Source organism: Dasypus novemcinctus, chromosome 21 (assembly GCF_030445035.2).
Source record: "Dasypus novemcinctus isolate mDasNov1 chromosome 21, mDasNov1.1.hap2, whole genome shotgun sequence".
Lineage (NCBI taxonomy): Eukaryota > Metazoa > Chordata > Mammalia > Cingulata > Dasypodidae > Dasypus > Dasypus novemcinctus.
Window position 1 is genome coordinate 63,795,731 of NC_080693.1, and position 139,292 is coordinate 63,935,022.

The 139,292-nt window shown below is 48.3% G+C and overlaps 7 protein-coding genes and 1 pseudogene across 13 annotated transcripts; 3 read left to right on the top strand and 5 right to left on the bottom strand.

The window, feature by feature from the left end:
- Window positions 1-6,754: 6,754 nt before the first annotated feature.
- Window positions 6,755-9,327, top strand: HIGD1B (HIG1 hypoxia inducible domain family member 1B). 3 transcript variants are annotated; one of them, XM_004458705.5, is made up of 4 exons: window positions 6,755-6,851; window positions 7,654-7,804; window positions 8,398-8,532; window positions 9,187-9,327. In XM_004458705.5, the coding sequence occupies exons 2-4, from the start codon at window positions 7,705-7,707 to the stop codon at window positions 9,249-9,251; spliced, it is 300 nt and encodes a 99-aa protein (XP_004458762.1). In that variant the 5' UTR covers window positions 6,755-6,851; window positions 7,654-7,704; the 3' UTR covers window positions 9,252-9,327. The 3 variants fall into 3 exon arrangements, with proteins under 3 accessions (XP_004458762.1, XP_071066809.1, XP_071066808.1); XM_071210708.1 differs by lacking the exon at window positions 6,755-6,851 and adding an exon at window positions 7,400-7,466; XM_071210707.1 differs by lacking the exon at window positions 6,755-6,851 and adding an exon at window positions 7,460-7,572.
- Window positions 9,328-9,814: 487 nt separating this feature from the next.
- On the bottom strand, window positions 9,815-56,824 carry EFTUD2 (elongation factor Tu GTP binding domain containing 2). Of its 2 annotated transcripts, XM_004458707.5 has the most exons (28): window positions 56,363-56,824; window positions 52,314-52,422; window positions 46,586-46,751; window positions 45,844-45,922; window positions 40,164-40,239; window positions 39,609-39,674; window positions 38,810-38,845; window positions 35,054-35,144; window positions 32,293-32,375; window positions 28,753-28,919; window positions 26,889-27,013; window positions 22,619-22,682; window positions 22,160-22,250; window positions 19,890-20,025; window positions 18,576-18,703; window positions 17,939-18,132; window positions 16,896-17,007; window positions 16,378-16,518; window positions 14,674-14,775; window positions 13,765-13,847; window positions 13,224-13,310; window positions 12,872-12,998; window positions 12,588-12,675; window positions 11,821-11,939; window positions 11,597-11,691; window positions 10,928-11,081; window positions 10,625-10,732; window positions 9,815-10,280 (listed from the first exon to the last, which is right to left on the bottom strand). In XM_004458707.5, the coding sequence occupies exons 2-28, from the start codon at window positions 52,416-52,418 to the stop codon at window positions 10,185-10,187; spliced, it is 2,919 nt and encodes a 972-aa protein (XP_004458764.2). In that variant the 5' UTR covers window positions 52,419-52,422; window positions 56,363-56,824; the 3' UTR covers window positions 9,815-10,184. The 2 variants fall into 2 exon arrangements, with proteins under 2 accessions (XP_004458764.2, XP_071066807.1); XM_071210706.1 differs by lacking the exon at window positions 52,314-52,422 and having other exon boundaries at window positions 56,363-56,460.
- On the top strand, window positions 56,689-59,734 carry DNAAF19 (dynein axonemal assembly factor 19). Its single transcript, XM_004458709.5, has 4 exons — window positions 56,689-56,763; window positions 57,843-57,994; window positions 58,389-58,524; window positions 59,186-59,734. Exons 2-4 carry the CDS (start codon window positions 57,852-57,854, stop codon window positions 59,639-59,641), a joined length of 735 nt encoding a protein of 244 aa, XP_004458766.1. The 5' UTR covers window positions 56,689-56,763; window positions 57,843-57,851; the 3' UTR covers window positions 59,642-59,734.
- Window positions 59,735-60,470: 736 nt separating this feature from the next.
- FAM187A (family with sequence similarity 187 member A) lies at window positions 60,471-61,841 on the top strand. The gene has a single exon (XM_004458708.5). The coding sequence runs from the start codon at window positions 60,573-60,575 to the stop codon at window positions 61,809-61,811; it is 1,239 nt and encodes a 412-aa protein (XP_004458765.1). The 5' UTR covers window positions 60,471-60,572; the 3' UTR covers window positions 61,812-61,841.
- A 721-nt stretch (window positions 61,842-62,562) lies between these two features.
- On the bottom strand, window positions 62,563-72,312 carry GFAP (glial fibrillary acidic protein). 4 transcript variants are annotated; one of them, XM_004458712.4, is made up of 11 exons: window positions 72,227-72,312; window positions 70,761-71,591; window positions 70,035-70,095; window positions 69,749-69,844; window positions 68,857-69,018; window positions 67,551-67,676; window positions 67,068-67,288; window positions 66,484-66,527; window positions 66,008-66,127; window positions 64,789-64,874; window positions 62,563-64,186 (listed from the first exon to the last, which is right to left on the bottom strand). In XM_004458712.4, the coding sequence occupies exons 2-11, from the start codon at window positions 71,219-71,221 to the stop codon at window positions 64,145-64,147; spliced, it is 1,419 nt and encodes a 472-aa protein (XP_004458769.1). In that variant the 5' UTR covers window positions 71,222-71,591; window positions 72,227-72,312; the 3' UTR covers window positions 62,563-64,144. The 4 variants fall into 4 exon arrangements, 2 of the variants coding, with proteins under 2 accessions (XP_004458769.1, XP_071066810.1); XR_011646903.1 differs by lacking the exon at window positions 72,227-72,312 and having other exon boundaries at window positions 64,789-65,743; window positions 65,869-66,127; window positions 70,761-71,861; XR_011646902.1 differs by lacking the exons at window positions 66,008-66,127; window positions 72,227-72,312 and having other exon boundaries at window positions 64,789-65,743; window positions 70,761-71,861.
- Window positions 72,313-78,026: 5,714 nt separating this feature from the next.
- Window positions 78,027-103,616, bottom strand: KIF18B (kinesin family member 18B). Its single transcript, XM_058284363.1, has 16 exons — window positions 102,929-103,616; window positions 89,059-89,385; window positions 88,317-88,474; window positions 87,904-88,008; window positions 87,592-87,702; window positions 87,319-87,516; window positions 87,009-87,185; window positions 86,232-86,306; window positions 86,003-86,103; window positions 84,739-84,886; window positions 84,234-84,361; window positions 81,433-81,638; window positions 80,631-81,159; window positions 79,659-79,745; window positions 79,080-79,183; window positions 78,027-78,855 (listed from the first exon to the last, which is right to left on the bottom strand). Exons 2-16 carry the CDS (start codon window positions 89,375-89,377, stop codon window positions 78,836-78,838), a joined length of 2,466 nt encoding a protein of 821 aa, XP_058140346.1. The 5' UTR covers window positions 89,378-89,385; window positions 102,929-103,616; the 3' UTR covers window positions 78,027-78,835.
- On the bottom strand, window positions 90,030-97,877 carry LOC101425800 (ras-related protein Rab-10 pseudogene; annotated as a pseudogene).
- A 21,479-nt stretch (window positions 103,617-125,095) lies between the features above and the next one.
- C1QL1 (complement C1q like 1) lies at window positions 125,096-135,018 on the bottom strand. Its single transcript, XM_004458754.4, has 2 exons — window positions 134,220-135,018; window positions 125,096-128,567 (listed from the first exon to the last, which is right to left on the bottom strand). The coding sequence occupies exons 1-2, from the start codon at window positions 134,814-134,816 to the stop codon at window positions 128,388-128,390; spliced, it is 777 nt and encodes a 258-aa protein (XP_004458811.2). The 5' UTR covers window positions 134,817-135,018; the 3' UTR covers window positions 125,096-128,387.
- Window positions 135,019-139,292: the final 4,274 nt, after the last annotated feature.

Sequence of the window (139,292 nt, forward strand, 5' to 3'; positions counted from 1 at the left end):
GATAAATTGTGTTATATTCACACAGTGGTATATTATGCAGCCACGAGAATGAGCAATCTGTAATTACCACAAGAGAGATGAATATCACAAAACTATGTTTCATTTATATAGCCCAAAACAGGCAAAATGAATTTCTGCTATTAGGACAGGATAATGGGTATCCTGAGGGGAGGTTAGTGCATGGAGCTGTACATTTTTGAGAGTGCACTTTCCTGTGCATGTTAAGACTTCAGTGAAAGCTTTAAAATGACATTGACAATGGATGAACCTCGATGACATTATGTTGAATGAAGCAAGCCTGGCACAAAAGGACAAATATATGAATCAAATATATTGTGTAATATATTGTATGATTCAAAAAATGTATAGGTATCCAGTACATTTAATTGAGAAATATGTTTTTTCAACTTTGTTTTCTTTATAGTTTTTAATTGTTTATATTTTCAATTGTTAAATGTACAAAATAAAGTTTTAAAAAATGACATCAACATACATACACCCATACATATAATCAAATGTTCATTAGGTATTCTTTTCTATAAATTAATGGATAAATCTGCCAGAGAGAATTCCCAGACTTTTTCATCATCCATTCTTCCTGTGACTGTGAACAATATATTTTCCTTGTAAATATGTTACTTCACTACCCAGCCTGCAGCCCTGTTTTTCTTATGGCAAAATCATCCAAAGATAAAGGAATCATGATCTTTTAAAGATGAAAAAATGAGTCTCAGGGAGACTAAGCTGCTTTGCTTGTAAATAATTAGAAAACCAGAAAAATAACTGAAGTCTTTCTTTTTTTTGAGGTACTGGGGCCAGAGATTGAGCCCAGGTCTGGGGATTGAACCCAGGACTTCATATGTGGAAAACTGGCACTCAACCACTGAGCCACATTGGTTCATGAGTGGTTTTTTCATTTGTTTGCTTGTTTTTGTTTTTAGGAGACAGCGGAAACTGAACCCGGGACTTCCCATGTGGGATGCAGGCACTCAACTTCTTGGGCCACATCTGCTCCTAATCGAAATCTCTTGTCTCCTAGTCAGATTCTTTCTCTCCCCTATCATCTTGCCAGCTAGTAACATCTTTAATACCATGACAAGTGGAGAAACTAAGGCCAGAAGCCTAAGCCTGAGGTTCTGAGGCACTACTAGACTATCTGCTAGAATGTGAACTTCCCAAGACAGGGCCACTGCAAGCCACCTCCTGGAACAGAGCCCAGCTCATAGTAGGTGCTTGGCAAGTATTTGCAGAGTGAATGGCACATTCCTAGCACATTCAGCTATGGAGCAAAGGGGGGGGGGGGGAGGGGCGGCGGGGAAAGCCCCAAGATTCAAGCAGGGAAATGGCTTCTAGCCTCTGGCAGGGAGTAGAGGAGCTGGTACTGTGAGAACCACATTACATTTTATTCACAGGAGGCCCAGGCAGGAAAGGATCAAAACCCAGTTTGAGAACAGAGAGTCGCCCTGGGGCTCTGTGGTTTGGGAACTGTAGGGTCAACTTGAAGGCTAGAGTGTGTCACTATTTCCATTACACATTTTCCAGGGTCCCTACTTGGCTGGTAAACTCAGAGCAGATTCCTCTGTCTTGGGGGTTGGGAGCAGAGGCCCAGAGAGGTGGGATTCTGGAGAGCTGCCTGCTCCTAGACGACTGAATAAGGAAGCATTGTTAAAGAAGCTCTTGATTACTTGTGCTAATGGCAGAAGGGCATTAGTAGCACAAACTTCCGATAATCCTAGCAGCTTCGGTTAAACTCTGGGGCACATTATATACTGTTTCTCCCTGCTTTCGCCCACAGGGATGTTGGCTGAAGCACACATTGTTTAAAAAAAAAAAAATTAATAGGTAATTCAAGTAGTACAGAAGGAACAATAAGAGTAAGACCACCCACCAGATGTCTGCAGGGCCCTGTTAGCAGTTTCTTGAATATTAATGCTGGATTTTTAATTAATGTCAACATTCTTGAGAGTAAAGGGTGGGCAAAGTACATGTAGGAATTGGGGGGATGGGGAGTCAAGGAGGCCTGCTCGGGTGCCTCCCAGCAAGGGAGGATTTCTGGGCACACCCAGAATGCAGTGCGCTGGCCTGGAACTGACCCTGCCTTGGTGGTCTTTGAAGTGCGAAAGCCCTGGTTTCACACTCTATGCAGCTGTTGGCAGTCTAGTTTCTTGTGTTTCTAAAAGGGTTGTGAGAATGAAATGAGGAAATGTACATGAAATCACATTTTAAATTGTTACATGTTAATTACTCATTTAAAGTTCATTGGTTATCAGTATTGCTTGGATATCTCAGCCATTTTCTTGCTGTGTGATCTGGGCAAATCACTTAACCTCTCTGAGCTTGTTTCCTCTTCTGTAAAATGAGGATAATGAGATCGACCCGTTGGAACCATTGCAAGGATTAAATAAAATATGTCAAGTGCCCAAATCTTGTAGATTTTCAAGACATTATTAGTTGCTTTAGAGGAATCCAGGCAATTTGGGCATTCAAAAACACCCAACACACGGATCTTAGTGAAACATTTCAAATCTCGAGTACCTGTTATTGAAACTAGTGTCTAGGTTCTTGGTTTCCTCGCAAGAAAGAATTCAAGGATGAGCCACAAATTAATCAGGCCAGTAAAGAATTTATTGAGAAGTAAAGCAAGAAAACAGAAATACGCCACTCTAAAGGTGGGCATTTTTAAGGGAGAAAGTGAGAAGTTCTGTCCTGGGGTCCCCTGTTTTATGGGGGCAGTACAGGACTCCAGGGTCTACACCGATTGGCATATTTGAAATAAAACAGGGAAGCTCTGTTGGGTGATTTGTTCTCTTAGGGGGTTAGGGGTTGCTGTCCAGTGGTGAATGGTTTCTGGCTATTGCTCCCATGAGGGGCTTATGAAAATGGGTGGGGGTGTGGGAACAGAGGGGATTTGAGGCAAGATAGGATAGGGACCTAAGGAGGAAAGGCAGAAAACTTAATAAATTTCCAAACAAACACCACCTAGTAGCAAAAAACGAATGCACCATCCTGCTAGACTCACGTAGGCAGGTTATCAACCTGCTGACATGATGGGAAAGCAATTTATACCATTCACCCACCACCTGTGGAAACACCATCAGAAGTGTGTGCCTGCCGACTGCATAAAGTCATAGGAATGCTGCTTGCAATGCCCATCCAGCAGAAAGTAGGAGAAAAACAGGATATTCCCACCCTACCCACCTAATTTCATAAGCCCCTCATGGAAGCAATAGCTAGGAGCCAGTCACCACTGGACAGCAACCCCTAACCCCCTAAGAGAGCAAATCACCCAACAGAGCTTCCTGTTTTATATCATATATGCCAATCAGTGTAGACCCTGGAGTCCTGTACTGCCCCCATAAAACAGGGGACCCCAGGACAGAACTTCTCACTTTCTCCCTTGAAAATGCTCACCTTTAGAGTGGTGTACTTCTGTTTTCTTGCTTTACTTCTCAATAAATTCTTTACTGGCCTGATTAATTTGTGGCTCATCCTTGAATTCTTTTTTGTGAGGTAGCCAAGAACCTAGACACTTGTTCACATAACATACTCATTTGTCATTCGAGACAGGGTCCCTACTGGTATTGTGGCCAGATTTCCTCTAGGTTGTTGGCTATGTTACATAAAGGAATTTAAGAACATGCCGGTTTAGTTAGGCCAGTAGTTTATTAAGGAAATGAGAGAATAGAAATGGGAGAAAATAACAGATTAGGTCCCCAGGTGTACTTGCTAGGTGGTCCAGAGTTTTAGCCTATGTGCTTGCTTCTTAAACTATTAATTATTCCTCCCCTTGCTAATGTTTGGGTGCGGGGTCCCAGATGTTTGCTGTTGTGACTGATTACCCCACCTGTCAATTGGGGGAGGGGGGAATGATAAGGCCCCTTGAGAATATCCAGGGCTCTTCCTTGATGCCAGACAAAATCCCATTCTAAATGGGGGATTTTCACGGGGTTCTTCCAGCAGCTTTCCAGTGGGGTTCTTTCCCAATGGGGTTCCATGGCCACGTGTTTCTCAGCCATGTTTTTAAGATTCATCTTTGCATTCCTTAAACTAGCCTGCCTTGGTATCTTCTGTTCAAAACTCGTCCTTCACAAGACAAGATTCTACCATGTCAATATAGCTACAGTCCAATTCAGCCTTCCAATCACCATTATCCACTCCGTCTTATAATTTTAAAAATATGAGCATAGTTCCCCCAGGAAGAAGAGTGGGTACTAAAGGCACTTTCCTGCCCCAGACCTGTGGCTCTTCAGGCAGTCCTTGGACAAATACTGCAAGGCCTATTTTTAGAAGAGGATGAGGAGTCACACCCTCCCCGCCACAGGAAACTCCTAGAGGCTGCGTCAGCCTTGTCACATCTTCTGGAAACTTCCACCATCCCTACTTGTTCCTGTCACCCCATTCTTTGCCCCTGAAGCTCCCCTAGGCATTACTATAGGGCCTAGTATTTTTCCCTCCCAGCCCAAACTGGCAGCATCCTGTTTCTTGTTCAGTTCTTCATCACCCTCTCAACCTCAGTAGACATTAGCAGGAGGCAAAAGCCACCCATCCCTCTCTTCCCCTCTAGTCACTCAGCTCCCTTGGGCTATATATAGCGTAGCTGTGCCTCAGATTGTGCTGAGTGCCTTGGGTCCTAATCCAGCCTCTCCCTCCCCCCACCCCTCCCCCAACACAGATGGGGTGGGGAAGCCCAGCAAAGCCAGGGTGGGAATGGAGAGGGATGGGTGTGCTGAAAAGGGGACCACCCAGAACATAATATCAACTTCCCTTCTGCTACGGGGGCTTTCCACTTCTCCCCCAGCTTACTACCATCCCCTGCCACTTGCTCATTCTGGAGGAAGAGGTGCAGGCAGAGTAGAGGGGGAATTCTAACCATCATCTTATTTAACCCTTACAACAATCCTGAGAGTGGATACAACCTCCATTTTACAGACGAGATAGCTTAAAAGAGCTTGAGTGGTGTCAGATCAAATAGAGCATTGTGGGAGCTAAGTGATCCCTTGTCTGACTCTGGCCTATGTGCTCTAATTTACTGTGTCTGCACCATTCATTGCTCTAAAATAGAATTTCTATTACTGCGACCTGATCCAGAAGAAAAAGGTTTCCTAAGCAAATTCCTAAAGCAGAAATGCTAATTAAGAAAGGAACATATTAACGGAAAATATCATGATTGTATCTGTTAAACAAGACTCTACAGAAACTTGTTCCTGGAAGTTACAATTAACTACATGTTCTCAGACATTTTTGAAATAAAAAGCAAGTTTCTTTCTTTTATTTCAAGACTTTCCCTCCACTTGATGTGTATTCTTCCATTAGTCTGTAGCAGTGGGATTTGATTTTAGGACTGGTTAGAAGCCTGGTCCAGTTTCTCACTGTAATCTACTGTACTGTAGCCAAGATATTTAATCTGAGCCTGTTTTTCATCAGTAAAATGGGATTAATAATAATAGTAATACCTACCTCATAGTCATTGTGAAGATTAAAGAAAATATGCATAAAGCACTTAGCACACATTTCGGCCCATAGAGGGTGCTCAGTAAATGTTAATTAACTATTATGATTTTCTCAGCTCTGGGCTCTGAGATCACCAACATAATTACCACAGGTCGTTGAACTTTGCCCTCTATAACTGGGCCCCTCTTCCCCAAAGAACCTGGAGTTGATCTTGATTCCTATACTGTCTCACCCAGACATTCCCATTCCCCCATCTGTAGAGAATTCAGACCATTGTTGGGAGCAGGAAAGGCAGCATGGGAGGGTGTGTGAAGGACTGGGAGGAGAGTTCCCATGGACGCTGGGGACACGTGAAGGCTCTGGGGAGTAACTGTGACCCTGGGTCTCTTCCCAGAGCAGTGAATTTTGGGGAGAGAAAAAAAGACATCAGCTGCTGGACAAACTTTCAATGCAAAAAAGCTCCTTTAGGACAGACACATTGAGGCAACAGGGCAGGAGCAAATGCCTGGGATGGAGCGGGGCTCTCATTTCCCTCTGCTTGCATAGCCAGCAATTGATCAGCATCCCTAAACAGTATCAATCCAGAGAGGGATTGTTTGGCCAGCTCCCCCAGGAAGCAGGTTACTATTGCAGCTGAGTGCAATAGCCAGAGTAGGGTTCAGATGAGGACATTGCTGTATCCTTGGCTAAGTTCCCTTAACTATGAATAAACTGCTAACTTACCTTAACGGAATAGTTTAGAGGTCTGAACTACATAACAACCTAGGAAAAGAGTAGGTGCTAGTGCTGATCATTCTCATCCTTGTAACCTGAGTAATCTGAGTGAGCATCACTTCCACAAGCAGTATAAAGTGCTCTGGAGAAACGAGGGGAGGTGCAGTTGTTTCACTCACTGGACAAAATGCCTTAGTCCAAAAAGCATCCCTGAAGGGATCATGACCAAGACCAGAGAGAGGGCCTGCCTCCTAATCCTGGGGTCTTTTATTTACATGCCACATTTTCGTAAGCGTATCTGAGGCAGTATAACTTGAGGGAGAACCCAGGATCACTACCCATCTTGCCTGTGTATCCCATCACAGCAAACCCCACTCAGCTCCAGCCATTTGCGTCCACGGGACCTGGAAGACTGATGGATCCAGTTCGGGGCTCCCTTCCATCTCATCTCCTGTAACTTCCCAGGGCCCAGAGCTACAGCCTGGAACCCAGCAGATGGTGGGTTAAGACCAATGCCCTGTCCTCTCTCCTCCCCTCCCCATGCCTGACTCCAACATCTCCATAAAGCCCAAGTCACTGCTCCCCTGACCCCGTAGTGGCAGCTCCATCCTCAGCTCTCGGCCAGTTCAGAACAGCAGATGCTGAATTCCAGCTGTCCACACTCTACTTTCCAGCCATTTCCTAAGGTAAGTACCAACAAGCTGAGGACCCATGGGGTCAGCAGTTCTGCCTCATCCAGGACAAAGGCAGACAATCAGGATTAGAAATTGACTCAAGCAGGGAGTGTTTGCCTCATGGTTAGACTTGCAGAACCACTGGTCTCAGGGTTAGGACTCTAAGGCTCTTTCTTGTATGTGATCGGAGAAGACAGTTACAGGGACAGCAAGGAGAGGAACAGGGGTCAACTGCCCAGGGGTAGGGGTGGGGCCAGATAATTGTGATGGACTTGGAAACAGGAGCAGCTCAGGGACCAGAGGTAAATTTGTGCCATTAGCATTAACATGCACACAAACCAATGCCCAGTCATTTAAATCTCTGGCTCGCTTGATTTGGTTAGTAGGGATAGAGCACAGTCTTGGGATGGCTCTGGCTCCCTGGGGCCACAGGGATCAACTTCAAGAGCAAGTGTCACAGACCAGTCCCAAGGCCAGTGGGACCCTAAGGATCAAGGCCTGTTCCTCCTATCCTAATCTGAGAATTTTTCCAGCCAGCTTTTTTTGGCCCTGGGATCAACCCCATAGGGATGCAGATGGGGAAGGGGGAAGCAGAGAAAACAGTGAAGAGAAATCAGGACGAGCTGGGTAAGAGGCAGATGTTACAAGTAAGATGGAGAAATGGTGCTAGGGAATAGCTTCCTCAGACAGGACAAGTGGGACACTCATGCTAGCAGATGCTATGCTGGGCTTGGTAAGAGGGTCTTAGCAGGACATCCCTCCCTCCATCCCAGACTGGGAAGAACCAGGTTCTCACGAGCGTCCCTCCTTCCAGGACTGGGCTGAAGCCTAGAAGCCCTAACTGCTCACACCTGGGGCCAGGACCATGTCTACTAATAAAGACAGCTGGGTACCACCTGAGGGTGAGGACAGTGTGTCTGAGAAGCTCCTGAAGAAGACCAGGGAGTCTCCTCTGGTGCCTATAGGTGAGTGGGGAAAGGAGGGAGTGGGGGGTAAAAAGGGGCTTTCTCTGAGAGAAAAGTCCTTTCAAAGGAGTATGAAGCAAAGGTCACAGAATCCAAGTGTCCTACCCCTTGAACAATCAACAGCTAAAGAGGAGTGAATGGAGGGCAATGGTGACAAGGGACACACCCTGACAATGAAATGAGTCTGGATGGGACCAAGTGGTGGCCGACAGAGTGGGCTGGTGCATGGGAAACGGGGAAGCTTGGTGCTCCAACACCAGTGCTGGGATGGGAAGGTCAGAGGAACAGCAGTTTGAGGGCCTCCAGGGCTTCCTTCTTCAAGGCGCTGCGAGAGAAGGAAAACATCTGTACCAGGAAGGACGTGGGAGCCAGCAGTGATTGGAAAAGGGCCCAGAGCAGAGATAATGGTGGTGTGGAGTCATGAGGATGGGTTACTTGTATACTGCAGGGGCGGCGGCACATCAATGGAGAGAGTCAGCCTCAGTAAAGCAACTGTTCCTCCAGGGCCCAGCCTGCCAAAGAGAGTGCTCTCTGCGAGCACTGCTTGCTTGTGTTTGGTTTGTTTGCTTGGCAGCTATGCTCTCTGCCTGCAGGCTTAGGAGGCTGCCTGGTGGTGGCAGCATACAGGATTTACCGGCTGAAGGCACGTGGTTCCACCAAGATGTCCATTCATCTGATTCACACTCGAGTGGCTGCTCAGGCCTGTGCTGTGGGTGCAATCATGCTAGGTGAGTAGCTTAGTAGGGTCACAGGAGGTTGAGGACAGGTAAGATCTGGTTGAGGGAGCATAATTTAAGTCCCTGTTCCCTATTCTAGACTCCATCAAGTCCTTGACAATATCCCCATACCAAACCACTGCCAGAGTTCCCTGTCTGGTTTCCTGCCCCAGGCCGATGGGCATGGTGCACAGTCTAGCTGCACAACAGTCTGCCAGAGAGATGAGAAAATGTGTGCAGCAGAACGTATGCTGAATTTCTTTTTCTCTCTGGACCAAAAGGCAGACAGGTATCTGCTGGCCATGAGACTCTGGGCACCTTCTTCTCCCTGAGGTGCAGTTGCCCATGCATAACACACTATCAACCATACCTGGCTTGCCTACCCAACAGGTTGCTGTGAGTTTTCTCAGATGGATAATACGTGAGGTGATTTTTATAAGCTGTCAGGTGGTGTCTGTATGTACAGAGGTCCTGGGATATCTCTCTAGGCTATGTGGCCAGATGCTTGGAGCAGCTGTTGGGACCCAGGCAGAAGGATGGAGGCGAGTTGGACTCTCAAGGAACAGTTAGAGTTGAACCCCTGGGACCCTGCTGCTGTCATCCCCCTGACACCCAGGACAGAAAGGGTTTGATGCCAAGAAGCACTTTTCCTTCTCCTTCACACAGGTGCCATGTACACAATGTACAGAGACTACATCAAGAGAACAGCACAGGATGTGGGGGAGAAGTAGGATTCCTCTAGAGGATGGAGCCATCAGATGCCTTAAATCAGTTCCTGGTATGCTAATAAAGTAGTTTTGAGGAAAATCATCAGTCTCTTTTTTACGTTGGGGGAGAGCACAGTAAGGGATTGGTGGTGGCTTGTGGGAGAACTTGGAGCAGAGGTCTGGAAATCAAAGCATTCTGGCACCCAACTTTAGGGCAAGGGAGATTCTTCAGGGGCATGGTACTATGAGGAGCTGTTAACTCTAGCAGACCTCTCACTCCAGAAACCCAACAACTCCCAAGCCACCCCAAGTCTAATTCAGAGAGTGTGGCACAGAGAGGACAAGATGCCAGGAGTGGGAATGGGAGGGTGGGTGCAGTAAAGAGGCCTTGATGCTCATGGGAACATTGAATTAAGAGAGAGGCATTCCTCCCACCACGGGCTGCTTCTCTGGGGACCCAGGCAGGAAGAAGACTCTGCAGCTGGGAGCAGAGACAGTGAAGCCTCATGGGAGACCACATAGGGCTAGACTGTGCTGGAGGAAGGGGGTGAGGGAGGGGGAGTGGAGATGAAAAGAGCAGAGCCAGGCAGAGGTCAGAATGTTCTATTCACTTAAAAACCATGTCTAAGGTCAAACTTGTAAAAAATAAAATTTCACATAAATCCTGAAGACAGGGCCCTTTGGGGCGAAACACTTTCATTCCCTTCTCTTTCCCTGAGCCCAAACTCTTCTTTCTTCCTTGGAAATGAAGTCAGGCAGAGGCCACAGAAGAAACCAGGAGGGCAAATGCTCCTCCCTCACTGGGACTGTAGGCTAGAGGTTTGGGCTTGTTAAAGAAGGCAAATGCACCTTCTTAATACTCCCTGACAACATGAAGTCCAAGCCACACTGGGTACCAGCTTCAAGCACAGGAGTTGGGGTCCATGTAGGGGGCTGGAGCTGCCAGGAGTCCGGCACTCACATGGGGTAATTGAGCACAACATCTTGTTTGGCGAGCTCCAGCAACATAGGGTCATCGAAGAACTTGCTGATGCTCACATCTTCACTCAGGCCCTGCAAACAATGGAGACAAGTGCAAGAATAAGCCCTAAGTGGCGGATGCTGAACTGTGGGCCAGTCCAAGAACTGTACTTGAATGGGAGGCTGGTGCGGGGTAGAACTGACTTCTAGAAGCTGTGCCTTTTTGGCATCATCACAGAAGAAGGCCCTCCTTTCCCAGATTGGGCCCCAGGTTTGGTTGCCAGAGGATGTACAGGTCAGATTCTCTATACTGTGGTGTAACTCTTCTGTCTACTGGCCCTCGGGGGAAGGGTTCAAAAGGTAGAAATGAAGAAAGATCCAACACCTGCCGAGACCCCTGGGGTAAAGGGATGGTGGTGGACCCAAGGGACACATACCTTCCTACGACGGGTTTTGATCATGAATTCCCGGGCCAGGTGAGGAGCTGGCTGTGGCTCCAGGGGGCGGATGACAATGCTCTTGTCCAGAGGATCACCAGGTACAATCTGAAAGGCAAGAGGGTATCAGGCAACCAAGGCACACTTTTCCTGGAGGAATCAGGATAGAAGCAGAAATCTTCTCCAGGATGTTGGAAATCTTATTTGGAGTTGCTGACTATACAGCTTGGAAAGTGAACAGGTCAGGTGACTAGCCCTGTCAAGCTGGGAGGCCAGGCTTGCCAACTTGCACCATTTTCTCACCTGCCAATGGTGGAAGACAGACAGGGAAAAGGCCTGTCCCTGGGTGTGAGTCCGCAGGTCAGTCTCAAAGCCAAAAGAGTCGATGGCCGGGATGAAAGCTTTAATAGTGTAGAGAGGGGAGCCTGGGATGGGTGCATCCTGAGTCACATGCCCCCTGAGAAAGAAAAAGGAAGACTGAGTACCTAGTCCTGCAGAAGGCAAAAGCAGTGGAGAAATCTGCCCCCAAATGCATCCCAACCCAGAGTTACCATCAAAGAAAGAATAGCCACAAATGCTCTACAGAGGGCAGAAAAGGCTTGGGGCTCTCCAGGTAATCCCTACACAAGCCAGGTAATCCCTATACAAGTCAAAGGTGCAGTAATTCCTGGGCAAATGACAGGAGTTGGAACATGGATGGGACAGGGTCCTACAGACATTCCCATTGATGACATGCTCAGCACTTTCCCCAAGAACTCTATGATGAAGGGGGTCCCCAAGAAAGGAACTTCAAATTTTAATCTGCAGCTGGGGATTGCCTCATTCCTGTCCCACGTCCTCCTGAGAAATAAGCTCATTAAGGTTTAGGAGTGAAGAGGGTGGAGGCCAATCTCTTCTTCACCACAATAGTTGAGTTGCCCCTTTCCCCACTCCTGCTCTCAGTCTCCCCTTAATATGACTGGGGCTGCTCACCTGCGCCTGGCCAGGACAGTATAAACAGCGGAGACGCAATCTGCAGGGGCCTGTACCTCTACAAAGTAGTAAGGCTCCATCAGACGTGGGGTAGCCTGTAGCAGAACAACAAGTCGGGGTCCCTCAGCGTGGGGAAGGCTGAGGGTTGCACCTGAAAGCCCGAATGGCTTGGTCTTTCACTCAATCTCTGGAGCAAGACTGTTCACTATGTTTCACACTCTTACCATGAGGAATGCGGAATAGACGACTCTCCTGGCTGTGGGGATGATTTGGCCCCCACCCCGGTGCAGAGGCTCCTGGGCAACCACTGCATCCAGGATCTTAAACTTGACATTTCGGATCACTGAAAAGGAGATGGGGGCAGCTAAGGAGCAATTCTGGTGGTGGCCAAGGGATCCCAAGCAAACCAGTAAGGAGTCTCTTGCTGCACTTCAGTGGTCTTGAACCACAAAGAACACAGTACAAAAATTACACTTGAAGTGGGAGTTTTAGCAGATAATATGCAAGGCCTGTAGCAAGGAATTCAGAAGTTAGGCATACACAGTCAATAGTCTTTGGTTCAGACAATAGTGTCTGATATTATAAAGCTTTCCTAGCAGTTTATGTGCTTTTTCTACAGATACTTAGTGATTTTTAGATACAGAATAAGTTCTAAGAATTGCACATTTTGTCCCACAAAGTCCAACCCTCAACCCTGGTCTATAAGCCATTCCAATCTCATCTTCCATTTGATACTCTTCCTCAAACATCCAGAGCCAAACCCTTCTCAGGAATAAAGAGCAAATGTTGGTTTAGAAACAGCTTCATTGATAGGATGCACTAAGTGGTGGCACCCGGATAGGTAGATGGGAGGAAGTTGGCCCCGGCTGTGGGATGGCCCTGTGTACCCCACTTCTTCTGCCAGGTCCCAAAGATGGTAGGCCCACCCTACCTCCTATGTCAGGGTGACAGGAGTCTAAGAGGATGGGACAGGAGGCACTGGGGGACTCACGCTCATCACAGAGGGGGCCTTCTCTGGTTCCCCACTGAAAGCCTTGAACAATGCTGTCCTTCACTGAGCCGAGAAGAGCCTTGTCCACCTGCACAGAAACATGAGGGTTCCTTAGCAGTGATCCTGGTGATAACCCAAGAGTTTAGAGGGAGGAAAAGGTAGATAAGCCTGGAAGAGAGATACTGTCCTTCATCAGAGTACACAAAATACTTTTGAGAAAAGGAGAACACTTTGTAGTTTATTCCACACAAAAGCGAAGTGACTGCCACATGGTTCCGTTGTACCTCAGAGGGCAGCGTATCATCCACCAGGATATTGGGGCCAGTGGCGTCAGGGCCAAAAGCCCAGATGGAACGGGCAGCTAGCAGATCCCAATCGTACTTGGTTTGGAAAAACTCTCCCAGCTTCTTTCTGGGGAAGGAAGGAGGACATGGAGGTATAAGATGCAGCTCTGTAACTGCTGGCTCCTAGGGCCTAAGACAGTCACCTCATCCTACCCATCCCAAGCCCAGAACAATAGTAAGGAGGAAAACAAAAATCTCTTCCCAGGAGGACATGTGGTATTGAGGCCTGGCAGGCAGGCAGGCTATGGCATCCCTGTCTCCCTTCAGTCTGGAGGTAGAGCCATGCTGTCACCTGTTCCATGTGATCTGGACCACCTCATTCTCTATATCCTCAGCGAGGCCCTTCTCAAGAGGCTCAGCAATCATGGTGATCTTGTTCCTGTTCAGAAATGAAATGGGTAATAAGGGTTATTGGGACAAGCAGAAGGGGCATTCTTGAGAAAAGGGGACAAAGGGAACAGCTAAGGCAGTGACATCAGCCCTGGGCAGGGATGAGCAAAGAGGCCTTATCTACCTTCTTTCATTTGACTCTACCTATCTTTTATAAAGTAAGGGCTGGGGCAAATGGTCGTTATTATAGAGAAATGTCAATTATGAAACTGCTCTTGGGAGTATTTAAGGCAAAAAATCCACAGCACCTTGCCTAAAGGCACAAGAGATGAAAGGGTGGGGGTGAAACTCAAGTAGCCTAAGTGCCCCCATCCCAAGACTCAGTGGTCCAAGCTTTGCCTCTGTCCCCACAGTGCTTGCAGTTGGGGTAGTACTGGGGAAATGGCGGGTAGGAGCATCCTTGGGGCATTCAGTCCCAGGGACACTCTGACTCCTCAGCTTACTTCTTATTGGGTGTTTCAGCAAAGCATTTAAGGGAGGATGTTTCTACCACCGTCTCACAAAATGTGACCACTGGATCAGCCACCTGGGAAACGAAAAATAAATTGTTGAGGCAAGGTCTAATTTAGTTGGAAGGGCAACCTTCTACAAAGGAATTCCAAAGTGCCCTTGACACTGGTTTCTCAAGAAACCCCTCTGCCTTAATTGGCAATAAATACTAAGTACAATAGCAGGTAAAAGCAAGCTGCCCAAGAGTAAGTAAGGGGACCAAATTAGGATCTTAATTATAGCTCTTCAAGGTATCTTTCAAGATGCATCCAGCCATCCCACCACCATTCCCTGAACAACGCCCATGGGTCTGATGAAGCTGGCGCTAGAGACCCACTAGTGAGCCACATTCCATTCTCAACCCATAACAAGGAGTAATACAGCTCTTCCCTGAAGCTCCCACATGGACACTTGCTGGGAAACCCAGTGTCTTCCATAGCATCATTCCTAGGTACATTAACAGAAGAGTCGAAGAGGGGAACTTGAAGGCACTCATCACCACTACCACAGGGATCTGGAGAAAAGGTGGGTCTCGATGAGGGGGTTGAGGCCAGCCAAGCAATTGGCCATATAATCAAGGGTTGACTCGATAACAGATCCAAGAAAGCAAATTCCACTCTGCTTGAAACCATTCACTATAAGCCTTTATCACCACAGATATGTTAAATGTGCCAACTTTAAATGTATGACACAGAATTAACAGCAGAAAGAGGCAAATCAGGTATCTTCTCATACACCAGCTACAGAGAATGCTTTCCCCAAACAGGTCTCCTCCCTTAGGGCACCCCCTGTTTCCTTGGAGCTTCCAAGAATGAAAGTTTTGATTACTTGGCAGGGGCTTAAGAAAGGGGCCACTTCTTTACCTTGATGTCTATCTCCGAGTACATCTTCCGCAAATCGTGCATCACACAGTCCAGGTAGAGCTCCCCAGTGCCCAGAATCACATGCTCACCGGATTCTTCCACCTAAAACACAACAGCCCTGGTAGTCCCAGCCTGAGCTCTCTTACGCCAGCAACAGAAGATACAAACAAAATCAAGGCCAGAACCTGGAAGGCGGTATCTGAACTGCTATCAGAAAGGGTCTTTTCTAGCCTCTGCAAGAAGGTTCAGTGGAGCTCAGTGACCTATGAGTCAGTCTACAGGCCATGTGGGTACATCAGCACAGTACTGTTGGGTCTAAGGTCACTGACTGAAATCCCATCTTAGTCATTTAGGGAAAACCTTGCCCTATGTTCATGGATACAAGCTGACCATTTAGTCCTGGCCAGCTACTAAAAAAGGCATGCTGACAGGCTCAAGAGTATGAAGGATCAGAGTAACTCACTTTTCCTTCTATCTTTTCTGGAAAATCAATTCAAAATGTGGAAAGCAGATATGGCTCCAATGATAGAGCATCTGCCTACCACATGGAAGGTCCAGGGTTCAAACCCAGGGCCTCCTGGCTCATGTGGTGAGCTGGCCCATGCACAGTGCTGCTGCACGCAAGGAGTGCTGTGTCACGCAGAGGTGTCCCCTGCATAGGGGAGCCCCACGTGCAAGGACTGCACCCTGCAAAGAGAGCCACCCCACGCGATAAAAGCGCAGCCTGCCCAGGAGTGGCACTGCACACATGGAGAGCTGACGCAGCAAGATCACACAACAAAGAGAGACACAGATTCCTGGTGCCACTGAGAATGTTAAGTGGACACAGAAGAACACACAGTGAGTAGGTACAAGAGAGCAGACAATGGGGCGGGGTGGGGGGAGGAGAGAAAGGGGAGAGAAATAAATCTTAAAAACAAAACAAAAAACAAACACAAAATGTGCACTCTAAGGAACTTCTTTACCCTATTTAAAGACACTTGGGAGGAAGTGGATATAGCTTAACTGATGGGGCCTCCAATTACCATATGGGAGGACGCGGGTTCAATCCCTGGGGCCTCCTGGTGAAAAAGAAGAGAAAGTGTGCCTGTACGGCGAGCCAGTGCCCACCTGGTGAGCTGAGTGCCTGCGAGTCGAGTGCCTGCATGGTGAGCCAAGTGCCCGTGTGGCGAGCTGAGTGTCCATATGAGTGCCTGTGTGGTGAGCTAGTGCCCGTGGAAGTGAGTCACGCAGCAAGATGATGATGCAACAAAAGAGAGACAAAGGCAAGAGTCAAGATGAAGCAGAGCAGAGACCAGGAACTAAGGTGGCGCAATTGAAAGGGAACCTATCTCTACCTCAGAGGTCCCCAGGATCAAATCCTGGTGAATCCTAGAGGAGAAAGACAAGACAAAAAAAGAAATAGATACAGAAGATCACACAGTGTATGGACACAGACAGCAAAAACAGCAGGGTGGAGGAGAGGGAGGAGAAGAAGAAAAAAAAAAGACACTTGGGGAAGAAACACACATACAAATCCCAAATAAACATGAAGGCAGGTCTTAACCTGCCTTCAAATGACAGCAATAGGTAGGAAACAGCTCCTGAGTTAAGATGGCAGAAGCAGCAGATGAGAGGTGCCTGGTGGACCTGAAGTAGAGAGCAGCACAGACAAGTCTGCTGGGGCAAGTAGGGATGGAAAGCTGCTGAGGGTCTCGACCATACCTTGGTGGTGAGGGATGGATAACTCTTGTTGACCTTGCGCAGGCCATCAAGCATCTTGGGCAGCTCTGAGGGGTTGACTGGCTCCACGGCAATCTTGATAACAGATGTGGTATTGAACTTCAAGGGCCGGAAAATCTGAGCCTGAGATCAAAATGCAGAAGGGTGAGGGCAGGTAACCTGAGCAGGCACAGAAGGTGCAGAGGTAAAAGATTCTGCTTAGGATCAGACTATTTCCCAACCAGGAGCCAAGGTGCCACTTAGGGGCAAGCCAAAGGGCCATTTATTCCCAAAGAGAGGAGAGGAAGAATAAAAGGAACCCCTCCTACTTCCTAGCCTTTGAGTCAAGCACAGGGAGACCCCAGCAGGATCCAATCTAGGAGGCTGAGCCCATGCTGGGGCCTGGATCTAGGAAGCAGCAGTGACGATGGGTCTGTTCTCTCTGCGTTCTTGTTCACTGTGCTGTGGTTCCCTGTGACCCACTAGCTTAAGCTAATCCAGTGGCTCTTCAGAAACTCTACCTCCTCATTGCCTCGGGGTTCAGTTATGGTCGCTGTCTTCACAATTGGTTGGTCAACACCTTCAATCAGAACCCAGTTGCCAGCAGGAACACGGTTCACCTCAATGTGATACCTGGAGCAACATCCAATGGCAGCAGTGGAACTTGGGCAGAGAATTCATTCCATGAAAATTTACTGAGCACCTGCTATATGCCACGCACTGAGCTTGGAGCAGGTGAGCAAAACAGATATGCTTTAGCAGGGGAGAGATAAAATAATCATATAAACACACATATACGTGATTACAAACTGTGACAAGTGGAAAGAGAAGTGCAATCTTTATTACAAGAGGACAGAACAGAAAAATTTAATTCCAATTAGAGGTTCATGGTAAGCAAATTGTTGCCCAAGGAAGAGAAATTAAGGGGATATCAAAAGCACCACAAAAGTAGCAGCTACTTCAACTCTTCTAGTTCTTCAATTTTCTTCTTCCTTCTAGGGAATGGGGATAGATTTTGGAGGAGGGAAAAGGGGTCACTGGCCAGACACAGTAAATGTTCTGCCTTCGTTCTGCTTGCCAATGGAGATGCCAAGACTATGAACTGACAAACAGCCCAGAAGCTCTAGCTAAGTTTTGGCTCTGTAGATTGGGATGCTACAAAACATCCAGATAAACCTCCTATCTTGGTCAAAGGATACATGGTGTAGGTTGGGAAGCAATTTTTTTTTTTTTTTGAAAGCAACATGAAGGTTATGCCTTAAGGAATACAAAAAAGGAAATGAGAAGAGGATTGAAATGAGTAAAATTGGAAATCCTGCTGCAAAAATTCATACAAGACACTCAAAACATAAAGGAAAGGCACTCGGTATTATCCTGACAATAGCTAACTTCTTGGCCCTAGCAATCTTTTTGAAGGCAATAGATCTGCTCAGGGAGGGTCATCTTGCCTCCTATTATAGTGAGCTAGACAGCTTATTTCTAAAGGGAACCTCTGCTTCCAGTGATTCAGGGTAGTCCTAGTGTGGCGGTCAAGGCATGTACCTGTAGGATGTGGTTGGCGTACCTGGCCACAGAGATCCAAAGGCGGCCCACAGTGCATATCTGGGAGTCCTCCTCATCCTCCAGGGTGTAGTTTTCTCCTAGAACCTTTACTGGCTGTCCAGCATGGATGGTGCCACTTAGCACCCGGCCAAAGGCATGAAATTGAACTCCATCATCTGTGCTGTACATCTTGGTAGTGTGGCACATCAGAGGACCCTGGAAGAGGGGACAGAGCGAAGCGTCAAACACACACACCCTCTGGGTAGTACCACTGTCTCTCTCGACTTGCCTCAAGAGCAATGACATGAGCTCTATGAAGAGGCAGTGAGACCTAGAGGAATATGTGGAATTTGCTGAATCTTTCTATCTGCCAGGCACGATGCAAAAAAACCCTGTAAAATAGCCTTAATCTTATTTCTCATAACAACCACTTAGATGTTACTTCATAGACCAAGACCCTGAGACTCAGAAAGAATAACTAATGTCCCCAAGGTCAAGCTGCTAACAGTGGGCACATCAGGCTCTGCATTCAGGTTTGTCTGCCTAGGCTCACGGCAGGGGCATGAAAGGGAAGTTGAAGGCCTTAGTCCTACGGCCAGAAAACAGTTTTCTCAAGCAGAAGGGGAAAACCAGAGAACTGGGGGGCCACATTCTCTTACATCAGGGTCGCAGTCACTCATGGCCTCGCCAAGGTCAGAGTCCACACCGCCAGTGTAGGTGTGTTCAATCTTGGGCTTGGCGCCCACCTTTGGAGAGGGGATGTGCTGGACACACATATCCACAAAGCCTGGAGAAGGAGAAGAGAAAGCAGTTACTATACTCTCTCATGGGGGAAATCAGCCACCAGTGATTATAATCAACAGAAAGCTAAAAGTGAGGGGGATGAGTTTCTTAAAAAATCATGATTCTAGGATTCAAGGGAGGAGGGAAAACCCGGTTCCTGGTAATATGCTGCTAAAAGATTTGGAGTTACACTGATGGCAGGGAAAAGCAAGATGCTGGTATCAGTGGTATATGATTTCTTGGAACTTCAGCTGTCAAAAACGTTTAAGTATCTCTTACAATCTATGACTTTTTACTGAATATAAGCATTTACTGAGTACTTGAGTTAAATAAGCACCCCATCTCTTTTTCTATTTGTACTTAGAACAATCTCAGAATTGAGTCTCTCTCTTTGAGAAACACTGTGTGTCTCTGTTCAGTAAGTTACCCTGTTTGCCTAACAGACAATAAGCCATACAAGAGAAAACCCTCTTTAGCACATTGGGGGAGGCAGAACTGCTTTTAATTGGTGTCAGATTGATTGTCAGGCCAGAATGGCTACTAAAACTATGCACACTTCGAGGTTCAGACATCTAATTGCCAAAAGACTTAAACTCACAGATTGCTGAAGCGCCCTTAGCAATCTCCTTTTCCAATGCCCTTGTTTTATAGACACAAAGTCAGAGTGACAAAGGAATTAGGTGGCTGGCCTAGAGTCATCCCACGGAAAGGCCAGGGCCAGGCTAGGATCAAGCCTCAGATCTTTCTTCAACCAGTCCAGTGTTCTTTCTACTGCTTCTCTTGCTTTCTCTTTTACTAAATAGGAGAGAAGGAACTCAGGGAGAGAGACCCACGGGCCAAGCCTCCCGAGTCCTAGCCTTGTGTTTTGCTATCTTATCCTACTTGGTCACCACCTTCCTGACTAGCCCCTGGCAAATATACCAAAACTCAGAGTGTGTCTCCCCATGTCTTCAAGTGTACTCTTCTCCTGACAGGCAAATTTAATTGCTTTGGGTTCCCAAGATAGAATTCTTGGTACATCCACTAAGAAAAGCAGTTAAGAAAAAAACCCAGGTGTTCTGTATCCAACCTGTAGTTTATTTAAGAAGTTCAGATCCCTGAACACTACAAAAGGGCAGGGAAATGTTCCCCATGGCAGGACATGATAGTGGTGATGGTACGAGAGATTCATAAGTTCTTTTTTGTATTACCTGTGAACTCGCCAAAGAACTTTTTGCAGACTAGCCTGAGTAGAGGGCGGATGTTCAGCTTTAGCTCCTCTTTGGTCAGGTGAATGCCAAGCTCATCCAGGGTCCTTGGGAGGCTGGTGTCCACATCACCCACCACCTGTGAAGGTATGTAGTAAGTGATAAGGGACAGGAGCCCCATGTGTGTAGTGCTATAGAGCAGGAAAAGGGAAAGCCAAAGGATAATTTGAAGAGCTGCTCTCTTCCACAAGCAGAGCTCCCAGGAAGGACAACTGTTTTGATTCAGGGGACTCTTCTCCTACCTTTCAAACCAACCCTGGGCCAAGAAGTCTTGGTTAAATCCCACACCAGCCACTGAAACAGGCACACTCAGACTGATTCCTGTCAGTGCTGCCCTCTGGTGTCTGAAAAGCAGCATCTCATCCCACTCAGGAAATCCCTCACCCCTCCCTATTTAGAGACTTCTAAGATTGAGAAGAGCGGATTGAGAAAAGCATTGCACTAAAGCAACCAAAAAAGGTCACCTAGCAGTCCATCCCCTGCCAGACAGGGCCAAGCTCCCCAGGATGTGCACCAGACTCGAGGTTTCTACTGAGGCAGACTCGATAAATTTCTTTCATTAATCTATTCCAGTCTAACATGAGATAAACAAGTAATTTTTATGTTGTCTTGTTGCTATGCTTTACTATTTTGTCAGCTGAAATGGCCACATACTTTTATTTTTTGGCATTCATTATACATAGAGCTTATTTTTTTAATAGTATTAGTTTTCTTTTTTTTTTAATGCTTATTTATTTTTTCTTCCCCTATCCCTCTCCGGCCCTGCTGTTTTTGCTATCTGTGTCCATTCACTGTGTGATCTTCTGTATCTATTTCTCTTTTTGTCTTCTCTTCTAAGATTCACCAGGATTCAATCCTGGGGACCTCTGATGTGGAGAGAGGTTCCCTGCCAATTATGTGACCTCAGTTTCTGGTCTCTGCTGTGCTTCACCATGACTCTCCCTTCGTCTCTTTTGTTGAGTCATCATCTTGCTGCGAGACTTACTTGCAAGGGTACTGGCTCACCAAGTGGGCACTTGTGCAGGCAGGCGGCTCGCTACGTGGGCACTCAGCTCACCACGCAGGCACTCAGCTCACCACATGGGCACTTGGCTGACCACGTGTGCACTGGCTCACCATGTAGGCACACTTTCTCTTCTTTTTCACCCGGAAGGCCCAGGGATCGAATCCGGGTCCTCCCATATGGTAGTTGGAGACCTTATTACTTTAGCCACATCCGCTTCCCCACTGAGCTTATTAAATACTTGTATCTTGGAAGAAAGGCCCTTATGAAACATTACCAAATAACACTATTATCCTCTTTTAATACGGCTTTTTATTTAGGTAGTACACATTCATTGAAACAAAACTCATACAGCCTATCTTTTTTTTTTTAATTTCTCTCCCCTTCCCCTGCCCCACCCATGTTGTCTGTTCTCTGTGTCCATTTGCTGAGTGTTCTTCTTTGCCCACTTCTGTTGTTGTCAGTGGCATGGGAATCTGTGTTTCTTTTTGTTGCATCATCTTGTTGTGCCAGCTCTCCGTGTGGGCGGCGCCATTCCTGGGCAGGCTGCACTTTCTTTCGCGCTGGGTGGCTCTCCTTACGGGGTGCACTCCTTGCATGTGGGGCTCCCCTATGCGGGACACCCGTGTGGCACAGCACTCCTTGCGCACATCAGCACTGCATGTGGGCCAGCTGCACATGGCTCAAGGAGGCCCGGGGTTTGAACAGCAGATCTCCCATGTGGTAGACAAGACGCCCTATCCACTGGGCCAAGTCCGCTTCCCCAGCCTGTCTTTTAATGACTGCAAAATACCCAACTTTTATGGGTTGTAGCATAAGTCAGATTATCAATGAGAAACATTTAAAGTTATTTTCAGTTTGTTTTTCCTTTTCTGCTATTATAAACAATGTCATATTTACATAAAACCTAGAGATTTTCACATTTATATCTGTAGGCTAAATCCTTATAACTCAGAATGAAATTATTAGTTCTAAAATGTCACAATTTTTTAAACAAGATATTTCCACAACTTTCTTTAGATTGTACCTTTTCTTTCTCTTATACCTCTTTCCTGATTTCAAAAGCATTTAGAACATTAACAATTAGTGTCCAGCCAGCCTCATACATATGGACTGAGCAGTTTCGAGGCAAAGAGAAATCTGAGTTCACCAGCTTTTCCACCTTGTGTTTAGAAAGGCAGATCAGAGACAGGTGGCTTGACACACTCACCTGAGCGAGGATCTTATAAAGGGGCTCCAAGATAAACTCCACAAAGCTTCTCTGGGAGCTGCTCGTTGGGGCCTTTTTTGTGAATTTTCGCCTGAAAAGAGGAAAGGGAGCATTAGGAGTGATCACAGAGGGAGAAGGCTGTGTTACTGACAGTAAGAGCATAGTTCCTGAGTTCTGAATCCAAGTAGGGGAAGGAATATGTGTGTCATGGTAAAGCTTCAAAGAGAGAGACTCCTGAGAGGACACAGGGCTGACTCTTCTGCATTGCTGAGCTGAGGTGAACTGTAAAGACCTCGAGAGAAATGGCCTCTCATCCTGGTTAGCATTCACACAGCCAACCCACCGAGGGGAAGAAAACTGGGAGTTCACGTCTAAGAAAAGGGCAGGAACACTTTCTTGATCTGTCCTAACAGGGTAAATGTATCATTCCCCCAGAGAGAGACACCCAGCACTACTTACGTCTTCGGGTTGAAGTAGATGTCACCCCAGAGTCTTTTAGCAAATTCCTGGTAATTAATGTCGCCTATAAGAAAAGTAACACAAGTATAACCTACCTAAGTGTTGCTCTAAATTCTGTTTCAGCTGCTACAAGCAGTCATGACTAAAGAATTCTAGCACCTTCCTCTCTAGGGTCCAGACATTTCCTTCTAACCAAGCAGGCAGACAAGGACAATGAGGCACAGAGAAGGACAGGACTGGCACAAAGTTGACAAGGCTGTGCTGGAGCCAAAATGAGAATCCAGGGATCTCCATCTTCAGCAAGCACCATGATTTGGTTACAGACAAAGCATGGTTTATATTCTTTTCTTTACTTTTCTTTTTTTTTTAGATATTTATTTTTTATTTCTTTCTCTCCCCTTCCCCCCGCTGTCTGCCGACATAGCAAGGTGACGCAACAAAAAAAAGGAGACAAGCGAGAACACAGAAGAGCGCTCAGCGAATGGACACAGAGAGGAGACAGCAAGCAAGTTGCAAGGGAGGAGGGGAAATAAAATAAATAAATACAGACACAGAAGAACACACAGCGAAGAGACAGAGGACAGCACTCAATAAGGCACAAGTGGGGGAAGGGGGACCAAACTTAAACAAATAAAGTTCAACTGCCTGTGTATTTCCTCTGTTGGTGCCTAAACCGCGTCCCTGCCACAGGAAGAGGTTGGTGGGTCCCTTGTTCTGCCTTCCCCACAGAGAAGCTCTACTCTCCTGCCAATGTGGGTAACCATACCGCTGCAGCCTTGCCAGAAGGCTCTTGACTAGTCCTAAGCGTTGAGGAGGCATCACCCTGCCCTCTGGAGAGAATACACCAAAGCCTAACTTTCCTCTCATTTTACCAAGGTAAAATTTTAAATCTGACTGCAATCCTAATCCTGGTCAGACTCAAGTAAGGAACTGTGGCTTTTTAAATTCACAATCTACTGAGTCAAGAGCACCTGTCACATCTGATTAGATCACAGATATCTCCAACTACTCCCTGGATATTTCTACCCAGATGTCAGACTGTTTCCTCTCACTTTAGATGTCACACTGGAAATTCATCACCTTTTTTCTACAGCCACATTACCCTGCAGACTTTTCTATCAGTGGGGCTACCATGTGCATTTCATACAAGCTCAAGATCTTCTTCTTTCCCACTCCACTGACTACCAAATCCCTCTTTCTTTCCCACATTAGTTGCTGAAATTTTTCCTCCTCTGTGAACCTCCATGCCTTTGACACACCACTATTATTATACTTGTCACACTATTATGCTCTAATCCAGGACAGAATCTTCTGGAGAGCAAGGACTGCACGTAGCATGGTTACACAGAAAACTCTGATCCAGCACTCACAATCTTGTATGTGAACACGGCAAACCTGTCTTAAACAAGTGATCCTTCCTGCTTTCTATTCTTCTCCTGTTCTGTCTTTCTTGAGCCCTGCACATATAACCCACCCCAATCTTGAATAGCTCCTAACTGCCTACAGGATCAAATCTAAATTCCTTAATCTGGCATTCCTAATCCTCCTCACTGTGGTTCCAACCCATTCCACCAACAGGTGTACCTGAACTGTTCTCCTCTGTGAAACAGTCCCATTACCTGGACAGGCCATGGCCATCATCACCTGCCATCAGGCCTCCTCTCCCAACCTTCCGAGTTTGGAATTCCTGGCTCCCTTGTCTAAGTCCCATTACCTTCACAAAGCCTTTCCTAACCCCAAGGTCATCTTTTGCTCTTGATCATCTCAGCTCCACCAGCTTGCAGCAGCTACTTTGCACTCAGCCCACATGACCTTAAATTACCATTCATCACTTGGTGGGATTCTGAATCTCTACCCACTGGATGAAGTTCCTAGAAATCAGAAATCATTCATCAAGCTTTGTGGTTTTCCTAATAAAAGGACGTGGTATTCAGTTTTGGCAATATGATCTAACGGAAAGAGAAGCAAAGGATTCTACTCTAGCTCCAGTTCTATGAGTAAGTTCTATGAACTTGGGCATAGTTTTCTCATATATAAAATGAAGGGGAATGACTCTATGATCTCAGTATTCTCTCCAGTGCTGACTTTCTCCTGGTTTCTTTTGATCATAATGTTGGAGCCCATGGCTGGGCTCCTTTGTATACTAACAATGGGGTCAAAGGATGAGTAACAATCTCTCCCGAGGCTCAGGGCCATTTTCCATCAGAAAATGAATCATCTCTACAATATAATTACAGAAAAGGCCCTGGGTTTTCCTTGACATGTTGATACAAAGGACATTCAGAAACACACTTCTACTATAACCTTCTTCACATCTCACTGTTCATCTACCCTTAATATTTTTAAAGAGGCATATAGAAAATGATTAGATTATAGTACATTATATAGTGGACTAATGGGTAGTTATATAAAATGATGAAAAACTTTTAATAAAATAGGCAAATTCCTGTAATCCAATGTTGAATGAAAAACACAAGATAAAATTGCAATACACCATATGTATATGCAATGATCTCAATTATGCCATAAATAGAGATGAAGGGAACTATATAGCAAAATGTTAATAAGGCAATGGTAACGAAATTATGGGTAATTTTGCTTCCTTGTCTAAATTTTACTGTATTTTCTGCTTTTCTACAATCGGCATGTATTATGCATGTACGTGGAAAAAAAAAAAGTTTTCATTGCCCCTTTCCCCCTTTCTTCCCCCCACAAAATCAAACATACTGAGAGTGAGGCTAGATAGTTGACTGGGAAGAAGAGAAACACTAGAGCTCCAGTGCCTATCAGCTGTGAGGTTTCCTACAGAGCCTGTCTCCCTGGCTCGAAAAATGGGGCTAATAATGACTCCCCTGCAAGGAAGTACAGAATGTGAGACTCAGAAGACTCTCAATACATATTTCCTAATGGAATTTGCAGTAACAGGGAAGGCACAGAGATGGAGAGTCAGGGAGCCGAAGATGGTCCCCAGGCTCTAGTGTCAAGTCTCCAGGAATCCATAAAATCAACCAACCAGACATGCCAGAGGAGGCTCATACATGCTGACTGCAAATCCAACATGATTTCTCAATAAGACCTATAAAATTTCTATGTGCCTTGTTATGTCTGGGAAGATAGCAAGAGGCCCTAATCGTGAGAAAGATTCCATCTTTATTTATTTTTTAAATATTTATTTTATTTCATTCCCCCCACCCCCGCCCCGGTTGTCTGTTCTCTGTGTCTATTTGATGAGTGTTCTTCTTTGTCTGCTTCTGTTGTTGTCAGTGGCACGGGAATCTGTGTTTCTTTTTGTTGCGTCATCTTGTTGCATCAGCTCTCCGTGTGTGGTGCCATTCTTGGGCAGGCTGAACTTCCTTTTGCGCTGGGCAGCTCTCCTTACAGGGCGCGCTCCTTGTGCATGGGGCTCCCCTACGTGATACCCCTGCATGGCACAGCACTCCCTGCGTGCATCAGCACCGTGCACGGGTCAGCTGCACACGGGTCAAGGAGGCCCAGGGTTTGAACCACGGACCTCCCATGTGGTAGGCGGACACCCTAACCACCGGGCCAAGTCCGCTTCCCAGATTCCATCTTTAAGAAAGGGTTCTGAGGGAAGCGGACTTGGCCCAGTGGATAGAGCATCTGCCTACCACATGGGAGGTCTGCAGTTCAAGCCCCGGGCCTCCTTGACGCGTGTGGAACTGGCCTCTGCGTGGTGCTGATGCAAGCAGGGTGTGCCGTGCCAAGCAGGGGTGTCCCCACACGCAAGGAGTGCACTCCATGGGGAGAGCCGCCCAGCGCAAAGGAAAGTGCAGACTGCCCAAGAATGGCACTGCACACACGGATAGCTGACACAACAAGATGACGCAACAAAAAGAAATACAGATTCCGCGTGCCGCTGATAGGGATAGAGGCGGTCACAGAGGAACATACAGCAAATGGAGACAGAGAGCAGACAACTGGGGGGGAAGGGGAGAGGAAAAACAAATCTTAAAAAAAAAAAAAGGGGTTCTGAAAGGACTTTGTGGGCATGGATAATGCATATTTGACTAAATCTATCTTGGTTTAGGAGAGTTCTGTTCCTGAAATGAGCTCGCTCTTGTCCCATTTCTTCCTAGTCACTTCTATTTTTCTACCTCTTACAACCCACTTAGCCTAAAGAAAGGGCACTGAGGCAAAAAAGAACCCCAACAGGGGAGTCGAGCATGAAGGCAATTTCTGGACCTTTCAGCAGCAAATGCACACATGACTCTGGGGAAGTTGGTGAGACAGGCAGCCAACCAGAGCTTACCAAAGGTGTCAGCGTAGATCTTGGCAAAGGAACCCAGCGTGAAGCAGATGCTGTACTGGGAGCTGGAGAAACAGACGTTGCCCAGGAGTGGGGAAAGGATCAGGTTCTCATCAGTGGAATACATGCTGCAACAGAGAGAGTCATGAGCACTGAGCCAGGCTGGGCAGCACAATACTGACATGCTGCCAAGGGTACAGGGCAGGAACTTAATATCATAGCCTCTCTCCAACCTCAGAAGGGGATTATGCTCCGCTTTACCAATGGCCTGGTCCAAGAAAGTGACATTATGGAGTTGTTCCCTAACTCCCAGTACCAAGCTGATTTCCTAGGGCTGGGAACATTCTGCACAATCTGGAAAAGTTAACTGTACCAGATAGACAAGGGGAAACTTGGAGGACAGAGTCAAAGACCTTGGAAAACAAGAAATGAATTTAACACGATAAGATAGGAATATATTTTAGAGAAGACTCGATTTTGGAAGAACAAGCAGGCATAAGCACAAGTAAAAATAAAAATTCTTTTCTACATTGTTTTGTTTGGCTTAGTTTTACATATTCATGTCAGAACTTTGATTCTTAAAAGCCATGAAGATGTCTCAAGCATCCCAAGTTCACTAACATTTATTAAGAAAAACATCAATATCATAAATAAGGATAGAATATACAACCCTAGCCATATAAGCATACAGTTTTATAGATCTCTTACTTTAGATACGAAAGTGCTGGTTTCTAAAGAGCCATCCCCTCTCCCACTTAACCACACTTCAGGTTATGCTCCCAACAATCAACTACTTTCAGCTCTTTTAAAGCTGGTTTTAGAGCATTTACCTTCACATTTCTAAATAATATGTTTACATGGCTATTTCTTCTTCACAGTTTTGAGGTATTATCTCTTGACTCCCTATTTTGGCATTATCAGGATCTGGTCCCCCTACCTTTCCTCCTTTTTTTTTATATTGGAAGTACTGGAAATTGAACCCAAGACATTGTACATGGGAAGAAGGCACTCAACTACTGAGCTACACTTGTTCCCCGCCCCCTTTTTAAAAAAGAAATGTTGGGCCTAGTGATTCTAGGCCCTACCAGAGATGGTGAGACGATACCCGTGTTGAGAATTAGTGCTAAAAACTGGGGAAGCTCCTGAAGACAAATCTGTCTTCTGGTCCCCAATCCTCAACTGCAGAGGCATTCTTACAGCAGTCCAGCCTCTTCCCAGGCCCATCTGAGGGGCCTCAAGAAGTTATCCAGTACATGCTTCAGCCTGCAGAGATGATATCTTTAAGATAGATTTGTCTAACCTCTTTTGATACCGTATACTAAGGTCTTCCAACATTACTCATACTTATCCATTTTGTTGAAAAGCAGTTACACCCACAGAAGCAATAGCAAGCAGTTCCTGGGTTATTACTGAGCCTGTGTTAATAATAATAAGATAATAACAGCAGCTAACACTACTCACTGATGAGTTACTGTACGCCAGGTACTGGCATCACAGCAACCATTAAACAGAAATTATTATTTGCTTTTGACAGTAAGGGAAACTGAGGCTCTAGAAGCTTAAGTTATTTCCCCAAATTTACTGGGTTGGTATGTGGTGAAGATAAGATAGATTCCAGAGCCCAAGATATTGACCACAATACTAAAGATCTGTGGGAAGTGAGCACAGCTGGCTGAGGCACGGTTAACACAGCCAAAGCTGTGAAGCTGACCCCTAAAAAACTCCGAAATGGGTCTCTAGCCCTGCCTGGCAAACTCTTCAACACATGCCAAGAAATGGGTCACACCCAGAGGTGTTTAGAAGTAAAATTTCAAAAAAAAACGAACAACCCTCAAGGTGAGGAAATGCAGCCCCAGGGGTCCCATACCTGATTAATCCATTGACCTCATCCACAATGTGGCGCAACTTGTAATAAGCATCCGTCGGTGGCAGCTTCAGCTCCAGGATCAGCCGGTCAATCTTGTTGATACACACAGTGACCGCCAGCCTCTCCTGCACTGCATGCTTGATCAGTCGCTCTGTGTTCAGCATTACCTGAGAAACAGAAGGTGCAGAAGGTGGTAATAAGTGCAAAAAGGGCAGAAAAGGCCAGGGGTAGAGCCAAAGAGGGTATTATTTCAACATATAGGATCTGAGGGGAAAAGAAGACCTGGAAAAATAGATTGTTGAGTGGAAGCAGAGGAACTTGCCCAAAGGCAGATACAGGAACTTTTACGAGGGCACCTTGTAGGACTTAGAAATGAATAAATACACTGATGATGCTGGGAGCTGGAAAAGGAACAGAGGAAGTCTAGGAAGAACCTGTGGGGATGGAACGGATTTGGGGTATCAGGATGAACTAATGGTTTTTACTCTTTTTTTTCCTTCCCCTCCTTCTCTCCCCACCCTGCTATTTTTGCTGCCTATGTCTATTCACTGTGTGATCTTCTGTATCTATTTCTCTTTTTGTCTTCTCTTCTCATTTTTTCTCCTTTATGATTGGCTGGGGATCTGATCCTGGGGACCTCTAATGTGAAGAGAGATCCCTGTCACCTGCACCACTTCAGTTCTGCTGTGCTTCACTTTGACTCTTCCCTTCATCTCTCTTTTGCTGCGTCATCATCTTGCTGTGTGACTCACTTGCATTGGCACTGGGATCACTGTGTGGGCACTGGCTCGACATGTGGGCATTCAAGTGGACACTCGGCTCACCACGCAGGCACTTGGTTCACTACGCAGGCAGTTGGCTCACTACGAAGGCACTTGGCTCACTATGCGGGCATCACATGGGCACTCAGTTCGCTGTGCGGGCACTTGGCTCACTGCGCAGGCACTTGGCTTGCCATGCAGGCACTGGCTCACCATGCAGGCATGCTTTCTCTTTTTCACCAGGAGGCCCCAGGGATCGAACCTGGGTCCTCCCATGTGGTAGGCAGAAGCCCCGTCACTTGAGCCACATCTGCTTCCCTTAATACATATGTATAGAAATAGACATAGCTCTGTGCAGGTGTGTGTGTATTATCCAGCCCTGTTCAGTGATAGGGCCTAGAGGCAATACACCCAGGTAGCAATGAACAGTCAGAGAGCTTTGTTTCTAAACATCAGTTTTCACTAAAAGGAAACAGAGCTCCTCAGAGAAATGGCTGATTCAGGACTGGGGTAGGTAAAATACAAGATGAGTCGAAAACATCTTTTTGTGCCTATAAGTAAGGAAGTATTTAAAAAAAAAAAAAAAAAGATGGGACAAGTCAAAAGGATAAGGGAGACAGCCCGAATGAGCACTCACTAGGTAAATCTAGATCAACAAGAACATCAAAACAATAAGGACAATAATGGATTATAAACCACTGAATAAACTAAGAATCCATGAATTCATATTGATAAATAAATAAATAAGCAAATGGAAGAGAAAGTTCTTTTTTACAACGAGAATTCCAACTAATAAATACAAAAGGAGTAATAAGAGTTAGAAAATCCAATCTTGCAACTCTTAAAGAAATAAACCACGAATTATCAATAGATGCTGAAACTAGTGGGTGAAGTTTGATAAGGAATAGAAAGCATACATAGACTCAAAGCATCTCCCCACAAGAGGAAAACAGTAACTTTACACTGGGGAAACCTGGGAGACCCACCTACGTCACTAAAAGAGGGGTAACGTATCATTTATCTCTTGACATGATATCCTAACAAGCAGTTAACATTACTTACATAATATTCCTGCCCAAAATAATCTGAACCTAACCATGAGGAAACATTAGAGAAACTCAAATTAAGAGAGATTTTATAAAATAAATGGCCTTAATCTTTCAAAATGTCAATGCCCTGAAAGACCAAGGAAGGCTGAAGAACAGTTCTGATTAAAGGAAGCTAAAGAGACAAAAAAAGAAATGCTATGCAGCACCCTGGATCAGGATGGGGGGGGAGGGGGGCGGGGTAAGGCTATAATGGACATTACTGGGACAACTGGTGAAACTGAATAAGGTTGTATAATAAGACCTGTATTCTATCAGTAATAAATTTCCTGATGTTGGTAACTGTTATACTGTCATATAAGTGAAAGTCCTTGTTCTGAGGAAATACATTCTGAAATATTTTTCTTAGAAATGGTTCAAGGGGGAAAAATAAATGTATATGTGTAGAACTAGAGAGAGAACTATGAGAAAATGAAGTTGAGTTCTATGTACTATTCTTGCAACTTTTCGGTAAGAAATTATTCCGAAATGAAGTAACTGTTTTGTTTTGCTCTTTTAGATTTTTATTTTTTATTTCTTGCCTTCTCCCTCCCCCCCAGTTGTCTAGGCTCTGTGTCCATTTGCTGTGTGTTCTTCTGTGTCCACTTGTATTATTGTCAGTGGCACCGGGAATCTGTGTCTCTTTTTGTTGTGTCATCTTGTTGCATCAGGCTCTCCGTGTGTGCGGCACCATTTCTGGGCAGGGTACACTTTTTTTCACGCTGGGCAGCTCTCTTTACGGGGTGCACTCCTTGCGTGTGGGGCTCTCCTATGCGGGGGACACCTTGTGTGACACGGCACTCCTCGAGCGCATCAGCACTGTGCGTGGGCCAGCTCCACATGGGTCAGGAGGCCCTGGGTATGAACCTTGGACCTCCAATGTGCTGGGCAGACGCCCTAACCGTTGGGCCAAATCTGCTTCCCAAAGTAATAGTTTGAAAAAAGGAAATTCTTGCTCCCTCTGCTGGCTACACTTCATCAAAGATAACACGAGTGAGGTCAGAGCTGCCCAATCTTCTAACTTAGAAAAAGGAAAGGGAAACGGACTTGGCCCAGTGGTTAGGGTGTCGGTCTACCACACGGGAGGTCCGCGGTTCAAACCCCACACGGGAGGTCCGCGGTTCAAACCCCGGGCCTCCTGGACCCCTGTGTGGAGCTGGCCCATGAGCAGTGCTGATGCGCGCAAGGAGTGCCCTGCCACGTAGGGGAGCCCCATGTGCAAGGAGTGCGCCCGTAAGGAGAGCTGCCCAGCGCGAAAGAGGGTGCAGCCTGCCCAGGAATGGCGCCGCCCACACTTCCCATGCCACTGATGACATAAGTAAATAAATCTTTAAAAAAAAAGAAAAAGGAAAGATGCCCTGGGCTTTTTAACTTCAATTTCTTTTTACTTTAGAAAAATTCATTAAACATGTTAAATCCTACAAATACATTCTCCTCTGATTAAATTTTTCATTTTATATTTGTTTCCTGAATGACGATGGGTCCTATTGCTTTGAGCATCACTGGGCAGGAAGCAAGGGGGCCCACGTAGAGGATTAATTTTGAACTGCATTTGCTGTCTTAACTTTAGGAGCCTGAGCATTGATCCCACAGATTCTCACATTCTCTGGCTCCCTGCTCACTCAGGGGTCTGGGCATTATGTGGGGACAAACAGAACAGGGGAAAGGTTCTAAGAGATCAGAATCTGACTCACCCCCTCAGCAGCATCGATGAAAAGGACTACTCCATCTGAGATGCGCAACCCAGCTGTGACCTCATCAGAAAAATTCACATGTCCTGAAAAGCAATACCAGGTAAGTTGCCATTTGCAGGGGACAGGATGACACATAAGTTACTTGTAAGGTGATTTGAGGGGCACTGCATGCCCTCTCCCTCCTCCCCACAGCATATAAAATTCTACGATGAGATTGAAATATGTTAAATTTCTTGAACTTGATAACTATATATAAGGTGGTTACATAAGAGAATATCAATAACTTTTTCTTAGAACTATACATGGAACTATTATGTATTCAAGGAGCATGGTATATATTTAGATAGCTCTCTCATGCTTAGAAAAGAGATATATTGGTGGACAGATAGAAGGATGGACCAATGAATGGACAGATGGAGAAAGAGAGAGAATGATACGGCAAATGTGACAAAATGTTAAAAGTCGATGGATCTGGCTAGCTGGGTGGAGGGTATACTGGAGTTCTCTGCACAGGATTTTGTATTATTTTTACAACTGTCCTTTAAATTTCAAATAAAATGTTAAAAATTCTATCATTAGAGTCACATTTTTGGATTATGCTTTTATACAGGAGGCCCCCAGATATAAAACAAGAGAAGTGTTTTACATAGGAGGGGTGTAACATTCACACTCATTCACATACTTGCTGAGTCTAAGTATCAGTTAGCAGAGTTCTGTGGGACATTGCAAAGGAAAGCCTGAAGCACGTTGTGCTGCTCAAAGAAGACTGTTCCTGGCAAGGCGCTGCTGGTGGAGTAGGGGCTGAGAGGTGTGGGGCACTGGGCACTTAAGGGTGTGATCAAGACCAACCTGCCCAAACCCAAATTTTCTATTTAAAACTCTGCTTTGCATACGAATGTGTTCAAATGTTCATGGGGCACTGTCACGGTGGGTGAAGATCCACACAAAAACCAAAAGAATATCAAATTCCCATCCTGGGGACCTCTGCCACATTCTCTGTCTGGACAGCAAGAATCCCCTGAGTACAGGGACAGTGCCTAGCAGAGATGGGACTACTGCAACGGGCCCTTGATATTGATGACTGACTGTACTTATGAACCTTTTCTTTTAAAATAGAAACTTAGCCTAGTATTATATGTTGCCTAAGAGTTACCTCCTGAGAGCCTCCCTGTTGCTCAAATGTGGCCTCTCTCTAAGTCAAACTCAGCATGTAAATCCATTATGTTCCCCCCACCCCCAGCATGGGACATGACTCCTGGGGATGAGCTTTCCTGGCAATGAGGTATTATTACCAAGCACCAACTAGCAATGCACCTGGAAAAAGAACCAAAACAGGGAGGGGGTAAATACACATGAGTTTTTAAGGCTAAGAGATTTCAAAGTGAGTTATGAGGTCATTCCAGAAGTCACACTTATGCATGTCTCAGCAGGATCTCACTGACTGCCACAGTAAATATTGCTTCTAATAGAAGGGCTCCTGAGGGCCCTAGAGACATCTAGACACTATAGGTAGGTCAGACAGCTCAGGAGTTTGGCACCCTGCCAGTGGGCCATACTTTGGAATTTACGCTTCCCAGTGTGACAGTTTGACTCATTTGTGGTTTCCTATATATGCTCTTTTGCGCCAACTACTTGAACCTATAGTTAGTATAATACTTGAAAGGTCTATGTCCAAAAGACTTAAATCTTTGAGCTGTCCATGTGCCAGGTGGGGCCTGAATTGCAACAGAGTTCCAACACCTAACTCTCCAGGTCATTGGATTCATCCAGGACAACAATCACGGAGATGATGATGGACAACGCCCATCCCAAGGAACAGAGAGAGCCTGCATCTGCAAGCAAGATAGTCCCATCCATCAGCCCCATGGGACCTAAGTCCCCACTCATTTAGAGGCAGAGTGGGCATCACCATCCCAGAATCCTGAGGACTGGGGAATGAACAATGGACTAGAGCATACTTACGGTTATTCTACTGTAGACTTATTGTTATTCTAGCAATGGAAGAATTTTTATTATTGATGTAGAGCCATTGCAGTGATGGATACAGGCCATTATATATTTTGTCAAAACTACAAATTGTGCAGGACAGAGTGTAAACTATAATGTAAACTATAACCCACGCTTAGTGGCAATGCTCCAATATGTGTTCATCAATTGTAACAAATGTACCACACTAATGAAGGATGTCATTAATGTGGGAAAGTATGGGAGCGGTAGGGAGTGGGGCATATGGGAATCCCCTATATTTTACATGTAACATTTATGTAATCAAAAGTATTTTCTAAAAATTTTAAAAAGTATTTTTAAAAAAACCAAAACAACTCTGCCCTGGGTTGGTTCTTCGATGGAGAAAAAGTAAGTCATAGAGCAAGGACAGCTGTTCACATGCTAATCTGTACGGTCACCTCGTGGTTGGTTTGTCGTCTCCATAGTTTCCCTAAAGAGATTCAGAATGCCTGAGGCCAGGGACCAAGTCTGATTCACCTTTTCTCCCAGGGTCTAGCATGGGGCCTGAAACATTTTGAAATGAATCTATGAATCAAATTTCCTAAAATTTAAATATTCTAGAGCAATGTAAAGAGAGGAGTGACACAGCCTGCTGTTTGCTAATTAAATAGTCAAACGCATGAGAGAGACACAAATGAAAATTATTTCAATGAAGGGGGAATGAAAAAACTAAGATGTACTACTCTGCACTGCTCTGCAAAGTGGAAGCACAAAAAACAGGACAAGGTTCTGAAGGTAAAACATCATGTCCTACCTGGAGTGTCCATGACATTGAAAAGATATGATTTTCCTTTGGTATCTGGCAAGACCACTGTCACAGGAGTGCTTTTGATGCCAACACCTCTCTGAAAGTCACAAAGAGAAAATGGTCAAGATTTCCTCCTATACAAGGGGGATTCATTCTGCTTTCAGGCTTGCCAGTTAATGGTAAATTACTCTAATGTTGCTCTTTGTAGCAGGTGTGATTTTTATCTAGGCCTCTATCTAACATGACCTTAAAGATTAAATATCTTGGTGTTAAAGAAAATATTTTTTATTTTTATTTTTGGTTTGATTCGAATACAAAAACGTAAAAAGAAATATGAAGAAGCAGGGGAAGTGGATGTGGCTCCAGCATTTGGGCTCCCATATACTATTTGGGAGGTCCAGGGTTTGATTTGCGAAGCCTCCTGGTGAAGGTAAGCTGGCCCGCGTGGCAAGCTGGTCTGAGCGGCGAGCTACTCTGAGTGCTGGCCCACACAGAAGTGCTGGCCTGCACAGCAAGCTGGCCCAAGCGGAGAGCTGGTGCAGCAAGATGATGCAACAAAAACAGACACAGGCGAGATAATGAGAGACACAATAGACTAAGGAACTAAGGTGGCACAAGAGACTGAGCACCTCTCTCCCACTCCAGAAGGTCCCAGGATCAGTTCCTGGTGCCACTTAAAGAGAAGTTATGCAGACACAGAAGAAAGCACAGAGAATGGACGCAGAGAGCAGACAACAAGGCAGGTGGGAAATAAACCAATCTTAAAAAAAAAAAAAAAGAACAAGTAAGCAAAGTAGTATAAAAGTTTATCAGAGAATCCAGGGTCCTTGAATCTTATCCTCCCTTCAACTCAAAGTTAGTCACACATTGGAAACAAAAATAACTGAATACCATATAAGTAAAAAGAAACAATTTGGGGCATTTTAGTTGTTTCTTTTTATAAGAGAAATATTATAAAAGCTGTAACAAGAAACATTTTAAAAATCTCTAGTGGAATATGTAAATATATTTTTAAAAAACAGCGATAGCTAACATTCATTGATATGCCAGGACTTTTCAAAATTCTTGCATGTTGGGAAGCGGCTGTGGCTCAATCAGTTGGGCTCCTGTCTACCATATGGGAGGCCCTAGGTTCACATCCCAGGGCCTCCTTGTGAAGGCAGGCTCGCCTGCACTGTAGAGAGCCGCCGGCCCAGGTGCCGTGGAGTACTGCCCAGGCCACAAGTGCTGCGGGGTACCACTGGCCCTCAAGTGCAACAGAGAGCCGACTCAGCAAGGTGACGCATCAAAAAGGGAGACAAGGAAAAAATGTAGAAGAGCGTGCAGCAAACGGACACAGAGAGCAGACAGCAAGCAAGCCGCAAGGGGGGAAGGGAAATAAATAAAAATAAATACAGACACAGAAGAACACAAAGCAAATGGACAGAGAGCAGACAGCATGCAAAAAGCCTGAAGGGGGTGGTAAAAAAAAATTCTTGCATGTTAATCAACTTATGTACTTGAGCTTCTCATGTGGTCATTTAGGAAAAGGGACAGAAATAAGGGAGAGGGGAAAGAGAAGGGATCAGAAGAGAGGATGACAGAAAAACAGAAAGAACCAGACAGAATGGGAAGACAGAGACATACATTCATTTCTTGATATAGAAAGAAAAGCACAATGACACATAAATCCCTTCTTAAAAAGCTAGGAGAGGAAAACGGATGTGGCTCAGGCAAATGGACCCCTGCATACCACACGGGAGGTTGTTGTTTTAGATCTTGGTTCCCCCTAAACACAGCAAGCTGGTGCAATGGGCAGGCATGGCAAGCTGACACAGCAAGAGACATGAGAAGAAAAAGAACATGATTGGAGACACAACAAAGCAGGGAGAATAAGTTCCCAGTGCTTCTTTAAAAAATTTTTTTTTTAAGATTTATTATTTACCCCCACACACACTTGCGGCTCACTTGCTGTCTGTTCTGTGTCCATTTGCTGTGTGTTCTGTGTCTGCTTGTCTCCCTTTGTTGCATCTTCTTGCTGCACCAGCTCTCCGCAGGCGCAGGCTGTCAGCTCTCCATGGGCGCAGGCCAGCTTGCCTTCCCATATGGTAGATGGAAGCCCAATCAATTGAGCCACAGCCACTTCCCCCTAGTGTCTCTTTTTTTTTTTTTAATTTATTTTTCTCCCCTTCTCCCCCCAGTTGTCTGCTCTGTGTCCATTTGCTATGTGCTCTTCTGTGACCGCTTCTATCCTTATCAGCAACACTGGGAATCTGTGTTTCTTTTCGTTCTGTCATCTTGTTGTGTCAGCTCTCCATGTGTGTGGCGCCATTCTTGGGCAGGCTGGACTTTCTTTTGTGCTGGGTGGCTCTCCTTACGGGGCGAACTCCTTGCACGTGGGCTGCCCTAGCGGGGGACACCCCTGCATGGCAGGGCACTCCTTACGCGCATCAGCACTGTGCATGGGCCAGCTCCACACAGGTCAAGGAGGCCCAGGGTTTGAACCATGGACCTTCCATGTGGTAGGCAGACGCCCTATCCACTGGGCCAAGTCCACTTCCCCAGTGCCTCCTTTTTTTTTTTTAAGATTTATTTATTTCTCTCCCCTTCCACCCCCACCCCAGTTGTTTGTTCTCTGTGTCAATTTGCTGCATCTTCTTTGTCTGCTTCTGTTGTTGTCGGTGGCACGGGAATCTGTGTTTCTTTTTGTTGCGTCATCTTGTTGTGTCAGCCTTCCGTGTGTGTGGCACCATTTCTGGGCAGGCTGCGCTTTCTCTCCCGCTGGGCGGCTCTCCTTACGGGGCGCACTCATTGCACGTGGGGCTCCCCTACGCAGGAGACACCCCTGCATGGCACAGCACTTCTTGTGCGCATCAGCACTGCGCATGGGCCAGCTCCACATGGGTCAAGGAGGCCTGGGGTTTGAACTGCAGAGCTCCCATGTGGTAGATGGACGCCCTAACCACTGGGCCAAGTCTGCCACCTCCCCAGTACCTCTTAAAGAAGACAGAAAGCTGATGAGACGGGCTGGCACGGTGAGCTGATGCAACAGGATGACACAACAAGAGATGTGGGGAGGAAAATCAGAATGAGAGGCACAACAAAGTAGGGAGCAGAGGTGGTTCAAGCAATTAGACCTCTTCCTCCCACATCAGAGGTCCTGGGTTTGGTTCCCAGTGCCTCCTAAAGAAACAAGGAAGATGAACAGGCTCAGCAAGTGATAAACAAAGGTGGGGGGTGGGGGGTAGGGGAATAAATAAAAACGAATCTTAAAAAGGAAAAATAGAAGCTAGGAGAGCCAATGTAGTTCTGTGGTTAAGCATCAGCTTCCCAAATACGAGGTCCCAGGTTCAATCCCTGGTCCCGGTACTTCAAGGAAAAATAAAAAAGCAGTTACTCCTAGAAAGATATCATCATATGCACAGAATCATCTTACAGAGTTTAAGGATGATGCCATTTTTAAAATCATGTTGAGTTGAGTAACTCGGCGTATAAATGTAGACATTACCTCTTAGTATTTACCCTATTAGGCCAAGTTAAAGCCAGTCAATGTTAGGAAGGTCCCTACTCTTACAATACTGCTTGCCTACCTAGCTCTCTTCAAGTTACAGATCATGGGATGATTGGGAGAAGCAGGGGAAATAAAGCATTATGAGGTGGTGGTGGTGATGGGACACGGTATAGACCAAAATTCTATCTTAAAGATTCACTATGTTCCCTACAAAGCTACTACAGGTTGGGTCTGATGTGGGCAACAATCTGATTTCCCCAAGACATACTCACCTCCTGTTCAGTGAAGAGGATATCAGTGTAGCACAGCTGAAAAAAATTAACTGTTATTACCACCTGAATTCACACCCCTCTCCCACACACAAGCCTTCAATCACTCTCACTCACCACCTCCCCACTCAAGGGTTTCTGCCTCAAGAGAAGAGATTGAAGACAACAGCAATCCCCATAGCAATTCCAGACAATAAGACCAGTGCCCACCCAGTTGGACACTGCTCTGGATGTGGGTGGTGGGCGCAGATTGGTGGGGGAGTGGGTCACTGAAGCTTTCCACTAGCTGGAAAGCTAAATTAGATCAAACGCACTAAATTCTTTGAGTGGAAATGGGAATCACAGAGCAGCTTGCACAGAAGCCCCACATGTCAAAACATCACTCTGGTGGAGAATGAACATTTATTGCACTGAGACTTGTAGCCACACTTAGAATCAGGCAGAGGCATTTAAATTTACCATGAAAACAAGGTTCAATTGTATCATATTTATAGAGCAGGCTATTAATACCATGACAGGTAAGAATAGACTATAAAAGTCAGGATATATCAGAACAGAGGAGGAATCCCAAGAGCAGAACAGATCATCCAAAAATACTGCAGAAGTTAGTATTCTCTATGCTCCTGAGAAATGTGGAATTATTTTCTTAAAAGCTATTAAGAGAGATTACAATTATAAAGCAACACTTTGTAGACATCATTATTTATTAAGAGAGTGGGAAGGGTGAAGGAAGGGTAAGGAAAGAGACACCTCCATATATTTGAATCATTTCTCCTAAACCCTCAACAGCAGTTCTACTTACATCTTGGTCATAGCGTTTTCTGATTTCTGGATGAGTCTGCTCTATTAAACAATCTACAAAACATGTCTGAAAGGGAAGAGAAGGTTACACTCTGCCAACTACAAATGAAAATCTACTGTGCCCTCTCCCCTGCTCCCAATACACTACACAATTTAGGGATAAGGAGAGGAAGAGGAGAGCAAAGAGGATTATGGGACAGCAAAGGATTAACATTAAAGCCACAGGATTATTTTCAAATGAAAGATGAAATTTTTCTTGGACAGGCATCCCCCAGGAAATAAAAACTTAAAAATTTATAAAATCAGAGTAAGGCTCAATTTCCTCTCTTCTGTCCAAATGTAGACATAAGGCTCAGGTATGCAAATGGCTTAGGAAAGACTAGTCACTACTCAGGAAAAGCTAGATTTTCACATGGCAATTTCATAATAGGCATGGAGTCTCAGAGTTAAGATCCCCAGCCCTATAATCTCAAACCTCAACTCACTGACTCTGAGAGGTAAATAACAAGCAGGAACAAAGATGACTCCTGTTCCAAGTATCCACAAGCTCTCTCACCTTGCCATGGTGGAGATGGCCACAAAGGGTCACATTTCTGATGAGCTCTGAGTTGTCCATCAGATCTGCCAAGAAACTGAAAGAGAAAAGGGACTTTGGCCAAGTTTTGAAATGGTGAATAGTGCCCAAAACCCTAAAGGTGTTTTAGGTATTTAGGCCAGAAAAATTTTCAGACCAACTGGAGAACTGCTCAAAGGCAGATGTGGATTTTCACACTGAAACAGTTCTTGCTTTAGGAACATAACAGACTTACCCAGGAGATGATAAAATCTGAGCACAAAATGTACTGGGGGGAAACAGACGTGGCTCAACTGATAAAGCATCCATCTACCATATGGAGGGTCCAGGGTTCAATCCCCAGAGCCTCCTGACCAGTGTAGTAAGCTGTCCCACATGCAATGCTGCCATGCGCAAGGAGTGCCGTGCCATGCAGGGGTGCCCTGGCGTAGGGGTGCCCCACGCACAGGGTGTGTGCCCTGCAAGGAGAGCCGCCCTGCATGAAAAAAAAGCGCAGCCCGCCCAGGAGTGGTGCCGCACACACAGAGAACTGATGCAGCAAGACGATGCAATAACCAAAAAAAGAGACGCATATTCCCAGTGCCGCCTGATAATGCAAGCGGACACAGAAGAACACATAGCACATGGACAGAGAGCAGGGGGAAGGGAAGAGAAATAAAATAAATCTTAAAAAAAAAAAAAAAGAAGAAGAAATGTATTGGGGGTTCTGACAGTAAAATGAGATTTAAAAAGAAAGTGAGGGAAGTGGACTTGGCTCAATGGATAGAGCACCTGCCTACCACATGGGAGGTCCATGGTTCAAACCCAGGACCTCCTTGACCCGTGTGGAGCTGGCCCACGCACAGTGCTGATGCGCGCAAGGAATGCCGTGCCATAAAGGGGTGACCCCTGCATAGGAGAGCCCCATGTGCAAGGCGTGCGCCCCATAAGGAGAGCCACCTAGTGCAAAAGAAAAGTCCAGCCTGCCCGGGAGTGGTGCTGCACACACAGAGAGTTGATGCAGCAAGATGACACAACAAAAAGAGACACAGATTCCCAGGCTGCTGGCAAGAATAAAGTGGACACAGAAGAACACACAGCAAATGGACACAGATTAGGCAGAGGGGGTGGGGGGGTGGGGGGGAAAGGAAGGGGAGGGAGGGAGGAAGGAAGAAAAAAAAGAGAGGAAAACAAAACCAAAAACAAAACAGGGGGAGGGGGGTGGGGTATATGGGAATCCCCTATATTTTTGATGTGTTATTTATGTAATCTAAACTTTCCTTAAAATAAAATAAAATAAAATAAAATAAAATGAAAAAGACATAATTTTTAGAAGATAAACAAACATCGACATGAGTCCAGTCCCTTTTAAAATCTTCAGGCTAGGGAAGTGGACTTGGCCCAATGGATAGGGCATCCGCCTACCACATGGAAGGTCCACAGTTCAAACCCCGGGCCTCCTTGATTTGTGTGGAGCTGGTCGATGCGCAGTGCTGATGCGCACAAGGAGTGCCCTGCCATGCAGGGGTGTCCCCGCTAGGGTAGCCCCATGTGCAAGGAGTTCGCCCGTAAGGAGAGCCACTCAGCGCGAAAGAAAGTCCAGCCTGCCCAAGAATGGTGCCATACACACGGAGAGCTGACACAACAAGATGACACAACAAGAGGAAACATAGATTCCTGGTGCCGCTGATAAGGATAGAAGCGATCACAGAAAAAGACACAGCGAATGGACACAGAGAACAGACAACTGGGCGGGGGGGGCGGGGGGGGCGGGGGGGGGCGGGGGGGGGCGGGGGAGAGAAATAAAATGAAAAATAAATCTGAAATAAATAAATAAATCAAATCTAATCTTCAGGCTAGATGCTATACATTTACTTCATTGATGCCAAGAAAGCTAAAATCACTTGGGAGGTTCTCTTTTGAAACAGGGCTAGTTCACAAGGCATTCAAGAAAATCCCATTCTATTAACAATGTTGAGCAGAAAGGACATCCGTCTTGATCAAAACCAAGACTGTCTTACTTGTGGCAAGTAGCCTTCAGATGACTAGTTCTTTTAAAAATCAAGTCCTCTCATCTGAGGAGGAAGTCAGTAAAAAAAATTCCATTTATAACAGCAACTAAAATAATCAAATATTTAGGAATAAACTTAACCAATGATGTAAAGCACCTGTATTCAGAAAACAACTCATTGTTAAAAGAAATAAAAAAAGACAAATAATTGGAAGAATATTCCATGCTCACAGATTGGAAAACTAAATATCATTAAGATGTCAATTCTACCCAAATTGATATAAAGATTCAACAGAAACCCAACAAAAATTTTACCAGTATTTTAAAAAATAAATGGAAAACATAATTATCAAATTTATTTGGAAGGTTAAGGGGTCCCGAATAGCCAGAAACATCTTAAAAAGGAAAAGCAAGTTGGAAAACTCTCACTTCTGATCTTTAAATCATATCTGGGAAGCGGACTTGGCCCACTGGTTAGGGCGTCTGTATACCACATGGGAGGTCCGTGGTTTAAACCCTGGCCTCCTTGACCCATGTGGAGCTGGCCCATGCACAGTGCAGATGTGCACAAGGAGTGCTGTGCCATGCAGGGGTGTCCCCCGCATAGGGGAGCCCCACGCGCAAGGAGTACGCCCCATAAGGAGAGCTGCCCAGTGTGAAAGAAGCTTAGCCTGCCCAAGAATGGCGCCGCACACACGGAGGGCTGACGCAACAAAAAAGAAACACAGATTCCCGTGCCGCTGACAACAACAGAGGCGGATAAAGAAGAACACGCAGCAAATAGACACAGAGAACAGACAACTGGGGCGGGGCGGAAGGAGAGAAATAAATAAATAAATATTTAAAAAATAAAATAAATCATTTTATCTAGTTACAGTGGTAAAAATAGCATGGTACTGGCATACAGACAGACACATAGACCAAGGGAAACAAAATGATGGTTCAGAAACAGATCCTCACACCTATGGTCAAGTGATTTTTTTTATTCCCCCACCCCCCCTATGGCTTTTTGCATGTTGTCTGCTCTCTGTGTCCATTTGCTGCGTGCTCTTCTGTGTTTTTGCTTGTCTCCCTTTTTTCTGTTGCGTGACCTTGGGGAGTCGGCTCTCCACGGTGCTTGTGGGCCTATGGTGCTCCGCGGCGTGCGGGCGAGACTGCCTTCACAAGAAGGCCCCGGGACATGAACCTAGGGCCTCCCATATGGTAGACGGGAGCCCCACTGATTGAGCCACAACTGCTTCCCTGGTCAAGTGATTTTTGACAAGCCTGTCAAACTAACCCAGCTTGGGAAGAACAGCCCATTCAACAAATGGTGCTAGGAGAACTGGATATTGAGAGAGGACCCCTATCTCACACCTTATATAAAAATTAACTCAAAATGGATCAAAAACCTAAATATAAAAGCAAAAACCATAAAGCTGCTAGAAGAAAATATCTTTAAGACCTGGTGGTAGGTGGTAGATGCTTTTTTTTTTAAAGATTTATTTAATTTCTCTCCCCTTCCCCCACCCCCACCCCAGTTGTCTGTTCTCTGTGTCTATTTGCTGTGTGTTCTTCTTTGTCCGCTTCTGTTGTTGTCAGTGGCATGGGAATCGGTTTCTTTTTGTTGCATCATCTTGTGCCCGTTCTCTGCGTGTACAGTACCATTCCTGGGCAGGCTGAACTTTCTTTCGCACTGGGCGGCTCTCCTTACGGGGCACACTCCTTGTGCGTGGAGCTCCCCTATGCGGGGACACCCCTGCGTGGCACAGCACTCCTTTCGCGCATCAGCACTGCACGTGGGCCAGCTCCACATAGGTCAAGGAGGGCCAGGGTTTGAACCGCGGATCTCCCATGTGGTAGACAGATGCCCTAACCACTGGGCCAAGTCTGCTTCCCAGGGGTGGATTCTTAAAGGAGATAAAAGGAGGACTGAGATGGACTACTCATGTTTAACATATATAGAAGTTTTAACTAACTCTACTGTCAAAGTGTGGAAATGTATAGAGTTGACGATAACAGATTATAGTAAAAGCTGGTTCATAAATGGGAAGGTGGCGTGGCTGAAAAGGGCAGTCTAGGAATGTAAATGCCAATTGAATGAAAGCTAGAGAATGATCTAGGGACTGAATAACACAGTAAACCCAGAGGTAAATGAGAATTGTGGTTGATGGTACAGATGCAAGAGTGTTCTTTGTGAAGTAGAGCAGATGTACATCACTATTACTGGGTGGTGGGAATGTGAAGCATGGGAAAAAGACAACTGGAATAACTTATGGACTGTGGTTAACAGTAATAATGTAATATTCATGCATCCACACCAAAGATGTACTGTTCTAAAATAATGGGGAAATAAGGAAAAAGTGTGCCAAATGTACACTATGGACCTGGTAATAGTCCAATAATATTATAATCTATAACAATTGTTCCACCATGGTAGGGTGTGTCAATAGAGGGATACGGTATGGGAATTTTGTACATGTGCATGATTGTTCTGTAAGTTTACAACTTCTGTCATATAAATATATTTAACAAATAATAATAGAGTGGGTTGAGGGAAAAATACACCAAATGTAAGATAAGGACTATAGTTAGTAGTAAGATTTTGATGATATTCTTTCATAATTTGTAACAAATGTCTCATGATAATGTAAGGTGAGGTGGTGGGGTGATGTATGGGACCCCTGTATGATGTTATGCACATTTGCTTTGTAAGTTTACAATTTTTACTACACACTTACTATTTATGTATGGTCATGTATAAATAATATAAAAAATAATAATATAGGGTGGGTTGGTGGGAAAATAGGCCAAATGAAAGATACTTTGGTTAACAGTAGTATTTTGAGAATGTTCTTTAATGAGTAGTTAGAAATTTTTTACAATTGCAAGGTAATGGTGGTAGGGTGAGGTATGAAAGCCTTGTATAATGTTATATATGTTTCTAAGTTCACAACTATTACTATACATTTATTGTTTATGTGTGTTTATGTATGTGTGATATACTTCAATAAATTTTTTTTAAAAAAGAGGAAAAAAAAATCAAGTGCTCTCTCAAAGGTAATCTTTAAAAAAATCACCATTGAGAACACAAAGGAATATGAAGGAAGTCCTAAAGACATGTGAAGAGTGTTTCAGAAATAACTGAATGATGGCAGATGAGCTAACCATTTAGGAAGGGACCCCATTTTTTCGGATATACAAGATGTGAACAATTTTAGAAGTTTCATTATCTAATAAGTCATAAGCACTTCAACAGATGAGAGCTTTACAACTACATTTCATCAGTGAAAATGTTTTCCCAGTTTGCAGTATAAAGAGCCTAAGTGATTCGAAATAAAGAATTCATGTTCCTCAAACTCTTAGTATCACCAGGTCGAAAGAGGTTCTGTTAGCCCCAAAACTGATAATTACAATCTCCAGTTTGTTATTAAAGGCTGGCTTCTAATACCAATCTAAAGGTTTGGAAGAAAAGAAAATGGCTAAGATCTGTATGAGAACCAAGAGAAAAGTTAAGATTGGGCCTAAATATCCCAAAGGCCATATAAGCTGAAAGAAAATTTGGTAACTTGTAGGGAGATATTTTTGTTTTCACAATCTACTGGCTACATCAGTCACAAACTACTTCCTACCTTTACAAAAAGAGAAATCCAGACTATTCCTGCACAGAGACTGAGAGACCTTAAAACTTACTCCATTTCATATACTGTGACAGGTAACGTCTGCTCCATCAGAGTGAATTTCTTGGTTTTCACTGGTTTAATAATGGGTTCTAGAAAAGGAAAAAAAAAAGTGGTTGATGAGCAAGTAGGTATAAAACAAAAATAAATAGCCTATTCCACTAGATGGGGGTTTTAGAAATGTATGACATATGATAACTTATTTTATTCTCATGGATCTCTCACATGCTGAGCAAGTTCTGAGAATGAAGTTTGACATGAGACAGTGGACAATAAAGAATCTTGAACTGTGGACTGAGGAGTCTGGACTTTATTTTGTGGGCAGGTGGAAGGAAGGAGTAGACTATGGATACATGCTGAGGTCCATGTCAGTTCAAAATCTCAGCTTGCATTTATAAAATGCATACTCAATGAAGAGTATGAAAGAGGTGGAATACCAAAATCAGCATTGTGAGGATTGGTTAAAGAGGCTGGGATTATTTGGCCAAGCACATTAGGCCACAGGGAGAACTTAATAAGGTTGTCCTGCACATAAAGGGGATATTGAAGAAATAACTCTTATTTATTTAATAACAAATTAGAAGTTTTACTGACTATTAAAATGAGGTAAATTGTTTCTTAATCCAGAAATATTACCTGAACATAGTAAAGAAAAACTAATGAATATTTACTGAACTTTCAGGATGGCTGATAGTCACAAAGTGAAGTTTATGTTTTGATTTCACCTATGACAACCCCGGTGCCTTCTGACGTACCTGTGAGAGGCTGGGTGTCTTCCTCCTGAACTATGGTCTCCACCTCAGGACCATACACTTCCTCAGCTGTTGGGTAGTATTTCTTGTCCTCATGCAGCACCACCTCCATGCCAGGGTGATCGTCATCGTGATCTCCTATGTCATCATCATCATCATCGTCATCCATCTGAAACCAAGGGAGGGAAGGAGGCTGAAAGAGGCATACACTTTTCCTGCTCCGTGACTACCAAACACGGTTATGTTAAGAGCACTGATTTCACTTGCCCGACAGTGCTACTGGCATCTAGTGGGTAAAGGCCAGGGATGCTGCTAAACATCCTACAACCCCCCCACAACAAAGAATTATCTGGCTCCAAATGTCAATAGTGTGGAGTCTGAGAAACTTTGCTCCAGGGGTTTTAACCAGAGAAGTCAAATAATCTGACTTTTGTTTTAAAGGAATCACTCTGGTTCCCATGCTAAGAATATACTGCAGGGGGGGCAAAGAAAGAAAGAGGGAGATTAGTTAGGATGCTTCTGCAACCTGGAGGAGAAACCATTCCCCCTTGACATACCAACTCTGGGCCCCTGTTCACTGCATCCCTTCTCTCTGAAATGTCCTTTCTTCTTTCTTGTCTCTACTGTAAAACTCCTATGTCTCTCTTTACTATCACATATATCAATATTATTATTTTTAAAATCTAGGCATTCCATGTGAAGTAGGAAGCTAGTGGAAGCCTCATGCTGCTATAAGGAGCCTAGACTGGTGCAGCCATTCTGAAAAGCAATCTGGGTAGTACTAAGTCAAACTAAATATATGCAAATTAAGCATATATATGCGCCTATGATCAGCAATTCTTCTTCTGGGAATATAATTCAAAGAAATTTTCACATGGTGAAATTTAGAGATCATTCACTGCAGTATTATTCTTGGTGAGGGAAGGCTGGTGGTAGGTAGTCTGCATAACCATCGCTAAGAGAGAGATGTACGCCAGGGTGAAATGGGCAGCAGTTAGATGCCACAGATGAGACAAATACACAGCCTCAGGGATGGATCCTAAAACCTTAATGCTAAGCAGAAGAAGAGACAAAGGCAGAAAATACACCACCACTTACTTAAGTTAAAAATACATTAAAAAAATTTTTTTTAACTCATTTAGCATTAGCACATGGTTGTCCTACCCCCCAAAATTAAAGAAAATAAAAAACATGCATACATGGCAATTAGACAAATTTTGCAAGTCACACAAACAAGAAGAAACATATACATCATTAAAATGATTACTATTGGCGGCGGACTTGGCCCAGTAGTTAGGGTGTCCATCTACCACATGGGAGGTTTGCGGTTCAAACCCCGGGCCTCCTTGACCCGTGTGCAGTTGGTCCACGCGCAGTGCTGATGCGCGCAAGGAGTGCCGTGCCATGCAGCGGTGTCCCCCACGTAGGGAAGTCCCATGCACAAGGAGTGCGCCCCATAAGGAGAACCGCCCAGGGCGAAACAAACTGCAGCCTGCCTAAGAATGGCGCCGCCCACACGAAGAGCTGACACAAGATGAGGCAACCAAAAGAAACACAGATTCACGTGCTGCTGACAACAACAGAAGTGGACAAAGATGATGCAGCAAATAGACACAGAGAACAGACAACCGGGGTGGGGGGGGGGGGGAAGGGGAGAGAAATAAATTAAAAAATAAATAAATCTTTAAAAAAAAAAAGATTACTATTATGGTGGCAGGTATGGGAATGAGATAAAAGAATAAATTAATTAAATGAGAGGAACCTTGCACAACCAATACTGAGGAGTATAAACCAAGGAGTATGATTAACTCAACCACCATATCTGAGGTAAAAACAAATATTCACTCACCACCTACCCATCCTTTGTGTCAACCTAATGTATTGCTCCCACTGATGCCTTTCCTGGCCATCCCAGCCAGGAATGATCCCTCATACATACTATTACTATGGTACTAAGTTAATATCACTTAAATGGCACTTGTCCTTCCCAGCTTCATATTGTAAATATCTGCTTACTTCTCCATCTCCCCTGGTAAAAAGTAGGTTCCTTGATGGCAGGATCTGTGCCTTGACTCTCTTGTATCATAATTCCTTGGCACCTACTTAGTCCTTTACTTACTCAGCGGATGGATTCCTGGGCTTTATTTAGCTTGGTATCCAAATTTGTTAGGATCACTTTGAATTTAGATTCCATTATCCAATATATTAGCTTTACAACATATGCAATTTTATGAACAACACTTCTCTATCTTCGCACAAACCATCAACAAAAAGGTTGAAAAGGACAAGACCAAGCCCAGATGCCTGGGTATGTCATGAGAGCTCTGGCGGACACCTATTAATCAAAACTCTTTGAGTCCCATTGTTCAATAAGATGTGAGCTCCTAATTGTACAATAATCCAGTCCACGTTCCTTCCAAAAGAACATCACGAATTACAATGATTACCTTGGGAGGGGGAGTACAATGGAATAACCAAGACTTTTCTATCTGTGTTGTCTAAATGAGAATGCATTCATGAATTACTTGTGCAGTCAAAAATATCTTTGTAAAATAACAGTTTTTAAAAGTAAAAAACTAGATTATAAAAGACATCAGGAAAATATTCTCCAAATGCTTTGGCCAAATTAAGATACAATATTGTATTAGTCAGCCAAAGGGGTGCTGATACAAAATACCAGAAATCTGCTGGGCGTTATAAAGGGTATTTATTTGGGGTATAAAGGCCATAAAGCGTTTAAGTTACTTCCTTCACCAAAGTCTATTTGGAACAAGATGGCTGCCGATGTCTGCAAGGGTTCAGGCTTCCTGGGTTCCTACATTCCTGGGGTTTGCTCTTCTCTGGGTTCAAGGTTTCTTCCTTCCTGGGGTTGGCTTCTCTTTCCTCTGTGAGCTTACTTCCTGGAGCTCCAGCTTAAGTCTTCAGCATCAAACTCCAACATCAAAGTTTCAACATCAGAAACCCTCAACTCTGCTCTTTGCCATGCCTTTTATCTGTGAGTCCCCACCCACCAAGCAAATATTTCTTTTTGGAATTCATCAATTATATCAAACTGCTACAAATATGTTCACATTATATCCCTGTTCTATAGCTCAATCTAATAATCCTATCAAGAGAAATTTATTTTTTAAAAACCCATACTAAATTCCTAAGTGTTCAACAGTTATCTGTTTTAAAAATCCTTCAATAGTTTGATCACAGATTATATCATGTTTACTAGTCTGTAGTCTTGAAAAAGCAGCACCTTATCTCCATTTTTCAAAACGGGGACAAGAGTTATCTCATTAACTTTCTGGCCCCACGACCACTCCAGTTTCTTAAAGATTACCATCCTTGCTAGCAATTCACCTGAAAGGTCTCCCATTCCTCCCTCCCAAAATGATATAAATCATATGGGCCTGCAGGCCTGCATGCACCTATAACAGCAGGACGCTTCTTTTTTTATCTCTCCCCTTTCCACCCATCCCCCGGTGTTGCTGCTCTTTGGGTCAATTCCCTGTGTGTTCTTCTGTATCTGCTTGCATTCTTGTCATGCAGGACTGGGAAAATGTGTTGCTTTTTTGTTGTGTCATCTTGCTGCGTCAGCTTTCCATGTGTGCGGCACTACTCTTGAGTGGGCTGTATTTTTTTCGCGCAGGGCAGCTCTCCTTGTGGGACGCACTCCTTGCATGTGGGGCTCCCCTAAGCGGAGGACACCGCCGCATGGCACAGAACTACTTGCACGCAGCAGCACTGCGTGTGGGCCAGCTCATCACACGGGTCAGGAGGCCCTGGGTTTGAACCCTGGACCCTCCGTATGGTAGGCGGACGCTCTATCAGTTGAGCCACAACTGCTTCCCAATGCTTCTTTTAACCTCACATTGCTTCAATTTTCTTTTTCCACATTAATCTTTTCCTTTTTTTTTTTAAAGATTAAAAAAATTTTTTTATTCCCCCCCAACTCCCCCCCACAGCTTGTTTGCTGTCTGCTTTCTATCCATTCACTGTGTGTTCTTCTGTGTCTGTTTGTCTTCCTTTGTTGCGTCACCTTGCTGAGCCAGCTCTGCGTGGGAGGATGCCAGCTTGCCTTCACAAGGAGGCCCTGGGATGCAAACCCTGGGCCTCCCATATGGTAGACAGGAGCCCAATCAATTGAGCCAAAGCCACTTCCCTAATCTTTTCCTTTTGAAGGATATTTTCCCTGATAGAGAAGACACACAACAGCCAGGACATTTTTTTTTTTAAGGTACTGAGGCTGGGGACTGAAACTGGGACCTCATAAGTGAGAAGTGAGCGCTCAACCATTGAGCCACATTGGCTACCCTGAGTTGGTTTTTTCATTTGTTTGTTGTTTTTGGTTTTTTTTTTTTGCTTTTAGGAGGCACCAGGAACTGAACCTGGGACCTCCCATGTGGGAAGTAGGCACTCAACAGCTTAAGACACATCTGCTCCCAACAGCCAGTATTTTATTTGCTTTCCTGCTATCCCCTACTAAGATCACACCTCCATCACTATCTAGTCTTTGTCTTGTTCTGAACACCACTAAAACATAAATGCCACCTTCGGTACCTTCTTTAAACCTCAGACTATAACGGAATTCATCCTCCATAGCCCTCCTATTGGAGAGTCACAGAAATTTTTTTTAAAGACTTATTTTATTTATTACCCACCCCCTCACTGTTTTGCACTCAATGTCTGCTCTCTGTGTCCATTCGCTGTCTGTTCTCTGTATCCATTCGCTGCGTGCTCTCTTGCTGTGTCTGCTCATTTTTCTCTTTAGGAGCACCAGGAACCATACCTGGTACCTCCCATGTGGGAGAGGGGCGGTCAATCACTTAAGCCACATCTGCTTCCCCACAGGAATCTTTTATCGGACGTTGGATATGTCCCTTCCCTTTCTAGTTTTTTTTTTTTTTTGAGGTACTTGGGATTAAACCCAGGACCTAGTATGTGGGACGCTAGCACTCAACCACTGAGCCACATCAGCTTCCCTGCATTGGTTTATTTCATTTGTTTTGCTTGTTGTTTCTTTTTTTCTAGAGGAACCAGGAACAAAACCTGGCACCTCCCAAGTGGAAGGCAGGTGTTCAACTGCTTGAGCCACATCTGCTTCCCCTTCTATTCCTTTTTATGCATTTTTTAAAAAAGATTTATTTATTTAATTTCCCCCCCTCCCCCAGTTGTCTGTTCTCTGTGTCTATTTGCTGCGTCTTGTTTCTTTGTCCGCTTCTGTTGTCGTCAGTGGCACGGGAAGTGTGGGCGGCGCCATTCCTGGGCAGGCTGCACTCTCTTTCGCACTGGGCGGCTCTCCTTACAGGCACACTCCTTGAGCGTGGGGCTCCCCTACGCGGGGGACAGCCCTGCGTGTTTATGCATGTTTTTAAATCTGAGCTTAGGAGAGAGCGATCAGTTCAGTTGCACTTGGAAAAGTTGACTTGTTTTTCTAAGTTAGAATTACTTAAGACTGTCAAAAGGCACTTCAGGCAAATGGCAGAAGAGCTACTACCAGGTAAACCAGTGCTCAGAGCCCAGCACCACTTCATCAGTGAAACTATCTTATATTCCCTTCTGGAACTTCAGTAGCTAAACTTTCTTGGGGGTTGTCATAAGACCTTATAACATGTCATGTTATAAATGTCATTTACAAAAAAAGCAATGTTAGAGATGTACACAGGGCATTATGGAAACACAGAGGATTCAGTATTTTACTGTCTTTTAATAAAAGAAATTGAAAAAGCAAAATATTTGTTACCTCATCAAGATCTTTGGTCTCTCTGCCCAATTCATCATCATCTTCATCAGAATCAAGCTCTGGTCCAATGTAATTCCCAAACTCATCGTACAAGTCTGTATCCATGATACTAAAATTCAAGCAGAAGAGAGGTAGATTCTGGCAAGGTAAGAAGAGTCTCTGTGACATGGCCCCACCCAATCCACCTTTCTAGTCTTATAGCTGACCATGTCCCTTCCCATGCCTTCTCTCCAGTTCCATTAATGTACTGATTGTTCCCCCCAAAGCTCTGGTCTTTTTCTTCCTCTCTACTCTACTCATTATTTCTGTTTATGTGCCCTTCCCCTACTTCTTTAATACAAAAGAAAATTTTTATTTAAAAATAATTTAGAACAAATTTGTTGAAAGAATAATACAAATAACTTTTTCCTAAATTATTTGAGAATAGTCATCAGAATAATGCTTCATCACCCCCCTAAAACTCTAGTGCCAAATTCAGCAAACACAGAGTGGTAAAGTTGGTTTTGTTTGGTCCACAGCTAAGAATGCTTTGTACATAAAAAAAAAAAAAACAGGAAAGCAGACTTAGCCCAGTGGTTAGGGCGTCTGTCCACCACATGGGAGGTCCATGGTTCAAACCCTGGGCCTCCTTGACCCATGTGGAGCTGGCCCATGCACAGTGCTGATGCATGCAAGGAGTGCCCTGCTACGCAGGGGTGCCCCCCACTTAGGGGAGCCCCACGCGCAAGGTAAGGAGAGCCGCCCAGCGCGAAACAAAGTGCAGCCTGCCCAGGAATGGCGCTGTACACACGGAGAGCTGACGCAGCAAGATGATGCAACAAAAAGAAATGCAGATTCCCATGCTACTGACAACAACAGAAGTGGACAAAAAGAAGAACACGCAGCAAATGGACACAACGAACAGACAACTGGGGCAGGGGCGGGGGTGAGGGGGGAAGAGGAGAGAAATAAAAATTTTTAAAAAACTAAGTTTATTGAGGTAACATATGCAACATAAAATTCCCCATTTTAACCACTTTCAAGTATACTATTCAGTTTATGAATTTCAGACAGGAACATAATAGAAGTAATGCCGTATTCTCTTCAGTGCACCCTTCCAAGTGGTACCAAATTTCAAATAGTCCCATTAGAAGTGATGCTAACTTGGATTAATTACATTCACAGTGTTGTGCTACCTTCAACTCCATCTGTTATCAAAACTTTTCTATCGCCCCAAACACAAAATATTAATCCCCATTTCCCACCCCCATATCTGGTAGCTTGTAATCTAATTTGTGTCTATAAATACACTTAGTCTAGTTATTTCATTTAAGTGAGATCATACAATATTTGTCCTTTTGTGTCTGCTTATTTCACTCAACATAATTGATGTCTTTAAGGTTCCACTGTATGGCTTTACCACATTTGGCTTATTCATTCATCCATTGGTGGCTTTCACTTTTTTAAAAGGTTGACAAAATCAAAAGAATAATAGTACTTAGTGGTACATGAAAATCAAAGATAGGAAATTCAAATGTTAATATCTAAAAATAAAGTCCTATTAACACAGCCACACATTCATATTGTCTATAGCTGCTTTTACACTAAAACAGACTTGAGTAGCTGCAACTGTATGGCAGCCACATGGCAGTCTGTATGCAGACTATATGGCCCACAAAACCTAAAATATTTACTCTCTGGTCCTTAACCAAAAAGTTTGCCAGCCCCTGCTTAAGTGTGTGACTCCCACAAACAAGGACATTCTCTTGCATAACCACACTACAACCATCAAAATTTTTAAAAATTATATTTGTACATTACTACCACTAATCCACAGGCCCCCATTCAAGTTTGACAAATTATTCCAACAATGCAATGTGATCCAGGATCACATACTGAACTTAGGTGTCAAGTCTTTAGTCTATCTGGAACAGTTCCTTAGTCTTTCCTTGACTTTCGTGACCTTGACACTTATAAAGACTACTGGCCAGTGATTTTGTAGAATGTCCCTTAATTGGGTTGGTCAATGTTTCCTCATGACTATATTCAATTTATGAATTTTTGGCAGGAACATCACAGAAGTAATGCCATGTTCTCTTCAGTGCATCCAATCAAATGGAAGCGATGGGCTGACTTCAGATAGTCCCGCTGAGGTGATGTTAACTTGATTAAGGTGGTGTCTGCCAGGTTTTTCCATTGCAAAGCTACTAGTTTTCCCTGTGTGATTAGCAAGTATTTTGTGGCTTTTTTCCACTTCAATTACTAAAATTCTATTCAAAGCAATAGTTCAAATGCCCTTCTCACAGTAAGTCAATTTCTTACTCTCTTATGTTGCTACAGCACATTGCACTTTAGTCAGCATTTATTAATTTTGCCTTGAAAGGCAGTTAACCATACTGCTAACTACTCTCACTGACAACTCTAAAGTTATAAGCAATAGACAACACAGAAGAGCATGGGTTAAGAGCCAGGGCTCTGGAGTTGGAAGACCTAGATTTAAATTCTGACTTTGACATTTAAAAACTGAATGATTTCAGGTAAGTTACTTCACCTCTTTCCTCAACTGGAAAATGGAATAATCAGCACTGAGTAGTGTTGTAAGTAAATAAAATAGTTACATACAGAATTTAGCAGTCACAGTCTCAATATATATTAGTTTATTTTTGACCATTCTTGAATATGAGAACCCTGTGTTCCTTGTGTCTGCCTGCCAATGATCCAGAGAGCACCTTGCATAAGGAGGAGCTGGGTAAATGTTAACTGAAAAGTATGTTTAATTTTGAGATACTGATATTTCTTGCATTAGGATAATCTCTCCACCTCCCTCAATGCACCTGTTCAGTGCTGATTGTAGATGAAATAAAGAATTGAGTCCTGAGAACTGTTAATTAAATGTAAAATATTATAGAAGCATCCATATTCATATAGATTTTTTACTTCCAAAGAACTGTCCTATCTGTGCTCATGTCATCCTCCCAAAACCCCTGTGAAGTGACAGCAGAATTTATACAAGGCTGTTCATGGAATAAGTCAACCTCATTTCTGACTCAGGTCCCCTGTATTTGCTATTCCCTATCTGGAAAGCTCTTCCATTGGATATTTACACCTTGTTCCTTCACTTCGTTCAGGTGTTTACTAAAATGTCACTTTCTAGAGAAACCTTGCCTTGCCACTCTGAAACAGTCCTCCACATACTAACTTTCCACCCCCCACTTTCGCTGTTTTAGTTTCTTAACATGTACCACCAGCTGACTTCTATATCTACTAATCTGTTTACTGTTCACTCTCCCAGGTACAATTTTTTTTAGCATAGCAACAAACATTTATTTATCAATGTAAATAATAATTTTAACATAATGGAAGACGTTTATAACATAATTCTCATTTTTATATTTATTACAGCTCCAACTATTGGACATAACCTTCTCTAAGAAAGAAATGAATTATTGGTTTAGTTATTTAATTTCTACTTAGGCCATCATTCTTTCTGGATAATCAAATTCCTATCTGGGAATTCCTCACATCTTATTGGAATGAATTGCCATGAAGCCCAACTACAATTTAAGCAAAGACTTTGTTTTCTTCACTTATCACAGTGCCCGGCACACAAAACAAGCCCTCAATAAATATCTATGAATGAATGACTCCACCGAAGCACAGAAAAGCTAGGTGACTTGCCCAGTTGCACAAAGCTAGTTAGCGACTTTTGGTGCCAGCCATCACCGCAGCTTCCCGCTATCACGCACTTCTCAAAAGAAAACCAAATAAAGAAGACATGAGGCTGTCCCGAAGGAAGATGAACTGCGTGGAGACTGAGCAGTTAGAGCACGACCCCAGCCCAGAGACGAAATTCGATGGATGAACGATATCAAGGAACCCCGGAGTCTGACGGGGGAGCGGGGGCCTCTCTAGGTCGGTCCCTAGGTCCCTTTCCCGCTCCGGGCTTCAGTTTGCCCATATGTAAAGTGAAAGGGCAGACAGCACGTAACGTCTCCGCCAGATCTGACGTCCCTTAATTTCCCATCCCACCCAGAGCAACTTTCCCAGACCATTGACCCCCGTCAGCTCACCTCTCGCCTGTTAGCCAGGAATCTCAAATCGGCCACCGGACAATGCTTTCCTACCCCACGCCGCGCCGACGCCTGCGCCCGCCGTTGAGAAGGACCCTGCAGACGCCTTGGTCGCTTTTCTCCCCGGAGGACAGCCCTCTGCCTGAGGACTGGCTCGGAAGACTGCCGGCCGCGGAGACAAGAAACTGCGAGGTAAAGTAGTGGGTCCACAAATCAATGCTCAGGCTGCCTCCAAAGAGAGTAAGACCTGAGGAGGTGTGAATTCGGTCAGGCGCCTACAGACCACCTGAAAGGGGGCCTTCAGACAAATCACGTGGGCAGGCTATTGGAGCGGTTGTTAGGCAACCACAGCTGCTGGGCGTGGTCTGTGCTGAGCTGTCCTTTTGTCCGTGTGTTTGAGGGTAATCCCGAAGAACGCAAGGGGTCTGGGTCCCGGTTGCTGGGTTTAAGTTCCGGGTGTCTGAGTCGGGAGGTTGGGGGTGGAAAGGTTACTTGTTCTATCTGTTCAGTGACTGGGGAGGAGCCAGGACACAAATTCAGTGTCAAGCTCAGTCAAGCCCTTGACTACGTTTCCCCACGTTGGGGATGGGAGTGGCTTTGGGATTGGATGAGCTCTCCTGATTCTATGCCTTAGGGCTGTTGATAATTTCTGCCACAAAACCTAGGTTTACCCACCAGGAGGTTCAACGGTCTCAAACAAATAAATGTCAAAACCAAGACTAGAATCCATGTAAATCACTTTCCTGTAGAAAGAGTCGATTAGCCTCAGATACACGAAGGCTGCAGAAGTACAGTGGGAGAACTAAAGGGTTCACCCGAATACGTAGGAACCTGGGCTCCAGCCAAGGGCTGGTCAGAGGGATTTGAGGGTGGGGATCATTGAGCCCTTCCTCTGCCACTTCTTGATTTCCTGCTGAGCATCTCGTTTGGGTGAAAAGTACCCCTCCCCCACTAAAAACATTTCATGAAAGATGAGATCTTACCCGGGGCTCAAGAGTGGTTAATATTTCCGTTTTTGCGGGAGGTACTCTATCCCAACAACTTGCCCATGTGGAAGACTGCAGGGGCTGAATTCTGAGATCCAATGCCTCCTCAGACGAAGCACCCAACATTAAACCATTTTTAGAGGCAGAGAACAGAAGATCTTAAGGGCTCCAGGGAGTGGATGTAGCTCAAGTGGTTGAGCACCTGCTTCCCATTTATGAAGTCCTAGGCTCAATTCCTGGTACCTCCTGAAAAATAGATAGGGCTTCAAACTGAAAATCAGGACTCCTATGTTTAGTAACAAGTCCCTACTGTGCTATTTAGGTCCCCTCCTAAACTGGAAAACTAGATTTTTGTAACACCCCCACACACACACAAGATAAGTGATATGATATCCAGAGGGCTCTGGGGTTATTTTGTGGGATGGCAAGGAATCCAAAAGTCTCCTCCTCCTGATATTGACTCTCTGCTGATGTCCTTTTCCTTTGCCTCCCAGGCCCAGGCCATGGAAAGAAATGATGTCATCAACTTCAAGGCTTTAGAGAAAGAGCTGCAGGCTGCAGTCGCTGCTGATGAGAAGTACAAGCGGGAGAATGCTGCCAAGTTAAGGGCAGTGGAACAGAGGGTGGCTACCTATGAGGAATTCAGGTTGGCTCACTGCCATTTTTCTCAGACCCCTTTTATGGTGGACCACAGGGGGAAAGGATAAGGACTCTGGAGTCAGACAATTCTGGACTGCAGTTCTCACCTCACCTCCTACTAGCTGTGTCATCCTGTGCAAGTTACTTAGCCTCTCTGAGCCTCTATTTTCATATATAAAAGAGTAGCTATTATGATTAAATGGGTTACTGTCTGTAAGACTTGAGCACAGTGCCTGGCACACAAGAAGTATTTAAAAACTGTCAGTTATTGTTGCTGTTATTATTACCATTCTTGACATAATGGTCTTTCAACAAATTCAGCCTGTATTGTGCAAAGCCCAGGCTCACGTTCACACACACAGCATTAAGTTCATCGCTCAATCTCTGTCCTTTGTGCACAGGGGTATTGTCCTGGCCTCACATTTGAAGCCTCTGGAGCAGAAAGACAAGATGAGAGGAAAGAGGATCGTGCCCTGGAACAACTGTCACACATCTCCAGGACATACCTCCCAGGATGAAGCTACCGAAATCTTACAGGTTGGTGTGTGTATATGTGTGTGTGTGTGGGTGCCCAGCCTCTTCAACCCAGCAAACTTCTCTGCCCTGAACACCCAATCCTGTTTTCTTACAACACATACCTAATCCTTATTTTTCATGTAGGCCAAAAAAGGCAGGTTTCTGCCTCTGACCCCAGAGAGGAAAGCAACCAGCAGATAGTGAGGTCAAGCTGGGCTGGGCAGATCAAGTCAGAAAGGTGAACTCAGCAGGTCCCCTTCTGTCAGTCCTTTAACTTTCACTCCCAGATAAGGTTTGGGTTTCTTTGCCACCAGGTTGTGTTGTTTATAGTATAATGATCCTGTGGCAGTGGTGGAAAGGAGACCCAGCCTGTCAGATCCTTGATACTCACCCTGAGTTCCTTTTTCTCTTCCTGAGATTTCTAATCATCCCCTGCACTCTGAAAGTATAAATCTTGGCTTACTTTTATAGACTGGGGCTATATCCCCATTCATCAGTGGGAAAATCTTGATACAATTGAGAGTCTTCCCTCCCTGGTCAGTTCCTTCAACTTCAAATGAGGCCCACAGGGACTATAACCAGTGCTCAAAGAGCAGTACCAGAGTACCAGGCTTCCCTCCCTCTCACTGCCCCCAGAGAAGCTGTGAGAGTTCTAGACTCCCTTTCCTTCCTTTTGTTCCAGGAGAAAATACTCCTCCATCCTGAGACCTCAGCAGAGTTCTACCGCAATTGGCGGCGACACTTGAGGAGTGGGCCAGAGCGCTACCAGGCCCTACTGCAGCTTGGGGGCCCCAAGCTGGGCCACCTTTTCCGGACGGATGTGGAATTTGGACTTCTAGGGGAACTATTGGTGGCACTGGCTGATCATGTGAGGCTGGCCGACAGGGCAGCGGTGCTGGGTATCCTGTGCAGTCTGGCCAGCACTGGGCGCTTCGCCCTGAACCTGAGCCTCCTCAGCCGTGCAGAGCGGGAGAGCTGTAAAGGCCTGTTTCAGAAGCTTCAGGCCATGGGTGCCTCCAGACCCATGAAAGAAGGGCTCAGTCAGAAGGAACAGGATCTGGAGGAGCAACCGGAGGGACCCCAGGATGAAGAAAGGCTCCTGCAGGAGCTGCTGGGGCTGTACCAGATGGAGCAGTAGAACTGGTGCCCTCAGAGGCCCCGTGGATCACGCGAGGCATTTAGTTGTTGTTTGGGGGCTCTCCAGGACTGTAATGAGAAGCGCACCCCAAATTCCCTTCTCAACTTGGGATTTTTCAGAGCAAGAGCAGGAGTCAGGTCTTTCCCACTTCTCTAATCCCTCAGCGCCTCTAGTTTTGGAACTCTGTAAAGCCAAAAGGCAGTCAACAAGAAGTTGAAAGCAGTTTTACTTCCCACCCTTAGAGCCTGCCAAGCCTTTAACCACCACAGCTCTGAGAAATAGCTGCCCCAGTGATGGCCTCCACTCAAAAAAAATGAGAAAGCAAAACCACTAATCTTCCATGGTAAATAAGTGATCTCCACAGCTCTGAACAAGAATATAACCCCAAACGAATGAATGGACAGTAAATCGATAAATGATCAAAAGCTACTGCATTTGGGGTATAGCTTTTTTCTCTAGGGACCAAGCTTTTGTGCAGGTTCGTTCTGGGAAATTCCCAGGCTGTGAGCTTGGGTCTGGCCAACCCCCCAGGCTTTTTCGAATGGCTGGGTGAGGGGCCTGAGGGTTTCCTTCACCTTCCAGACTGACAAAAGAAAAGACACTTCCACTCAGCAGGCAGGGAAGGGCAGGGCAGGATCTGGAGTAAAGAAACTGAGATTTTGCGTCCCAGCCTGTGGACCCTGGCTTTTCATTCCGGTTTCCCCTAACCCATTCTTGGGTGCGTGCCAGAGTTCTAGAAAGGGGAGTGAGGGCCGGGTTCTAGAATGATTTTTCCATGAGACCAGGTCTGGAACATTAGAAAGCATCTTGTACATCAACTGGGAATAAATTGCCTTGGTTTGGCCACTTCCTCTGCAGAGTGTAGTTGTTTTGTTTTTTTCCTGGCTGCTTAATCCTTGCCCCACCTCTCTGACCCTGCCCTCCTACAGGCATGAGCCTGGCCCACACCACTGTGCTCCTGTGGGCCTGGGGCAGTCTCCAGGCGTTTGAGATCGTGGAGAAGGAGAACATTTTCCAGAAGACCCCCTGCCCGGCCTTCCTGATGTTTGACAATGCGGCCTACCTGGCCGACATGAGCTTCGAGCTTCCCTGCCACTGCAAGCCGGAGGAGGTGTCGGCTGTAGTCTGGTACTACCAGGAGCACCCAGGTAGCAGCCACACCAAAGTGCTGACAGACTTCGACGGGCGGGTGCTGACGGAGGCGGCCCAGGTGCGTGTGGGCAGCGACATGCTGGTTCGCTTCAGCATCCGCATGTTCAGCCTATTGGTTTTCCGGGCCCAGCCTGAGGACTCAGGCCTGTACTTCTGTGGCACCCGCAAGGGGGACTACTTCTATGCCTACGATGTGGACATCCAGAGCAGTGCGGGAATGGTGGCCACCTTCAAGGACAAGGGCCAGGAGCCCTTTGAAGATGAGCGTCTTGGGAACCTCCGTGTCTTCACCACCTTCTGGGAGTGGACGCCCTGTGACCGCTGTGGGGTACGCGGGGAGCGATGGCGCATCGGCCTCTGCTACCTTCAGAGCCCAGACCTCTCCCCACGCTACCACAAGACACTGCCCAACGTGGTGTCCTGTGGCTCACGGGCTGTGCCGAGGAAGCTGCGGAACACTGCCAGGGACCACACGCCCGAGCTGCTGGTTCAGAGCTGCATGGTGCCCTGTGAGAGGATGACGATCCGGAAGAGCATGATGGCCGTCTTTGACTACGTGTCCAAAGTGGGCAGCCGGCCCTGGGTGCCCCAGGTGCCCATTCAGTTCCACCAGCAGAGGCTGGGCCACGGACTCATCATCTCCTGCCCTGGGGCCCGGCCGGAGCATGCCGTGGCCTGGGACAAGGACAGCCAGCACCTGTACCGCACAGAGTACCTGAAGGGCGTCAACCGGTCTATGAGGGTGTTCATTGACCACGGCAACCAGCTGCACATTCGCTTCACCCAGCTGAGTGACCGAGGCATCTACTACTGCTGGCGGCAGGGGGTGCAGATCGCTGGGTTCCGGCTGACTGTGACATCCCTAGGGCATTACCAGGTCTCGCTCTCGGACCCCGAGACTCGCTCTGCCCTGCAGCTCACCCTGCTGGGTTACCTGCTCATCACAGCAGTGTTTGTCACCATTCACCTCTGTCGTTGCTGCCGTTACTTATTTTGTTTTCCCAGCTCCCTGCCATGAAACCCAGTTGTATTTAAAGATCTCTCTTAAACTATACTGAATGTGTCTGAGTGGGCATCCGGGGCTGGGAAGTGTGGCAAGGAGGTGGGGACAAATCTGTAAGTTGCAAACTGCTCTTCAGTTATCTGGGCAGGTCTAGGAGCTGAGATGGAAGATGGGGAAGCCAAAGGCAGGGGAAACACTGGGGACTTAAGTCAGAATGGAGTAGCCAGGGGGCACATGTCTTCTGACTTCACACTCAGAGAAGGGAGAAATGAACCTAATATTTCACAAGCAACCTATTCTGTGTTGAATAGTGTGTGAGATGCTTTACCTTCTTGCCTTTGAGATGGCCAAGTGGACACTTGTTGAATTGGAGGTAGCAGGAGAGAGGATGGCATAAAAGAGTGGGGGCACTTCGTATATATCCTTTTCAACTTCCTCCTCAGCCTTGTCCTGGGCCTAGCAGGTAGTAATGATGGGTTTGGGAAGAAAGGTAATGACAAGTACAGGGGAATGGGTGAGGAAGGTGGGGCTTTCCTGAGAGAATGTGTCCAGGCTGAGGGGTGGGGGGTGGTGAGAAGAACAGGGCTGCCATGGCAGGGCAGGTTTGGAGGGGGGATTTGTCACATGGCTCGCTGGCTGCTTCTGGGAGCAGGGTCTTGGGCTCCCGAATTGGTCAATGATAAGGCACAAGTTGGTCTTGTCCAGGGCTACTTCCTGCCCCCAGGCCCACCCTCTCCTGGACAGATCAGAGTCCACTCTGGAGAAGGTCGTGGCATTTGTCTTTATTTTTCCTCAGCAACTAAAGGCAGCAGTGGTGCCTTGCGGGTGAACAGCAGTGGTGGCAGGAGACTGTGGGGGGGGGGGACTAAGTCTTGGGAGAGAGGGAAGGATCCACTCCTCTCCCTCCCTTTGGTCTTAGAGGGGAGAGGGGGAACCTGGAGTGGTTGTCACAGTTCCCCTTCTGGCACAGATAATGCCATGCCCACCAGTCTTGCCAGGGGAAGCATCTGCCCTGGGCTGCTCAGGCTCCAGCCTGCAGGGGCATGTGCCACCGTCTTCACTCTGCTTGGGCCTCGATCGTCTGACTTATAAGACAGTGCTACCTAAAATACGGGAGCACCTTCTCTATGCGGGAGGGCACCACAAGCGACTTAGGGAAAAGTCCACCTGCGGGTGACCCTGAGGTGGAGAGGGTCAGACGCTTAGGAGTGATTTCACCCAGCAACGCGTGAAGCATCAGGCTCACAGGCCTAGGTGGACGGTGGACGGGGTGATCAGGGGCTCCACAGCAAGGAAGAGGCCTCTAGCACTGAGATAAAGGTGTGCCTTTCCCCCGTGGGCAGCAGTCTCACTTTCTCCTGTTTCAGCATCTTCAAGAGGACAAGTCATTTCCTTGATTCCCACGACCCAGAAGCCAAGTATAACTGGTCACCCACAACCCCCCCCCTCCGCTGTCTAGCATCATCCCAACCGCTCCTACCATGTGTACTAGCCCTCCTCCAGCCTGTATGGGGGAAGTCTTCCCTGGACTTGACCTCTCTGTACCCACACCAGGGGGCCAGGCGGCCGGCCCCTTTTAGTCCCTCCCAGCACCCTTTCCCTCTCCACTTACCCTGTAGATCCCCCAAGTGCTGGGAATCAAGCTCCCACATGCCCGCGATTGCCACAGCCTGGTTTCCCAGAAGGAGGCTCGGTGGGACTGAGACACCTCCGTCAGCCCCACAGGAGGCCCCTCTGGGAATTCTGTCTGATGACTACACCAGGGGATAGGATATCCCCACTTGCTGTCAGGCTCCTCAGGGTCCAGGCCAGGGTCAGGCTAGAAGCATAAGCCTCTGGCCAGGGCAGATTTGCCATTGGGGACCCCCTCCCCTTCATCCTGTCTCCTAGTCTGTTTTCCTCCAGCAGCCTGAGGAAACTCAAAGACCCCTTTCCCGAATACCCCGAGGCCTATGGCTCTGGCAACAGTTGCCATAACAACAGGGAATGGGGATGTGGAGAGTGATTTATCAGGCCCCCCGCCCCTCCCCAGCTTCTCTGCTCCCACCCAATTCTAACCAAGCGGCTGGCCATACCCCTCCAGGCTGCCCCTCTGGGGGAACGCGTGCAGTGCAGCTCCAGGCACTTGTGTCCTGTTAGTTGGAGCTGCTGGGTGCGGGGTGGGTGCTGTCTGGGAGGCCTAATGCTGATGGTGCCTAGGGCAGCAAGCTGGCAGAGACTGAGGAGCAACTGGGGTGGGGTGAGGACTCAGGTCTAGGGAAATTAGCTATCAGAGGGGGACAACTATCCTGCCACCTGCTGCGGGCCCCACACGCCATGGGGCAGGGGGCCACTGGGCAGGTCACGCCTCACATCACATCCTTGTGCTCCTGCTTGGACTCCTTAATGACCTGCAGGGGACAGGGAAGGTGCACAGTGCAACAGTTAGGCACCCACTGGGTCCACTGCTGCTGGGTGCTGCCACCCCAACCCCCTGGATCTTTCCATGATCATAACCGCAACCACCTCCTGCAGTGGTCAGGGGAGTAAATGGGATAATGCTCATAAGGGATTTAGCACAATGCCTGGCCTGTCCCATGACTGTAAGTTTAGCTCTTAGAGTTGCTGTGTGAATGGGGAGGGGGTGATCCAAATCCCCCCTTCTCATCTCTCTGGCAGGTTCCTTTTTTTTTTTTTTAAGCCCCAACCTTCCCCACTCTCCGGGGTTGGGAGTGAAAGACACTTATCTTAACCCTCTCTCTCCCCAGGCACAGGGCTGACCCGAGCCTAAGGGTAAGAAAGGGAGGGAGCCAGAGCCAGGACCCCAGCTCCTGACCCAGGCACCCAGGCTCCCCTGAGAACACACCAGTGGAGGGGCTGGAGAAATTGAATCACATCCACCTCCCTTCCCCCCTTCCAGGCAGGGAGCTGCTGGGAGTTCCCGAGGACCTTCTCCGAGCCGGTCCCAGGCTTCCTTCCAGAGCCAGGACTGGGGCAGCCCGCCCGCCCTCACCTCTCCATCTCGCATCTCCACAGTCTTCACCACGATGTTCCTCTTGAGGTGGCCTTCTGACATGGACTTGGTGTCCAGGCTGGTTTCTGCAGGCATGAGGAGAGGAGGCCTCCCATGGGCTCCTGGAGCACGCCCACCTCCCTGTCGCTCCTGGCGCTGAGTGCAAAAGCCCGTCCAACCAGCCTGCCCTCCTCCCCCAAGGGCCCTACAGTGCTGGGCAAGGCCCGGGTGCCCTGTCCTGGGCCCTGCTCTGTCTCCCCGCCTGGCTTCATGCCAGCCTTCCACACGTCCTTCCTGGCACCTGGCTTTCTGACAACCCTGCATCGTGGACTTTGACATAAACCAGAGCTCGGTTTACTCAGCCACTGACCAGCGATGATCAGTGATCAAATCGGGGGATGGTGTCCACTTCTCTCGGTGGGAGGGAGGAGTCAGTTAATTGCAGTAACCTATGTTAAGCCTCTGGAACATATTAGTGCTTACCACATGTGGGTCTTTTTCCTGCCCCCCTTCCCCTTTCCTGCTTCTGCCTGCCTCTCACCTGGGCCCCATGACCCTTTCCTGCTTGGCACCCAGTAGTATTCCTCTGCTGGTCAGTCTGATTAGCCCTTCTGATGCTGAAATGAGCCCTGGGATGTGCGTCCCCAGTGTTCCTTAATTTGCTAGCCCAGAAGAGACAGAAATTTTCCCCCATCTAAGAATCATTAGAAAGTCACGTAAAGTAAAAAGTAATTTAGTTTTTGCTCCCCTCAGAGAGAAAAATATGATGTGTCACGCTCCCTAATATTTAACATGAAGAAGGGGGAGCATAAAGCATTCTTCACTGCTAGAGCAGCAGTCCAGGGCGAAGTAATCCAGGGCTGAATCAGCGCCAAGCTGAGCAACGGAGCCTTGGGGATGGATGAATCAAGCAGAGAGCCTGGCCACCGGGGTGCAGCAAGACGCCAGGGCCTTCCTAGCGACGGGAAGACACGAGGAGGAGTCTGGGGTCTGCTCGGAGGCCTCGGAGCATCTCACCTGAGCACCCAAGGACATCCCACCATTGGCACTGGCCAGTCTATCTGCTCAACCTGCATTTACCTGTGCCAGGTCCTGTGGACAGAGCTTGCTGAGAAAATGACACCATCCTAGCCCTTTAGGGGGAGGCAGGGAGGAGGGAGGCCAAGGGGACCGGGGCAGCGGGCTTTCCTGTCAAGCTGAGAAAGTGGCAGCAGCTAACCGAGAGCCGGCGCGGCTCTGTTTACAATCTGGTGAGTCTGTATTGGTATAACTTGGATTGTGAGGCTTTTGAGGTGTCTGGTGACCTTGTGACCTTCCCCTTCTTTGGTGCTTTTGCCCCCTGTAGTGACAAGCAGTTAAAAAAAACAAAAACAAACAAAAAACAGAAAACATTCAGGCAGGCAGAGTTGGCTCAGGGATCTGCCAACAGGGCAGAGGTTGAGACCTTCACCCAGACCGACAGGCAATGGAGTTCAGGGAGGGGGAGCAGGACAGGTGCAGCTGGAAATCTCACCCCCGAAAGCCTGGGGAGGGTATGTTCTGGCTGGAAGCTCAGCAGTGAGTTGTGAAGGACCCCCAAGGAGAATTCCAGACCCCTTTGCCCTGGTTGTCGGCACAGGCCATGGCAGCAGTCCATAGGCCCGGAGGAGGGAGCAGGAATCCAAGACCCTTCCCACAAGGCCCTGCTCTACTGACCTCGGATCTGCAGGTTGGAGAAGGTCTGCACGGGAATGGTGATGCTGAAAGACAGCAGAGGGCGAGGGGTGACCCCGCTGCCGGGGGCCACCCAGCCCCGCCCTTGTCCGGGGTCATCATTCCAGCCTCAAGGCCCTTACCCTTGCGCAGAAAGGTGGCCCCCCTCCCAACTTTCCCCAGCAGCCAAAGTGCTCTCTGGAACTCCATGAGAGGTTACTGGCGAGGGGAGCATCCTCTAGCCAAAGGAATGTGGAGGCTTGGAGGATAGCAGTAAGGAGGGGAGAGTGGTGAGGAAAGTTCCCAGGAGGCAGAAGAGATGACTCAGGAGAAAAGAAGCCCAATCTTTGTGGGGAGGGGGGAGAGCAAGCCTCTCAGTTTGGAGAGGAGAGGGCAGCCTGGGATCTAATCAGTATTGGTTGACCTGAATCCACTCCGCCGTCCGCCAACCACGCATTGACTGCCCGCGGTGTGGTGGGCAGGCACACGGCTGGGTAAGACGAAGCCCCCAAAGAGGGCACGTAGACTCCTCGCAGGGGCAGCCGGGAGGGCGGGGCGGACGCCCCTGGACGGTGGCCGGGGCTCACCGGTTCTCCTCGCCCTCCAGCAGCTTCCTGTAGGTGGCGATCTCGATGTCCAGGGCCAGCTTGACGTTGAGCAGCTCCTGGTACTCCTGCAGGTGGCGGGCCATCTCGTCCTTGAGGCTCTGCCCCTCCTCCTCCAGCCGGGCCAGCGCCTCCTGGTAAGTCGCCGCCTCCCGCGCGTGGCGCTCCTCCTGCTCCCGCATCTGCCTCTCCAGCGACTCGTTCTGTGGGGGTGGAGTCGGTGCGTCTCTCCAGGCCCAGACACGCAGCGGCCCCATCGGACCAGAACCGCAAGGAAGAGGCGTGGGGGGCCCCATCCGGGCCCTAGGCCCCGCAGCCCACCCGCAGGGCCCCGCCCTGGACTTCGGTCCCGCCTCCGGCCCCGTCCCGGAATAACTTCTGGGTGCATGCAGTGCACTCCTCCCGCCCTGTGGGCCTCAGCCTGCCGACCCCCGCCCACCCCGCTCTGGCCCTGCCGGCGCTCACCGTGCCACGCAGGGACTCCAGGTCACAGGTCAGGGCCTGCAGCTGGCGCCGGTAGTCGTTGGCCTCGTGCTTGGCCTGGCGGAGCAGCTCTGCGTTCCGGGCAGCAGCGTCGGTCAGATCAGTAAACTAGAAGGGGAGACGGGGCTAGGCTGAGCGCTGCAGGGGCAGCGGGGTGGCGGGATGGGGGCCAGGGCCAGGCAGCTGCGTGGGCCAATGGAAGGCGAAGTCTCTTGGAAATCAGGAAGGTTGGCAGGACCCCCAGGTTGGTGTCCTGGTCATTCCCAGGGTAGTAGCCCTGGCTGGGAATATTCCCGGGATCTGGGACTGGGCAGGGGGCACGGTGCTGCTGCGCCTCCACCACCTAACGCAAGGCCTGGTCAGCTAATGAATGAATGAACAAGCGTTTGCCCAGCATCCAGACTCTTCTGCGTTGGCAGTTCCCTGCACACAACTGAACGCTGACCTCCCCTACCGTAGCGCTTTCTACCCCAACTTGCAGTGAGGCCCTCACAACTCCATCAGGCCTCTTCCCAGCCCAGAGCCATCACTGGCCCCGGCCCTGGGCCAGCATCCCTGGACCCCGCCTCGCCACGCTTCCTTGCCCTCATGCCTTTGGAAATCTGTGTCCTGTACTTGGAATGTCCCTTCCCTCCTCTATGCATGGCCATAGCCTGACTGTCCTGCCCGACCCAAATGTCCCCTTCTCTGAAGTCTTCCCTGGTTCCTGCAGTGCTGATGAACTGCCCTGTGGTGTTCTCTGTGGCCCCCGTAGCAGCAGGGGCTGGAAATAGGCATATGGGCTTGTTTGGGTACACGTCGTAGCTCCCCAGCCAGACTCCTCTCTGTATCCGGGCAGTGGTGCACAGCAGATGTGCAGTAACTCAAGACAAACTGTCAGACGGATTAAGAAAGCAGGCTCCCGAGCGAGAGGGGCTAGAGCTGGAAAGCCAGCTCTACACTTAGGATCTGTGTGACTTTGGGCAAATTACTAACTTCTCTGGACCTCATTTCTCTCATCTATCAAAGCACAGTGCCTACCTCAGAGCAAGGTAATCTATGCAAAGCATTTAACACAGGGCCAGGCACACAAAGGGTAGTACTCCTGGTAGTAGTAGTACTAGTAGGAGTAGTAAGTACTTGTTGGGTGTAGTAGTGCCTGTGGGACTCGGGGCAAGTCACCTCTATTCTCTGGAGGTCAGTCACCCAGAGAGGATCCTCTCCCACCTTCTCCTACCCTCCCTCCGCAATTCTCCAGTATGGAGAAAGGAGGGCTGCCTGGAGGAGGCTGGCCCACAGTCAGGGCTACCTTGGACCGGTACCACTCCTCTGCCTCGTGCATGTTGCTGGATGCCACTGCCTCGTACTGCGTGCGGATCTCTCTCAGGGCCGCGGTGAGGTCCGGCTTGGCTGTGTCCAGCTCCACATGGACTTGCTGCTGGGCCAGCTGCTCCTGGAGCTCCCGCACCTCCTGATGAGGGCGAGAGAAGGGGTCCCAGGGCTCAGCGTTCAGGCTGGAGCACCATGCCTTCTTCTGCTGGCCCCTCGGACCCAGCATTGGCTGAGAGGAGTGGGGCGTCCCTCATTGGAGGATGAGGCATGGCCCAGACTAAGGGAGGAAGGGGCTAGCTCGGGGGCCTCCTGGTGTCCTCTGCCAGGGCTGGACAGGCAGGAGCCCAGCCCTGAGAGCGCACCTGCGTTCTGCGGGTGAGTGTGCCCGTGGGTTCCACGGGATCATAGCGTCTGAATCCATGATCTGAGGTCAGAGCACAGTGGGATCTCTTTTTTAAGTAAAAAAGAGAGACAGATGGTAGAGGGGGTGGAGTCAGAGAGACTGTGACTTTAGCAAGTTCCTTAACCCCTCTGGGCCTCAGTGTCCTCCCCTGTAATCAGAGATGGAACAATTCCTACCTCACAGGGCTATTGTGAAGAGAAAAAAGGAGGCACTGAGGCCTATTTTAATCCTCAGGAAATGCAGTGTGTGCGTATGTGTGCGTTTTAACAGGGGTCAGGAACGCGCGCTTGTCTGACTCAATTTTCCCCTTCCCCACTCTCTGTATCTGCTTCTCTCTGCTCCTCCTCATTCTCTTTCTGCCAATCTGTTTCTCTCTTTCTTCCACTGACTCCAAGTCTCTCCCGCAGTCTCTGTCTTTCTCTGTCAGTCTCTGACTTGGGCTGTCCTCGTTCTGCCCCTGCCTCACCTCCTCATGGATCTTCCTCAGGAACCTGATCTCCTCCTCCAGAGACTCAGTCTTCCTCTCCAGATCCAGACGGGCCAAGGTGGCTTCATCTGCTTCCTGAAATGGTAAGGAAGCAAAGGCCACTCTGACCTCAAACTCCTCTTCGCCATGCCCGAGCCTTGTCTTACCCCCTCTTCTGGGGCTAGGGAAAGCAGCTCATTGATCTGGAGGGCTGAGCTGGGGCCTCTGTTTGGATGGGCTGCTTCCAACCCTTCTCCCCCCTCGACCTTCCCCTCCACCCCCACACCTGTCGATAGGCGGCCAGGTTGTTCTCAGCCTCCAGCCTGAGGTTGCTTTCATCCTGGAGCCTGGAATGGGGGGAAAACATTCCTGGGTCCAGGCCCTTCTGAGAACTCTCATTTCTCTGTCCCACTCTCCCAGCCACAGAGACCCCCAGGACTGGTAGAGTGGCAGGAGGAGCAAGAGTCAGAGGGGTCCTAGACAGAGGGCCTGGAGGGTGAGCAGATGGGGACCTTTGCTCTAACTCATTACTCCAGCGTCTTACCAGGCTCGGGGCACCTGCTCCTGCCCATGCAGACACTTGCACCACTGCGCACTCGCTGCTGCATGTACGGCAGCACGCCATCCCTCTGCCCTTGCGGGTGCACACACAGGCCCTGTCAGCTCAGCAAAGCGCCATGGCCCTGGGTAACTACTCCTTGAAATGGAGTTTAAGATGACAGATGACCCCTGCTTCACAGCTGCATAAGGGTCACCAGCTGGTGACAGGCAGTGTGTTCTGAACCCAGGCCCACCTGTCCTTTTCCCCTCCTCCTTCTTCCCATCCACGGCCACAAGGTCCAGCAGAGGAGGAAACACAAAGGGCCTGCCTGCTCCCTGCCCAGGAGTTGGGAAGGAAACCGGGGAGCGGGGAGGCCAGGCCCCTGCCCGAGTCCCAGCAGGCCAGCGGGCACTCCTTCTCGGGGGCTCAGTCCTCCCTGTGGTGAGGCCCCTCCCCAGGTCCCCTCCTCACTTCTGCCTCAGGGTGCCCAGGTCCTGCGCCAGATTGTCCCTCTCGACCTCGAGCCGGGCGTTGCTGGCCGTGAGCTGATCGAGCCGCAGCCGCAGCTCGCGCAGCTCGGCCTGGTAGACGTCAGCCAGCTTGGTGGGCTCCTTGGCCCGCAGCTGGTTCAGCTCGGCTGCCAATGCCTTGTTCTGCTGCTCCAGGAAGCGCACCTTCTCGATGTAGCTGGCAAAGCGGTCGTTGAGCTCCATCATCTCCGCCCGCTCACTGGCCCGCGTCTCCTTGAAGCCGGCATTGAGTGCCCCCGCCAGGGAGAAGTCCACCCGGGCCGGGAGTGGAGGGGGCATTCGAGCCAGGGAGAGACGGGTGCTAGCACCCAGGCGGTGCCTGGGAGCCAGGCCCCCCCCCACCATCTCCAAGGAGGAGACATAGGAACGGCGAGGAGCAGAGGTGACGTGTCGCCTCTCCATCCCGGCCTGGCTCTACCCGCTCCTGGGATGTGAGGGCTTTATGGAGGAGCAAGCCGGCCTGGCACTGCCCGGGGTGCCCTTGGCAACGCCCCCTGGCATAGCCTGAGGGGGTGGGGCTGGGCTAGGGCCCAGCCTGAGGGGGAGCTCCCCTCACCCCACTTGGGTCACTGTGCCCAGAGGCAGGGCTTCCTGGATAGGGCAAGCCCAGCTGGATCTGGGACCCTGACCACGGAACAAGGAGATCCCCTCTCTAGAAAAGTGGGTCAAAAAGGCTGAGCTGGTGACCTTGCACCGACCTTCCGACTCGGATTCCATAATGGTTCCAGGCCTTCTCTCCCTCAGCACTCCTGCACCCAGTGCCTGCTCCATGCTGGGAATTCCGTGAAGAGCCAACCTGTTAATGCCCTCAAGGGACAGCCTGTTACAGTTTCCTGCCAGTCCCATTCCCAACAGATCCCTGCACGCCCTGCCCTCTGAATACGACCATCCTGCATTCCTGCTTTCTCACCTCTCCCTGGAGTTCTAGAATTGGGTCTGGGATGGGACAGCAGCCCCTGTCCTGGGGGCCATATGAGGCAGACAGGGCTGATGGGGGAAACTTTGTAGGTCCGGGTGAAGTTGGTCAAGGGAGTCAGGCACTGTACTCTCAGCCCCTCCCTCTGGGCCACTCAGAGCCTCTGCTTCTCCCCCTGGGCTTACCCCTCCCCTGCCCGGCCTCCTTGCACCCTACGCAGAGCCCAGGCCTTGACAGCTCCACAAAGCAGTTATGAATGAGCTGGCTGTGCCGGCTCGCATCTTTGTTCCTGTGCTGCCCTGTCGCCCTGGCCGCCCTCTCACACTGCCCCTGGAAATATATTTTCTTTGAGTTCCCACACATCAGGCTGGGATGATGGGAAAGGCCTCTGGGGGTGGGTGAGTTTGGGAACCCAGAAACCACTGGGTCCAGACTGGGAGCCCAGGCCCCAGGCCCCGTGGTCCCTCGAGGCTTCAGGTCGGTCTACCCACCTCCACTTGGTCTTGAGGGATCAGGACCCCTCCCAGGCCCCTCACCAATCTGTGTCCTCAGACTTCTGGGAAGCAGGCAGCCCTCCTCCCTCCTGCCCCCTGCCGCTCCTGCCCATGCCTGAGCCACTGATCCCTTTTCCTGGGCACTTGCTGAAAGGAGCCTTGTTCTCCACTGCTGGTGAGGGTGCCACGTGGCAAGGGCAGTCCCTGGGGGGCTGTGCTGCTTTTATCCTGAGATGCCAGGCTGTCAGGCCAGGGGGCAGCCTGAGGACCCTGCTCAATAGGTTTCTCGGAAAGCATCTGAGGGGGGCTGGGGTGCAGCGGGAAGCAGGCTCTGTGCCCACCTCCAACTGTTGTGTCTGTGCCAAAGTGAGTCATCCAGTGGGTACCAGGGGAAGGCCCTGGGGAGCTGCCTGGCATGCCAGGTCCCCAGCTTTGCAGACCACCCCCTTCCCAGATCTCAGAGCCAACACGGACTGCTGAGCCCCTCGCAGGGCCGCCATCCCATGCCAGGGGTCATGCTCTTTGTTTGGGCATATTCTGGGCTGCCCACTGATGTCTCCCCTGTGAGTTCCAGCACAGACAGGGGTTCCTTAGAACTCTAGCCACCTCCAACCCAGTAATATGGGGAGGGGAATCTTGAGGAGGGGGCACCCAGTGACATTTCATCCTGCTGTGGGTTGCTGAGCTGGGGACCGATAGGGGCTTTTAATGAAGAGAAAGACAGGAAACAAGCCCTTGTCCCAACCTCATGTCTGTGGCCAGTTGTGGTCCTCCCAGGTTGTCCCGCAAGTCACAGTATGCGGGCTCCCCTTTTTGTCCAAGTGTAATCTAGTTGAAATGAGTGTAAAACAATCCTGGAGAGGAAAGAGGTAACAAAAGTAGGAAGGGCTTGTCAGAGCAGCCGAGTGACTTGTGCCTGTGTGTGAGACAGAGGTCTGTTTCAGAACCAGCGGATGGGGTCCCCCAGCCTTCACCCCCTTCCACCACCTCACTGAGACCCTGTGCCAGGCACTGGCTCTCCCTGCCCCCACCCTCAGCCCCCATCCAGCACTCAGACCCATCCTCACCCTAAGTCCTTGCCTAGATAATGATATTCAGACAGAGAAGCAAAGAGGCAGACAGATTGGTGGGGGTTGTTTCCCAAACTTTTATTATTTTTTTCTTACACATTCATTGTAGAAAAATTAGACAACAAAGATAAGCAAAACAAAAAAAATTTAATTAGCTGTAATTTTGCCACCTGGAGATAAACACTACCAGATTTTTTTCCACACAAACGCATTTTTTTTAAAGTGGGCTTATGCTGTACAAATTGTTTTGTGATTTGCCTTTGCTTTTTTCACTCAACAGTATGTTGTGAACATCTTTCCATATCAATAAATATGTATCCACATCATCATTTTCACAGCCGCATGGTTTTCCACTCTGCATTTCTTCAACCGAGCTCTTTCTCCCAGTTCTAAGCCAGCACCCTGTGATGCTCGCCTGCCCCAGGCAGACGTAGCCTGCAGAGGGGAGGGCCTGTGGCCCATCCTCGTGGACTGGCTCCGGCCCCGTCCCTCGTGGCCCCTCTTCTCCTGCTTCCCCAGCCTGAAGGCCCCACATCTGAAGCCGTGGGCCCAGCCCTAGACTGACCTCTACGCTGCCAGCCCCAGAGACTGTCTGCCTCCTTCCACGAGCATTCCGCCAACTGCACCAGCTCCCAAGCCGACGTGGGCACAAGATGGCCTCCCACTCCTTGAGTCTCTCCCCAGTCAGAATCTGCAAGGACATCCTCCTGCCGCGGGCGAAGCCCAGATGCCTCCTACGACGGACCAACTCCAAACCCACATGCGAGGTGCCCAGTGTCTTCCAAAGACGCTAGCCTCTAATTCAAGTGGCCGTTGACCACTCGATTGCCCCCTGGCTGGCTCTGCTCGTACTGCTGCCCCTTTCCCAGGGCCTGGCACAGCATGGGGGTCAGCAGGTTTTAGTGGGATGAGAACAAAAGTCCCCCTGGATGACCCCTGAGTCTATCCCACGGCCCATCCCTGAGTGCAGAAGTGAGCCCTGGTGGCCGCTAGATGGCAATGCTCGGCTGCCCAGGTCCGAGCGGCCTTGGGCCACGGCCAGTTTAGGGGCATGGAGAAAGCCAGTCTCAAATCTGCAGGCAGGTGTTCTAAAACCCACATTGATCTCACCCAGGGAGAGCACCCTTTTGATTCTCTCTACTTAGCTCTACTGCTGTGCAGTGTCCTCTCGGGGAGAGAGCAAGGCCTTGGCCATCAGTTAACTGTGTCATCTTGGGCAACGTCAGGAACGTTCTCTGAGTTTCTGATTCCACATCTGTAAAATGGGAACTCACCATACCTACTTCCAGGGTAGTTGTGAGTATAGAATCAGTGAAAGCCAGACACAGCGTCTGCTTGATAAATCATAGCTTCCACTTAAAGACACCTTCCCAGTGCCAGGGGCTTTGCCTGGCCACGGGTTGGCACAGTCTTGGATGGGGTTGGCTGGTGGAGCCAGTCTCTCCTCAGAGCAGTTAACTGCCAATTTGGACAGGACGTGGTGGGGGTGAGGTAGGTGGGTCAGAGGCCAGTGAAGAGAGGGTGTCAGCCAGCTCTGAGTGCTGGTGGCTTCAGGCCTCCCAGGCTACAGTGCCCTAGAGGAGGCTGAGTTCTTACCTCCCTGACACCCCAGTGAGCTCTGCTCCCTCCATCCTTGCACTTCTCCCACCCTGGACTGGAGCCCTGCAAGTCCATCCGGTCTGGGCAGCTCTTGGCGTCCCCACACCTCCTGCTGGCGTGCATCTCATCTGTGCTTTAACCTGAGGCTTCCCCAGGAGGGGGCCCTGGTCCACCCCCTGGGATGGGAGCCTCCTGATGCTAAGATCTAGGTCTTCCCCCATCGGATTGGGGTCTCCTAAGGTGGTGGAGTCCATCTCCTCCCTCAGACTAAGGTTCCCCCAGACAGGACCCATGCCTCCCTCCTCGGACCCATGCCTCCCTCCTCGGATGGAGACTTCTTAACGCTGGAACCCATGGCAGGCTGTCAGTCTGGGACCTCTTCAAGGGCAGGCGCTGTCTCCCCCCATGGGAGAGGGGCTGCCTCAGGCCAAGGACTGGGCCTTCTCCCCATGGCCGGGCTCTGCTGGTTAGAAAGGTCTGACTCCTCTGGCTGCACAGCGGCCGCCGGCTGCACCCCCAGCCTCCTGCTCCTTCCTCTTCCCTGCCCCCTTGGAGCACATGGAAGGTATCAGCTCACTCACCTGCACAGACCCAGGGGGCCAGGGGGCCGCACTGGGGTTAATAAACTCAGGCCTTGCTCTCCCTCCTCCTCCCCACCGCAGCCAGGGCCCGCTCCAGACCCCTGCACCGCCCCTCCCGTCTCAAGTCTCTAACCCCGGGAAGGCTTTTTAATTGCTTTCCCCTATCTGCTCTCATTCCTCTCCCCTCCGAGGTCTCCGTGCCTGACTGCGTCCCTTGGGCAGGCGAGAGGCAGGGACCAGATGTGGCCCTGATGGGAGGAGAGGGCTGGCAGGTGGCCTGTTATTTCCAATCCAGTGGTCCTCCAAATGGATAGGAAGAGACAGGGAAGGGGGATGAGAGGGCTGTGGGGGAGCCAAGGGGAGCCATTGGGGTGAGCTGGAAAACATAGCCATAGGCTCCTGGCTCTCAGGGGGTCCCTTCCTGGTCCCTATTCAAAAAAGAGCCATGGAGGAGGGAAAGGCAGCCAAGAGCTAGATTCTGGCTGGGGACCAGGACCCCTAAATCTAGCCAAGAGCCACAGGGATGACATTCTGGGGATGGATGCAGAGGATCTGGAAGCAGGGCTCCTGAGTTAGTAGCTGTCAAGGAGGTCCCCCCAGTGGTAATGAAGCCACGCTGATGGCTGGGTGTGCGGGTGGCCAGTCCCCTCCAGCTCACTGGGGCCAAGACTGAAGGAGGTTGACTTACACTTAGGTGACAGGGACAGGTGCCATCCCCACCTCCCTGCATGCAGGGGCCACACCTTGTTCTCTATGCTTTCAGCTCCTGGCACTATGCCTGGTTCTTTGAACTGGGCTGAAATCTGTACCTCAGGATGAGGGTCTAGGCATGAGCTGCAGGGACAGAGGCCAGCAAGGGGGTAGGTGCAAGAGCTGGGAAGAGAGTACCTCTAACCTCATAGATGTGGAGCCAGGGGCTCTGCCAGGCCCCCAAGGTGGGAGAGACAGGATGAGGCAGGGAGAGGGGGCATGGGCCCGGTTGGGGCCCCTAGCAGAGGGGGGAGCCATTGATTGTAATGTCTGGCGGACAACTCTTTGATGTCAGAACAATCCAATCTCAGCACCGCCCACAGAGGTCAGCTGGGAGCTGGCTGTTAGCGCGCTGCCCCCGCAGCCCCTGCCAGCTCCCTGCGAAGCTCGGGCCAGCCAGGCTGCCTCCCGGCGAGTGGGACACCAGGCGGCGAGCACTCTCAGCCCGACCTCCCGTGATTGAGGGCAAGAGCCACGCGTGCTTAAGTCCATCTCAGAGAGTCTTTATACATTTAATGGGTCACCCGAGAGCACATTTTGCACCATGGAGCCACAAATGTTTGCAGAGCGAATGGCTGGCTGGAGAACAGCCCTGTCCTGCGTGACCTCTTCTTGCCAGCTGCCCCCAGCCCAAGGAAATTCTGCCTCGTGCAAGGGACCCTGCTGTGTGGAGGTTGCCCTCCTGGCCCTGGCTTACCAGGTGCCTTGCTCTGTGCCTGTTGCCTCCACACTGGCAGGGGTGACTGTGATCATCAAATGAGATAATATATGCGACGGCCTCAGGAAATGGGGAAGTTATTCCATTTGAATCCACCCAACTCACAGCAAGGTCTCCTGAGGTCAAGGCACCATGCCAGGCTGCTGGGGGGCTGCCGATGTGAAGCTGTGACTGCTTCTGTGAAAATCGGGTTCATTGGGGTGGGAGGTGGGGGATAAAACTCATTAAGACTAATTGGAGAGGAGGGAACCCCAGGCATGTGAAAAGAAATGATGTCTGTCCACTTCCAGAGGGAAGCAGCTTAGTGCAATGCAAGGAGCCAGACTTGGGTTTTGAATCCCGACTCTGCTACTTGCTGTCTAACTCTGGGCAAGTTCTGTTAACCTTTTTGAGTCTATTTCCTCATTATCAGCCTCATAAGGTCGTGAAGTTTTGATGCCTGGCAGCTGGCAGGAACTCAGTGCTCCTCCTTGTGTTCTCTTTCCCATCCCCATAAAAGGGATGGTAACTGGGGGGCGAGGTGTGTGGGGGGGTAGTAACCAAGCAGAGGAGGCAGCGGGGGAGCAGTGAGGGCTCATTTGAAATTAGCAGCATTATTTACACACCACTCACAACGTGCTAAATGCCTTTTAACGTGTTTGTTTTCAGAAGCAAGTTCAACACAGCCCTCCTGTAATTTTGTTTACACTATTAGTTGGTTCAGCCAGCCATGCCTTCATGGAGAGGAGAGAGGTAAACCTGCGTTGAGAAGAGTGGAGAGGGAAGGCGGGAACAGGGGCCTGGGGGAGCACATCGGGTCGCAGCCGGCTCAAGCTGGTGGCAGTGGGGTAGCCTGGAGCTTCAGCCTTGGGACTAAATTGCTCTCCCCAGAGGCAGGACTCCTAGCAACCCACCCCAGGGCTGTAGAAGGACCCAACAGGCCTGAGGTGTGGTTGCTTCCTGACCCCTCACGGCAGGTCTGGCCAGCCCCTAGGCCAGGCCTAAGGCTTCCGGGGAAGGCAGAGTGGGAGCTGTTTGCTAAACTCACAGACCTACCCCGAGGTCCTTGCAAAGCAGAAAGGCAAGAAAAGAGACACAGCAAGGATAGACGGTTTATTCACCATTATAATAAAAAATACATCTATAGCTACATGTATATATATGCAGATAAAAGATTAGAGGGAAATAAACACAGCCGTTAAGAGCAGTTATACCTAGGCGATAGCATTAAGGCTGCATTTCCCTTTCTTCTTTAGGCTTTTTCTTTTTACACAGGATAAAAACAACAAAGCTAGCTTCAGTTGCTATCAAGGCACTGCCTTCATCTGCATCATCACCAGGACCCCATGGCCCGGGGTCCCTGCTCCCGTGGTGGGCAGTGAGGCTACAGATGAGGCTGCAGATGCCCCTCTCTGGGGAATCAGGCAGAGCCAAGCCAGGGCTCAGCGTCCTCCTCCCACTCGCATTGCCCTCTGCAATTGCTATCACCGCGCCCACTGTTAGACTTGGGGTGGGGCACGGACACAAAACAGCCATCTAGCTGCACCGAGGGCGCCGCTTGTTAAACCAGGGGGCAAAGACAAGCGCCCTTTAAAACAGCAACGTACTAACACAAATGATATATACACGGACTGAGAAGCAGAGTGTAACAAGAGATCCATAAAGACGGTGAGTAGCAGAATGAATGGCCATGGGAGGGGTGTTAAAGGAAGAGCTTGTTGGCACTCGCTGGTCCCAGCAGAGGGAGGCAGTCCTGGGCTCCGGGTGCAGGCAGCTCAGGCAATCAAGGGGGGTGGCTGGCCTGGCGGAGCTGGTCGTCAGAAGCGTCAGCGGTGCAGCTCCCAGCTGATGATGGTGCACCCCCCCACCAGTTCCGTCTGGCTCTTCTGGCCACCGAGGCAGCATGGACTCAAGGGGGGCTCTGCAGGCCTGTTGGATGGAGGAGAGTGTAGGGAGGAAGGTAAAAAGTGAGGTTTTGTGCCAGGGCTCCCCCTCTCCCATCTCTCCTCTCTCTCTGCTCTCATCGGGGCCTGGAGATGCTTGGAAGTGCCCTGGGCCCTCCACTTACCTGGGTCTTGGCCCACCCTGTCCCTAGTTCCTGTCTTCATTTGCTGCCTCGGGCCCAGACCCTCCCTGTCCCCAATGTCAGTCACCTGGGATTGCAAGGGGCCCCGCTGGCCTCTTCAAGATGCTGCTGGGGAGACGGGCAATGCGGCTGTGGCTCCGGGTGACTCCCCGTAAACGGGAAACCGAGGAACTGAGGGAGAGGAAGGAGGGAAGGTGGGAAGGTTACAGCCGTGGAGGGGGAAGAGGGGAGCTAGACACTAAGCCCTGGGAGCAGGGGAGGCTAAGCACCAAGGAGAGCTTCCAAGCCCAGATGGGAGGGTAGGAGTGGTTGGTGGGGTTTGGCACATGGGAAGGAAGTAGAGGTGGGGGTGGGGTGGGGGACCCAACCACTGGATTAACCAGTAAATCCTGAATGTCCCCTTCTAGATACAGGGGCTTTAACCAAGGCAAGGAGGTGCCCTTCACCTCTAAGGTGAGCCTGTAACCACAAGGCAAGGGCTGAGGAAGCCTCGGGTGGAGACCTAGATGCTGGCCCTGCTCACACGACCCCAAGCACTTGCTCCCAAGGTCGGGGACATGTCCTGGCTGCTGGCTGGCCAGATGTCCCCTGCCCTGGTGAAAGCTCTTCCTCTCTTCCTCTCTGCCCTGCACCTCTCAGACCTCACCTCCCAGCGCGCCTCTTCTTGCAGGCAGAGATCCCAGGGACGGAAGACCTTGGCTTGGGGCCCCTCATGGTGAACAGGATTGGTGCCCTGGGGGAGGATGGAAGATGGAGGGAGGCCAATCAGGAGAGAACCAGAAAACGGTGCCAGCCATTTCCTCCCCCAACCCCCACCTGGGGGGTGCAGAGAGGTTGGACAAGATGACCTCTGAGGCTTCTTCCTCCTAAGAGGTGGACTCCTCTCCCTGCCCCTCTCAGCCCGGGCTGACAGCTGAGTGACAGGCCTGTTCCAGGAGAACATCCAGATGTCAGTTTCCAGTGTGTCTGGGGAACTAGAGTTCAAACAATTTCACCCTTCCACCTGCCCGGTTCTGAGCTGGCGACTGAGAGTTCAGGGGCTGGGGGAGGGGTGGGCAGCATGCCGGCCTCTGCCTCACAAGTCCAGGTCAGTCTACCACTTGTACTTGGCCTTGGACTGTCCTGAGCTGGTTGCTGTTGCCCTACCCCCTGCCATGTGGGTGGAAAGCGACAATTAAAGCGTCATAGTCTAACTGAAAAATACATCTGTGGAGTTTTCTGAGGACCCCTTTCTGATGGGCTGGAGGGTAAAATCTAGGAGTGGCAGTGGCAGAAATGGGCATTTCCCAGTGGGACCCAGAACTCAGGCAGTCACACTGAGGAGCAGCTCAGGTTGGGCTCCCCTTGTTAATTATATTCTCTGATGACTCTTGTCAAATTGGGGTTCCATTAGGTATTCATGGACACCCCACAAACCAGCAGAGCTGGGAGCTTTGAAGCCCAGACAGACGGAGACGCTGCTTCCACGGGAGCTGTGCGTTCTGCTCTCCTGGAGGCGAAGCTGATCAGAACCAAAGGAAAACACCACACGTTTCCCGGCTCCAAGAGTCAGGCTATCATCCACTCCTCTTGGCAGCACCCTGTCTGCTGCTGACCCTTGACCCCAAGGGAGACCCACCTGGAGATGAAGGGCTGATCCAGCCTAGCCGGCTCCTGGGGGACATTCTCCCAGTCAATGCATTCATGGAAACCGAGCTTCAAGGGAGCCTCTTCGGAGAGCTCAAAGGTGGCATTGAGGCCCCGGGCGGGCAAGGCCAAAGGGGTGGAACAGTTCTGCGCAGCCGAAGGACCCAGGGGCATCCGGCTTTTGATGACAGTGACTGGGCAGAAGCGAGGGGAGTGGCAGGGGGAAGGGGTCTTTCCCCCCTTGGGGGTGCTGGGCCCCACCGAAGGCTGGGCCTCGGGCAGAGACCTCCTCTCCAGACAGGGCAGGAAGGACTGACGCTGGCGCTTGGTCCCTGGCTTCGGGGCTGGGGGGCTGTCTGGCTGTGAGGGGCTAGGTCTCCTCCTCCTCTTCTTCCCTGTGGGTTGCTGGGATTCCAGGGCTGAGGTGTGATCTGTCCTGGCAGGGACCCCCAGGGTGGGCATGAGGTCACTCCATCGCTTTGCCATGGTCCGGGTCACGGGACCAGAGTATCCTGGAGACTCTGGGCACAGAGAAGGAGCTTGCTGAGGGGAGATCAGAGACTGATCAGAGGAAGAAGAATTTTTAGAACTCAGGGAGTGAGATGATGGAGACACGAAGGAGCCCCGGACTCTCCAGGCCTGCCGCGACGCCTGGGGCCTCTCAGTGTCTGTGTTCCGGGGGTCCAGCCTCCTATCTCAGCACTTACCCAACATCTGAGGCCCCCAGGCCCCCGGCTCTGTCTGGGCCTTGGAGGTAGCTCCTCCAGGCACAGGCAGAGCAGGGATGAACTCACTTGACTCTGGACACAGCTCCTGGGCCAGAGATGCCCCCATGGCCAGGCCAGGATCCCCAGACGCTTCGGCCTTGGGCTCAGTTTTTTCCTCTCGCACCAGCTGCTGCAGGGCCTCAAACTCTGCGATCATGTCCGGGGTCAGGAGGCTGGCTGCCTGGAGCAGGGCGTACTGCCGCTGGGCCAGCCGCAGCACCTTCAGGGCCAACCTGCAACAGAGGGAAGGGGACCCCACCCCACTCAGACCGGGGTCCTCTCTGCCTTGTGCCTGTCCCCATGGCTCCAGAAGTGGCAAGGAGCACACGTGGCCTGGCTCCTGCCTCCCTCCTGCCTTGCTCTGGACTGACTGGTCTCACCACCATCCCAGCCCTGGCTCCTGATGGAGGTGGCCGCAGGTAACGGTGGGAGGCTTCCCCCACTAAACATGCCACACAACAGACAGTGCCTGGGAAGTAGGGAGAGGGCACTATGGGGCCTTGGACTCAGAAGACCTGCATTTCCTCTCACTGCCACTTATGAGTGCTGCCACCTTGAGTAAGTTTATTCACCTGAGAGCCAATGTAAGGTGACAGTTATGAGCCTGGGCTTAAGCCTGTGTTCAAATTCCAGCCGGGACACTTTCTAGTTGTGTGATTTTGGATGCGTTGCTTAACCTCGGTCTCCACATCCTTAAATGGGAATAATAAACACACCTACCTCATAGGGCTGTTGGGAAGAATAAATGAGTTTCTTTCTATGTAGAGTGTTTAAACAGTGCCTGGCACATAGTGAGCACTGTAAGGTTAGCTAATTATTGTTTTCTGTAAAATGGAAAGGACACCATCTACCTTGTTGGGATAAGAGGAGATTAAATAAGATAGGCTATATTTATCTTGGTTCTGAAAGACCTTCAAACATACTTGCAGTCTGTGCTTTTGTTGGGATCTGGAAAAAGCATGTGTGAATCAACGCATATTTCACATGCACCAGGGGCTAATTTAAAGGAAATTAGGAGGGTTATGTGGTTATCGATGCTGTAAATTTAGATTCTAATAGAACAAATTTTCTTTCTGTAAGGCACAACTATGATAACATAATAAACACAATTATCACAGTGGGGATTATTCAAGGGGATAAAAAATAATTTATCTTCAGGGAGCTCTACCTGCCTGGACATTTCTGAGACCCCTCCACTGCCCTCTGTCAACATGTGCTCAGGGAACCCAAACTCATTTTATAGAGTAGCCTCAAGGCCTTTTTGCAGGAAGCAGGACATACATTAAAAAGAACACACCAGAAACTCCTTCTTAATCTACCTGAGCCACACATTGTAAGGAAGATTAGACTACTGAGAAAAATAGGTATTTGTGGGGAAAAGCACTAGCCTGGCTGTCAGATGATCTGGGCCTGGCCCTGTCCGTTTTGCCATCTGACGTTGGGCAAATGTCTTAGTATCCCCATCTGACAAACGTGGAGTTGGTCTAAGTCAGGGGTTGTCAAATTACATTTCAAGAAACCCATCAGAGGACACTTTAAACAGAGCAGCCCTGCTTTGAATGTGCTACACATTAGATTTCAGCATAAGATTTCATTTGAAGAAAGGACTTGGCAGCCAGAAGTTTTTTTGAAAAACCACTGAGCTGGAAAATCTAAGATCTACTCAGTGCCCTTGTGGTCTGAGATTTTAAATTCTAAAGCCAAAGAGGAATTATTTTTGATTATCTGGTTATTAGAGTGTCTCCAAATATGGAAATGATGTAGAATGTTTTGCAGCCCTTGCTACTTGGCCAGCGTTTTCTGTCACATTATATTCGTACTTTAGCCCCGAGAAGTAGAGAGAATAACAGCTGAGCTTGAAGCAACTTGCCAGAGACCACAAAACCACACTGAGGCAGAGCAGAAAGAAGAACCCAGGTGCCATCTCTCCTCACAACAGGGGACACCGAACAGAGACCCAGTCATCCGCAGGACTGTGTGGTTGACCCCCGGGGGAGTGAGGGGCCCCCCACCGCTGCATCCCTGCTCTTGCAGGGCCCCGGGGAGCCAGCAGCAGGAGACAGATAATGAGCCGCTGATTATTCAGGCTGCAGCATTTTTGCTGAGTCGGGAACAGACACTCCCCAACAAGAAATAAAATTAAACAGGCCCTTCTGTCCGGAAGCTTTAAATACACTGCCTAGTGCGAAGCGTGCTGGGGAGGGAGGAGTGGAGTTGGCAGCAGCAAAGCTAAGTGGCAGGGGATTTATGTGCTGGGGGCCCAGGGAAAAAAATACTAGCAGCACCTCTCTACTAAGCACAGAGAGAATGGCCCCAAATCCATTTCTCTTTGGCTTTGCGTGGTGGTTTGTATTTACTTCTGAGAAAAAATAGCCCCGGTAAATCTGTCGAGGATACATGACAAACACCTGACTCGGAAAGGCTGCCCCTTCCCCAGCCTGCCGCTCGGCTTCTCTTGGCTGCTCCCCACTTGCTGAGGACAGCTCTGCCCTCAGACTGGAAAGCAAAGCACCAGGCCAAGCAGCCCTGCCCTAATTCAGTGCTTGCCATCTGTGTGGATGGAATTTGGTGTTTTGCTTCCTCTGCTGTTGGGCTGCCAACTACATGGAGGGAGAAAGAGAGGTGCAAACGGAGTAGGTGATGTTATCAAGGAGGTGAAAAGCTGCATAGGGACGATCCCGATGAGAAGAGACTTGACCCTTACTAGAGCAGAACAGGCGCTTCTTCAGTGATGTGCTTAATGCCAACTCCCACTCCCAGAAGGGGAGAGGGAACTGTGCCCTGTTGCCTCCCATCCTGGAGCCAGTGTAGAGCAAGGAGATACCTACTGCTTAGAACAGTCCCTGCCCAGCTCCCGTGGCGAGAGGCTGCCCCTGACTGGCTTGGGCTGGAGGGCCAGGCCAGGAGATCCTGGAGGTGGGCATCTGAGGTTCTGCTCTGGCACCTGGATTGGAATCTAACGAGAAAAACGGAGTCACAGGTGGAGGGCCCAGGATGCACCCTCCCTTAACTTAAGCAGCAACTAAAATCTTTCCCACTTCCAAGAAGGCTTCCTAGGATAACCAGGTCCTGGTGGAGGCTTTCTCTCTCCCAGTCTCCTTTCCTCCCTCCCTGTTCCCCTTCTGGTAACGCACTGGGCTCCTCACTTCCAAACATGCAAGGACCTGACAGACTATTTCGTCTTCCAGCACAGGCTCAGACGGCCTCCTAATGACTAAGCCAGGGGGAGAATCTGGGACTGAAGAGTCTCCCTGCATTTGGGAGGCCATTTCTCCCCATATTCCACCAGCTCCAAGCCTCCTCAATGCCCAGGCCTGCACCCCCGAGTCCTACCTCCTCAGCTGGGCCTTCGTCCTTGTCCTTTGGAGGCTGCTTCTGGAGAGGGGACTTCTCTTCCATGACCCTCTCCACCTGGTCCTCTGCTCCCAGGTTGTCCTCTAGGACTCCAGACCTTGGATGGAGCTCTGGGGTGCACAGCTGGCTGGGAAGGCGTAGGGGAAACAAGGGAGTTTAAAGGCAGGATGTGAGGGAAAGGGATGTGGCTCAAGCAGTCGGGCTCCCGTCTACCATATGGAGGGTCCAGGGTTTGATGCCCAGGGCCTCCTCGTGAAGGTAAGCTGGACCATGCTGTGAGCTGGCCCAAGGGGAGTGCTGCCCCATGCAGGAATGCTGCCTCACACAGGAGTGCCGGCCGATGTGGAGAGCTGGTGCAGCAAGATGACGTAACGAGAGACACAAAGGAGAGACAATGAGAAGATGTAGCAGAACAGGGAGCTGAGGTGGCATAAGAGTTGAGTGCCTCTCTCTCTGTCTGAAAGGTCCCAGAATCAGTTCCCGGAGCTGCCTAATGAGAATGCAAGCAGAAACAGAAAGAATACACAGCAAATGGACACAGAGCACACACAACAGGGAATGGGAGAAATAAACAAATAAAATAAATCTTAAAAAATAAATAGGGAAGCGGATGTGGCTCAACCGATTGGGCTCCTGTCTACCATATGGGAGGCCCTAGGTTCACATCCCTTGTGAGGGCAAGTTGGCCCACACCTGCGGCGAGCTGACGGCCTGCACCCATGGAGAGCTGGTGCAGCAAGATGATGCAACCAAGGGAGACAAGCAGACACAAGAATGCTCAGTGAATGAACATAGAGAGCAGACAGCAAGCGAATGGCATGGGGGGATAAATAAAATAAATCCTAAAAAATAAATAAATAAAATAAAGGCAGGATGTAGAGAGCGGGGAGGGGATAGGACAGGATCTCTGTGGCACCCAGGTGAAACAGAGCCCATAGGGAGGTTGCTTGGGTAACAAATGGACAGTCGTTCGTGATCAGGGACTTCCTGGTTTAGGAAACAGTGACACCCTGCACCTAACTTCCCCTTCTCTTGAAGGTCAGACGCTACCTAGGTGGCTGGGTGTCATTTGCTTGTTTGTGTTATCGGAACAGAGCACAGGCTAGGTGACAATTGCTATGCACTGTGGGCACTGTGTGGGAACCCCTAAACCCTAGAAGTGAGGAATCCTAGTCCTCCAGAAGCTGGAGAAGTGGCCTGGCTCCCTATCCTGGCCGAGCTGAAGGGTGGCAGTAGAACTCACTGTGGTTGTGGCAGGTCCAATTTGGGGGACTGTGGGGGCTCCTGTTGTGGGGCCCGGGCTCCCGCCTCATAGGCCTGGAGTTTCTCTCTCAGGGCAGCCACCTGGAACGGAAGCAGCCCAGGCCCTCAGAGCCCGAGGTGCACACAGGAGGCGAGGGGAGCCCCAGCCGCGCCCCGATGCGCCCGTCTCTCGCTGCCTCCCAGCCCAGCTCCCCAAGTGGGCTCCTCACCTCCGCCTGGAGCTGCTGGCAGATGGTGGCGTACTGGCTGATGTGACAGTCCAGGCTGATCACGTTGCTCTTCAGCTGGGAGGGGGCACAAGGGAGAGATCTGTCTGTTTATCAAAGCCACTTTCATCAAGCACCTCTGACGGCAGGCACGGCAGGTAGGTGCCTTTCCCACATAATGCCTCAGCACCCCCACAGGCAGGGAAACAGACCAAACAAGGTCAGTGACTGGCAAGAGACCACAGCAAGAGGCAGCAGGGGCTTTGGAACCCAACAGGCCTGACTCCCTGACCAGTAAATTCTTGCCAGGCCACAGGCTTTTCAGCAGCAGGCTCCCTGGAGGAGGCGGGGAAGAGGAGGCCAAGCAGATGAGGCAGCACCCAGAGCCACTGTGCTTTGGTCTGTTTTAGATATTGCTGTTTTCTGAAAATATGGTCTTGCTGCTAAAAATAAATCTGGGAGAAAAAACCACTGGACACCACCAGGTGGCCTCTCCTGAGATGACTGTGCCTAGTCATCCTTGCACGGTAATATTTTACTCTTACTTCTTCGTGAGTCTTGGAGCCCGGGCTGCCTCTCCCCCACCCGGAGGCTTCCCAAGGATAGGATCTGTGTCGCTTCGACCACAGTGAATCTCCCTGAAGACAGAGGCTGGGCTAGCTTTCCTCTCCTTGGGGTCACTAGTCTGGGTACCCAAGGCAGCCATCTGGGTCCTGTCTCTTCCCCCTACCCTGGCTGGGGGATCCCCACCCCAAGCCGAGACCCCCATCCGGCACATACCGAGAGTTTGATCTCCTTGGCCCGGTCGGCATACTTGAGGGTGTTGTAGGTGTCCTCGTAGGCCAGGCTGGAGGGGCTGACGGCAGCGACCATCACTGTGCGGCAGTTGCCCCCGAGGGAGTCCTTGAGCAGGCGGGTCAGTTTGCTGTCCCGGTAGGGCACGTGAGACTTGCGGCCCTGGGGGCAGTGGTGGGGCGGGGGTGAGGTCGCTGGGCCAGAGGGGGACTGGGCCCAGGGCTGGAGGGAGGACCCTCAGGTTCAAGCACCTCATCCTTCTGCCAGGGAAGCCCCTGGGTCTGTGCAGCTTTACCTTTGCATCGGCCAAGGCGTTGAGGACATTGATGAGGGCCAGCAGCGAGCGGTTGATGTTGGCGCCCTCCCGCAGCCGCTCCCCCTTGGCGTGCGTGCTGGATGCCCGCTCCGAGCCAGCCAGATCGATCAGGCTCATCTTGGCCACCTGAAGGGCCTGGGTCAGTCCTGGAACCCGGTCCTGCTGCTTAACAAAGATCTGGGAGCAGACGGCGGGAGTGAGGGGAGGCGTCAAGCAGCCCTGGCTCCAAGCTCCTGCCCACGACCCTCTCACCTGGAAGATGGCATGGGAACGGGAGGAAGTCACGTTGGCATCGGTGGGGTGCTGCGTGCGGTTCCGGTTCCCCCTGGTCAGCATCTCCAGCAGCTGCTCAGCTGAGGTTGGCTATGGAGGAGATACCCGGGAAGGGGGCTGAGGTCTCCCTGCCCAGGGCTTTGCCCCTACCTGGGATGGTTGCTCTTCAGAACCAATGTCACCCCCTTCCTTCCCACTGCTGCTGCCACAGGACCCAGGGCCTTCCCAAACTGCCTTGGTGGGGGTTCCCTAGCAACAGGGTTGCCCATCCACCCCAGCCCCATCTCATACCTGGTGGAAGGAAAGTCCTTGCACCACCACCCCCTTGTCGGGGTCCTCACGGATGGCAAGGGGTCCCTTGGGCTCCAGGAGATCGTGGATCTGCTCATTGTATACCTGAGGAGGGAGGAAGCAGGGACAAGGGCTGAGGGAGAGGCACACATCAGGAAGCCTCTCTCCCTAGGGGCCAGTGGGGGGCTGAGCTGCTGGGCAGGGGCAAGAGTGACTGGACTGGTGCGGATTCGTGGCACCTCATCATGAGTGGTTCTCTGTTGGGCTCCATCAAGCAGACAAGAGCAGGGCGGGTGGACTCTGCTTCCAATGCTGTCTCTCACTAAGCCTCACATTTGGCCCCAATCCACCCACCTGCTTCCACCGTCTCCCGATCTGTTCTCCCCACCCTGGCCCTCTCCAGGTGGCCCTACCTCCTGGTAGCTGATGAGCACCTCAAACTGCTTCTCCTCCTGGTGGGCCTCAAGGCGCCTGTACAGCTCCATGGTGGTCAGGTACATGATGCCAGGGTCCCCCTCCCTTCCCAGCATGGTGTGTGTCTTCCCGGCCCCCGTGGCCCCGTAGGCAAACACTGCAGAGGACAGAGTGGGGAGTAGAGGAGATCTGCCTTGTCTAGTCTTTCCCAGTGCATTTCCCACTGGCTCAGCTCTTCCTTCCTCCTCAAGCCGCTCTCCTTTGCCTTCCCTGTCCACCATTCCACAGCTTGTAGCCACTTGCATCCCGTCCCCTGCAGTGTTTGTGAGTTCCCTACACATCCATCCTGGCTCCCCCATAGGCCTGTGGACTCAAGGGCAGAGGGGTTTCCATTATGGAAACCTGCCAAAGGGAAGCCTTCTCCAGTCTAAGCCACTTTCCTCAGTTGATAACCACACACTTGGTGTGATTTGGTGCTTGCTGTCTTCTCCCCTCTCTAGACTATAAGCACCATGAGGCAGGAACAACACCAGTCTGGTTCACTATTGTAGTCTCCGAGCCCAGTAAAGTGCCTCGCCCACAGTCGAAGATGAATGGGAACCCACAGAGAATGAAAGGGCCAGAGCCTTCTCAACAAGCCATGCCCAGGTCAGAAGACATCAAACTCCTTGAAGGAAGCAGGGAAGAAAGGCTGCGACCCAACCAGCCAGGGCTCTCCCTCCTTGTTGGCCAGGTTCTCACCTGAGCAGTTGTAGCCCTGCAGGAAGCTGTCCAGGATGCTGCAGGTGGTGTGCTGGAACACGTCCTGCTGGGTGGCCGCCTCACCAAAGACCCGGTCAAAGACAAACTTCAGATCTTTTCCCTTCTTCTTGGGGCCATCATGGGTGCTGGCCAACTTCAGGCCAGGGAATCCCCCGTCGGGCTCCTCGGGGTCAAACACCAGCACCCGCTCGTCTACCACCTGAACCACAGGTCGGCGTTGACTCTCCAACTCCCGCAGGGTGGGGGGCCGCACGCGTACCACCACCTGCACCATGCTGTCCTCTACCGCCATCACCATGGCAACACCTGGGCAAAGACATGATGGAGAGGGGGCCCAAGCTGCTGCAGGGCTGCCCAGGTGCCCCGCTTTCCTCCCCACCAGCTGACCTCTGTTTATATCTCAGGAGAAACAGCAGTGGGAAACCCTGGCTTGAATCAGAAAACCCGCATCTTTCATTGACTGGCTGTGTGATCTCAGGCAAGTGAATACTGCCCTCTGGGTCTTTTTCTTCACTTAACAGATAAGGATGGCAGCACCAAACTATGAGAGTGCTATAAAGACTTAGTGCATAGCACTAGTGCATAGCACTAAGTGGTAGCAAAATTTTGGTTCTCTTGAGTTACTGACAGCACTTGTATAGGATGTTATAGTTTGCAGATTTGTGCTCTTTTTTTGTTGTTGTTAATTTTAACTTTTATTCTTACAAGATTTACAGAATAGAGCTGAAATGATTGCTATAGGTTTTAATGTTGATAAGAAGAACTGGACTATAACACAACTGAAATACAGTGGTGAGCTGAGCAAGTACCTTTGATAATGAAGTCACAGACATGATTTTTCTATACATTTTTTTGTTTGAAGAAAATATAAAGTCAGTAAGCAGTCACAGATGAAAGAATAAATAAGATAGGTAGACTTAAGATGAGGAACAAATATATCTGTTTAGGGTTTAAAATGGACAGAGTGGTTTGTTTTGTAGCAAGAAGAGAAAACTGGGTGGTGGATGGTAATTGCTGAAACAGGAGGACGCTCTGCAACATTTGCTCTTACAGCCCATCGCACCCCCTCCACTGCTGATATCTACATTTCCACTGGGGTCTTTTACGGGGGTCTTTCGAAGGATATCTTCAGCTAATGTGAGGAACGCCTTTTTGATATTTATATTTGCTTTTGCACTAGTCTCAGAAAATCTAATACCATGCTCCCTTGCAATCTGTTCTCCTTTTCCTCTAGGCACAACTCTTTTATGGTCCATATCACACTTGTTTCCTAGTAACATTCTTTCCACATCTTCGTTAGCATGCTCATCTATGTTTCTAAGCCATTTGCTGATGTTTTCAAAACTTTTACCATTGGTGGTGTCATGTACTAGCATGATACCCATAGCTCCTCTGTAGTAGGAGGTCGTGATGGTGTGGAATCGCTCCTGGCCTGCTGTATCCCGTATCTGTAGCTTGATCTTCTTCCCTTGTAATTCAATTGTTTTGATCTTAACGTCTATTCCTCTGGTGGAAATAAAAGGTGGTATTGAAGGCATCACCCGAAAAACGAGAAAGGACGCAGGCCTTCCCCACTCCCGAGTCCCGGATCAGGAGCAGCTTGAAAAGCTAGTCTTCTTCGCCTTTGCGAGGAGCGGCTCAGGCTCTCGGGACCGCCGGCGCCCCGGGGATCCGTCCCTCTCACTGCTGCCAGCTACTCTCGGGGAAACGTGGGGAAAGAAGGGGTCGAGAGGGCGCCGGCGACCTGACCCGCGAGGAAGTCCCGACGGCCGCGGCGCCGCGTGCCTCCGAGGGCGGCGACCGAGGCTCCTCAGCCTCCCCAGCCGCTCCGCGCGGTTCGGTTCCGGGGAGTCGTGGGGACCAGGTGGCCTCCCTGCCCCTCAGGGGTGCGCCGCGGGAGCAGGCTTTGCCGTCGAGGGAGCGCGGCGGGCGTGGGGAGTCTCGCTCCCGGGCGGACACCCCGCGCTGGGACGCGGCGAGGGCAGCCAAGGCGGGCCCTGAGCCGCCAGCTCAGCTGCAGCCGCAGGAAGAGAAGACAGCCGCGCCAGCGCGCCTTTCCCCGCGCCCTCCGGCTCTCTCTCTTAAAGCTGTTTGTGTGATTTAACATGTAAAACCTGCCATTTTAACCGTTTTTAAGTGTACAATTCAGTGGCATTAATCACATTTACAATGTTGTGCTATCATCACCACCACCCACTACCAAAACTGTTTCATCACCCCAAGCAATAACACCCCAATTCACCTCCGCCCCAGCTCCTGACAACCTCTAATCTACTTTCTGTCCCCATGTATTGGTTTATTCTAGATATTTCATATAATTGGATTTATACAATATTTGTCCTTTGTGTCTGGCTTATTTCACCTAGCATAATGTTTTAAAGAAATTCATCCATGTTAATGTGTGTATCAGAACTACATTCCTTTTTTTGGCTGAATAGTATTCCAATGTGTGGATATACCACATTCTGTATAACCATTTATCTGTTAATGGACACTTGGACTTGGGTTGTTCCCACCTCTTAACTGTTGTGAATAATGCTGCCATGAGCATGGGTGTACAAGTATCTGTCCAAGGCTCTGATGTCAATTCTTTTGGGTATATACCTGGGAGTGAAATTTTCAGGTCATATGGTAATTCTAGGTTTAACTTCATGAGAAACTGCCAATGACTTGTGTTCTTTTTTTCCTTCATTCTATTTCTCCTATTCTAATTTATCTTTCCTTGATCCTGGGATTTAATTGCTTTTTCTAAAACTATTTTTCCAAATCTGTATTTTTAATTGAACCTTTGGTATATTAATACACTCTTGTAAAAATTTCAAAGAATAAAGTGAAAGTTCTCCTTATCCAGGCCCATCCCAGGTCTTTCCCCTAGGTCATCAAGCTTGATAAATGCTGAGTCTTCTCCAGATCTCTCTCCATGTATCTACATACATATATAAAGAGTTTTGATTATAGTTTTTTACAAATTGGTATCACTGTACATATTGTTCTACAATTAGCTTTTTTACATTTAATAATATATTTTCTAGATATAGTTACCTAAGTCTTTTTGACTCCTGTAGATTATTCCATGGTATGGATGTTCCATTTTTAAATATTCCGATTTAACCATTGCCCTATTGACATAAGTACTAGTCCAATATTTCACTTAAATGAAATAAGCTGCAGAGAGATCCATTTCCTGCTCCCTAAGCACATGTGCAACATGCGCTCTCTAGAACAGGGGTTCTTAACTTTTTTTGTTCCATGGACACCTTTGCCAGTCATGGACCCCTTACTAAGTCCACACTATACTGTGTATTATTTAATAAATATATCACACCTGCATCAACACGTTGCCATAAGAATAATATTTCTTTGAATTTCAATTCGAGCTCATGGATGCCTTGTTAAGAACCCCTGCTCTAGGGGACATCACCAGAAGTGGGCCTGCTGTGTTATAAGGTGGGAACATTTTTAATTTCAGAAGAGACTGCCAAATCACTCTGCAGAATGGCTGTGCTTCTTGACAGCACCAACAGTGTACATGAGGCTCGTTTCTCCCCCGCCTCACTAACACTGGTGGGTTTTACATTTTTGTCAATCTGATGGTATTTCATTGTTGGTTTAATTTGTGTTTCCTCGATTACCAGCAAGATTGAGCATTTGTATTTCCTTTTTTCTTAATTGTCTGTTTTATTTGCTCATTTTTTCTGAATTGATCACCTTTTTATTAGAAATTTATAAGAGCATTTAGACATCATTTGGCATATGTATTACAAATATTTTCCCCAATTTATCATTTGTCAGTTGACTTTGCTCTATGATACCTTTTGCCTCACAAAATGTTTACATATGTAGGGAGGCAAAAGGTCTATGTTTTCTTTTAGAACTTTAGGATTTCTCGTCTTCATTAAAAAGGTATGTCTCCCTAAGTGCTAGGTTGAACACATAGCTTCCTTAATTTTCTTCTAAGACTTTTTTAATATGCATTAAGTCAGGTGTATAATTTTATTTTCTTACAAACAGAGAGTAAGTGGGTGCAGCATCAATTATTAATAACTACCCTTTTCTCACTGGAAATACCACCTTTGTCATAATTACTATATTTTTGAGGCTATTACTGGGCTTTCTACTGTGTTCTATGAATCTGTTTGTCTCCTTCTTGTACCAATACCATATTGTTTCCATTATATTACTTTGCAATATGCTCTATATCTAGTAAGACGAGAGCCCACCCTCCACTAATCTTTTTTTTCCCCATAATTTTCCTGGACTATTTTCAGATATTTATTATTCTATGTGACTTAAGAAAGTTGTATCATTTCTACTTTTAGCCCAGAACCCTCTCCTCACCCCCAAAAAACCAAAAACTACTGAGATTTCAATTTTAATTGCATTAAATTTCCATATTTATTTTATTATATTCAGCCCTCTTATTCAAGAACATACCTACTGCCTTTCTATTTGTTCAGATATTTTTATGTCTCTCAATAAGGTTTTACAGTTTTCTATCTCTTCAGATAGGTTCTGTGATTGTCCTTTTAATATAACACCCAAGTACTTTATAGACTTAATTACTGTTATTAATGGAATATCTTCCCCCATTTCCATTTCCAGCTGGTAAATGCTAGTATGGAGAAAACAAATGATTTTTATATATTTTTCTTATATCTACCACCTTCTCAAATTCTCTTATTAAATTCAATTGTTCTTTATTAGAGCCTATTGGGTTTTCTAAATATACAATCATATATTAGAAAGCAATTTTTTAACCCTTTCTTCTCCATATTTATACCAAATATTTCATTTCTTGCCCTACTACATTCCTTAGAACTTCCAATCAATGTTGAATAATAATGTTGATAACAGGCATCCTGTCTAGCTTTTGATTTTAATGAAAATTACTTTAGTGCTTCACTATTTAGAAATTAGTTTTTGTACAAATAGTCTATTATAGTAATTTCTTCTATTATTATTAGAGTTGTTATTTGGAAAGTCTGGATTTCATCTAATGCTTTTTCAGCATCTCCTGATGTTCATTTGTTTTTTTCTTCTTTATGTTACTGATGGAGTAAATGATTTGATATTATTCCTGGTATCAAACCAACCATGTATTCCTGAAAAAGATCCTAGCCTGGTCACAGCGAAGTTTTCAATTTTGAAACGGTCAAATTTGTCAATATTTTCTTTTATGGCTTTTACACTTTTCATTTATTTTTTAAATTTTTTTAAAGATTTACTTTTTATTTATTTCTCTCTCCTTCCCCCACCTCCCCCCCACCCGGGGGTCTACTCTGTGTCTGTTTGCTGTGTGTTCTTCTGTGACTGCTTCTATCCTTATCAGCAGCACCGGGAATCTGTGTTTCTTTTTGGTGTGTCATCTTGCTGTGTCAGCTCTCCGTGTAGGCGGCGCCATTCTTGGGCAGGCTGCACTTTCTTTTGCGCTGGGTGGCTCTCCTTACGGGGTGCACTCCTTGTGCATGCGGCTCCCCTACGCGGGGACACCCCTGCGTGGCAGGGCACTCCTTGCGTGCATCAGCACTGTGCATGGGCCAGCTCCACACGGGTCAAGGAGGCTTGGGGTTTGAACCACGGACCTCCCATGTGGTAGGTGGATGCTCTATCCATTGGGCCAACTCTGTTTCCCATTTTATGCTTTTTAAAGAAGACATTCCTTCCTCAAAGTAATTAATATTTTTCTTATGTTCCCATCTAATATTTTTCTTTCTTACATTTAAGTCTTTATATACTCAGATGGAAATTATATTTTGTGAATGGTGTGGGAAAGTTTCTAAATATCTTCTTTTCTTACTAAATGGTAAGCAATTACCTCAAGATCATTTATTGAACAGTGCATTTTTTTTAAAAATTTATTTCTCTCCCCTTCCCCGCCACCACCACCCCCAGTTGTCTGCTCTCTGTGTCTGCTTGTATTCCTGTCAGCGGCCCCAGGAATGTGTGTCTCTTTTTGTTGCATCATCTTGCTACATCAGCTCTTTGTGTATGCGGCGTCACTCCTGGGAAGGCTGTGCTTTTTTCGCACTGGGCGGCTCTCCTTACAGGAACGCACTCCTTGAGAGTGTGGCTCCCCTACGCGGGGGACACCCATGCATGGCACGGCACCCCTTGCATGCATCAACACTGTGTGTGGGCCAGCTCACATGGGTCAGGAGGCCCTGGGTTTGAACCCTGGACCTCCCATGTGGTAGGCAGACACTCTATACATTGAGCCAAATCTGCTTCCCTGAACAGTGCATTCTTTCTCCACCAATTTGAAATGCCACATTGAATATAACCAAGTTCTCATACATACATGAATTTTGTTTTTGGACTCCCTATTCTGTTCTTTTGATGCAGTCCTTTTCCAGTACATATTGCAATTACTATGCCTCTATCAAATATCACTTCTTAGCCATTCTTGGGCATCTTGTTTTGTATATGATTTTAGAATCAGCTTATGAAGTTCTGTGAAAAACCCTAAGATTTTAATTGGTGTTATTTTGAACTTATAGATTAATTTAAGGAGCACTGGCATCTTAACAATATCAAGTCTTCCCATCTTTCCATCTTTATCATATTCAGTAAAATTTTATTGTTTTCCTTACATGGGTTTTGTATATTTCTTAATAGACTTATTAGTACTTATTTTACAGTCTTTGTTATATGGTGAATAGGCTCTTTTTTAAAATTTATTTTCTAATTCATTTTTGCAAGTATTTCAAAAGCTACTGATTTCTGTTTGCTGATCTTACACCTGGCACACTGCTGAACTCTTATTAGTTTTAATAGATTATCATCGATTCACTTAGATATTTCAGAGCATTATAATACAGGTTGCTGATAATGCTAAATACTTTCTACTTCCAGCTCCTCTATATTTAGTTTCCCACCCTCCACCCCCTACTCTCCCATTCCCTCATCCCACCCCATCAGGAATGTGGAAATGGGTGTCGAATTTTATCAAATGCATTTTGGCATGTACTGAGATGACCACACAGTGTTTCTCTTTCAATCTGTTAATGTAGAGGGTGTCATGGGCAGATAGCCTAAGGTTGAGCTGATAATTATTCAAACACTTATTTGCCTGAGACCTCTCTCCCTAGTTTTTCATATTCTCCTTCAAGCCAGCTTCCCAAGGGTAAGAATGGAATTTTTGGAATGTAGGAGTCACGGTCATCCTGGGACCTTCCAACTCTAGAGATATATTAACAGGAGTCAGGAACAGAGGCTGTTCCTGGGGGATATGAATTGATGACTGCTTTCCCAGTCAAGCCCAGGTCCTGCTGATGTGTCACAATTACCAAGGTTATTCAACAAATAAAAGTGGCATTTCTACCTAAAATGCCATCAAACACCACATTTTTCTTGGGGAAGGAAGCAGAATTGAGGGGATTTGAAACTCCTGTCCCCTCACCCCCAAATTTCTTCCCCACACTAAACAAAGGTGAGGTATTCCCCAATAATCCTTATAGATGTGTCTAATTCTTTACCTGTCCTAGCAATTAGTCTGCCATGATAATAAGAATATTAGCTAAGTGCTCACTATGTCAGGAACTGTTCTAAGCTTCTTATATACATATCATAATCTTATATCCCCCTTTGCAATCCCACAAGGTAGATACTGTTATTATGCTAATTTTTCGGTGAGAAAATTGAGACAGAGAGGGTTAAGCAACTTGCCCAAGGTTCCAATCTTAGCAAGTGATGGAGCTCAATTCCAACCCAGACACAGTATGACCACAGAGCCTGCTCTACTGCCTTATAATATTATATATTATACTATGATTACCACACTGTCCTAATAGTTCTATATATTTGTATAATAATTATAATCCCTTTTATGTATCTAGCAGGACATATTCCACTTTCATATCTATGGACAGTACCTGATTTTTAACACCCAGAGATTTTCTCCCACCCTTGCATCCTCAGCCCCAAGGAAGCCCACTCTTGTACTCACAACGGGTAAATAAGGGTAGAGGAGTCCTCATTGGTTGCCCTAATGACAGTCCCAGTTCCCCTCAGCGGGGGGAGGAGGGGGCCTGGAGCTGCCTAACATTCTAAGCAGGAAATTAAAAAGGGCACTGGCAACGGAGTGCACATAACCTTTACAGTTTGCCTCTTGAGGGCCAGGGAGGCAGATTCTGTTTGCCTAATGAGAGCTTTTCCTCCTTCCTGGGAGTGCTGGGGACATGGGGGAGCAGAAGGGTGACACTTGGCAGGGTCGCAGCTTGGATACCTGGGTCTTGGCCTCTGCTGTGTCTGACTTGTGGGGTGGTCTTTTCCACAAGTCACATCAGCTTCCCCCTTTGAGAGCCAGAGAGAACAGTTACCAATCAGCTCCCGCCCTAGGGGGATGGGGAGATTAATGAGAGACCGTTTGTCATGTTTTCTTTGATCCTTAGTTGGAAAGAGCATTTCAGCCAAAAGTACAAGGGAGATGATTCTTTAATAAGATCTTCAGGGTTCTGAGCCAGCCACAGTCATGTCCTGTTTCTAACTCAGGGCAGCTCATTAAAACCCAGAGGCTAGTTTGTTGCGGAGCTGGGGCTGGGAAGGCAAGATCCAGTTGTTTTTAGGGTGGCTTCCTCTGCCCACCCTTGCAGGGACTGGATGAACTAGCCCAAGCTCCTTTGAAGCCCCTGAAGAATTTCTGAGGACTTGAGGGAATCTCCTTGCAGATGTTGGAGCCCTGGGATGTTGTTCTCTTTCTATAGGGCTTGCCATAGCCCCCTTCATCACCCTTTCCCAACCTTCCCATACTTGTGTTTCTTGTCTCTGAGCTCCATGCGAGCAGGATCCTCTTCAGGCATAGTGAGTGTCATGTCATGTCCCCCACAAAGACATGTTCAAGTGCTAGTCTCCTAATTCCATAGCTGTGAGCTCATTTGTAAATAGGATGGTCCAAGATCCTGTTCAGGTGAGGCCAAACTGAATCAGGGAGGGTGGATCTCAATCCAGTATGACCAGAGTCCTAATAAGCAGAAGAAATTTGGATAGAGGAGAGGAGACAGACAGCCATGTGACAGAGCAGAGATTAAGTATGTATGGCCAGCAAGCCACCACCAGGACTCTACAGACTTCAGAGAGCATGCCTGTTGATACCACGATTTTGAATTAGCCTCCAAAACTGTGAGACAGTAAATTCCTATTGTGGAAGCCAACTAGGCCACAATATTTATTATAGCAGTCCTGGATATATGATGCCTGGGCATGATGCCCAGATGTAGAAGATGCTTAATATTTGTCCCATGGATGAATAAATCTCACAGAAGAGCAGACTCTGAACCCAAAAGTCTAATAATCATAATTAACATTTATTGAGTGATTACTCTGTACCAGGCACTATGCAAAGTGCTTAAGAAATGGTACCATTTAATTTGCACAATAACCTCATAACATGGGTATTGATACAATTGTCACATCTCAACTTCATAAAGGAAACTGAGGCTCATGGTGACCCTGAAGGTTAACAGTAGGGCAGGAACTTGACCTTGTCCTGCCTGACACCAGAGGCTATTTTGTCCTGCAGTTGGGCTTTCCCAGATCCCCGCCCCAGCCGGCCCCCAACCTTAGTACAGACAGAAGGTTGTCAGACCACTGCTGGTTCTTCCCACTGGTGCTCTTGCAAGAGGAAGGAGCTGTACCTTCCCGCCCTCATCCTCAGCATTCTCTCCATGGAGCAGACAGAGGAGGGCAGCATTTCTTCAGCCTCTGAATATAAAAAGGAGGCAACCCCCCACCCCCCACCCCAATCCTCCATCAAGGGATGCATACCTTGTTTCCCCAAAACTAAAACAAGAGGGTCTTGGGAAGCAGTTGTGGCTCAAGAGATTGAGTCCTGCCTTCCACATGGAAGGTCCCAGGTTCAGTTCCCAGTGTCTCCTGAAGAAGATGAGGTGGCGCGGGGGATAAGCACAGCGAGCTGACACAACAAGATGACGCAACAAGAGACACAATAAACCAGGGACCTAAGGTGGCTCAGGTAATTGAATGCCTCTCTTCTACAAGGGAGGTCCCAGGTTCGGTTCCTGGTGCTTCCTAAAGAGAAGACGAGCAGACATTCAAACAATGAGTGGGGGATAAATAAATAGAATCTTCAAAAAAAAAAGGTTCTTATTTTCCTCCACATTGGCATCCATCATGGGGGCTCCTTGAAGACAAGGTTTTCCTTCATCCTTATGGCCTGATAGCCTAGCACTGAACCTACATAAAAATGTTCTATGACTATGGGTTTTTAATTATGATTCGTGATTATTGCCAGTATATAAAAATGAACTGATTTTTATATATTGATCTCATACCTAGAAAATCTGCTGAATGCTATTAATTCTAATTATTTTGGAAAATCTAATAATTTATAGGTTCTTTTTAAGGGGATAATTATATGATCTGTAATAGATGATAGTTTGTTTCTTCCTTTCTAATATCCTACTTTTTATTTATTTTTCTTGTCTTATGGTCCTGGCAATATTTGGATACATAATTGAATAGAAGCAGTGATATAGTATAGTCTTGTCTCTTTCCTGATTTTATAGGGAATGCTGCTATTATTTCACGATTTAGTGTGATGTTTGCTATTGGTTCTTCAGATTCTCTTTGTCAGTTTAAGGACATTTACTTCTTTTTTTTAAAAGATTTATTTATTTTATTTCTTCCCCTCCCCCTCCCCATTGTTTGCTTTCCATGTCCATTCGTTGTGTATTCTTCTGTGTCTGACTGTATTCTCATTAGGCAGCTCCAGGAACTGATCCTGGGACCTTCTGGAGTGGAAGAGAGGCGACCATTCTCTTCTACCACCTCAGCTCCCTGATCTGCTGCATCTCATACTGTCTCTCCTCTGTGTCTCTTTCTGTTGTGTCATCTTGCTGCGCCAGCTCTCTACATGGGCCAGCACTCCTGTGCAGAGCAGCACTCCTGTGTGGGGCAGTATTCTACGCAGGCCAGCTTGCCACATGGGCCAGCTTGCCTTCACCAGGAGGCCCTGGGCATCAAATCCTGGACCTCCTATATGGTAGATGCGAGCCCAATTGCTTGAGCCACATCCGCTTTCCAACATTTATTTCTATTTCTAGTTTACCATTAAAAAAATATCTTGAGGGAAGCAGATGTAGCTCAAGCGGTTGAGCGCCTGCTCCCCACATATGAGGTCTAGGGTTTGATCCCTGGTACCTCCTAAAAACAAAACAAACAACAAACAAATGAAAAGACCAACTTGGGGGAGCCGATGTAGCTCAGTGGTTGAGTGCTGGCTTTCCATTTAGGAGGTCCTGGGTTCAATCCCTGGCCTCGGTACCTCAGGAAAAAAAAAATCATGAATGAGTATTATTGAATGTTACTGAATCCTATTTCAACATCTAATAGGGTATGACTTCCCCTTTAATCTGTAAATGTGTAAATTGTTTTAATAGATTTTTCTATTGTTAAACCATTCTTACATCCCTAGGGTAAACCCAAGTTGTCTACAACATATATTTTTTTAATACATTGCTGGCATCTAATCATTAATATTTTACTCAGGAAAAATGATATTCACAAAAAAGACTGACCTGCAATTTTGTCTGGTGTTTGGTGTCATAAAATAGGCAAGAAATGAGGGAAGGTAAATAAATAATAGGGGAACATAGGGTATTTTATTGGCATTGGAATTAAGTGTAAACCACAATGTAAACTACAGACCTTGGCTAGTAGCAAGCTTCAATATTTATTCACCAGTTGTAACAATGTACCACACTATTGTAAGATGTCATTAATAGGGGAAGATGTGGAAGGAGAAGGAGGTGGGGTATTTTGGAAATCCTTTTATACTCTCAATGTAATTTTTATGTAATCTAAAACCTCTTTAAAAATAAAGTTTATTATATTAAAAAAATAAGGTAGAAATGTTCTCTCTCTTTTTAAGGAGAGTTTGTACATAATTAGAATTGTCTTTTCCAATTGCCCATATATTTCTGGGGGAGTTTGGCAGGATTTTCCTGATGTATGTGGGAGTAGATATTAAATCACTTTTCTCAATAGTCCTGGTCTATTCAGAATTTCCATAACTTGACTTAGTTTGGGTGAATTGTTTTCTCCAAGAAATTTGTCCAAATGCATTGGCAAAATGGGGTTTCACTGATGCCTCTCTCTCTTTTAATCTCCCTATAACTCAAGTTATGCCCCTATTTTCATTCCTAATATCATTTGTGTGTGTATTTCTTCTCTTTATTTCTTGAGCAATATAGCCAGAGGTTTGGCTTTTTTATTAGTCTTTACAAAGATACAGCTTTTGGCTAAATTAATCCTCTCTTATATAAAGTAAAATTCCATTTCATTACTTTCTGTTTTTGTCTTTATTATCTCCTTCCTTTTATTTTCTATTCTTTTATTTTGTTGTTCTCTTCCATTTTATTAAAGTGAATGATTACTAACTTTCAGCTTTAAAAAAATATTCTAATGTAAGCATTTATGGCTATAAATTACCCTGTGTGTACTGCTTTGGCAGCTTCCTTAAGCTTTATATACACTTTTTATCACTGTTCCATGCTAAATATCTTTCAATTACAATTACAATTTCCTATTTGACCAATAAATTATTTAAGTTTATTTTCTAACTTTCAAATGTGGTTTTAATTTTTTTCTTTTGCATTCTAAATCAATTGTTTGTAGAGAGAAAATATGATTTGTACAATACCAATTCTATGATAATTGTTTAGATTTTCTTTGTCACCAGGTAGAGGGAGAATTTTTATAAATGTCTCTAAGAATTTGTTACTTATATAATGTTTTTAAAGGGAACAAATGGAGAGCTGTGTTAGATAATATGAAGACCACAAATTGGCACACCTTAAAATACTTCTTTAGGGGTGGGAGAATTAAATAATGAAATAGGCAGATACTTGGCAGTTGTTAAACATGGGATGCAGTAATAGGAGAGGAGATGGAATAGGGACAAGACTGGAGAAAGCAGTGGAACACTGAGAAGCTCATTCAGAAAAATTTTGTAGACACTCCCCTCTCTGAACTAGGCTTAAGTTCTCTGTGCCTCAGTTTCCCACCCCATGAAATATAAGTGTAAATAATATTAGTATCTATCTCACAGGATTATTTGAGAATTACAGTTAATTCAAGCCTGGTATGGTCTCAATAAAATGTTAATCAATATTATTAGAATTGAGATGACATTTATCATGTTCCCCGTGATACCAGAAGAAACAATGCGTTTAATAAAATCCCCTAAGATTCTGTGGCACAGACCAAGCTTTGTCTTTTCCATGTCATTTCAGTACCCTGAAGGGCCACAGCTAAGAGAAGAGGCATACCAGGAGCAGTAACAGAAGGTCTGGTTTTCTGTCATACACTCGTTCTTTTATTCCTAACTTCATTCAAATATTTATTGAGTGGCCCAGTACCTAAGTTAGAGCCACAGACACATAAAGCTCTGCAAGAGGGATAAGACATCTGTACAGATGTGTGGAGAGGGGCCTAGCTACCCCATACATAGGTGTACAGGGATCGCACCAGCTGTTCAGCTCAAGCGCGCAGGAGAACCCTTACACATGGACAGGAGGACCGTTTCCTTTCACAGGACCAAGGCCCGGGGGCAGTGTGGGCCGAGCCTGGTCCTGTACGGATGAGCAGAGCAGTCCCGATCGCCTGTGCACTCGCGTAAGGAAGCTCCCTGCTCCCCGCACCACCTCCCGCCTTGTCCTGAGGGATGCACCCAGGATCCCCGCGCGGCCCCAGGGCTGGGTCTCGGCGCTCCAAGGTGACGTCTTGCTCATAGGAGGCCGGACTCCGGCTCCCGCCGGGGAGCAGCTGGGTTCGCGCTTCCGGGACCTGAGCGCGGGAGCCCCGGCTGACTCCGCCGTGGCCCGGGGCTTACCTTTCGAAGGCTTCCCGCCGCAGATGTCGCCGCTCACTCCCGGGTCCCTTCAGCCGCCGACAGCGCCCCAGACCGCAGGAGCGTGCGCCCCACGCCCTCCCCCTCCCCGCCAACCTCCGCCGGGCGCCGAACGTTCAAACTAGCCGGGTCGGTCGTCCGCGCTCCCCATTGGCCACCGGCCGCATCGCTAATTGGCCCCTCCCTAAGTCACAAAGTTCCGCCGGCGGCGGCGGGCGCGGTCCACAGGGCGCCTGCGCGGCCTCCCTCCCTGCTTGCCAGAGGTTTGAGGCGGCACATCCGCGGCTGGAAAGCACGTTAGTGACCTGCAGAAACCAGAATGGGCTGGAAAATCAGGGCCACGGCCAGTATCTGTCGTCCCTTGGTCTGGGTTCATCATCAATTACAACCCAGACAGCCAACAGGTTTTCAGACCTGTTTTTTCTGTGGGCTAAGCCAACGCCCGTTTATCCAAGAGGGGATTCTCACCCTCTGTCCAGGTTCCTTTTCAGCTGCGCAACTCCCAAGAATGAACTTCCAAGGGCAGCCTTGAGGAGGAAAAGCCGGCCCTGGCCGAAAATGGCAATTCGATTCCACTTGCTTGACCTTGGCAGAATTGGGGCCTCAGGATTGTTGCATCTGAGGGCTCCTTACGGCGCCGGAGAGCAGCGCCGCCTCCATCCGCCACCCCGCAGCAGGGATTCTGGTGGGCCAACCCCATGCCGCAACCCCGGAGATGTGGAGGTCGAGGAGAGAGCCTTGAAACTGGCCTCAGTTTCTTGTCCAGGCTCAATCACTAACTAGTGGTGAGACTACACAAGTCAATTAAGCTCTTTCAGCGTCAGTTTCCTCATCTGTAAAATGGGGCAAATATCCTGCCCTCCTTACTCACCTAGGAAGGCATGGATGTGAAAGGCCCTGATGTGTGCAGGAGGAAGGACACTTACTTGTCTGATAATCTTGGACAAGGCAACCTCTCAGAGCCTCATTTTCTGCAGTTATAAAATAGGAAAGAAGAGAATATTTAGCTTGTTACAAAGATTAGAAATAATGTATAAGAGAACCTTATAGACATTCAATGAAATGATAATAGATGTTCTTTTTTTGTATCATATGCTTATCTTTTTTTCCCCCTAAGATTTATTTATTTCTCCCCTTCCATGCTCGCTGTCTGCTCTGTGTGTTCATTCCCTGTATGTTCTTCTGTGTCTTCTTGTCTTCTCTTTAGGTGGCACTGGGAACTGATCCTGGGACCTTCCGGAGTGGGAGAGAGGTGCTCAATCTCTTGTGCCATCTCAGCTCCCTGGTCTGTGTGTCTCTTATTGTCTCTCCTGTGTCTCTTTTTTCTTGCGTCATCTTGCTGCGCCAGCACTCTGCTTGGGCCAGCACTCGTGTGGGCCAGCTCTTCGCTCAGGCCAGCTCTCCACTAGGGCCAGCTTGCCTTCACCAGGAGGTCCCAGAAATTAACCCTGGACCTCCCATATGGTAGATGGAGTGCAATCACTTGAGCCACATTTGCCTCTCTGCTTATCTTTTTGAATTGTCAAATTTTTAAAAAAAGTGTAACCATTTGGATAGGAAGATAATATCACTGTATTATTATTTTTTTTGCTATTGACACTGAATACAATGAAAATAATGACACATTAAAGATCATTCTGAACATCAGCAAGATGCTGAGTTTTTTAAAAATTCATTTTTAATTGAAATACATACATATGAAAATATATACATATCATAAAGATAATTTTAATCATTTTAAGTGGACAATTCTATGACATTAAAAACATAGACAGGAAGCAGATTTGGCCCAATTGGTAGGGCATCTGCCTACCACATGGGAGGTCCAAGGTTCAAACCCAAGGCCTCCTGACCCATGTGATGAGCTGGCCCACGTGCAGTGCTGATGCACGCAAGGAGTGCTGTGCCATGCAGGGGTGTCCCCCGCATAGGAGAGCCCCACGCGCAAGGAGTGCGCCCCATAAGGAGAGCTGCACAGCGTGAATAAAGTGCAGCCTGCCCAGGAATGGCGCCACACATGGAGAGCTGACACAGCAAGATGACACAACAAAAAGAGACATGGATTCTGAGTGCCACTGACAAGAATACAGGCGAGCACAGAAGAACACACAGCAAATGGACACAGGGAGCAGACAACTGGGGGGGTGGGGAAGGGGAGAGAAATAAATAAAAAATAATCTTAAACAACAACAAACAAAAAAACATAGACAATACTGTGTAACTGTCACCACTATTTCCAGACTGTTTTCATCATCCCCAACCAAAAATCATGTTCATTTAACAGTAATCCCTATTCACCATTTCTGCCACCCCTAATAATCATTATTCTGCTTTCTGTCTCTATGAATTTGCTTATTCTAAGTATTTCTTATGAGAGAAATAATACAGAATTTGTCTTTCTGTGTCTGGCTCATTTTACCCAACATGATGTCTTCAAGGTTCATCCATGCTATAGCATGTTCTAGCATTTCACTTTTTCATGGCTGAATAATATTCCACTGTATGGATATACCACATATTTAGCTATTCATCTGTTGATGGACTCTTTGGCTGCTATGAATAATGCTGCAATGAACATTGTTGTGCAAATATCTGTCTAAGTCCCTGCTTTCAATTCTTTTGGATATATACCTAGGAGTGGAATTGCTGGGTCCTATGGTAATTCTATGTTTAATTTTCTGAGGACCCCCTAAAATGTTTTCCATAGTGTCTGCACCATTTTACATCCCCAATTCCAATGTATGAGGGTTCCTATTTCTCAACATTCTTGCCAATACACATTACTTTCAAGTTTTTGGGTTTTTTTAAATAATAGTGAGTGGGAAGCAGTATCATTGTAGTTTTAATTTGCATTTCTCTATTGGCTAATGATGTCGAGCATCTTTTCTTATATTTATTGGCCATTCGAATATCTTCTTTGGAGAGATATCTATTCAAATCCTTGGCATATTTTTTAATAGGGTTGTTTGTCTTCTTACTGTTGAGTTATAGGAGTTTCTTCCCATTCTGCAGGTTGTCTTTTCACCTTGATTATGTCCTTTGATGCACAAAAACATTTAATTTTACTTAAGTCCATTTTATCTATTTTTTCTTCTGTTATTCGTGCTCAAGTTGCAAAATCTAAACTCCATTGTGGGAAGCGGATGTGGCTCAACTGATAGAGCATCTGCCTACCATATGGGAGACCCAGGGTTCAAACCCAGGGCCTCCTGACCCATGTGTTGAGCTGACTCATGCGCAGTACTGATGTGCGCAAGGAGTGCCGTGCCACGCAGGGGTGTCCCCCTCATAGGGGAACCCCATGCACAAGGAGTGTGCCCCGCAAAGAGAGCTGCCTTCGGCAAAAAACTCACCATACCCAGGAGTGGTGCTGCACACACGGAGATCTGATGCAGCAAGATGACTCAACAAAAAGAGACAGATTCCCAGTGCTGCCTGACAAGAATGCAAGCAGACACAGAAGAGCACACAGTGAATGAACACAGAGAGCAGACAATGGAGGGGGGGAGGGAGGGAGAGGAGGAGGGGAGAGAAATAAATAAAAATAAATCTTAAAAAACAACAACGAAAAAAACTCCATTGCTTACTACAAGGTCCTGAAGATATTTCCGTATGTTTCTTGTAAGAATTTTACAGTATTAGCTCTTATATTTAGATTGTTGGTCCACTTTTTATTATTTTCTGTATATGGTAAGAGATGGGGGTCCACATTTATTCTTTTGCAGGTCCCAGCACTAGCAAAAGAATGAAGGGGCTATTATTTCCCCATTGAGTGGACTTGGCGCCCTTGTCAAATATCAACTGGCCATAGATATGTGGATTTATCACTGACTCACATTTCTATTCTGTTGGTCTATATGTCTATCTTTATGCCAGTACCACTCTTAAAATTACTGTAGCTTTGTAGTAAACTTTGAAATCAGGAAATGTGAGTCCTCCAACTTTGTTCTTCTTTTTCAAGATTGTTTTGACTATTCGGGACCCTTTGCAATTCCATATAAATTTAATATTAGCTTTTCCATTTCTGCAAAAAAAGGCTTCTGGAATTTTGATAGGGATTGCATTGAGTTTGTGGATTACTTTAGGCAGTATTGACATTTTAACAATATTAAGCCTTCTGATCTATGAACACGGGATGTCTTGCCATTTATTTAGATCTTTAATTTCTTTCAGCTGTGTTTTGTAGTTTTCAGTGTACAATCTTTCACCACCTTGGTTAAATTTATTCCTAGGTATTTTCTCTTAGAGGCCACTGTAAAAGGAATTGTTTTCTTGATTTCCTTTTCAGATTGTTCATTACCGATATATAGAAGTCCATTTGACTTCTGCATGTTTATCTTGTATCATGCAACTTTGCTAAATTCATTTATTAGTTCTGGTAGCTTTCTTGTGGAATTCTTTGAAATTTCTATATATGGGGTCATGTCACTTACAAATAGGAATAATTTTACTTCTTCCTTTGCAATTTTGATGCCTTTTATTCTTTCTTTTGCCTGATTGCTGAGGATAGAACTTCCAGTACACTGTTGACTAATAGTGGCAGCAGTGGACATCCTTATCTTTTTGCTGATCTTAGGAGGAAAGCTTTCAGTCTTTCACCAGTGTGTAGGATATTTGCTGTGGGTTTTTCATAAATGACCTTTATTATGTTAAGAAAATCCCCTTCTGGGAAACGGACTTTGGCCCAGTGGTTAGGGCGTCCATCTACCATATGGGAGGTCCCCGGTTCAAACCCCGGGCCTCCTTGACCCGTGTGGAGCTGGCCATGCGCAGTGCTGATGCACGCAAGGAGTGCCGTGGCACGCAAGGGTGTCCCCCGCGTGGGGGAGCCCCACGCGCAAGGAGTGCACCCGTGAGGAAAGCCGCCCAGCGTGAAAAAGAAAGAGCAGCCTGCCCAGGAATGGCGCCGCCCACACTTCCCGTGCCGCTGACGACAACAGAAGCGGACAAAGAAACAAGACGCAGCAAATAGACACCAAGAACAGACAACCAGGGGAGGGGGGGAAAATAAATAAATAAATAAATCTTTAAAAAATAAAATAAAATAAAAAAAGAAATTCTTAAAAAAAAAGAAAATCCCCTTCTAGTCCTATGTTTCTGAGTGCTTTTATCATGAAAGGATGTTGGATGTTGTCAAATGCCTTTTCTGCACCAACTGAGATGATTATGAGTTTTTTTCCCCTCATTCTATTAATATGGTTGATTGATTTTTCTTATGTTCAACCATGCTTACATTCCTGGAATAAATCCCACTTGGTCATGGTGTATAATCCTTTTATTATACTGTTGGGCTTTGTTTGGCAATATCTTCTTGAAAATTTTTGCATCTATAATCATCAGGAATATTGGTCTGTGTGACAGTTTGAGTTTGATGAATCCCCCCAAAATATTAGGTTTTTTAACAAATCCAATTCTGTGGATATGAACTCTTTGATTGCATTAGATTCAGTTAAGGCATCTTGATTAGATCACTTTTGACTGGACTATGTCAGTGAGTCATGAGTCAGGTTGGGTCTCTGCCCTCCTACTAGAGTCTTATATAAAAAAAGACAGAGAGAAAGAAGACACACAGAAAGGGAGCTCTGCCATTTTGACCCAGCCATATGAGAGAGAGGACTCAAGGATTGCTAAGAGCTGAAGCTAAGGCACAAAGCCTGTAAGAAGCTGGGCCCACAGAGCAGCTTGTGGCTGAAGAGATGAGCCATGTGGCTGAAGAGATGAGCCATATGCCTGATTGCCCACAGCTGGGCTCAGGGAGAAAGCAGAACAGCAGAGGCTGAGAGAGGAGGCCTGGAAAGAGACAAGCCATATGCCTGATCATCCACAGCTGAGGTCCTGGAGATGGTGAGCCTTGAGGGGAAGGCAGGAACCTTGGCAGAGATCAACTGCCATCTTGCCTTACCACATGGTAGGACGCCAGGATCACCAGCAGCTGACTTTGGTTGAGAAAGCTTCTCTGTTGGTGCCTTGTTTTGAACATGTTTGCAGACTTGGAACTGTAAGCTTTTACCCCCTAATAAATTTCCCATTAGAATGGCCAACCCATTTCTGGTACTTTGCATTGGCAGCCTTTGGCAAACTAAGACAGTCTGTAATTTTCTTTTCTTGTACTGCCTTTATCTGGTTTTGGTATTTTAATAGTTTGTTCAATCTCTTAACTTGTTAGAAGTCTGTTAAGATTTTCAATTTCTTCTTGCATCAGATTAGGTCAATCCAGGGCTCCAGTGAAAGTCCAGTGAAGATCCTTGATGAGTTTCTGGGAGATGCTGGCTGTCCAAAGACGAGCTGGGAAATTCTCTCTGAACACTGAAATCACTTTCCCTAATAAGGCATTCAACTGATTGGATAAAGCATCACTCATTGCTGACAGCAGTCTCCCTGACTGATGTAGCTCTAATCAGCAGTAAAGTCACTGGACTAAATTCTGTAAATGTCCTTGTATTACAATTAGCCCAGGGCTTGCTTGTCCAAACAACTGGGCACAATTACCTGGCCGAGTTGATACATTAGCCTAACCATTACAGGTTGGTCCCCACTTTCATTCCTGATTTTAGTTATTTGTATCCTCTCTCTTTCTTTGTTTATTGATATTGATAAATTCATAAAACCAATTTCTGGTTTTGTTGATTCTATGGTTTTTATATTCTCTATTTCATTTATCTCTGCTCTAATCTTTACTATTTCCTTCCTTCTACTAACTTTGTGTTTAGTTTTTTCTTCTTGTTCTAGTTTATTTAGGTGTGAAATTAGGTTATTGATTTGTCATCTTCTTTTTTAATGTAGGCATTTAGAGCTGTAAATTTCCCTCTGAGCATTGCCTTAGCTGCATCCCATAAGTTTTGGTACGTTGTGCTTTAGTTTTCATTCATCTCATTGTATTTCCTAATTTCCTTTGCAATTTCTTCTTTGACCTATTGATTGTTTAATAGTGTGTTTACTTTCCACATATTTGTAAATTTTCCAGTTTTCATTGTTATTGATTACTAGCTTTATTCCATTGTGATCTGAGAAGATACTTTGTATGATTTCAGTATTTTTAAATATATTAAAATTTGTGATCCAAAACATGGTCTATCCTGCAAAATATTCCAAATGCACTTGAGAATAATGTATTCTGCTGTTGTTGGGTAGAATGTTCTATGTATGTCCATTGGGTCTAATTGGTTAATGGTGTTGTTCAAGTCCTCTATTTCCTTATTGATCTCCTGTTTAGATGTTTTATTTTATTTTTTAAAAATATTTATTTATTTATTTCTCTCCCCTCCCCCCAGTTTTCTGTTCTCTGTGTCTATTTGCTGCGTCTTCTTTGTCTACTTCTGTTGTCAGCGGCACGGGAATCTGTGTTTCTTTTTGTTGCATCAGCTTTCCATGTGGGCGGCACAATTCTTAGGCAGGCTGCACTTTCTTTTGCGCTGGGCAGCTCTCCTTACAGGGCGCACTCCTTGCGTGTGGGCTCCCCTACACGGGGGACACCCCTGCGTGGATCACCACTGTGCATGGGCCAGCTGCACATGGGCCAAGGAGGCCCGGGGTTTGAGCCACGGACCTCCCATGTGGTAGATGGACACCCTAACCACTGAGCCAAGTCTGCCACCCTAGCTGTTTTATTGAAAGTGTTCTTCTCCCTTCAATTCTATCAATTTTTGCTTCATACATTTTGGGGCTCTTTTTTGAAACTGATATATGATTTTAATCATTTCATCTTCTTGCTGGATTGACTCTTTGTCAGTATCCTTCTTTGTCTCTCTCTCTCTCTTTTTTTTAAAGATTTATTTATTTCTCTCCCCTCCCTCCATTGTCTGCTCTCTTGTGTCCATTTGCTGTGTGTTCTTCTGTGTCTGCTTGTATTCTCGTTAGTCATTTCTGGGAACCTATCCTGGGGCCTTCCGGAGTAGGAAAGAGGCAATCATTCTCTTGCTCCACCTCAGCTCCCTGATCTGCTGCATCTTTTCTTGTCTCTCTTCTGTGTCTCTTTTTCTTGCATCATCTTGCTGCATCAGCTCTCCGAGTGACCAGTACTCATGCGCAGAGCAGCAGTCCTGCGCAGGGCAGCACTCCTGTGTGGGCCATCTCACCTTCACCAGGAGGCCCTGGGTATCAAACCCTGGACCTTCTATATGGTAGATGGGAGCCCAATTGCTTGAGCCATATCTGCTTCCCTTCTTTGTTTCTTATAATCTTTTTTGACTTAAAGTTTATTTTGTCCCACAATAGCATAGCTATGACTCTGGCTCTCCTCTGATAACTGTTTGTATTGATATCTTTTTTCCATTCTTTTACTTTTGACCTCTATGTGTCTTTGTATCTAAAGCAAGTCTCTTGTAGACAGCATATAAATGGATCATGTTTTTTCATCCAATCTACCAATCTCTGCCTTTTTTTTTTAAGGAGGTGCCAGGAATTGAACCTGGGACCTCGTCCATTGGAAGCAAGCGCTCAGCCACTGAGCTATACTTGCTCTCCAATCTCTCCCTTTTTTTTTTCTTTTTCTCCCGCTCCCCCACCCACCCTGCTGTTTGCTATCTACGTCCATTTGCTGTGTGATCTTCTGCATCTGTTTCTTTTTGTCCTCTCTTCTCATTTTTCTCCTCTAGGCTTCACTGGGATTCCATCCTGGGGATCTCCAGTGTGGAAGAGAGGTACCCTGTTGCTTGCGCCATCTCAGTTCCTGGTTTCTGCTGCATCTCGCCTTGACCCTCCTCTGTGTCTTGTGTTGTGCCATCATCTTGCTGTGTCAGTCCCTGTGCCGGCCTGGCATGCTGTGTGAGCCTGGTGAACCCAGGTCATCCCACATGATCGACAGAAACCCAATCACTTGAGCCACGTCCACTTCCCCAATCTCCGCCTTTTAATATGGGAGTTTAATCCACTGACATTTAAGGTAATAAAGGAATCCTTCCTGAAAAGGAAGGATTTACTTCTGCCATTTAGCTATTTGTTTTCTGTATGTTTTGTATGTTTTTTGTTCCTCCATTACTTCATCAATGCTTTTTAAAAATATTTAGTAGCTTTTTTGCTGCATATCAGTTTGATTACCTTCTTTTTTCCTTTTCTCCATATTTCTAAGTTATTTTCTTTGTGGTTACCTTTTTAATTATAATGAACATCTTAAACTAATACCTAATTTGACTCATTATCAACTTAGTTTGAGCTATATACAAACTCTCTACTCGTATATATTTCTGGCCTTTTCCTTTATATTATTACTATTTCAGATTACATCTTTATATGCTGTTTGCCAATTAACTTAACAAAGATCTAAATTGTTATTTTACACATTTGCCTGTTAAGTCATATGGGGGGAGGCAGTTACAAACCAAAGTATAATAATGCAAGATTTTATATGTACCTATGTAGTTACCTTTTTTTTTACTGACTACGTATAATGTTTTTTGCTTCCACCACTTTATTTTATTTTAAAAAGATTTATTTATTTATTTATTTTTCTCCCCTTCTTCCACACCCCCCCCCACTTGTCTGTTCTTTGTGTCTATTTGCTGCATGTTCTTTGTCTGCTTCTGTTATCAGCGGCACTGGAATCTGTGTTTCTTTTTGTTGCGTCATCTTGTTGTGTCAGCTCTCCATGTGTACGGGGCCCACTCCTTGCGCATGAGGCTCCCCGACTTAGGGGACACCCCTGCATGGCAGGGTACTCCTTGCGCGTGTCAGCACTGCCCGTGGGCAAGCTCTACACTGGTCAAGGAGGCCCAGGGTTTGAGCCACGGACTTCCCATGTGGTAGACAGACACCCTAACCACTGGGCCAAGTCTGCTTCCCCATTTTATTTTTTGATTTTCAAGTGTCATATCATATTTTTTTCTGTCTTTTTATTCTTTTGGTTATCCTTTCAGCTATTCTTTCTTCTATACTTTCCTCCAAGCCTGTCTTTCATGTCTTTTTCTTTCAGGTTCTAAGACTTCCTTTAATATTTCCTGCAAAGGTGAATTTTTTTTTTTTCAAACTCTCTTAGTTTATGTTTGTTTGTGAATATTTTATACTCACCTTCATATGTGAAGAACAATTTTGCTGGATAAAGAATTCTCTGCCGACAGTTTTTCTCTTTCAGTATCCTAATTGTATCATACCACTGTCTTCTTGCTCTCTGGTTTCTGAAGAGAAATCTGCACTAAGTCTTACTGGACATCCCTTGTACATGATGGTTTGGTTCTCCCTTGCTGCTCTGAGAATTTTCTCTTTATCTTTGACATTTGACTTTCTGAGTAGTATGTGTCTTGGAGTAGGTCTATTCAGATTTATTCTAATTGAGGTATGGTGTACTTCTTGGACATTGTATTAGTCAGCCAAAGGGGTGCTGATGCAAAATACCACAAATTGGATAAAGGGTATTTATTTGGGGTAGTAGCTTATAGATACCAGGCCATAAGCTTAAGTTACTGCCCTCACCAAAGTCTATTTCCACATGTTGGAGCAAGATGGCTGCTGACATCTGCAAGGGTTCAGGCTTCCTGGGTTCCTCCTTTCCTCAGGCTCCTTTTTCCTGGGCTTGGGGTTTCTCTCTTCCTGGGGCTTACTTCCCAGTTTTCCAGCTTAAGGCTTCAGCATCAAACTCCAACATCAAAAAAACCCTCCAACTCTGTCCGTTGCCAAGCCTTTTATCTGTGAGTCCCCAACCACCAAGGGTGTGCTCAACACCCTACTGGTACAAGAGGCTTACCTGATTACTTAATCAAGTAAACCTCTGAATCCAATATAATCTAATATACCCAGAGGAAAAGATCAGTTTATAAACATAATCCAATATTTCTTTTTGGAATTCATCAATAATATCGAACTGCTCCAGACATGTAAGTTCATTTCTTTCTTGAGAGTTGGAAAATTTTCAGCTATTATTTCCGCAAATACTCTTTCTGTCCCTTTTCCTTTCTCTTTTCCTTCTGGAACTCCTATGACATATATGCTGTTGCATTTCATGTTGTCATTCAACTCTCTGAGCCCCCGCTAAATTTTTCCCATTCTTTTCTCTCTCTGTTCTTTTCTCTTTTCAATTTTAGCTGTTCTGTCTTCTGTATCGCTTATTATTTCTTCTTTTATTTTGAGTCTGCTGTTTTGGGCCTCTAATGTGTTTTTTATCTCACCTATTGTGTCTTTCATTGCCATTCAGGATTTCAAATTCTTCTTTGCACTTGCTCAGTGTCTTTTTTTTATTTATTTTTTATTTTTTTTATTTTTTGTTTTATTTTTTTGTCTTTATTTTTTTAATATTACATTTAAAAAAATGAGGTCCCCATATACCCCCCTCACCCCACTCCTCCCCCCATAACAACATTCTCCTCCATCATTATGAGACATTCATTGCATTTGGTGAATACATCTCTGAGTCAGTGTCTTCTTGATGTCATTTATCTCTTTGACCATATTGTCTTTTAACTCATTAATTTGTTGGAAAATTTGTGTGCATCTCACTGATTATTTCTCTCAAATTCTGTGTCTCTTCTGGGGCTTTGATATATTCCTTTTCTTGGGCCATGTCTTCTATTTTCTTAGTAAGGCTTGTAATTTTTCTGATATCTAGGCATCTGATTAGGATATAGTTTACTCAGTGCTCAATTTCTTTTGCTTTTGTAGGGTTTTAGTGGCAGGAGCTTGTGTGTTAACACTGGTCTCTGATTCCTGGCTAGACCTGGATTGTTAGTACTGTCCCTGCTGGTTGCTCAAAACGGGGCATTGGGGTAAGTCTGAGGCACATGTTGCAGGAGAAGGGCAATGGTTTTGTGGAGGAGCTGGTACCACTGCATGGAGCCAGGAGCTGACAGCTAGGCCATCAGCTGATAGCCAACACCCACCCAGGAGCCCCTCTGCACACCTGAGTGTCCATGCAGCCCCACGGAGCAGCGAGTCAGTGAGGGCCTTGGGCTCCTGGTGCAAACATCGTATGGCATGCAGATTTGAGCACTTCCTGCACTGTTGAGGAGGGTCTCCACACATGTGGTGCTTCCATTCCAGTGTGTCTGGGCTGCCAGGCTATGGCACTTGCCAGCATTCTCTGAGCTCTTCCCATTCCCCTCTTCTATCCTCTGCCACCCACATGCAGCTCATCCATGTGGTCTATCCTGGAGAAAGATCCATGGGCACTTGAGAAGATTGTATAACCCACTGAGTTTGGATGCAGTGTTCTATATAGGTCTGTTAGGTCTAACTCATTTATCATATTGTTCAAGTTCTCTGTTTCCTTGTTGATCTTCTGTCTAGTTGTTCTATCTAATAATGTGAGTGGGATGTTGAAGTCTCCTATGATTATTGTAGAGATGTTTTCTCCCTTCAGTTTTCCCAGGGTTTGTCTCATGTATTTTGAGGTACCCTGGTTAGATGCATAGATATTTATGGCTGTTATATCCTCCTGTTGGATTGTCTCTTTTATTAATATATAATGGCCTTCTGTATCTCTTATACTTTTTTGCATTTAAAGTCTGTTTTGTCTGATATTAGTATAGCTACCCCTGCTCTTTTCTGGTTACTATTCGTGCAGAATATCTTTTTCCAACCTTTCACTTTCAACCAGTTTGTATCTCTGAATCTAAGGTAAGTGTCTTGCAAGCAGCATATAGATGGCTCATGTTTTTTTATCCATTCTGTCAGTCTGTATCTTTTGATTGGTGAGTTTAATCCATTCACATTCAATGATATTACTGTAAATGCATCATTTACTTCTTCCATTTGTTCTTTGGTTTTCATATGTCATATCTTATTTTTATCTGTTATTTTACTCTTTTGGTTATCCTTTCCACTATTCTTTCTTCTATACTCTCCTCCAAGCCTGTCTCTCCTTTTTATTTCAGGTTCTAAGGCTCCCTTTAATATTTCTTGCAAAGGTGGACTCTCTTTTGCAAACTCTTTTAGTTTCTGTTTGTTTGTGAATAATTTATACTCACCTTCATATTTGAAGGACAATTTTGTGGATAAAGAATTCTCAGCTGACAGTTTTTCTCTTTCAGTATCCTGATTGTATCATACAACTATTTTCTCACCTCCATGGTTTCCAAAGAGAAATCTGCACTAAGTCTTGTTGGACATCCCTTGTACGTGATGGTTTGCTTCTCTCTTGCTGCACTGACAACATTCTCTTTATCTCTGACATTTGACATTCTGAGTAGTATGTGTCTTGGAGTAGGTCTATTCGGATTTATTCTGATTGGGGTTCAGTGTGCTTCTTGGATATGTAAGTTCATTTTTTTCATGAGAGTTGGCAATTTTTCAGCTATGATTTTCTCAAATACTCTTTCTGTCCCTTTTCCCTTCTTTTCTCCTTCTGGAACTCCTATGACATGTATGTTGTTGTGTTTTGTTTTGTCATGCAACTCTCTGAGCCCCTGCTCAACTTTTTCCATTCCTTTCTCTCTGTGTTCTTTTCTCTCATTAATTTTAGCTGTTCTGTCTTCACTATCACTTATTCTTTTTCCTACCATTTTGAGTCTGCTGGTGTACGCCTCAAATGTTTTTCATCTCACCTATTGTCTTTCATTCCCATGGCTCTGTTACCTTTCTGTTCAGGATTTCAAATTCTTCTTGCACTCACTAAAGATCTCCTTGATGTCATTTATCTCTTTGACCATATTATCTTTTAACTCATTAATTTAATTTTGGAAATTTGTGCACATTTTCTTAGTAAGGCTAGTAACTTTTTGCTGATATCTAGGCATCAGATAAGGATGTAGTTTACTCAGATGCTCAATTTCTTTCTCTTTTTTAGGGATTTAGTGGCAGGAACCTGTGTGTTACCACTGCTCTCTGATTCTTGGTTCAACCTGAATTGTTAGGATTGTCCTGCTGGTTGCTCAAAACTGGGCGCTGGACCCAGTAATTGATTGTACAGTCACTTCCTAGGGTCTTGGAGAGGGAGGCTATAGAGGCCAGAAAAAGCCTTTCCTATTTATTTTTAATTTTCTTTTTTCTCTCAAGATTTTATTTATTTATTTCTCTCCCTTCCCCCCACCCCGGTTGTCTGTTCTCTGTGTCTATTTGCTGCGTCTTCTTTGTCCGCTTCTATTGTTGTCAGTGGCATGGGAATCTGTGTTTCTTTTTGTTGTGTCATCTTGTTGTGTCAGCTCTCCGTGTGAGCGGCACCATTCCTGGGCAGGATGCACTTTCTTTCACGCTAGGCGGCTCTCCTTATGGGGTGCACTCCTTGCGCGTGGGGCTCCCCTATGCGGGGTCACCCCTGCGTGGCACGGCACTCCTTGTGCTCATCAGCACTGCAAACGGGCCAGCTCCACACCAGTCAAGGAGGCCCAGGGTTTGAACTGCAGACCTCTCATGTGGTAGACAGACTCCCTAACCACTGGGCCAAGTCCGCCGCCTATTTTTTATTTTCTTGCATGCACTTCCTTTGTCTGCAAGCAGATGGCGCTCTTTAACAACTCTCAGTTCAGTGTCTGGTCCGGAGTGTATTTGTTGCAATACAGGCCTGATCAGTGGGGTCAGAGCATCCTGTCTGGAGGCTAAGAGCATTGTATTTCAAACTTTCTCTGAGACAGTTCTCCAGCCTTCTCTGGCAGCCATCTCCCTTTTCTGGGCTAGGAAATATTTCCACTCCCCTCTGATCCTCAACAATTAGTCCCTGTTAGTAGAGGAGGATTGGGAGGGTCATATATCTTTAGTCCCTTGCAGGGTCCAAGGCAAAAATGCTGCAGCCCCACCCTGGGACACAACAGACCCAATGTGTGAGTGAAAAGCTGAGTCAGCCTCAGCTGTGTCCCTCTCTCTCCCCTTCCCTGGAGCATTCTCAACAATTAGCTCCAGCTAGAAGAGAGGGAGGTTGTGAAGGTCGGGTTTCTCCTTCCCGAGCTCCCAGGGCAAACCAGTGTGTGATCCCACCTGGTCTGGAAGAGCTCCTGGGACACAAGCAGATCAAATTTGTGGGTCAGAAACTGAGTCAGTCTTCACTGTGTGTGTCTCTCTCCCCTTTCCTGGGGTGGGAGATCCCTGGAGACTCCTTTGTCTATAGCAGCAAGCCCAGAGGCCTGAGAATTCTGAAGTGTCTTTAGTGTGGGGGATGGTGCTGGCAGCAGCTGCCACTGGTTTCAACTCACAGTTCTGTGGTTGAAATTTCCCTCCTTTGTCCCTTTCTCCTCTGGGCAGGGTCCAGCCTTCACCTGGTGTCCTAAACCCTAGAAGATCTTTTTCTAGGCTCTTTCAGCCTGTCCTCTAGCTATTTTTCTAGAGAAAAGAGAGTCCCGTGTCTTTCTAGTCCGCCATCTTCCTGGAAGTCCTAAGACTGTTGACTTATAGCCTTTGACTAATATTTCCAATATATGAGCTTCCTCAGGGATGATTTCTGGCAAATTCTTTTCCTATGAATGGGCCAACTTTCAGGTGTCATGTGTGTTTTATAATTTTTTTTTCTTTTAGTACTGGATATTCTGAGTATTTTGTTGTAATAACTCTGGAAATCTGGTTCTCCCACTCCTCTGGGATTGCTAGGTGTTGTTGTTGTTATTGTTGTCAGCTGGATCCATTAAATTGTGACTTTTCCAAACTATTTTTCCTCCCAAATAGGTAATGGATCAGGAGGAGAAAAATAGAAGATACTGCATCCTTAAGAATCCTCAGTGGGAAGCGGACTTGGCCCAATGGATAGGGCATCCACCTACCACATGGGAGGTCCATAGTTCAAATCCCAGGCCTCCTTGACCCGTGTGCAGCTGGCCCGTGCGCAGTGCTGATGTGCACAAGGGGTGCCTTGCCATGCAGGGGTGTCTCCCGCGAAGGGGAGCCCCACACGCAAGGAGTGTGCCCTGTTAGGAGAGCCGCCCAGTGTGAAAGAAAGTGCAGCCTGCCCAGGAATGGTGCTGCCCACATGGAGAGCTGACACAACAAGATGACAACAAAAAGAAACACGGATTCCCGGTGCCGCTGATAAGGATAGAAGCAGTCACAGAAGAACACACAGCAAATGGACACAGAGAGCAGACAACTGTGGGGGAGGGGGGAGAAGGGGAGAGAAATGAATAAAAAATAAACCTTAAAAAAAAATCCTCAGAAGCTTTTGCCTGAGGTGAGTTGGAGTAATGGTTGCCCTCAGAGCCAGCCCCTAGCCCTCCTTTATCCATTGATACTGATAAAGGGAGATTGGCGTGGCACTGAACAAGCAAGAGTGTTGGTGCCTGCAACATGGACATTAGGGCTGGGTACAGAATTTTTTTGCCTTGTATGGTGGCAGAAGGTGTTTCTGGGATGATATGGCTGAGGAATACGATGGGCAGCATGCTCTGTGCTCTTGTGAGATATGTGGACAAGATCACCTACCTTCGGTGCTTAAAGTACATCCTTCCACCTACACCCTCATCTATACATCCTTTACACTTAGATGTGGCATTAGCTGCTTCAGATATAGACTGATTTAAATAGGTCCTTGGGATTCAGACGTGGCTCAACTGATAGAGTGTCCATCTACCATATGGAGGGTCCGGGGTTGGATCCCCAGGGTCTCCTGACCCGTGTGGTGAGCTGGCCTACGCGCAGTGCTGCTGCTGTGGACAAGAAGTGCCGTGCCACACAGGGGCATCCCTGCATAGGGGTCCCCCACGTGCAAGGAGTGTGCCCCGCAAGGAGAGCCGCCCTGCATGAACAAAAAAAGTGTGCAGCCCTCCCAGGAGTGGCACCGCATACACAGAGAACTGACACAGCAAGATGACACAAAAGAAAAGAAACACAGTTTCCCAGTGCCGCAGGATAATGAAAGTGGACACAGAAGAAAACACAGCGAATGGACACAATAGACAATGGGGGGAAGGGGAGAGGAATATATATAAATAGGTCCTTGAGCCAAGTCCAAGGTGTCTTATTTTGGCCTTAAACCTGGGCCAGACTTTGGCATCTGGTCTAGCACAAAAGGACTGAAATCTGTCTACTGTGTCTATCAACAAAGAGATCATGGGTGACCCTGACAGGAGTTTCAGAGGAGTGGTGGCAACTAGATCATAGTGGGAGGCAAGGAAGTAGTAACAACTCTTTTAAGGCATTTGACCGTCAACAGGAACAGAGAAAGAGGGTAGTAGTGGAGGGGAACGTGGGGCCAAGGGAGGAGTTTTAAGGCTGAGAGAGATTTTAAATGGTAATGAGGGGAAGCAGATGTGGCTCAGGTGACTTGGCTCCCGCTTACCACATGGGAGGTTGCTGGTTTGGATACCAGTGCCTCCTAAAGAAGACAGTGAATTGGTGTGACAGGCAGGCATGGCAAGCTGACACAACCAGAGACACAAGAAGGGGAATATAATGAGAGACACAACAAAGCAGGGAGCAGAGGTTCCTGGTGCCTCCTAAAGAGGACAGTGAGCTGGTGTGACAGCACAGGCTGACGCAACAAGATGATGCAAAAAGAAACACAGGGAAGAAAGACGAGAGATACAACAAAGCAGGGAACAGAGGTGGGTACCTCCCTCCTGCATTGGAGGTCCTGGGTTCAGCTCCTGGTGCCTCCTAAAAAGAAACAAGGAAGATGAACAGCAAACAACAAGGGTGGTGGGGAAAAATAAATAAATAAAATAAATCTTTTAAAATAAATCAATGCTGATAAGTAGGAGCTGGCATAGAACGAGTGGTGGAAGATTAATAGAGAGGTGTGATTATCAATAAAGTGAAGTCCTCGAGAAGGTGGGTAGTAGGATGAACAGCCATCTGAATTTGCCCAGGACTGAGGGATTTCCCAGGATGTAGGACTTTTAGTTTTAAAAGGGGTTGGTGGGTTACCTAATGGGAGGACAAGAGATGCAGAGCACAGTGGTGTGCTGGACCCTGGGAGGGGGAACAGTTCTTCTACTGAGACAAGAAAGGAGGAGGAAGGCTGATGAAGCTCAAGCAATTGGGCTCCCGTCTACCATATAGGAGGTCCAGGGTTCGATACCCAGGGCCTCCTGGTGAAGGCAAGCTGGTCCATGCAGTGAGCTGGCCCATGCAGAGTGCTGCCCCACGCAGCAAGATGATGCAACAAAAAAGAGACACAGAGGAGAGACAATAAGAGACTTAGACTAGGGAGTTGAAGTGGCGCAAGAAAATGGTTGCCTCTCCCACTCTGGAAGGTCCCAGAATTGGTTCCCAGAGCTGCCTAATGAGAATACAAGCAGACACAGAAGAACACACAGTGAATGGACACAGAGAGCAGACAATGGAGGGAGGGGGGAGAAACAAAGTATCTTAAAAAAAAAAAAGAGGAAAGGAGGGGCACATATTCAGGAAAGTTTGTGGATCTGGTGATAGAAAATTGATGGAGTCTCCTTCTTAGGAGTTCTGACTTCTCTGTGAGGTAGGAGATTTGATCACCCATTGGAGAGTGGGCTTCATGCTCTATCTCCAGCCCTTGCTACCAGACCTAGCACACAATAGGTGCTCAATAAATATTCATTGAAAGACTCAGAGAATGAATGAGATGGGGGGTAAGTGTTGAAGGTTGGGTACCCCATGGAGCAAACTCCAGGGTGGGGATTAGTGTGCAGGAAATTTATTAGGTAGTTCTTTTAGAATCAGTATCTGTGGAAGAGAAGAAGGAAGCAGGGTTTGGAGGAGCTGAGCTGGGAGCCCTGAAACTGGGACAATCCTTCAGAGTTCTTCTGAGTAGGGACCAGAGGGCGGGGCCTTTAAACCCCCATATTGGTCAGTCACTGAAGCAGACTACCTTGACAAAGTGGCATGATGCTGGGCAAAGCGGCTCACCTCAGCGGAGGCAATCCCTGAAGGGGGCTGGGAGCTGAGAGCCATCTGCTGGCAGCAGTCCCAACAGCTGGGAGAATAGACCCTTCTGTCCTGAAGGAGACCTGGACAGTGCATCACAGCATCCATTACTGGTAAAAGTGGAAGTAAAGGTGGAAGTTTAAGGAGAGTGAGGGGCATCTGACACAGCTGGTATTACAGTGGAGATGGTTATGTGGCAGGCACAGTGTCAGGTGCTGAGCGAGAGATTGTCCTACTTGGAAGATGCTTTCAGTACGGCTTTGGAGACAAGCAGGTAATTGCTAGGGGAATCCTGGAAGGCTTCACAAAAGAGGAGGCAATGGACCTGGGATTTGAATAATGAGCAAATGTTCTGCAGGCAGGCGAAGCAGCCGGGGACTCAGCAGACCCATCCCTGGCTCTGGGTCTGTAACCCTCCTGGCCTCAGCAGCTGTGCCGGTCCAGGCTTGAGCCCTTCTCAGGAGGAAAGGGGCCTGTGTCCTGGGGGCCTGGGAAGGACCCTCGCATTTGCCCCTCACCATCTAGGAAGAGACAGGAGCTGGAGCCCTGCCTAAATTTCATCAGCAGGAGGCATTGGGGTGGGGTGCCCACGATGATCTAGGGGAGGAAAGCCCACTCTGGCTGGGAGGGAGTGAGAGTCAACCCTTTCCCTACTCAAGGGACAGAGGGCTGGGCCCGGATAGGGTAAGGCATGTAACCCTGGGCCAGTTACTTCACCTCTCTGTGCCTCAGTGTTGTCACTCAGCAAATGGGAGTCAGGATCATAACTACCTAGTCTTGGGTGTACCTCTGTGATCCCTCTGAGTATCATGAAGCCTGGTGTTTTTTAAAAAAATCCATCTCTGGATCCTCAACACCAGCTAGGGTATGGCCCAAAGGAAGTATTCAGTAATGTTTGTTGAAGCAAGTAGAGAAAGTAGAGACAGGAGCTGATGGATGGGCCAGGGCCTTGGGTGGGAGCGGGTATCCTTGCGGTCTTGCTCCAAACTGGAGGCAACCACAGAGCCACTTTGGGGGCCAGAGTACTCAGGGCACTCTGTTCTCAATACTTAGCCCCAGGGCCTAGGTACCCCAAACTACTCCCTCCCCTAGTTTCCTACATTCAATTTGAGGTTACCAGGTGGAAGACATCTTCATTGATGGTCATCATCTCCAGCCCAGCCACTGAAGTGAAGTCAAGAGAACTTTAAACTGTGGGGCTCAGAAGACTTGGGTCGCAACAAAAATAATGCCTTTGCACGTTGTATCGTAACATCCCAAGCAGGTTCTCACCACGGCCTCACAACAGCCGGATATTACTATCCGGCCTCATTTTATAGACTGGGAAACTGAGGCACAGAGAGGCGAAGTGTTTTTCCTCAAAACACTGAGCATGGAAATGGTGGCACCAGGACCTGAGCCCAGTTCTGCTCTAGTTGCTGGGTCCCATTGTCTCTAGTTCTAGCTCCAGCTCTGTCCCAAACCAAACCAGGCAATGTTGGCTTGCTCTTTGGACCTCAGTTTTTCCAACTGTGTAATGGGGGGAGGGGGAGATGCCATTCTGTGGTTGATCCTCAGTTTTGGTGAATGGGGCAACGGGGTAACACATGGAATGCACGGGGGATAGCCGTCTGGTCTCTTTCTCCCCCAGTCCTCCTGCTGCCACCTCTCAGTAACCCTCACATACCCTCCCAGTTCCAAACATGTGTAGGCTTTTCACTTCCACTTTATTATCACCTAATTTGTAAGATTTTAAGGTTTGTTACCTGGAAGGGAGTGAGGAGCTCACACCTCCAGTTCCGCTTTTCAAATATACCTTCATCACTTGTGAAAATAGCCTTATTAACAGCCTCTAACCTGCGACAGCTTGTGGGGGCACCCAGATAAATAAATGCAGAGGGAACCAGGGCAGGAGAAACAGCACTGCAAGCTGGGGTATGGCGGCCTCTGAACCCCTGGATTCTTCTCCCAGCCCCTGGGGGTCCCAGAGCCATTGTCCACGTCAGCAGAAGGTGGGCAAGGCCCAGAGTGGCCTTGGGCAATTGGCCACCTTCCCTGGGTCTCTGCCTCCTGCCTTCTCCTCTGATGCCCAGAGATCCTCTGGGAAAGAGCTCGCGTGCCTCCCGGCTTCCCTGTCCCCTGGATGCTTGTCCAGGATTGATTCTCTGGGCAGCTCCCCCTCCGAGCAGTAAATGAAATATCGGTAACCAGGAGTGAGGCGGGAGGCAATTAACCCCTAGACCTCTCCATGGCAGATGTGTTTGTAGCAGGCTGGAGTGGAGAGCTGAGCGCACCTGCCTGGCCTTTCTGCAAAGTCATCCAATTAAGGCAGCCCCCAGCAGTGGGCCCCATTTCCCCCTCTGGTCCCCATAACTCCAGAAACCAGGGCAGCCCCAACCCCTAGGGCTGGCAGCTACCCGGGCACAGGACGGCCTGCCCTTCCTCGTGTGGTTGAGCTCCAGGGGCTCCTCTGTCTTCATGCCCCTCCTGGCAGGGACATTATTCATTAATTAATCACACATCTTTCTAAAGGGGAGGCAGCCTGGGGAGGCTTCTCGCTTCCTTGCTTCAGAGTAGACCTGTCATTCTGCCTGTCCACCCAGCTCTGCCCCCAGGGAATGTTCCTGTGCCAGGAAGCTTCTAACTGAGCAGGGGGAGACACAGGACCTGCTTGCAGGGAGCTGCCAGTCTGAGGTGGGGACCCAACCCCTGGCCTCAGCTACCCTCAGAGCCACTGTTGGGGGAGCCATAATCTCTGCAACTAGAAAATCCCTGATCTCAGAAGAGATACAGACCCCACCCCCAAGGAGCTGACAATCTGAGGAGAAAACAATCTTTGTCTTTGAGGAGCCCCCATCTAAGACAGGAGACACAGGTCTCACCTTCAGGAAGCTTCCCAATCTGCCAGTGGAGACACAGCCCTTGCCCTCTGGGAGTCCCAAGTCTGAGGGGGAAAACACAGGCTTAGCCTTTGGGGATTTCCTGATAGGGAAACAGTCCCCCAGCAAGCCCCCCTGCAGCTAGGTTGCTGCCTGAGTGACAAGCTGCTGGCGGCTGGCGCAGCCGGCCCCTCCTGGTACCCTACAAAGGTAGAAAAAGTTCCTTGGCTTCAGTGCAGTCCCAGCTGTGCCACAGACTTGCTGCATGACCATGGGCAAGTCGCAAATTTTCTCTAGAGTCTGATTACCTCATCTGCAAAATGGGGGTTTTAGTTCTACCCCTCAAAATGGCACGAGGATTGTCAGATCAAATTAAAAAAAAAAAAAAAGTCAGATCGCCAAAAAAAGGAGGAGAAAGAAGAGCAGAAGGAGAAGAGGAAAAAGAAGGGGAAGGGAAGGAAGTCAAGGGAAGGAATGGGGAGGGGAGAGGAGGGGAGGGAAGGGGAGGGGAAGGGGGTGGGAGGGAAGGAGGGAAGGAGGGAAATAGAGCTAGGCACTCATCACAGAAATTATTAACATGCTTTTTATTGTAACAGAGATCCTGGACCAGTCCCTGTGGTTTCTTGGGAGGCTGGGGGAGCCCCCCTTGCAAGTGTGGTGGCTGGATAATTCCATGCCAGTGTGGCCATTAAAGAATCACAGGGGGTGGGGGGGGGGGTCTGGGGGCAGAGGGGAGAGGGCTTTCTAATCTAATAACTCTTCTCACTGAGACTCTAGTTTCAGCTAGATTTGCCAGGGATTTTTATTGGGTTTGTGGGGACCCGCAGATTTCAATCTCCAGACCCCACAGGGAAGGAACAAGCATTAAGCTAATTTTATTAAATGGCCACAGCTGGCAGTGGGGGGAAGTGGGGGAGAGGCAGGGGGATAAAGAAAGTCATTCAAGCCTGCCAGCCGTGGCAAGGGTCCATCCATAGGGCCGGCCAGGAGGGCGGCCATCCCTCCTTCCTGTCTCTCCAGCTGAGCTGGACTGGGGAGGGAAGGCCAGATGGGATCTTTCCTCATTGCAGAGTCCTGGGATTCTCCAAGAGGCTCACCCCTGTAAATAGACCCGGCCCCTGCAGGGCTGGGTGAGGGTGGAGGGGCCGAGCTCAGGCAGTAAGGGAGGCTGAGCTGTCCCAAAGCTGTCCTTCCTCAGTTTTGCTTTGGAGATTCCAAATCTTTATGAAATATGGCAGACTGGGTAAGGACGTGAATTTCAGTTCAAATACCAGGATTTGCCTCTTCCTAGCTCTGTGACCTTGGCAAGTTACTTAACTTCTCTGAGCCTCAGATTTCTTAACTAAAATGAAGAGAATAAAAGTAACTATGATAAAAGGTACGAAAGCATTTCCTGCAAATCCCCTCCCTTCCCCCACCACACACACACGAGATAATATTTATAAAGTTTTTATATGGTGTCTGGTACAGAGTGGGGCTCTCTAGATAGTAGCTATTATTAATTAGGAAAGCTCTAACCCGGTGACTGTCGAGGTCCCAGTTACAGGAGTTGAGGGAGGTAGTGGCAGGACAGCGACAGCTTGTTGTCTCCAAGGGTCTAGGTGCTTCTTGAATTCAAGTGCAACCACAGAATTTAGCCACTGTGTCACATTAAGTAAAAGCTATTTAGCCTTCCTGGAAAAAGAAGAAAATCTACCCATCTAACCTCCCAGGGCTGCTGGGTATGAGATGACATGCCTGAAAGCATTCTGCAAGCTTTAAAATGATTTATAAAAAATAAAATAAAATAAAATGATTTATAAATAAGAGCTGTGTTTACATTCTCTTTAATACCAAGCAAGGTAGGTCTCGTTACCCAACATTTTGTAGATGAAAAAACCGAGGCCCAGAGGTGAAGCGACTGGACCGAGGTAACCAGCTCTTAGTGCAATGCTTGGTCCTTTCATTGCTGCAACTAACCCAGAACTGAGCCCGGGAGAGCTGACTTGCTCAGGGTCACACACCCTGGTGTTGTTGGGTCAAGAACCTAGGTCTCCTAGTTTAAAACTTGCTGAGCCTTTGGGATACTGGAGTCACTTTCAAGGATGTAAAAAATGGAACTTCACCATGGAAGAAGCCAATGTAACTCGACCGCTTCCCCTTCGAGCTGCCCAGGACTGCTTGGCCCCCCTCCTACAGCAGCTCTGACTCTGGCACCCGGCTTCCCCCAGATCCTGGGGAATCTTCCACTAGTCTTAGCAAGTCACAGCCCCTCTCCGAGCCTTGCTTTCTCACCCTGAAACACGGGGCGGCTGGAGTAGATAAGCACCAAGGTTCCTGACAAGGGCGTAGACTGGGACTCTAAGGAGTGGGCCTCAGTCAGTTCCTGAACTCCAGCCACACTTCAGCCTCCCTCGTCCACTGCAGATCCAGGGAGTGAATTATTCCCCTGCAAATTCTTCAATCTTCAATCTTGCTGTCATAGGGAATTCAAGGGTTACAAATGTACTTTAATGCTAGTCTGAACAAACTGAATATGGGAGTCTGGAAACAAAATATTATTGATCCCTTTTCATTAGTAGCAGATGTCTTTTGGTGTAGCTGGGCCCCTAGCCCTGGCTCAACCCAAGGTGGCTAATTGACAACCGAGGGTGTTTGCTCTATTTACATCTTACATCTCTAGTTCTATACTGCAGAGCCTTGCAACGCCTTCTGAGATGAAAATGACCTCTCTTCCTGGGACAAGTCTGCATCCTGGAGAGAAAGGAACTCAGCTGAGGTGCTCAGACACAGCGACAGCCGAGCTCCCTGTCCCTTCCCCCTGCTTGTGGAGACACCGCCTTCCAGGCTTCCGCCCCTCCACATTTTTTCTCCACTAGTCCCAGGAAGTTCTTCTTTCTGGTGCTCTTGGAGAGGTCCCAGTTCCTACCCCTGAGCTGGGCCAAGGCCAGCCACTGTGGAAGGCTGGGGTGACATTCCGCCCCGCTGACAGGGCCAGCAGACCTCCTTTCTTGGAATAAGAAACCTACTGGCTGACACATAGGAAGCAAGTGGCCGGCAGCCAGGCCAGCTGTACCACCTGGTGATCCTGACAGGGGGCCTATGGTGGGAGTTGTCTGGGCCTCACCTGGCAGGGTGTTTGGTGACTGAACCTTCATGCTAGTTTCTCAGGGACGCAGTTAAGAAGGGAGTGGAGGGGAATTAATTGAGGCTTATGGAGAAGCTGGCAGGGGACTGGGGAACAAGGTGACAAGAAGGTCCCACTACAGAGCTGAAAAGAGCAAAGAAGCAGTCTCGGGTCGGGGTTCAGGTCCCTTTCTGCGTCTTTTTTTCCCCTACCACCACCCCCTCTTCCTTTTGGGTGGGGTCCTACTTCAGGGCCAGGAAGAGGCCTGCTTCTCTGCTCTCACTTCGGCCCCTGCTCTCCCACCCCTTCCCAGGTGGAAGGAGTCCACGGCCCCCCTCCTGCAGCCCCTCCCCTGGGCACAGAGGAACCCCCACAGGGTGGAAGTGTTTTTATTATAGCTTTGGTTAAACAGGGCGCGGCGGAGCCGGGCGGGAGCTTTGGGGGCGCTGGGAAGCTACTAGCCAGCCCCCATCCCGTCCCTCCCCAGGCGGCGCCACCACGTTGCGGGGAAGGGCAGCGCACCACGGCGGCACGGAAAGCGACCCCGCCCTGACCTCCCCCCCGCAGGGGCAGGCTGGCGGGCAGGTAGTAAACAGTCCTATTGTACAAATGTACAGCGCGGTGCAGGCGGGGACGGCCCACGCTGCGCCCCAGGGACGCAGCAGGGCGCGCCGGCCCGGCTCGGCGGCGACCCGGCGGGAGGGCCCAGCTGCGGCCCGGGCGGTGGCGAGAGCGGGCCGGGGCGTCATAGCCGGGGAGCCGGCGGCGCGGGGCGGGCAGGGGCGCGGGGCGCTCAGTCGGAGTAGATGATGAAGCCGGAGAACGTGCTGTATTTGTTGCTGTTGCCGCCGTGCGCTTTGCCTCCGTCGAGCTTGATGAAGACCTCGTCGCCCGCGTCCAGGTGCAGGATCACGCTGTTGCTGGCGTAGTCGTAGTTCTGGTCTGCGTCCTGGGCGATGGCGCTGGCCCGCACCTGCGTGGAGGTGGGAAGGGCAGCGATGGGCTGTCAGGGGAGGCGCCACCGCGGCCGCTCGGCCACCAGCCCCATACCGGGGCTCTAGACCTGCTTCCCTCACATCCACGCCCCACACACATCCACGCCCTCGCGACTTTCCCAAACGGAAGGAGCGGGGCACAGAGGAGACCCAGATTTCCCCGGGCGGGTCCAGTCTGGGCCCCAATGTGGAGTTAAGGTGGGCTGGCTCTTCTCCCTCCTCTGGCCCTCCGTGAGGACCTCAAGGCCTCCAGCTGGAGCTGCCCTCCTGGTAGAGGGAAGAGGGGTCCTTCCCTCTGCCCTCCTAGTTCCCTCCTGTCTGTTGCCTCCCATTTCAGCCACACCCACCCGTTCTTGGCCCGTGGATGGGCCCAGGGTGCATTGTGGACCCATAGGTCAGGTGGCTGCACCAAGGCCAGGACCCACCCCAGAACCAGGACTGGACCTTTGGCTCCTTGTCTGAGGCTCCTTCCAGAGTCTCTCACACCGGAGCAGTGAGGTGGAAGGACTGGGAATTCCTTCCCCGCTTGAGGCTCAGATTGGACCTGGTCAGTGGCCCCTGAGGAACTGCAGTTGTACCCATGATTCCCGTCTCACCCCAGGGCAATGGAAAGGAACTGGTGGACAGAAGTGATCCTGGGCCTGATTGGATGGACACCCAGGTCGTGGTGCAAGGAGGCACCAGCATTTGGGCATGAAGCCTGCCATCACTTTCTGGGGCTTCCAAGGATAAGCATAAGATATTGGAGAGGGGTGGTGGTGGATGAATTCCCTCCTACCAGCATTCTTTAACAGCTGAGGCATTGTAAATCCTGAACGTTGGTATCTGGGGTCTCCCCAGGATTTCCTGGGTGGAGAGAGAATGGGAAGGGAGGAGGTTTCTCCAGGGTTCCATGGGGGGTGGGGGGAGGGTACAGGGAGCAGGTTCTTCCAGCCCTGTTCCTCAAGGGCCCCTCTCCATCCTGCTCCTTTCTTGAAGGCAGTTCCCCTGTGGGCAGATATTCTGGGCTGGACCAAGCCGAATTAGGGGAGAGGCCTGTCATGCCTTGGGGCAGAAGGAAGAACGGCTGGTCTCCCTGGCCCAGCTGCTAACTCAACCGCAGTGCTGCAAGGAAGAGGACCCAACCTGCTTGCACACAGTCGGCCACTTAGAGCCCAAACCCCACCTCTCTCCCCACAACCTCTTCTTCTCCAACCTGGGAAGGAACTGTTTGGGATGCTTAGCTTGGAAAACTCCCGAACCAGCTAAGGGTGGGGCGAAGGAATAAAATGAGGGGGAAATGTTCCCTGTCAAGGAGTTCAGTTTCTCTGAAAAATGAATGAGAAGAAGACCCTGCCTCACCACTGCCTCCTTTGTGAAAGCCTTTTGATAGCGAAGGAAATAAAATGTAATTTTAATGGAGCTTTGAGATACTAGGGAAGAACAGAAAGCAAGCAACCAACTTCTGTATTGTTCCCTGGGCCCTAATCCTGGTAGTATTTATTATTACACATGCATTTCATTATCTCTGCTAATAAATTACTACTAATAACAATTATTTTTATTACCCAGATTAATATAGCCTTAACTCATTAAAACAGTGTGCTCTTTAATAGCCAAACCCATTAGAATACAGTCATCTGTCATCAGGAATCTCCTGGTGATGTGACAGGCATCAGAACTGTTATGATTGTGTTTATTATTTATTCATCACTATGATTGTTGCTGTAATTATCCTAATTATCCACAGAAGCCAGGAGAATTTATGCCCCGTCCCTCCTTACACGGTGGGAGATCCGGGAACAGAACCCAGGGGTCCCGATTCCCTACTGGAGACTGGAAACAGTTGAGGCATCTGGCTCCTCCTGGGAGCCAAGGGTAAATTTGGGAAATTGAAGTTGCCATGGAAGCAGGAAGGCAGGTCTGGGACTAGGCACGAGGGGGCGCTGTAGACTCACTTCTGCAGGGCTGCCAGTAGGGGAAACTGAGGCAGTGGTCTGGTCAAGGGCCTGGAATGCGGGAAAACCCAGGAAGCCTACCCCTACCCCAGATCATGCTGGACTTTTGGATGTACAGGCATGGCTCCCACGGGCAGCTAGCCTGGCCCACAGAGGACACTTTCACGTTCACTGAGCACCTACTGAGCCACTGTGCTCTGGGAGAGGCTGATCATTGGGCGAGGGGCTGACCTCCAGGCAGGTCTTTATACCACAGCCCTCAGGCTATATACACCCACTGCCTCTCCCCTTACTTAGCCTCTGCTGTCTACACCCCTTGCTCCCTGCCCTTTAAAAAAAAAATATATATATATATATATTATGGTAACATATATATAACATAAAATTTGCCATTTTTAAGTGTAAAAATTAGTGGCATTAATCACATTTACAATGTTGTACCACCATCACCACCACCCGTTACCAAAACGTTTTCATCACCCAAACAGAAATTCTGTACCCATTAAGAAGTAACTTCCCACTCTCCCTATTTCCATCCCCTGGTAACCACTAATCTACTTTCTGTTTCTATGAATTTGCCTTTTCTAGATACTTTGCATGGGTGAAGTCATACAAAATCTGTCCTTTTGTGTATGGCTTAGTTCACTTAGCATAATATTTTTAAGGTTCATCCATGTTGTAGAATGTATCAGAAAGCCATTCTTTTTTATGGTTGAATAACATTTAATTGTATATATACCACGTTTTGTTTATGCATTCATCTATTGATGGGCACTTGTGTTGCTTCCACATTTTGGGTATTGTGAATAATACCGCTATGAACATTGGTATACACGTATCTGTTTGAGTCCTTGTTTTCAATTCTTTGGGGGTATATACCTAGGAGTGGAATTGCTGGGTCATATGGTAATCCTTGCCAATTTTTAATACTCACCTTTCTCTGGACAAATGGCACTGTGGCCAAAGGCCCCAGCCCATCTTTACCCCACTCCCTGTCCAGTTCTCTTATTCTGCCCTCTACCTGACCCTTGTCACCTGGATGTCAGAAGTAACTCACCTTGCCCCAGCCCAGTACCCTTTTCTCAGGGTCCCCAAAACCCAATGATCAGGGCTTGGTGCCAGCAGGCTGCAAGGCAGTGACTGACTCAAAACCACTCCTAGGGAAAGGATAGGATGGGCATCAGTCAAGAAGAGGGGACCTTAGCACCAGGCACAAAGGTGGTGCTCTTCTCCACCATATTGTCCAGGGAAGAACCAGGGCCTATCTCTGCCTTCCTGCAGAAATTCTAGAAGCCGCTGTGCAGGCAGGAAGTCACAGAAGAAGAGCACAGAGCTCAAGGTTGTCCCTGATCCAGAAAGCATGGGAGGTGTAAGGTCTTCTCCTCTGTTCCTATCACCCAGCCCTGTCCTTTTTTCTCTGCTTACTTGAATGTCCTCTTCCAACCTCTGAGCCAGGCAGTCCCTGCATCTGACCCTTCATTTCCCACCTAGCCTGTCTGCTCACTGTGGGGAACTCTCACGTGCAGGGAGGTCTGAACCAGGGCAGGCTGCACTGAATTGCTCCCCACAAGCAACACACTGGAGGACAGTAGTGGCCTGTGAGCTCCCAGCCCACCTTCAACATGGATCTTGGGTGTGTTATCGTCTGGTTACTACTGTCTCCTCTGCACAGACCATGAGTTCCTGGAGGGCGAGTAGATAGAATCCCTGGTGCCAAGCCCCAAACCTGGCTTCTAGTAGGGGCTCCAAACAAATGAGTTGAATGGCTAGTGGGATTAAAGGAGCCTCTTGGACAGACCAGAAGGAGAAGTCACAGAAGACCTGCGTAAGGAGAGTATGGGCCCCACTGTTTCTCTCTTTTGGTGGGGAGAAGGTTAAACAGTCTGAGTAACTGTATTAAAATGCTGGATCTTAGAAACTCCCAGTTAAAGCCATTTCCTTTTGTCCCTACTAGCCTGCGGTTGCCCCTCCAAAAAGCACCTCCTAATCAGGCTCTGCCAGTGTCCTCCTGCAGGAGGGGAAAGAAGGGGCTTTTAAGACTTTTGCCTCCCAGGGCCTGAAGCCAGTGCCTGCCCATCTTTGGGGCCTCTTGCCGGTCTCGCAGGCCCTGCCATGACCTCCTAGGTGGGGCAGGGTCTAGGGCCTGCCAATGGTCTGTCGGCTCCCTCCCTGCCAGGCAAGCTGGGCTCTTAGACCCCTGAATCCTCAGCTGGGTGCCAGCCCCAACTTCCTTAGGGAGAGTACGAAATCCCATTGATGAAGGTGACATTGCTGCATCCCTTATTGGTGATTAATAAGGGAATCATGGGGACGTCTGCCGAAGGAGCCCTCTCTGGATACTGGGGCCTGTGTTTGGTCAAGAACCAAGGACAAAGAGGAGAGACACAAGGCACAGAGAAGGGGGCGATACCCAGGGGAGAGAAGTCAGAAACTATGGGAGAGACAGATAGGGATGAAGACACACAGGGAGAGAGGGAAGAAAGAGAACAGCAGGCAGGGGAGAAGGAGGCAGCAGACCCTCGAGAACCTGGGAGGCTTTGGCTGCCTTCCCAAGCCACCCCTCCCCTTCACTCCTTGCAGACCCACAGACCAGCAGAGCCTCAGGGCAATGCTCCCTCGGGGAGGGGTTCCAACAGGGTGCAGGGGCTCAGTTACCCAGATTCCTTCTCAACTCCCACAAGCCCGGTTTGGGTTCTGACCCACGAAGTTCTCCCCTTCTTCATAGAGAAGGCTCGGGCCAACCACCGTTCCCCTCGCTGGGAACACTGGGGAGGAACGGGGTCGAGAGGGAGCCAAACAGTTGTCGCACTAGAGTGGAGTTGGCTGAGGTGGTCCCTGGGCTGGCCTCTCCAAGAGGCGTGATGCGCACTCACTGTCCCCGCACCAGCGTCCCTTGGATCTCATCGCTGGCCAGCTCGGGTCCCTGGGATACCGGCAGGGAACAGAAAGGATTCCCCGAAACTCCTGGAGCCAGGAGAAATTGGAGCTGGGGGACCAAGAGGAGGGGAGTTTCTATCTCTTCGCCCCGCCTTAGGAGGAAAAACTTTTCCCCCCGCGGCAGCCTTTTTGCGCCAGATAGCTCTGACTTGACAGGGAGGGGCCGCGCAGTCCCGGTTATTGCCAAGGGTGTCAGATTAGCCCGGTGGTCCCTTCCCGACGGCGAGAGACATACTGCAGCTAAGTCTCTGGCCGCTGGGTTCCCTTTGCCTTTGTGCCCAAAACGTCTCCAGCAGCCTGCATGCTCCGCTTGCGCGCACAGCCATCAGCCTGGGCGCCCGCGAGCGTCACGACCGCCTCTCCCCACCCTGTGCTCCAGGACCCAACCCTGCCTTCCCTAATCGCCGTTGGTATCTCCCTGGATCCCAGCTTCCAGATGCCGCCTCCTAAGGGCCAAGCCTGCAGGGGCCAATCCACGCGGAGCCCTGCGGTCAGAATAGTTGGGCTTATCTCCCGCATTTCCACGCCACCGTGCCCGGCGGCGTCTGCCTTGGAGGCGACGCCTAGGAACTGAGGATTTAGGGGGGTGCCCGCTGGCTGCGACCATTCCTGCATGTGATGCCCAAGGGAGGCCACGGCAGGGTCTCCACTTGCACCCGCCAGGCATGCCCACCTACTCCGACCCTGTGCCCATCTGCCCCCCGCTCCCTTGGGGCACTGCCCCCCAGGCCGTCTCCGTGCCCCGGCCGAACCCACCTGTCCGTTCTTGCAAAGGTCCGCCCACATACTGGTGCCGTCGCCGCCGCGCATGAGGACGTGGTAGGTGAAAAAGTAGGTGCCAGGAATGTTGCAGGTAAACTTGCCGCTGGCTGCGTCGTAGTTGTTGCCTAGGTTGGTGACTACGTCGTCGAACTTGAGCACCTCGTAACCCTCGTGGGGGTTCTTGAGGCCGGCGTAAAAGGCCACGCGCGGCACCGTAGTGTAGGTAGCCGTGCTGATGGCGCCGCTGCCCCCAGCGCCCGGCAGCCCGGGGGGACCCGGCTTGCCCGGCTCGCCCTTCTTTCCCGGCGGCCCCACGGGGCCAGGAGGACCTGGGTCCCCGGGAGGGCCGGGAGGGCCCGGCTTGCCGGTGCGACCCGGTTTCCCCTGGGGGCCCTGCACCAGCGTGGAAGGCGGGGGCGCACCGCTCTGCTCGCTCAGGGCGTCGCCGCCGTCGGGCCGAGCGCCGGCGCCGGGGCCCCGCGCGGGGTAGGGGTCGCACACCATGCGGCAGGTGCCCAGCATCTCATAGTGGCCGTCCGGACCGCCCGAGCTCACCAGCACCGGGATGAGCACCACCAGCACCAACAGCATCACCACGCCCGCGGCGGCCGCCAATAGGGTCTTGCGGCCGGCGCGGAGCCTGGGGAGCGCCGGGCCGCCCGGCCGCGCCGTCGGGGCAATGGTGCCGGCGGGCAGGGGGCGCGGGTGGGGCGCCCGCGCTCAGGGGCGGTCCGGCGGGGCTGCGGGCATGGGGCCGGGCCGGGGGTGCCGCGCCGCGCGGGCCGTGCTGCCGAGCCCAGCCGCCGGCTCCGGCCTCGCGCCTCCCTCCTACTGCGCGGCGGGACTGAGCGCGGCGGCCGCAGCCTCCCGCCCGCCTGGCCCCGCCTCCCAGCGCCGGGGCCACCGCCCCCCCCGGCCCGGCCCCGCCCCGCCCGCTCTGCGCGCGCGAGGGGTGGGGCTGCGGGCGGGGCCGGCGCCTAATTGGGCGGTGGGAGGTGGCGCCCCGCCCACCTCGCGGGGAAGGAGGGAGAGGAGGCGGGGCCGGGGCCGCGAGAGGAAGGGGAGACCCAGGGAGCGAGAAGCAGATGCACGGAAACAGGGAGGGGTTACCGGCTGAGAAACCGGCGGAGGCACCCCGAGAAAGGGGAGAGAAGGCACCAGAGAGCGAACGGAACAGAGCTAGAGTGCCGAGGGGGACGGGGAACGGAGAGGCTTCGAGGGTCGGTCACGAGGAAAACGGAGCAGGGCAGAGGGGCGCACGGGTGGCCGCGGCCTGCTGGAGGGGAAGGTGAGGGGTGAGGATGCCCGGGTCTGCAGGGGACAGAGAGCGATTAAGGAGGACGGAGCGGCGAGCAAGAAAGAAGGACAAGGAAGAGGGATACTAGACAGAAGAAGGGAAGGCCGGAGGACAGGGGTGAGGGCCACCGCGCCCTCGGGCCTCGCAGGCCATCCCCAGCGGGGATCAGGCCTCAGGCCTGGCGTACTGAGAGTAGCCACCCCGTGCTCTTTCCTGGCTCTTGACCGCTCCTGGGGCCTGCCTTCCCCCAGAGGGGCCGGATCTTCCACCCCCTGTTCCCCTCTGCCCCATTCCCATTGAACTCCAGGCCAGCCTGGCTCTTTTTTCCTGGGTTCCCTTTCCTCCATCTTCCTCTGATCACCCCCTTTATCCCTGCTCCTGGACAAGGGAAAGTGGTGATCTTAAGAAGGTGGGCGCCCCAATGTTGTAGCTCCATTCTGACCGGTAAGATGTTCCCAGGTGATGTCCTGCTTCTCCAGCCTCCAGGAGGGGTTGATCTAGCCCAGCTCCTCAGCTACTCCCCTCCCTCCTCTCCTCAGCAGCCCCCTGACTCTTCTCCTCATCAGGCTGTGTGAGGCTCTTCTCTTCTTCAAGTGCAGTAAAGTGTTTAGGTTGCATAAGCTGAAATGTGTCTGCTTCCATCAAAATATTTGTCACACTATATGAGGCCCAGCTCATGCTGCTCCACTCCTCCTTCTCCACTCCCCCTTATACAGTCCACCAGGGAGGGCCTCCATTTGGAGCAGGGCCTCTTCCCACCCCCTGGAGACTCTTGCCCTGCTCACACTCTTTCCCCTACTAACCCATAGGACAGTCTATAGAATTCTCTGGCGTTCCCTACCCAGGGTGGAGACTATTTAGCCTTGCCAAGGGCTGGAAAGAGGAAAGGTGCATCAAATGGGGGGCTGTGAGAAAAGACCCTCCAAGGGCTGACAGCTGAGCCCAGGTTACAGAGTACTCATCGCCGCCAAGGAGAAAGCTGAAAAAGAATGCAATAAATAACATTTATCCCTGTGTGGCCAGGTCTTGTGCTGAATGCTTTACATAAACTATCACCCTTGATGGTTTTTTTAAGGTTTTTAAATTTATTTCTCTCCCCTTCCCCCCATTTGTCTGTTCTGTGTCTATTTGCTGTGTATTCTTTTGTCTGCTTCTGTTGTTGTCAGCGGCACGGGAATCTGTGTTTCTTTTTGTTGCGTCATCTTGCTGTGTCAGCTCTCCGTGTGTGCGGTGCCATTTTTGGGCAGGTTGCACTTTCTTTCACGCTGGGCGGCTCTCCTTTTGGGGCGCACCCCCTACATGGGGGACACCCCTGCTTGGCAGGGCACTCCTTGCGCACATCAGCACTGTGCATGGGCCAGCTCCACAACAGGTCAAGGAAGCCCGGGGTTTGAACCGCGGACCTCCCACGTGGTAGACGAATGCCCTAACCACTGGGCCAAGTCCGCTTCCCCACCCTTGAGCTTTACAACAATCCAAAAAGGTGAAGTCCATCATTCTCATTTTGCTAATGGAGACCAGAGGCCCTGGAAAGTTAAGGATTTGCTCAAAGTCGCACAACTAAGAAGTGGTAGAGCCAGAATTCAAACTGGTAGCCTGGCTCCAAGCACTTCCCTCCTCCACACAACTCGGTCTCTAGGTATGGTTTACTGCCCAAAGGGAGAAAGTTGTTAAGTGCAGGGGACAGGGGACCCAGGCAGCAGACCTCTCCAGGCTCCGGAAGAGCAGTCTTCGGTTCTCGGTTATCAATCAAGCCTCAAGTCTCCCCTGTATTTGTTTCCCCGAAGAGCAATGGGACACGTGTACAGTCATTAGCCTATAATTTGTATAGACTCCCTCCCCCTGGTACACACGCACGCGGGCCCTTCCTCCTTTACGCGGTTGGGGCTCGTCGGCCACCCGAAGCCCTCCCCGAACCCGCGGGGGAAACGGCAGCTGGCAGTCCCGAGCGGAGGAGGAGGCGGGAGCACCCGTTCCCCGCCGTCGCCCGACCTCCGGGAGGCGCGCTCCGCGCGGCAAGGCGCCCGCCCCCAGTCCCCCACCCCGAAAGGCGCCCGCTCCCCCGGCGCTGTGTGGCGTCTCTGTCAGCCCAGCCGGATTCTCCCCGCTTCGCTGGAGTGGAAAATAACGGCTTCAAACTTTGCAGAGAGGAGCTGGTGCCAGCACTTTAATTAACAGCCGTCTTGGCCTGCGAGCCTGGGGCCACCGGCTTCGCACCTCCCCGGGGCTCTCCGGGCCCCGCCCCGCCCCCGCCCGGGTCCCGAAGGAGACACCCCGACCCCGACCACCATCCTCGGCGCTCCGGGCCCCCGTTTTCCCGAGAGAGGAAGGCCTCGCCGCTGCTGCCTTAGGAGAGGCTCCCCAGCCTAATACCTTAAGACCCCCAGATCACCCCCACCCCAAACTCTCAAAAGCCTAGTGTCTAAAGATTCTGGAATTAGAGACCTGCCTCGCAATCCCAGCTGGTGATTTTAGGAAATTCACCTCACCTCGCAGACATCATTGTCCTCCTCTGTTAAAAAAAAAAAAAAAATGTTGGGCTCCGTGTCCTACCCTTATTATACCCCAGTAAATGGTGGCTAAGAGAATTCTTTCACCTGGAGGCTAAGAAGGCCCTCCCACCCCACCCCCACCCCAAGACTGCAGTCTCCTCCCATCCTGCCTTCTTCCTGCAGTTCGCTAGGTTTGGTCCTAGGAGGGAAGGAGACAATGGGCCTGCGCTTCCAGGTTCAGAGAAGAAACTAGGTGAGTGAGGACGGAATGCTGGGGTCCTGGCACCCAGGCCCCCTTCTTCGACCACTGCCAAGACCAGGGACCCAAGTGTTCAGTAAGTGGGGGATCGCCGGGCTGGGGGCTGCAGGGCTGACTTTGCTTTCTGTCCTGTGGCTGGGTGCTGCCTCGGCATGGCTGACAGACTCCTGCCCCCCCATCATTGTGGGGGTGGGGGGATGGGTGGTGGCATTGGGGTGGTTGTGTGGACGGTACAGGAAAGTGGGTAAGGCTCTTTATGCATGCTGACTTTAGGAAACCGGGAGGCTGCTCTGTGGTATTTGGGGGTTCTTTGAGTGAGTGTGAGTGGGTGAGAATGTGTAAGAGACAGTGTTTGTATGAATGTGTGTCTGGGTTTATGAGTGATGAGGCAGCCCTCCTTCACTGGCTGACAAATCTACATTCATTTATTCACCTGTTCATTCACTAAACATTTACTGAAAACACACTGTGAGGTCTGTCCAAAAATGGGTAAGACCGGAGCAGTACCCCGGAAGAGCTCAGTTTGTCAAGGCACAGGCACAAAGAAGTGATAAATGCTATAGTAATCATTGTAGCTATCATTGAGCACTTACTAAGTGTAAAGCCCCATTCTAAGCACTTTACCTGGATCATCCCATTTGAATTTAACTACCTCTTATTATGGATTAATAACTATTACATGGCTTATACCATGTAACATACACGGCTTATATAATTTAATATTAGTAACCCCAAGATGTAAGTACTATTATTCTCTCCCATTTTATAGCTGAGGAAACTAAGGCTTGGGTAGAGGTTTGTACTCTGTGTTATGAAGTACAGATGAAGCACAGATGGAGACTCCCTGCCCAGGGGACTCCATGATGACTTTACAGAGGAGGTGTCATTTCTCCTGCCCATCTGTCCATCTGTCCATCCATCCATCCATCTATCCTCCACTTATTCTACAAACCCATGTTATGTAACTGCCCACCATACCTCCTGTTAGCACAGGAGACAGTGATGAGCAAGCAAAGGCC

Bases quoted from the DNA above. Each gene is read 5' to 3' on its own strand.
- DNAAF19 (XM_004458709.5), top strand. From the start codon at position 57,852: ATGGAAAGAAATGATGTCATCAACTTCAAGGCTTTAGAGAAAGAGCTG. The intron at 57,995-58,388 runs GTTGGCTCACTG...CTTTGTGCACAG, and splicing joins GCTACCTATGAGGAATTCAG to GGGTATTGTCCTGGCCTCAC. The intron at 58,525-59,185 runs GTTGGTGTGTGT...CTTTTGTTCCAG, and splicing joins AAGCTACCGAAATCTTACAG to GAGAAAATACTCCTCCATCC.
- FAM187A (XM_004458708.5), top strand. From the start codon at position 60,573: ATGAGCCTGGCCCACACCACTGTGCTCCTGTGGGCCTGGGGCAGTCTC.
- HIGD1B (XM_004458705.5), top strand. From the start codon at position 7,705: ATGTCTACTAATAAAGACAGCTGGGTACCACCTGAGGGTGAGGACAGT. The intron at 7,805-8,397 runs GTGAGTGGGGAA...CTCTGCCTGCAG, and splicing joins GTCTCCTCTGGTGCCTATAG to GCTTAGGAGGCTGCCTGGTG. The intron at 8,533-9,186 runs GTGAGTAGCTTA...TCCTTCACACAG, and splicing joins TGTGGGTGCAATCATGCTAG to GTGCCATGTACACAATGTAC.
- KIF18B (XM_058284363.1), bottom strand. From the start codon at position 89,377: ATGGTGATGGCGGTAGAGGACAGCATGGTGCAGGTGGTGGTACGCGTG. The intron at 79,746-80,630 runs GTGGGTCTCCCT...ATCCTCCCCCAG, and splicing joins GATCAGCCCTTCATCTCCAG to GGCACCAATCCTGTTCACCA. The intron at 78,856-79,079 runs GTGACTGACATT...TCCATCCAACAG, and splicing joins GGGGCCCCTTGCAATCCCAG to GCCTGCAGAGCCCCCCTTGA.
- EFTUD2 (XM_004458707.5), bottom strand. From the start codon at position 52,418: ATGGATACAGACTTGTACGATGAGTTTGGGAATTACATTGGACCAGAG. The intron at 27,014-28,752 runs GTATGGGACCCC...TCTCTGTTGCAG, and splicing joins GAGGTCAATGGATTAATCAG to CATGTATTCCACTGATGAGA. The intron at 16,519-16,895 runs GTAGAGTTTCTG...TTTTGATCTCAG, and splicing joins AACCCCGAGGCAATGAGGAG to GCTCAGATTTTCCGGCCCTT.
- C1QL1 (XM_004458754.4), bottom strand. From the start codon at position 134,816: ATGCTGTTGGTGCTGGTGGTGCTCATCCCGGTGCTGGTGAGCTCGGGC. The intron at 128,568-134,219 runs GTGGGTTCGGCC...ACCTCCACGCAG, and splicing joins ACCTTTGCAAGAACGGACAG to GTGCGGGCCAGCGCCATCGC.
- GFAP (XM_004458712.4), bottom strand. From the start codon at position 71,221: ATGGAGAGGCGACACGTCACCTCTGCTCCTCGCCGTTCCTATGTCTCC. The intron at 67,677-68,856 runs GTAGCCCTGACT...CTCCCCTTCTAG, and splicing joins AGGAGTGGTACCGGTCCAAG to TTTACTGATCTGACCGACGC. The intron at 64,187-64,788 runs GTGAGGGCGGGC...TGTCCCCTGCAG, and splicing joins TGGAGATGCGAGATGGAGAG to GTCATTAAGGAGTCCAAGCA.